Source organism: Dufourea novaeangliae, unplaced genomic scaffold (assembly GCF_001272555.1).
Source record: "Dufourea novaeangliae isolate 0120121106 unplaced genomic scaffold, ASM127255v1 scaffold8, whole genome shotgun sequence".
NCBI lineage: Eukaryota > Metazoa > Arthropoda > Insecta > Hymenoptera > Halictidae > Dufourea > Dufourea novaeangliae.
The window spans coordinates 7,340,582-7,484,760 of record NW_015373923.1 but is presented as its reverse complement, the minus strand read 5'-3'; the positions used below and the strand labels follow the sequence as shown (position 1 = coordinate 7,484,760).

The following is a 144,179-nucleotide window of genomic DNA, read 5'->3' as shown; positions in this document are numbered from 1 at the left end:
GTCGTTCGCCGCCCTCCTCTTCTGGTGAACACAGGGAAAGGCCATTCCACGATCCTGAGCCCCGGAAGACTCACTCCCAGGCACACGTCAGTCACACGGGTCAGTGGCGTGTCTCCTATGCTCTCCCATCCTCAATGCTTCTATAGCTCTCTGGCTTGCCTCTACGGTTTTAACCTCTTTCCTTATGATTCTATTCCTAACAACGCGTGCCATACTCGGCGATTGCGTTACTTACGCACTTGGACTAATGTCAGTTGGGCACAGGGTTGCTAGAAGGACACCGAACATGGTTGTATGAAGTCTCATATCAGGGAGTAGTGTAGGGAGAACACGATGTAGCAATTGGGGATGGGGTTCTTGAAACCTCGAAATACCGCGAAACCACAGAAAGTTTTGAATTTCGAGATGTCGAAACTTTGCACTTTTTTCGTGATTCGAAATCAGCGCTGTAAGTATCGAGAGTTTGGAGTTTGGAAATCTTACAGCGATTCGGATTCAAGTTTCAAGAATTTAAAAGTTAACTTCCAATCCACCCCTGGTAGCAGTCTTTGCATGATGTGCACAAGTCGAATTAGTGTACAGGGTGATTCAAAAGGTTACTGCCAAACTTTGGGAGCGTATAGAGGAGTGAAAATGGAAGAATTTTTTTATCAGAGACCTATGTTCCTCGAAGTAATCCTGAATTAGTACTGGCCTTTGAATGTATGGAACTCTGATAATACCAATGAAATAATCGTAATGGGCTGCTCTTTCACTAGCTCTGCTATATTTTTATTAAGATTTCGTTAAGGATCACATTAACGTACAAACTAAATTTACAAAAGGTGTTCGAATTGACCACCTCCATGCTCAATGACGAATCATTGTATCGTCGAACAAAATGATACACAGACTTTGTAGATCCACAAAATTCGGACGCGAACAGAGTCCGTAAGTCTGGACGAACTTTTGTAACTCGCGGCCTGAATCACCTGGCACGCAAGTCCCCCGAACACGCGTATGTTAGCCCCAGTGGACCCAGACTCACTTCTTCCATCGTAAACGCCCCGCGTACAGTCTTTGCCAAGATATAGCGCGGTCGTAAAATCGGTCAGGCGGAAAAAGGAACACGCGTATCGAGCGTCGGAATATTCATTTAAGAGATCAAAGGGGAGATAGTGCCAGTAAAATGTCGATTTCGATCGAATGTACATGCTTCTAATTCTTTTTATTCGTCGACAACAGCCTACGAGAAGCTAAAGTTCTTTGTCATATTCTGAATATTGAACAGAATTTTTCTGAAAATTCCAGTATTAAGAAGGTAACAATCCCAATATTAACCCTTTAGCTACCAAGCGCCATTATAGTAGCTTTTTGCTAGATCATTTCTTGGGACAAATCGCCACTATAGTTGATTCCCTTTGGATGACATTATTTAACCCATTCGAGGACAATCACACACCTGGCGTGTAATTCCGTTGCTAGATGAAAAGACCAATGATACATCGTGTGTCTAATAATCATTCATCTTATGAGTTGTAAAAATGTTTGTTCCTGGGGACCGAGTTTCGAGAAGTCGCTGGTCTTGGGTGGTATTTTAAGGGTCACTTTAGTGGCTCACTTGTTTTCTTGCTTCTAACGTGATATACGTTACGTGGGTGATGTGGAAATATGTCCATTTTTTATTTTTTTTTTAACACCGCGACAAGTCTTTCAGGGCAGTGGTATAGCTCTGCGATCATTTCCGCCGTAGCTAAAACACTTTAGCTAGAAACTAACTTAACACTAAAGGAACTACGGTTAGTCGACAGACTTTTCCGTTTGATCGCATGGCACCCTACAACTGTAAGTGGCATACGGCCCTGTGTGTCGCGGCGACATCAATAGGTGTCGCCGCCGCCGCCGCCGCCGCTCGACGCGATAATTTACGACCGCGCTATATCTTGGCTAGGGACCTATAGACCGACGAGTGCTTCGTCAAGTTCGGTGTTGAGACGGCAAGCTGTTACGATAGGTTTATGACTGGAAAATTGGATTCAGTCTATTGGAACGACAATGTCCCGCGTGTGTCGAATGAGAAACGGCGATTTGTGGATTGAGTCACGGGTAGGACTACGGATGGTCATGCATATAAGGTCAATGTCCCTATTTCTAATCGTGTCCTGATTTCTGCTCAGTACGTATATTTTTTATTTAATATAAAAAGTTAAATGATAATGTCATAGATAACATGGATTTTTCTTTCTTCAGTTTACTTTTGCCGAAAACAGTTAAGAATTGCATTTTATTTACTATATACTTAATTTTCTATATTTTATATATTATAACTCTTACTTTTCTCTTCCTATAATGTTCCAGGTTTTGTTTAAAACGTTTGGAGCGAAAAAGTTACGCGAAACTATTGTGCAATATAGTTCGACACAAAAGTCAATCATTCTTGGCAATCGTATGTAACCGTGCTGTTCCTGACTCTCTATATTAACAATTTTATGTTCTGTATAAATTGTTTTTAGAACTCCCGTTCATAATTCGTCCAACTACAAGCGAATAAATAAATTCGACGCTTCAATATTGAAAATTCTTCCCATAAATTTCTATGTTGGAAACACTAATACTCGCAAAAGTGTCCAAAGAATAGGCGATATTTCCACAAGACCATACAAAGCTGTTACCAGATACATCCAAATACCTACGAAAGGTTTTATACAAAAGTTAATCGCGTACACAATTTTACAAGTTCGTCAGACCATTAATTACTTCTTCCCAAAAATCGCTTGAAAATGAACCCACACCGAATGGGAACACCATCCTTAATAACCCAATAACGTCGTAGTCGCGAGAACGGAAAAAGAAACAAGAAAAAAAAAAAAGAAAAGAGAAATCGGCCACTCGATGCGCAACAACCTAATACTCCATTGTCTCGGGAGCCAGCAGCTCCCCGATAGCTCCTGGATTCCGAGCGGCGCCACTAAAAACCCGATCCTCCGAGAAGCCATACGCGCGCGCGCTCGCTCGGGGGCTAATTAAGCTGGGCCACGTACGCGACGCAACGATCAGCCGCGACGGCGACGAGTCAAGAAGATTAACGGAGTACAGACAGAGAGAGAGAGAGAGAAAGGGAGTATGTGCGCGCCTGGTTCCTCCCTTTCAGTCTGTGCGCGCGCGAGCATCACCATCCCCCGCGACAAAGTAAGGGGTGACTGACAAACAGACAAACCCGTAGGCCGAGACGGGCGAGAGAGCATAGAGGCGCAAGGAAGTGCATCGTCGCCCAGACGACGAGCACCAGCGGCAAACCAGTCCAGGACATATCGAGAACATCCGCGTGGGGACCAAGGGATGATGGGGACAGGGAAGGGGTGGACGAGGGGGAGTGGGGGCGTCCCCACCCGCGCTTGAAACAGGGTAGAAACAATGAAGATTTGAAGGGTTGACTCGGGCGGGGGGATCAAAGGTTGAACGAAGGGGTGCACGATTTCAACAGCCCCACTGAGTGGCTATTAGGCACCCCCAAGCCAAGCAAGAGCAATTTGCTATAATCATTACCATTCAGGATCTCCGAGCCGGAGAGGGGTCCGTTTCGCCGTGCCGTCTCCATGCCTCTCCTTGACGAAGAAACCCGGGTGGTGGCGGCTTATAACGCTGCCTGCGCACCGTGTGCCTCAATGCCGCAGCGTAATATCTAGGCCCCAGCCGCAATCCACGCTACCCACCGCGGGAAACCGTGTACTGCGACGCTGCACTATTTCTTACCCATCCTATGAATTCCTGCGGCGTGATTTTCAAATGTTCGCCAGGGCTTTTTTGTCTTCTTTCTTTTCTTGGGGAGTTTTGTATTTTTGGTAGTCGAGGGAGATCTTCGCGATGTTGTTGGACTGGTCAGCTGTCCACTTAAGTTGTTGGTGTTAACTCTTAGGGCTGGATGTACTCGGTCTTCTATTCTCGCGTTCAGAACGGAATAGCATTTCTTAAGTCAGGGCGATCCAAAAACATAGTCTATCTTCATCGACATTACAAATGTTAAAAACCGTATTGTATCAGAATGTTTCTAGAAGCATAATCTTCTATAAGCTCTTTTAAGGTTCTCAGAATATCCTGATATGTGTTACACTGTATTCATATCAGATGAGGATGTTCCTAGAAGCATAGTCTTCCTTGAACTCATCTAAACTTCACAGACTACCCTTGTCATTGTGACAGTACGTCCATCAGATCAGGATGTTTCTAGAAGCATAGTCTTCCTTGAACTCATCTAAACTTCACAGACTACCCTCATCATTGTGACAGTACGTCCATCAGATCAGAATGTTTCTAGAAGCATAGTCTTCCTTGAATTCATCTAAACTTCATAAACTATCCCGATGTGTATTACACTACATCTATATCAAATCAGGATGTTCCCAGAAGCATAGTCTTCCACGAATTCATCTAAACTTCACAGACTACCCTCATCATTGTGACAGTACGTCCATCAGATCAGAATGTTTCTAAAAGCATAGTCTTCCACGAACTCACCTAAACTTCAAAGGCCGTCCTCATCATCGTTACAGTACATCCATCGGATCAGGACATTCCCAGGAGCATAGTCTTCCACGAACTGACCTGAACTTCACAGACCATCCTGATCCGTACTACACCGCGACCATCTGGGCCCGGATGTTCCTAGAACCACAGTCTCCTAGCGGGGCTCTGGGGGCGGACACGACACCGGGAACCAGCGGATCGGAGGATATCGCGTTCACGGGAATGAAAATGAAAGGGAAAGGTTAGAAGAACAGGAAGGGAAAAATGGAAGCGTGAGAAAGCAAGAGGAGGCAGATAAAGAGAGGGTGGCGCGCGGGTATGTTGGTATAGAGTAAAAGGAGTCGAAGAGTAGAACCGTGGCGGAGGGGTGGGCAAAGACAGAGAAAGAACAAGACAGAGAGGATGCATGAATGTGCTAGCAAGAACAATTGATGAAAAACGGCGCGAGAGGTGGTTGGGTTTCTTGGAAAGTCTCTCCGCGAGAGAGGCACGCTGCTGTAGAATGAACGGAGGGCAGGTGCATCGCGGGTGCAGCTGGAGGCTGCATGCACCGTCGCTTGCAAGATACTCTGACGTCCTCTTCTTCTCTTCTTGTGCTTCGCCTCGCCTCGACTCTTCCCCTCCCTCTCGACCCTCCTCTCACCTTGATCCCTGTGTCCCCCCCCCCCTCAGGTTCTATCAGGGGGCAAACTGCCCGAGACAAAGCAGAGGTCCAGGAAAATGATCGCGCAGGAGAACACCGAAAGGGGGAGTTTTCAACCGAACCGCGGCTGCTGCTGACCCTCGTGTGGAAATACTCTGGATTTCTCGGATTTCATGAATGGTAGCAAGGTTCTTGAAGAGTTTTCGCGAACTTTCGTCCGTATTTATGCTCAGGAAACTGGTTTCTGGCGGTGATTCGAGTGTGCGGAGGAAAGATGACTCGGGCTAATTTGTTAAACGCTTCTTGGGAGTCGAGATGGAATGAAAGGGAACATTCGGATTTGTGGAGTTTGGTGATTGTTGGGTTGAATATTGTAAGCAGCTTAATGGTTTTCTTGCTTTGGAATTTTGTATTGGTCCACGAAAGTTTATGATTGATACCAGTTTATTGTATATTCTTAGTCTGATATTTTGCGTTGCACTGATGTATTACGACTGATAAGATACATTCCTCTTACCTTTTTATTATTTAAAATACGAGACGTTATATAGGGTGTAATAAAAATGTCCGACCCGGAAAGTGGGTACTCGGGGGGTGAATTGGAAGTTTTTCCTTAGCAACAATGTAATCTGAGGCTTCGTTACCGAGATATTAACGAAAAACACCGACCAATCAGAGCACCAGTTTTTCGTTAATATCTCAGTAACAACGCCTCGGATAACATTTTTGCTAAGGAAAAACTTGTTTCAAATCGCCTCACGAGTCTCCCATTTCCGGGTCCTCAGGGGAAAAGCAGCAGTATCTGGGATCGTCAACCTGATCTATGAACAGTTAATAAAATGAAGTAATTGTTTGCCAAGTGTCTACTCATTCGAGAGGAAGTATTATGTTAAAAATTGAAATTTTCATCATATGTTATGCCATTAAGAATGTCGATGTACTTTTCCATCTTTTATTCGTTATTCAAAATTTTTTACTTAGATAACGAATCTGCCCATCCCTGCTATGTACCCTCACGAGCAAACTCTGCTTCCGCTAGGGGAAAAAATGGCATTGGAATTATTGTAATTTATGCCAAATTAAAAATCGCCTTAAAATTTATTTCAGTACTTGAAGTAGGAGGCCTTTCTCTCACGTCACTTTTTCCCTTAGTGGAATCCGACTTTGCTCGTGGGTATACCTGTGCAGTCGATTTAAATTCGACATAGTCCAAGAACATCGAACCAATAGTGATAGTCGCCTGGGTGGCTTAGGCCTACTCTCCACTAATGCCTCTCGTCATAGCCGCGTCATACGCTCTACTTCACCACGCTCAAGTGGACAAAACCTTAAACGTAGCGTAATTCGTCATGTTGTACGCTACACTGACGTGTCCACGACGAGACGCCTTAGTGGACAGTTGGCCTAACGCGTGGAAACACGGGATACGACGACGACAGGACCGGTGCCCCCGCCACATAGGGGAAGCAATCAGGCTGCCTGAGCCGAGCTGGTCGGCTACCTGCAGTGGCCGGCCACAGTTACAAAACACAGTCGTGAAGAGACCAAGGGGGGACGCGTTTATCGCCGCCCTAAAGGTGAATTCGCTCGGGTGACGTCGCGCGACTGGACCTCGGGAAAGAGAAAGAAAGAGAGAGAAAGAGAACTCGCCGCGGTGTCTAGACTGCTGGCAGACGTGGCAAAACGACGATATACAACGCAACACGCTGGTGAGGCCCGCCGGTGGCTCGCCGCCCGGTTAACCGTGATTGGCTGCCTTTGCACCGAACGACCGGATACCTTGGCTACCCAGCGGGGACTCATCGTTCGCGAATGACGATGGGTGGGGTGGAGAAGGGGGAAGTGGGAGGGGGGATAGTCTTTATTATCATACGTACAGGAACGCAGGGATTCATGGTGACAGCGAGAATCGATTACGTAATCGTGATTGAATGATGTATTATACTTTCGTCGGGGACGTTCACCTACGGACGATGGATGTCCGAAGCGGTCGGATGGGTTGGTTGCTTCTTGTTAATTGCCACGTCGAGCGCTACTAGGTGATCCGTCTGAAAGTAGACGTGTGTTGGTGCTTTTTAACGAGCGCGACTTGAATCTCGTTTTGCGACGACGAAGTTTGTGAAATGTTGTATAAATATGTGTAATTTTGTTTTGTTACTGTTTGTAGATTTCGATGTTTAGTATTTGGTGTAATAATCTGATTCTACTAAGGTTTCCTAAACGAAATTTTACTTAATGAAGAATTTAGACTGTAGTTTTTTAGAAGTGTTGGGTTGTAATGATTTTTCTGTGTTTCTAGCTAGGGGTCTTAGTTTGTATTAATTATTAGGGCATCGTTAAGTAATATTCGGATGTTTGATTTAAAAGGTAGTGGGGGTAAGAAAGAGTTCCAATAGAAATTCTTGAACATTGCTTCGTGTTGACGAGTTAGAGGCTAAAGGATATGATTTCGTGATACAGATTTTGGATGTTTTTGGATTGTAAATAGTGAATTAAGCTGGAAGATGTATAATGTTTGATGTAACGATAAAGGAAATGGAAAGAATGATAAAGAAAGTAGAATGGCTTCTATTTTAAGATACAAAATTTCATTCTTAATTCATGGTTTAGAGTTTATACTATTTTTCATGAATGTAATTTGCATAATTGAGCTGTTTCATAATAGTCCCTTGGCGTTTGATCATTGGATCTACCAAACCTATTAAATAGCACCATTATATTAACCCATCGAAATTGTTACCACTTTAGTATCCAAACTAAAGTCAAAATTAATTAATCGCATCGATTATCACGATCATATTTCACGAAAGTCTATGATAAAAAAATAATATACCATACGTTTAAATCCAGACTGAAAATCATGCACTATCAACGGCAAACCAACGGTGGAAATTCCTCTCGAACCGCGCAAACCATAACCGACCGGAACCGACATCCTGGGACGCGAAACCGTCCCGATATTCCCCCGGATCGACTCGATGGAAACCGCCGCGAAGATAATATGAATAACAAGTGTGCGCGGTATCTACCACGGGGGTAGATCGTATCGTCATCCGGTAGATAGCCGTGTAAGGCAAATATAAAGAAACTGCTCTCGGTGAAGTTCCACCGTGAGGGTATATATGCCCTTGACTTACATCAGATGCCCAGGGATGAGTTCAACAGGGCCAGAACCAAGGAAAAAAAAAGGGGATTGGGTGGGGGGAGACAAAAGGGGATGGGGAAGGGTAGCATTGATTTTAAGCTAACGTGACACCGGATCTGATACGTGAAATTACGAAGGCCTCGTTCACATGCATAATGCATACCACGCAAACAGGAGAAGGAAAGAAGAAGAAGAACAACAACAACGACGACCTGGCGAAATCGTGTGTATGTATATATGTGGAAGAATGGGAGGATCGAAGAGGAAACCGAATAAAGAAGATCGCGAAGACAAAGAATAGGAGCAAGACAAAGTCAGAAAGGAAGAAATGATGGTAAAGGCAAGAGAAAGAGAATGAATCCTTTTGCCAGTTCGCCGTGTTTTTCACCGTTTCCACTTCTCTTCCCTGTTCGCGCGCGCGGCTCTTTTGCCTGGGTTCTTCTTCTTCTTGTTCATCGAATTTATGGTAAGACGGTTTCGCCCCGTTGGTTTCTCTTCTCTTTGCACAGCTACGGAAATGTTAACCGCGGTGCTCGCGAGCTCACGGTCCCCGTGGACTCCTCTTCTTCTTGAGTGCCAGTGCGCGCGCGCGCGAGCGCACGGTAACATGTAAATAAGGGGACATGGTATAAAGATCGAGCTCTCGTGGGCCTTAAGATCGACGTGGCGAACAAGCGCAACGAGTCCGTTGCCCGTGGGGAATGTTTAAGATACGGACGATAATATTAACCCTTTCGATACGGCCATATCTGCCGCGAAACGTATCACGCACGATACGGCTGTTGAAGTGGATTGAATATCAAATTTAATTGCGTTTACGTTTCTGCGGAACTGTTTTTTTTTTTTTCTTATTTGAAGATTACTCGTAATTTAACTCTGTATAGTCTCGTGTAACATTGAAGTTACAGATTTAGATATTTATTTGGTGTAATTCAATTTTTTGCTACTATGTGGCGTGCACATCGTGTTTTATAACCCCTCTTTGGTAGCAGATGAAATTCTTTGTAGCGATTATCAAATCTACCTTCAGATATCGGAGTAATAATGAAATTGAAAATTGTAAATTCATTGGTTGATGTTTGTTGGTTTTATGTTATATAAATTTGTTTATAGTCACAAAAATTGCTTATTTCAGGTTTTATGATTTTCATCCCGAATGACCATATACTCGACGTACAGTAAATCCTCGATTACTGTTCGAAGGATCCTCGGCAATGGCAAGGAGAGATCCCCAGGTATAACGCTGACTTTTTAATCAGATTTAGCACGGTGATAGAGCTTGGAATTCTAAAGCCAATGATATTTGTTTCAACCTTATATGGCCATTAATTTATAAAATATTTAGTGCCGAGGAGCCATCGAACACTCATCGAGGATTTACTGGACTGTGCCAGATTAATTTGCAAGTTTTCCCCGCCAATGAGTGTAACGACAGAATTAAAGTCGTACTTTCGGGTGAAATTCATTCGAAGAACGTTCCATGGAGGGTTAATATAATACACGTGCATCCGCGACATTAACCCCACCGGCGTAGAGGTCGGCTCGAGTGCGCGCGAGCGCAACCGTCTAATATCATATTCTTAACACGACGTAGAATATTGCCCGTCCCTCTTCGGGGCACGTGAAAAATTAAAACGGCATTCCGTGCCTTATAAAGGAGTTTTGTTGTCTCGTTACGCGGGATGCACGAGGAACGTGCATCGCGGAATACTGTTGGTGCACGTGTGCAACGTAAATCTCTTAACCTTACTGATGTGACCGTGTGTGTCGGGAGAAAGAGGGGCGGCATCGTGCGGACATAAACTCAGGAATGGGAACAAACACCGTCGGGGCTCGGTGTTTCGTCGAGAGAAAGAGGGACGGAGAGGTCTTGCTCGCGCTCCGCGCCAGCCCTTTCGAGAGACTATCGATAAGAAACGGTTCAAACTTTATTGGACCGAGCTGAACGTTTTTACGGTTTCGACGACCGACGGGAATAATCGGAGATGTATTCGCGTAGGTGAGGATTTTTTAAGAAATTTACTTAACCTTGTGAAGCTTACCGTGAAGTTTAATGTAGGAGAGATCAGAGATAAAGATAACAATTTCGTTTTTATCGATAACAATTGGTATATTATTTCAATAAAGTCGTATTAGGAAGTCCGGTTACTGCTTCGTATTGGCGACAACTGAGGCGGATGACAGATGGAATTGGTGTATAAAGTTGGAAAGAGACGATTATTGGTCGATTGGTATTTGTTTTATAAAAATCGTTACACTCGTCCCGAGTCTCCCAGTGTATTAACGGGTTTTCTGTGGTTGTAAGAAAAAAGTAAAATTTTCTGAAATCGTTTATTATTAAAATTTGTTAAATAATAAACAATTCTTCGTCATTTTCATTCTCGGCCATGAACCCAGAATGAATATTATTAAAGACCGGACACCGTTGGCAATAGTGACGGAGGAATGAAAAAAACTAAAGAAAATCCAACGGGAACTAATTCGTTGATTTAATTCCGTCCACATTTTTTCCAGTTCCGCTCGAATAGGCCGGAGAGGGAGTGCGCTTTCGTTGACTCTGTGTGATTCATGTCCGTTTCTCGCTTCGACTCCAACAAAGGGGAGAGAGAGGAAGAAAGAAAGAATGAAAAAAATGAAACGGCGAAGTGTCGAATATAGTTATTCGATTCCGTCCGGGCTCAAACGTTATTCGCGTATAATACGGCTAGCCGCAGTCCCCTCGGGGGACCATGTAATTACGCAACGCTATTGCCGGCACGGTAGCATAATGTTCGCCCCGGGGGCTACCTCACGAGTCTCTCCGGCACAGATTCGCCCGATTATTCGCCGACAATTCCGCGGTAGGCCGGAGAAACTTGCCCCGCCGTCTGTGTGCGTGCACTAGTCGTAAATACAGGATGCTTCATAACATGTGGGACCTCACTTCAAAAGTCGACAGAGTACATAGAAACAATGAAAAAAGTTCATATCAACATGTGTCCTATTTGATGTTGTTTGAAAATTACAGCCACTTTTGTGTTTCGATAATATGCAATTGCTCACTTTTCTAGAAGGCGTTCGTACTACAGAGATTTGTAGGGGACCTCGATAAGGGGCAATTTTTTATGTTTCCTGATATTCGGTTCTTCAGGGTGAAAGTCACCCCTTGATCGCTTACTGTATCACTTTAGTGACAATACAGTGATTTCTTGATGAATGCGACACGAATAACGGCGTTATTCGCACCACTGGGGTGCTCCATTACTATTGGGGTAAGATCAGAGATGGGCAAATTCGTTATCTAAATAAAAAATTTCGAATAACGAATAAAAGATAAAAATGTACTTCGCCAATTTTAGTAATATAACCGTGAAAATTTAAATTTTTTCAGTAACATAATACTTTCTTCTCGAATCAGTAGACACTTGGCAAACAATTATTTCATTTCATTAACTGTTCAAAGGTCCGGATGACGATCCCACATATTGTTGTTTTTCACGAATAAAATTCTGCCCAACTTCGGGTAAGATGCATTTTCGATGTAAGAAATTGAATTCGTTAATTTCTTTGCGATGCCATATCAACCTGAATTTAACCTTGGGGAGGAGGAACAAAAGATTGTATGGTAAATACTTCTTATTCTCCGTAATTTTTACGTTATTTCGTACAGCATGCGAAGACGTTACCAATCAAAGTTATAGGCTTTAAGGAAATACATGATATGATATATAAATTTGTCCTAAAATTTACTGTTTTTGAGATATATGACATTGCACATAGTCAACACTTGGAACATGTTTCAAAATAAAATTAATACGATGACCAAAATGAAATATCTCAGAAACGGTAAATTTTAGGATAACTATACCTTAGTACATTTATACTCAGAGTTCGCTATTCTATCGAAATGAAACATAAAAAATTGGATATAGCACCTAAGAAAACAAAATTAACCTCTATATCTCTTCTACAAATCCACCTGTCAAGAAACCATTACTACCATATTACGTATTCCTTTAAATCCTATAACATTCATTCGTAACATATCTCCATATTGTTTGAAACAACGAAGATATTTCTAACAGACCGAATTCCTGGTATACACTGTATATATTTGAGCTTCAAGCACCTGAACATTTTTCACCTACCGACACATGTAGCAATGTTACCTGTAACCCCAAGGCTGAATAAAGTGTACCCTCGATTCGTTTATTAAAAAAGTATAAAAGATTGTACGTCGCTCAAACAGACTCCTTCCTTACTGTTGTTTCACCGTGACTCTCGTCGTTCGTTCCTTTCCTAGCCGTCCAGGACGCGGCAACATTTAACAAGGCTGCAACAGAGAGCCACGGGGATAACTTCGGCTACTATTTCTCAGAACCATCTCATTTCTTCCCCTGTTCCCGCAACATTATTGCAAAACCCCATCCACGACGCATGTAATTGACTTGAAGTTGAAACCGCTGTATCCCCCTCTCCCCTCCATGGCATCGCGAGTAAATTATCCTCCACCTGGTAGATCCCCTCTCCCTTCACTCCACCTTTCTGCCCCTTTCGAGGAATGATCATCGAAATCTCTGTTGCAATTCGAAAAACGAACAGACACAGCACACCACTACTCCCTAATTTATTTTCGTGATGCGTGCTGTTCGGACTTGGTGTGTGTATCGAAATTGTTCATTAACATCACTGTCGTAAATCGACGGTGTTTCACGTTTGTAACTTTCGTTTCGTGTCCCCTCCCCACGATCACGATTCTCTGTGTCTCTGGTGTTTTTTATTGGGCGCAAGATTCGATTGCAACCCTTTCGCTGGGAAGAGCAACTATATTGTCGGTAATACCGCCAACCGATCCTCGCATACCAGGGAGGATTGCATGGTCGATAAATGTACGTAATGATCACATTTTGTTTTTTTTGGAGTAATGTTAGGTTGTCCAGTGAGTGCGATTTGTTATGAATATAGAAACGTTTTTTTTTTGTTTTAAAGTATGTGCAGGGTGATCCATTTGAAATGATACACACAATTGTCATCTAAAGTGTTTGTTGAAGAAAATGTTTGGGGTAGAAGTTTGTTTAGTTTCAAGAAATTCATTAAATATATGAACATTTCCAACCAATGGCGCGAAAAATGGTTTGAATATGAAACGAGGAATTGAAAAATATAAATATTTAATCACTTGCCTATTTTAACCCTTGGAGTACGGTGACCGAGGCCGTTTGGACCCGAGTCTTTAAGAACCTAATCTGACTCATCGATTTGTACATGTACTTTAAGCTAGGAGTTCATATTTAGTTATATAAAAAAGCAGGCGTTTTCTAATGATCGCGTTCGAAAGTGTTATTGAAAAGAAGGAAGCATAAGGTTTCAAACGGATCCAGACACTACTGTCTTGGCGAACCTTAAAAATGTCCGCACTTCGAGAGTTAGATTTACAGTAAATCCTCGATGAGTGTTCCAAGGCTCCTCGGAATTGTCAAGAAGAGGTTCCCAAATGTAAAGCTGACTTTTTAATGAAGTTCAGCACAGTGACATAGTTTGGAATTCTGAAGGCAATTATATTTGTTTCAACCTCATATGGCCATTAATTTATAAAATATTTAGTCTTCAATGCCGAGGAGCCTTCAAACACTCGTCGAGGATTTACTGTACTTTTATATATAATATTCATTCACTGGTAAGTGTTCATTCACTAGTGCATCCACCCTATATAAATGAATGAAAAAAAAAAAACAAAAACAAAAAGAAAGTAAAAGTTCGATGTAGACTACTTTTACACTTTTGTCCAGCCAGCTACGTTATTCGTCCCCACTGTGCGACGTCGTCAAAGTAACACGACGATACGTAAAGTTCCGATTGGAAAGGGGGTTTCAAAGAGTGCCTCTCGTTCGAGGGAATCTAAGTCAGGCTCTCACGGTGTCGGGGCCCGGAAGTGACGGGAACGCGGGCGCGCTCGTTCGCTTGCTCGCGCTCGCCGGAAGTGCAGCGGTCGGTAAGAACGCTCGGCTCGCCGGCCTCGGTCTCCTCGGGTCTAGGCAACTTCCTAGACTTTATTGCTCTTGCACGAACTGGTACAGAGGACCCGTGTGTGCACGCTGCAGCTGCACCTTTTCCTCTCTCTTTCCTTCTCGCTCTATCTCTCCTTCTCTCTTTTTCTCGACTCCCCCTATCCTTTCCTCTGCGTTCCCCCGTGCCCTCGACGGAGAACGGCAACGGTGCACACTCGGCCGCCGTGGCGGTGCAATTGCAGGCCGATGCATTTCGATGCCCTTCGAATGTCTTTACCACGAGGGGAAAAGCCGGTGGTATGTATTTGCCCGCGGATTCAATTCAACGATATCTCGTTTCAAGCCCCGGCGTTGCTACGACGATTGTTCTGTGTAGCTGCGTAGTAAAGTCTCGTCAATTCTGGTGTTTCGGTACGGATACGAGGTCTGGCGGAAAAGTAATGGTATGTTCGGATGATACGGTTTTTGTTTTTTTTTTTTTTACCGATACGGTAATAGTTGAAAGCAGCATTCGTATTGATTACTAGACTACGGATTTTATGCATTTATAGCCTACAGAACTTTCATTGGATCCAACGAGTTTTCTATTTTATTTTGAACCCAATAAGACATTTAACAGGAAAACTAAATTCCTACATTTGCTCCTTTTTTTTTTTACAAATTACTTAAGACAATTTTATTTTGCATAAAAATCCGCAGTCTATTGATTACCTACCAAAATACAGGCGTGATATATATGTACTGAGCAGCCGAAAAAGGGTCGAACGGACCAAAGCGAAGAGATCCACGCGACGACAATGTGGCGACGACGGCAACGATACTCGAGCTCTCCTGGAAGCCTGATAAAAAAGACAGAGGCCCAGGAGAATAAACGAAAAAAGAAAAGAAAAAAAAAACGGCACAACGAACGAACGATCGGTATTTTTATGGGTCCAGAAGCTCAGTGGGTGTGCACCATGCCGTTCTGTTTATCGTTTCGTTGATCGTAACGTTTACGCTTCGCGCGAGATTTCTTCTTTTATTCTCCGTCTCTTCTGCTTTCTCCTCGACGGTTTTGTCGCGATGGGGTTACCAACAGGTATTTTTGGACAATCCACGGCGGACCAACGTGTTAACGCGGGCGGACGTATCTGCGACAAAAACGACTTTTTACCGGGCGACGATCTTTTCGCGTCGCTTTACGCTGTTTCGTATCAACACTCGTCGATTGTCAATGGAAAAAAAATCTTCACGAAATATACATATATTTCGTGAATCGAGGCTTCGTTAAATTTTTGACACCAGGTAGCCAGGAGATTGACAAGAAGATATGAAACAAATAAAAAAGGCTGGTTTCCCGTTTTTATTTTGAAAATCAAACGAGGATGTGGGTTATAAACGGGGGAGAGAAAATTTCTGTCCTTTAATTGTTTATGGCTTTAAAATTATCGAGTGTCCACGCTTGATATTTCACGTAGAACATCTAAATGTCTCTGTCTAGATTGAAGATAGGAGAAATATGATTTAAGACGAAAGTTGTATCGTTCAAGGAGGTAAAAGTGGTCGTGTAAACAAGGCTTTTGTTTGTTAGTGTTTTCAAGGTTATTCGACGGTCATCCATGTTAAACGATATTATGTAGCTTTAACTACAGAGCGTTATAGCTGATGCTAAAACAAGTTCAACGACCTAGGATACTGTGACCTTCAAATGACCTTGTCTTCAAGAATCTAGGTTGGATCAATATACATATTGATATGGAAAATTATTTTATTTAGATCGAATAAATGTCACCTTTCATTCTCAGATTATTGTCAAGAATTAAAAGCAAGAACAAGCGGTGTATTAATGTTTTTTTCTCTTCTGTTATAGATGCAGTTCAGAGGATTTCGAGAAGCAGATCGATTACGTATGCAAGGTATTTATTATTATTTCTATTCTTGTTGCACTTTATTACATTATGAACACAGTTTAGGATTTTTAAACAAATTAACAGTGTCAATAGTCCAATATTTTTCTTTTTTGTGAAAATCGTGAAAGACATCGTGATATTTTTGAATGCCAACACATTTTATTGTTCGTGATCAATAAGGGGTTTATTGAACTCTTGTCTAAGGTACTTAAAATAAGAAAAATGTTTCAAAGAGTAAAAGCAAGAATTCCTCAACAATATTTACGATGCTTACGGAATACACGAAAGTTGTATTTACAACCCGCCGTAATAATAAATAAAAATACAAAAAACGCAGTGACGGTGTCGCGTTCTAATGCGCGCTTATTTTGAACGCAACTCAATAGCCCGTAAAAATTCAGCAACCTATAAACGTAAATATAATGGATCTTCGTGTTTAATGCAGACACTTGCGTATACTTAAAAATAAATCGGCTTGGAAGACTTCAAGAAAATGCTTCAAGAAATGATTTCAAAAATGAAGACATTTTTTAAATAAATTGATAATTACAAAGGAGTTGAATGTTACTACTAGACTGCGGATTTTATGTATTTATCGTAAATGAAAATTCGAAAAAACAATCCAGTCATAGTTTTCGGGAAGATTAGTAGAAACTTTACTTCGAACCTAAAAGAATCTTTAATAAAGTAGGTAAAGTTTTGCTTTCTTCTTTTCCTGCTTAGAGAAGGTTTCCTACAATTTTTATTAGTACTTTTACAATTAATTGTTTCCATACGGTACAATAGGTCCCGAAGTGAGAAAGTCATTCGCTTTAACCGAAACACAAATGAACTAAAAGTTTTTGATCATTTTACAAAAATGAATGGAAAATGAATTTAAGTGCTGCTTTTTCTATCGTATGAATTACAGTTTCCATTGTACGCAGTTTTATTTTTATGTATAACTTTACAACGCATCTTTATTATTACACAAATGCATAAAATCGGCAGTCTTCATCTCACTAATTGCATTCTTTCTTCTTCACTTTCTATCCTCTATTTTTCCGTAGTACACGAGTGTGTTATTGTAACAAAAAAAAATTCATATTATTTTGTATAAAAACAAAGAACTTCTTGATTCTCAACCAAAAAAGGTCCAAACAGTCTAGTCACGGCAACGAGACACGATCTTTCCAAAAACGTTGCTGTACATCCAGGATCGCGTTCACGTCTCCTTATATGTTCACATCTATCCAGTGGTAGCCAGCCGAAAATCAATTTCACCTTCGTTTCGCCGCAGATGTCTAACCTTTCTTCTTGCCGAACGCGCCTAAAATCGTCGATCCCCGCGGCCCGCGTGCGTCGGTAACGCGCCCGCGCTCGTTTCGCCTCCCCGTTCTCGTTCCGTCGAGTTTTTCCAGTTTCGCGCAGATTGACAGAGACGACCGGCTCGCTACCATATAGAGTATCTTCGACCGTAGACGGTGCCGGGGGTATGAATGGAGCGCCGGGCAGGACTGTCGCATCAGCCACGAGAAAGAGAGAGAAATCTCGAAGATCGACGGGCGGCGGACCCCGACGGTCGCAAGAAACGCGACTGGCCGCAAGAACACGCCGGGGGAATCCAATAAACACGAGACGTTGTACACCGGGAATATACGAAGAAGAAGGATCATTTTAAACATGGCCCTTAAGGGGGTAGGGTAGACCGAGGCGAATCGGATAATTTTCTGTTTGATAGTAAAAAAATAATAGTTCAAGTTTAGAAAGCTAATTATGTATTGTAAATTCGTAATTAGTACACATTTAACTTGAGCATTAATAATAAAACAATAAACAAAAACCTTAAAAATCTTTCTTTTGCAAACAACAAAACGAAAAAGTGAGAAATATCCGATTCGCCCTAAAAGTTGGGTGTACACGTCCGTTTTCGATGCGATATTTGGGATTTCTTTTTGCAAAGATACTATAACACTTTTCAAGAGTCAATGTTTCAGGGTATATTTATACATATTTGAAGAAGATTTATAATTTTTTATGTCGAGGAAAAATCGGCGTCACTGCATGTTTTTCTCTACGATCTGTTATAAAAAAAATCGTGATTTAGTTGTTTTTATTTTTTTATTGAAGCCTCTGAAAGTTAAACAAACGTGAAAAAATCGATAGTCAAATTTCAAAGTTAGAACACAAAAATTTTTAAAAAAGTACTAGGTTTGCGGTTAGGTAATAATGATTAGGTCGAACTTTTATATTCTCGCTATTATTATTCGGGATAATAATTAATATATACGGAAGGAAGAAAGTGTCTACTACTTCTGTTGATGAACGTACTAGGACACTAAACGTTTTTTAAAAGTACTAGGTCTGCGGTTAGGTAATAAAGAGTAGGTCTAACTCTCATATTCTCGCAATTATTATTCTGGATAATAATTAATATATACGGAAGGAAGAAAGTGTCTACTACTTCTGTTGATGAACGTACTAGGGCACTAAACGTTTTTTAAAAGTAGGTAATAAAAATGACGTCTAACTCTCATGTTCTTGCCATTATTATTATTTGGAATAAAAATAATTAATATATTCGCAAGAAAGAAAGTACCCACAAGATCTGTCGGTGAACGTCCTAGAACACTAAAAATTAAAAAAACATTATCATCTCTAGTACAAAACTAGTGGTGGTCACACCGACTCTCTGTACCTCGGTTCTGCTATTCCTCCTCCCTTTCCGGCGTGTGCGTAACGGCCACGTCCCGTCCATCCATCCGCGTCCATATGTGTGTCCCGTACTCGTCCGTCCGTCCGTCCGCCTCAGATTCCGTCTACCGAACAGTGAATCACGTCCCATTGACTGGGAGACGCCGCCGGCCAGACGGACTTGGCCCGACCATATACAGACTAGATTCACTCGCGTACCACCATCGGTCGCAGCGAGAGATGTCGATGCTCTCTGTCTTTATCTCTCCCCCCCCCCTCCCCCTCCCTTTCTCACTGGTTGGCGAAAGGAAAGATAGAGGATGCTCGGCTCCTCTATAGGCTCCGTTTCCTGTCTCCGTTTCGGAGCTATGCCATTTGCAAGGCATAATGGGGCCGTCGATCGTACCGGACCGCCAGTCATACAGGTGTTCGATCATACGGATCCCGTGTTCGGGATTCCTTTTTCGGGCTCTGCTTTAATGACGGTTCGCCACTAGGCTCGTCTTCGTCGTTCGCCGGTGATGTCATGGACATTGCGGTCAGTTCTCGGATGCTCGAGCAGTTGGAATGTTTCGAGGTGAAACAATCGAAAGTTAACGAAATATTGTAAATTAGACTATGGAAATAGGATTTCCTGGGAATGACGTGGTAAGTAGAATTTATTATACATAGAGCGTGGGATGGGAAGTTGAACTTATACTTAAATTTGACATTCTTTTGGTAATACTCTTATTAGGGGTACAGCAAATAGGGTAGACGTGGTGGATTTAATTTTAGTTTTCGATTGAATACGTTTTATTCAACTGTTTGTTTGCTGTACATTGCTGAAACTCTGTACTCTAGTTATAGTGAAGGTGGGTTGGTAAGTATTCATCTCTGCCAGGTTATTCTTTATTCGATGATGTTTCCACTCATTTTCCTGATACAAAACGCTGCACTTGAAACGACTGAACATCCGTAGTTAATAAAGACATTTTATAATTAACATTAGTCTGTCACAGATTCTTCTAAGTGATCTAGGAATGGTCAATCACTTTTCTCTACCACAATATGTTACCTTCTCCGTCGTGGATTCAAATTTTCATTCAAAACAACCAACAAAATATCCATAACACAATTCCATCTTCCTTCTATCAAGCAGTTCAGATATTAGGTCGTCCGGAATGTTCATTTCGTTTCAGAACGTAAAATTGCTGTCTAGAATTTGAAATTTCTATTCTATTTCACGATCATATCTAGTTTCCACTTCTCTTCAAAGTTCCCGATTTTTAAACAGGTTTTTCCTCTTTCTCCACTAAAACCAATAATAAAGATATTGACCATAAGAATAAACTTACCACGATATTATTCTCCACGTACAAAATTCTACTCGACAAAATTTCCAAGTAATCGTCCTACAATAGATTCCTTGCTTGGACCCAATTTTTACATAAAAACTCCACAAATTTCTTTTTACCCTGCTGCCACGATTTCAAAGAAATTCCTCTGGATCATTTCGATCGGCGGAAATGATCGTTCCTCCTCGAACAAGCCAACACGAATCCAAGAAAGCATATCAGGGACACCTCTTTGATTTTACGATCTACTCTCGGCGTGTTTTACACTTTCTCCTCTTTCTAAGGAAGGGGAACGATAAAAGGAGGAGGGCGATCGCGACGTTGCAGCGCGCCGGGAGTACAGCGTGGCGGCGGGCCGCGAGGGAAGGAATAATTGGCGAATCGACCGGGGCCAACGGAAGATACGGGCGTCTCTCCACCGGTTGGATACGATCGGTCGTGTAATTCGAGCCTTGTGTCCCGCGAGATGCTCGTGGCACTGATCGATGCACCGTGATATATCGGGTACGGTGAAAATTGCGGTGCAATCGGGCACGTCCGTCGAATTTCACCCGGGAAGACTAAGTTGCAAGGCAGTTTTTTTTAAGTGGTCCCCGTGGCTCGCTGTCTGCGCCGCGGTTGCGATTTTACGAGCGGAAATTTTAAGTTGTCGTACGATTAACGGCTCGGCAGGGTAGATAAATCGGATCTCGCGTTGTGCATAACCAAGGGCGACGGTAAATAATATTTTGATTACGAAATAAAAAATGTATGCGACGATGTAGGGGGGGGGGGGTTGTGCGATCCAGAGTGGTCGAGAATTTGGCAGCTCGTACGCTTATTTAGATCAGGTAATCGATGATTTTTGAAAGTTTAGAATTTTATTCGAGTAAAAATAGGCGTAATTAACGAATTTTAACAATTTCAAGGATCCCTTTCGATGACGTCATCTTTGTGAATGTCTGGATTTCTAGGGAATCTCTTTTTCTTTTTTTCGTGATTAGTAAGAAGTTCGACGATTGATTTTTGTTTTAATGATATATAGTTCTAAGATTTGAGTCGATTGAGAGACTTTTCTGTCGATGTAAGTTCTTTGGGAAATAATTCACCATACGAGCAGTTCAATTTAGATTCTGCATCACTGTGCCATCGGAGGATATTATGAATGACCTGCAAGAGTATGGAACCTTTAAGAGGTCGTTCTACTTGAACAGACAAAATTCAGTTATGTTCAGGGATTTTTTCCTCAGTAAATATAATACGTAATCAAATTTGTCTTGTTGGTATTTATTATACTTTGTTTTAAATTTTTTTCTTACTCATAGGATGTGTGTTTTTTTTAATGTTACCTGTAATAGTCTGACCTTGAAATGATCTTGAACTCTTAAAATTTTCAATTCACTTATACAATTTTTTCCTCCATCTGATTCGTCTATTGCAACCATTTCAATCTCGTAAAAACATTTTCTCGTATGATCACAGATAGAGAAGATATTTAGGTGGCCTGTCTTAAGCTGTACACCCTGTATATTATAATTACCGAGGAAGAGTCCCTAGATATAACTTAACATTTTCAACCATCAAAGTAGAATGACCCCTTAAGGAAGATTAATACAGGGGAAAAAGAAGAAATCTAACAAATTCTTAAAATATTACAACCGTAACAATTAAACGTTTTATTTTTTCTATGCTCGTTTCTCGTTATAATACGCGGTACCGCATCGAATTTTCTCGAAATTCACTTATCCGTCTAATTTTACCCAAATTCACTGATCCGTCTAATTTTCGAAGATTCCATGCGAAAAAAATAGGATTAACCAACGTCGCCCCAGGAAATCGTCGCAAAGCAGACTTGTGTCTGAACTTCTGTCTTCGTTCGACTCAGTCGAAACCTATAACTGGGTTTCATTGAAGCGTATCGGAATCGCGTGTGTGGTGATATCGCACAAGGGGAAAGAGGATCGTGTCGGGAACCGCTCGGCTAGGTTGCATCTGGTCCCCTTGGCTGACCTTGGCTCGCTTGCTCGTGGGGGGATCTATTCTTCCTTCGATCGACAGTGACCACCGAACTCCATCGGGCTAACTAGATGTTCGCCACCTGTCTGTGATTCTATCGAAAGAATCCCCCCCCTCCCCCAGTCCGAGAATCGACCACAACCGCGAACGATCATCTATTCCTCCGGGCTTCCCTTCCCTCCATCTTCCTTTCCCGTCGGTTTTCTGATTTTTCGTCCTTGTCTACCGATCGGCGGTGCACTTGGTCGCGTCCGGACATTTCCATCCACCGGTGTGTCTGATGTTGGTGAATTTTTCACGCCATCGAGTCGATAAATCGTCACAGCCACCCGTTTCTTCCGGTGGCATCATTGTCCAGGGTGAGGGGAGGGGGGATGTCGCGATTTGTCACGACTGGACGGGCACCAGTTTTTACTTGTGTGTTGGAGAACGTTGATCGAGTTGGATCTCTGGATGGTTGTCGGAGTAATAGATTTTTTACACGGGTTTGTTTAGGTATCATGAATAGACCGTGGATGTTTATGAATATATAGATTTTTGTTGTTTATTTTAGAGGAACTGGAATTAAATGTAAATTTGTTTACTTTCTTTACTTTTCCATCAGGGTTGAAACAAAATAAAAACTTTCTTTAATTTTATCAAATTTTCAACTGCAACGAATTTTGCGCAATCGTATGTGATATAAATCCATAAAATCCACGGTCTAATTGTGAACAACAAATAACGTGTGTTAGGGGGAGTTCTTCTAGTGGCGAGGACTTCAGGTTTTCCTTATTGTTAGATAAATGAAGGAAGATTTCGTTTTATTTTCAGTTTGTATTAATTACGAGTTTACAATAATAGAAATGAAAGTATTGGAACAAAATAATCTACGTTATTATAATACTGAAATTAAATTAACCCTCGAATAATAAGGTGGATTTTATGATTGTACTTATGGTGGGTTCGAATCCGACCGCGAACTCTTTTTTTATATTTTCTTACAGATAAAAAGAAGTTACTATCTTGAACTTGTATTTTCGTTTATTTATGTAATAAAGAATAATAATTCAGTTATACAAGATAAAATACTGTAAGAAGTATTACCCTTAGATCACTGAAAATTGGTGAAAATTGTGACTGACAGAGAACACGTGATATTTTAGAAAAATATTACTTTTATTTAGGTAGAAACGTACGTTATATATATATCATTTTCTGTAGCAAAATAAAAAGTGGTTGACTTCTCAGTATCAACTACAGTTCCATAAGGCTCGTGTTAAAAAGAAATGTTTCTAACATTTCTTCTTCAATAATTTTATCGTAAATCTTGCAATTTTCTGATAGCAATCGAAAGTTGAAGCTTTTAAGAATATTCTGTTAAATTTTCATCGAAATTTATAATTATTAAAAATTTTCGGAAGCCGCCTTAAATGTGCTGTGCGTGAAATTGATCGATAATTTCAGTGTGTTAAAGTTCATCGATACTTCCAGTCGTGTCTCCATCGATCCACCATAGTATTCAGATCAAATCATCAATTTACTGGATACCAGAATTAAATATGTTACGTGTCAAATCCACCGTCTGATTCATACATAAGCGAACGCCATGAACAATACACCACTTCGACGAGTATAAACTATCCGAACGAAGAATAATTAACAACTCCGGTCCCGTGATGTTCGGTATATTCAAAACACACGAGGGCTGTTCAATGTCCGTGTAATTGTTTGCGCAAGAAACGGATTACGTAACCGTGAAATCTAGCGTGAACCAAGAAGAGGAGCCACGTCTAGACGGTCGAACTTAAAGGAAGATTTGCTTGCTTTTTCAAGCGACGTGACTCTTTCGCGAGTAGAAAACGTACGAACGTGGACGAGCCAGAAAGAGAGAAACTAAGAGAGGCAGAGACGCGAATCGGAAACGAAAAGAAGACTTGGAAGACGACTGGGATCGTTTCGAGATTTCGTCAGTTTCGCTATACTTCGAAAAGGAAGTTTGGTTCAACTCGGACGGAATTTCATTGCACGCCGCGATGCATTAAAACGATGGGTTCGTTCAACTGTGTTTACCCTGCTTGCAACTTTGTCAGCGCGTCTATATTTTCTCTTGACTTTATTTCTACGTACATAACCATATTCTTCGACATGACTTGGAACTTAGAAGAAACGAAGTTCCTTTGAGATTTTTGACAATTGCACTGTTCTGTTTAGCTTCTGCACAGAGTTGGACAGGAAGTTTCTTCGGATGATGCACGTAGTGAAAAGCAGCGGTATCTAAGAACGGAATTCTGACCTTTATTAGGGGAGAGTAGGGTAATTACGAACATCTAAGGAAAAAAATAAACAAAGGGAAAACTGAGTGAGAAACGTATTTGTTTATTACTTATAGTCATACTTAGACTATTTATCTACAAACTACAATATCGAATTTTCACAATAAACCATACCAAACCATGTATTTATCACATTTTGACATTATTGAAGTCACATTTGTTTATCTGCATTGCTGAATAGTGTTTTTAATATTGAACAAATTTGACGTTATAAAATTGAATTCGGGGCATTTTCAGTGTCAAAACATAGGTCTGGGGTTTATGATCTAATTGTACCTTGTGTTTATTTGATTTTCAAAGCAAAATAATGAACATCCAAAATTCAAGTCTTACGAACATCCTAGGGATGTCCAAAATGGACATTCAGGTATAAACTGGACATAAAAAAGGACGTCCATTGGATGTACGGTGCTGAGTTAAAAAAAGTGTTACACCTGTTCAACACTGTCCATAAATGATCACAAACGGTACGAACCTCTTCGAACAACTTTCGCGCCACATTTTCAACCCAAAACGTTATACCCTAGAAACCCTCTAGAAGGCCTCTCAATAACCGCCTATTAGTCACCATCCAAAACGCCACCTCACATCCCTCTAATTCTCTCTTACTTAACCAACTGCAATTACCATGCAAGCGTAGACGGAAGAAGGAAACGGCGCGAAAGGAAGAACGGAAGGAAGGAAGGGTGTTACGGTAACGTAGTGGGGGTTCCGGTACCGTTTGAAGGGGATGCGCTGCAAGAAGCGCGTAGTAGGTCCGGCCGCGAAGGTATCGTCACGTGGCCAAGGGGGCGGTACCGTTTTCTCGTGGCCGCCCGGTATAAAAGAGAGACGTGCCACCGGTGCATCCACCAATTACTATTGCACTTTGCCAACGGGACGGTGGGCAAGGTCGGTGTACAACCCTCTATCGTCACCGGACAACTCTAACCTGTCGCGTCGGCGTGTCAGGCTCTCGAGATTTTCGTCTTCTCCCCGCTCTATTGGGCTCTCTTCTTCGACTTCGACTGGGCCCCGCTGGACTTTCGACGTGGTTCCATCCCCCCACTTGTTTGACTTTCGAACGTCAATCGTGATTATCGATGGTCCTTCTTGAGGGGGCGCGAGTCACCATTGAAAATCAAGTATACTTAACCCTTCTATAACACGGTTATAGAGTCATTTTTTTTTCTATAAACGGTTAATTCGATTTGGATGCAGAGACTTTGCATTGTTTTGCATTGCAAGGGGAATTTCTTGTTTATGTCAATTAAAAATAGTGCGATGGAAACAGGCGTGGTATACGATGGTTGTCCATTTTTGTTGAGTCGTGGTTATATCAAAACGTGTTGTAGGAGGGCTGTTCCAATTTTTGTAGCCTGGTATATCGGAACTGTGCTTCCCAGAGTACCTTGTTATAGGAGGGTTGAGTGTAGTAGGTTGGTGCATAGTAGATTTATGTTGTTCTTTGCGGAGTTCTGGATTCGTTCGGGCTAATAACAATGTCCATTTGCTTTGTCTGATTCTATAGTGTTTTAAACCATATTTAAAAAAGGAGTGACGCTGTAATACACGTGGTTTTGAATACTAACGGGACTTATAATAGAAATCTTGTAAACTTCGGTATCAGCTGTTATGAATAATCGTAATGTTTTTGTTTTTATTTAAAATCGGAATGTTCGTGTGACTTTTTTTTGTGGATACGCGTTTAAATTTGAGGGAAGTGTCACAAGAGTTGATGGAAAACATAAATTAAAGTTATGTAGACGTTGGGACAGTTCAACGGTTGGGGTTAGTGAAATTCAAGGCTGGTGATTTTTTGTTGGTAAATGTATCAAGAGGACAGAGATTGCCATCGACGATAATATTTTGAGAAATACTGTTGAAAGTAATCCACAACGAACGACAAGAGAAATAGAATTTCCTACGGTTACTCGTCACTTGGCTCCAATTGGGAAATATCAAGAAAATGGACAGATTAATAATACAGAAGTTTAGATAGACGAATGGCAATAAACATTGCCTTTTTTTGAAACGTATCGTCACTCATTACAAAAGGTTGATCTTATATGATAATCGAAAACGTTCATACCTTAATAAAGGACAAAAATCTAAAAAACATTTTTAAAAAAACCACCGTTTCATTCGAAGAAAATCTGTGGTGACTGTTTAATTGACATCTGCAACATCATTTACCACAACTTGGGACTACATTTTTATAAATCTGGAAAGAACAGTGAAATTAATTAACCGTTGGAAAAAGTGTACAATAATCGTGTGGAAATTATTTCGATTAAATATGTGCTGTTTCGAGGTAATTACCGGTGGGTAAAGTTCATTTGTGACAATGACGTCTTGTGTACACCAACCTGATAGATAGAGATCGATGAAACAAATGGGGGAAATTATCGAATCGAGATTTACCGACAATGTATCGAAGAAATAGTATCTCGCCTGTCTCGTGAAACTGAGTTCCCAATGAGATTTCTTGGGGTTAAGGGTGCTCAGTCAGTGTTTACCCTTCGTTGGAAGTGGGTGAGGTGAGACGAGCAGTGGGACGGGTGCGTTTACGTACTGTATACTGTGCCGGTATTTATTTATGTGTTTTGTTCCGTACGTGACAGTTTTCTTTTTTTCGAATTTTGTTCGCTGTGTTCGTTTTTAATTTTTTATTATTGAGACTTACGTGTTGGTAATCGATGATGCGGAGAGGGTTGAGTTAAGTGATCCCATTGTTAACCATTTAAACTACGACTGCTGTCAATAGAGGACGAAACGAAAATTTTATGAAACACGAATGTTGTCAGTAAGCAATTTTTAAGTATGCATTATATTTATACTAATTTTTTTTTCTACGAAACAAATATTTGCTTATTTATGTTTTAATTTATTATTTTCATTAGTATCACTTATTAACATATTTTTTTGTGTTTGGACGACTAGTGTCATGAATTGTATATACCCGTAGTTAAAGGGTTAAGCAAATTTTTCAGGTGGTATTTTTTATTAACATCTGTATCGAGTATTTTGTGCATCTCGTTTTCTGCAACAACTTTCGAAATTTTTATGTTTGTTTCTAAATTTCGTAAAAAACAACACGACGAACCACAACACAGAAAAGTATAAAAATTTAAATGCCGAAAGAATTACTAATACAAACGATCGATTAAAACGTATTTACTTCGTCACAAAGATGAGACCAATAGGACAGATCGAAGAAGTCATCGAACGAAGTACTCCGAAACATTCCTTACCGGATCTCCTTTTCCATTAACAACCGAAAAATTAATATTTGCCCGATATCCAACATGTAAACGAGAAAAAAAAACTAAAAAGACAATCGAAAGAAGAGAAGAGAGAATCAAACATCATCGTTGCCTCGATACTTCGTTTACACCGAAATCACCTCTGATTCAAACATTTTTTATCGCTTTCAAAAACCTCCGTCCTGTTCCGAGAATACCAAAAAACAATAAAAAAAAGAACAGCGAAATCGTTCCGAAAAATTCGTCGTCGAATGTTAACGATCGGTCGCGTGTATTCGCGGGTGCATCTCCGTTCCGAAAACAAAGAGAGAGAGAACTCGTAACACCACACACACACACACGCCTTTTTTCGTTCTTTTCTTTACGAAAATCCTTACACAATTTATGCATCGGGAACAAGCCGAGAAGATTCAATCCATCTAAAAATACACCGCTTGCAGCAAAAAAAAAAAAAGAAAAGAAAAAACCCAACATCCCACCGATCATTTACTTCCTCCAATCGAATCGACCCGCGATAGATAATTCCATTCTCCGGAAAGGAATACCGGAAGTAAACGGATATATCCGAACGATTCCAAAGACCGATACCCTCCAAGCGATCTCTCCCAGGTGCTCTGTCGAAGATACCAAGAGAGACGGAGACACATCCTATGTTGTAGAAGACAAAAAAACAACAACAAAAAAAAAAGAAACGGAAGGACGAAAAGCCTGCCTGGTATCAGATAGAGCGAAATAACGAATACCAAAGGAGGAAGTAGGAGAGTAGAAGGAAGAGACCAAGAAGAAAGAAAGAAAGGACAAAAAAAGTCAGGGAAGGAGAGACAGATCAGAAGGAAAGGCGTAGGAGGAGCTCACAGGGGAGAGTGGAAAGAACGCAACGGAGAGGGGACGTGCGCGGTGTGTAGCATCGAGGAGAGGAAGGAAGGAAGACGGTGGTTCAGGGGGGCTGGTGAAGGGCAGGAGGAACGCAAAGAAGCTACGAGGAGAAGGAGGAAAGGAAAGAGGTGGTAGAGAAGGAGGTGGAGGTGGTGGTGGTGGTGGTGGTGGTGGCAGTTCTGGTGGTGGTGGAGTAGGAGGAGAAGGAGAGACTGAACATGCATGCATGCATGCATGCATGCATGAGACAGCCGGGCGGACAAACAGGCGGACATAGAGAACCGCGGCGCACAGGGGGCATAGAGAGAGGCATACACAGAGCCGGATAGGCGAGCCGCAGCCGCAGCCGCTGTAGCCGCCGCGATCGCGCTGCTCCAAGAAGGGAATATAGTGGGGACACAACATAACAGAGCTCGGCGGTCCGCGTGTGCAGACCGCTTTTGCAGAGCTTCGCCAGACCACGGGCGCACACGGGGAAACGTCGTCGTCGTTCTCAGTCCCGCCTTCTGTATATACAACAACACCTCTGCTTGCTTGGTTGCTTGCTTGCTTGGTTGCTTGCTGGCTGACTGGCTGGCTGGCTCGGCTCGGCTCGGCTGGCTGCTGCTGCTGCCGCTGCCGCTGCTGCCTGCCGACTGTCGACTGCTACTCTCAGTCTGTCGGGCGGCCTCGTGCGCGCTTGGTTTGCTTCCCATCGACGAATCCCGCGCGCCCGCAACTACACGCGATAACGCTGCTTGGCAGAACCGCGGGGAGTTCGTCACCGGTCCTCCTCGGAAACAGAGATCGGAATAGACGACGACGACGACGCGTGTAGTCGTCGTTGTCACGTTTGGCCCTGAAGAAGGAGGCATCTGGGCTTGGATAAGGGGGATTTCTGTCAGTGATTGTCGAACGATCAACATCTAGAGGATCATCGGTCAGTCAACGAGTGAGGCAGGTCGAGAGGTTCATCTCCTCCCCTGACCGACAGCTTGGAATTTCGTCGATATCACGGGGTTTACACACCTTCTACGGGTGTTTATCGTTTCCCTGGTCTGGCTTGTTTTCGTCCAGACGGTGAATCCACGGTATCGATGTCGGCGCGTGTCCTCTTGTGGCGCGAGGATGATGATGACTGTGTACGGTAGCTGGACGATTGGTGCGCCTATGTGACCTGTGGATCGGCCGATCTTTCGACGATCGGCTCCGTGACTGAAAGAAAAGGACGCGACAGGTTGTGACTTTTAGAAATACACAGCTTGAGGAACTATACAGAAACTATTCAGAAATCTGAAGTCTCGGTTGAACGTGCGACATCACAGAGACACTTTCCTGGGATCGTTTTCTGATCCACGGGGGAAACGAGGAACGGGAACATACACGCTGCCGCCGGCCCCCAGAGTCTTCCTACAGGTGTTTCGAATCGATTCGTACTCACCGCGGACCACGAGGGCCATCTGTTCCTCTCTCTGTCCGTTCCGTGTTCCTCGTGGATGGTGTGATGTTCAGTGAGTTTCCTTCGCCGGACACGTGATCTCTCTGTCTCTCCTCTTTTAGCATCCTTCTCTCTTTTTACGTTCTTTCTCTTCCTCGTTCTCTGTCCGATCCGTACGGCCGGGGGCCCCCGGTGTTGTCGAGACCACGTCTCGTCGCGTGCCTGTTTCGGGCTTCGGGGCTTGTCTCGGCAGTTTCTCCCGTGCCGCGTTCACCGGAAGGTGAAGAAGAGTAGTTTCACCGCGCTATCCATCCTTCACCCCTGATAGGTGTGTTAGATGCTGTCTCGAGGTCGAACCGTCACGATCGTACCGCGGGCACACACGCTCGACTCGATTCAGGACACGGGCACGCGGGGACACTACGATTTATCGCGCGCGCACGCGGGGTATTTCATTTCGTCTGGACGCGTCGAGTGAAAAGCCCGCCTTTTTCTTTGTGATCTACGATATCCTTTTTACCCGCGAACGTTTCCTCATTTTCGTCGTCGGTTTTCGTGTACGGATGATCGTGGAGGATTCGAGGACAATTACGCCTCGAGGATCCTCCCCTGGGTGTATCGATAATAATTTGTACACCGAATATTTCCGTCGTGTGACGCCCGTTTTCATATTGACAGATGGGATACATGAGACGATAAAAACGAAAAGAATTGTAATAGGATAAATGATCCAGTGAACCAGTCGTTTTCGTGTAGAAAGGAGCCGCACGTTTGAGCGGGGAGGAAGAAGAAAAGAGGATCGTGCGCGTGAACGATCGAACGTTTTTCCAGCGAGGATCGTGTTCGGGGAGTTGTGTGTTAAATGACGAGGGATACGGTTAAGAGGTGTCGGACGGTTACTACGCGGCGTTAGAGGAATCGAGCGGAATATACTTTTCCTTGGTCTACGATAATAAAGAGGAGGCGGAAGTTCTGGATCGTTGTCGTGTACTCGCCAGCTCGAGAGAGGAATCGACCACCAGGAGGCAGATGAGATGTGAAGCACGAGGACTACGCGGCGCGGTGCTGCTGCCGGGCCCGAAGACGGAAGTCGTGGGGCAAAAGACGCCGAAGAAGGAAGAGGAGGAGGCGGTGGTTCACGGAGGAACGGCGGAGACCGCGGCGGCAGGTCAACGGGGCACCTGGCGGGGGTCGCCTGAGATGACGAACCTGCGACGGGGTATCACGGCACCCCGATACAACACCTACTATTACGTCCTGATTTCACTGATCGGGCTGTTGCTGCAGACCCAATACGCGACGGGTGAGCGACATTAATTCGTTTTTTTTTTGTTGTGTCTTTACATTTTTGTTTGGGCTGGTTTTTTGGGTGTTTTCTTTTTTGGTGGTTGTATTACAGTAGAACCGTCGATTATCTGAAGTAGAGTCTTCTGGTTAAGCGGTTTGCTTGGATAGTCCGTCTGGGAGAACTGAAATCTTAATTATTCTCGTGGAACGATTAGAAATGAAACGTCTTCTACAAATGGATGTTTGTCGGACGAGAGATGGAATAATTTCTTTTTTTTTTTTTTTTTTTTTCGAAAGTAGTGTAGAAATGGAATATCTTTTACAGATGAATGTTTATGTCGGATGAAAGATTGAATAATTTCTGTTTTTTATTTCGAAAGTGGTATACAGTAAAATCCGTTTCAAATGTGCCGTTTTTCGGATAATCGGTCCACAAGGACCAAAGTTTAATTGTTCTAGAATGATTAGAAATGAAACATCTTTTACAGATGAATGTTTATGTCGGATGAAAGTTTGGTATACAGTAAAATCCGTTTGAAATATTACGTCTTTTCTGATAATCGTTCCGGAAGAATCATAGTCTAAATGTTGTCGTAGAATGATTGGAAATGAAACATCTTACAGATGTATGTTTATTGGATGGAATAACTTCTTTTTTTAAACTGACGTATAGTAGAATCACCGATTATCCGAAATAACGGGAAGATAAATCTGTTCCGGATAAGCGTTCTTTTAGTAGAACCAAAGTCTATTTTTTTTTCACGATTTCTTTCCATTTTTGAATTAATTTCAAGGGACCGATTATACAGGGTGTTCCACGTAAGTGTCGCCACAAAATTTCAAAACTTTCCTTGAACTTTACAAAAAAATGCTGTTAAACAGTAGTTGAACTATATTTAAGTGTGTATAATTTTCATAAATCAGAATTCCTTTGTCTGCATTTTTTTCGGTGAAATGGATATTACCTTTTCTTATTGTTGTTTTTTAAATATAACATTCATAGATATTTTTCATTAGGATGAATAGTGACAAATCGAACGATTAAAGTATGTTACAAAATAATATAAATAACGTAGAAAAAGTCAACAGAAGTTGTACAACGTCGTGGTACATCAAGACGTTTGGTTTCAGAAACAATCAAAGACTCGAAAGTACGAATATATCGCAACGTTACATAACTTCTGTTAACTTTTTATACATTATTTGTGTAAAAAATATTAAAAAAATGCTGTTGTTTCACTTAAAAAACGAAAACTAATATTTATATCCACAAAAATAGATTCAGATAAAGAAATATTGATTTACGAAAGTTGTGCACACTTGAATGTAGTTTAACTTTTCTCTGACTCAGGTAACTGTTATTTTTATTGTAACCTTTCTAACGTATTCCCTTACGATCTTTGTTCCTGTCCCTTGAAAACTTTCTCGAAATTTCAATTAAATATAAAAAGAAGAAATAATCGTTCCCGGACATTACGTGATATACGTGGCTGAACTGAAATCAGTAGTCGAGTTCATTTAAAATTATAAGCAATCATTAATTATTAATAGAAGTAGCACGGTGAAATGAGTTGTTACAAATAGTACGAATGTTTCTGCGAAGCGTATAAATTACGAGTGGAAAAGTCAAGTGAATGTTCATGGAATGGAAAATTGACGATTTGCACTTTCGGAATATTAAAAGCAAGAAGCGTAACCCATTTCGGACTTTCATTGATTACGTTAGGTTGTTAACTTCATTTTCTCCGTCGATTGCTTTAATGGACACGCATAAATCAACCAAGGCTACGAAAAAAACAACAACCTAATTTTTCACAGAAATGGTAAATTTATTGGATACATCGAGTCAGGATGAAAAATGAAGTTATTAAATACTTTAAAAAATTGTTTTCGTTACTTTCTTTTAATCGACGTAGGTAAAATCGTTTCATCCGGTGAACAGGTATTTTTCTCCAGTTATTGGTAGAATGTATTGAAAAAAAGGAAAAAGGTTGTAAAAAGATAGTAAATAAGGGTATGATATAAATTGAAAAATATAGATTTATTGTACTTTGTACATTTAAAGAATAACAGTATGCACAGTAGAGTCCGCGGTTTAATCATGATCGATCGATAACCAAAGATATATCGTACATACTTCGATTTTCCCGTATAATTTGCGTCGATCCCAGGACTCCTTGGGCTCGTAAACGTGTCACGGTTGCATGAAAATTAAAACATTATTTTACGTTTTCTTTTTCATTCTTCACGCTCGAGAGGCCTTCGTTATTGGGCTTTTACTTTAATACTGATCGTCAGATCTTCACAAAGGCCAGCAGAAATTGCTGTTCTGATTGAGATAACCCGTTCGCGGAGCGGTGGCCTTAATAATGTTGCAATTAATATCGTTCCAACTATCGGTAATCCTCAATAAACGTCATATAACAATCCCGTATATTTATTAAATACACTTTAAACTACTTTGCGATGTATATGGTGTTATTGATTCGTTGTAAAATGTATCGCACGCGTTATTTATCGCCGGTTGGTGAAACGAACTGGATATATTTTTACAGAGAGACGTCATTAAGGTTTAGCCCACTTTTCAACTCGAAAATGAAAGCTGTTCCTTGGCAATTTCCGTCGCAAAAGTAATGAAGTAAATGGAAAATCTGTTAAAATACAGTTATTGTACACATCTTTAGGTACGCAAAACAAATTTTCTTTTTTTGGGGGGGAACAAAATGGCGACGCTGAGATTGATCCACTTTTGACTGCTTTTGGATAAGTATCTAATATCGGCGTGCAGGATAACTTGAAAACTGTTTGACCAAGAACAAAAAACGAAACATTTTTATATTCTACACGAAATTTACTAAGGAAGTACTTAGGGGATTTGCAATATATTGGAAACATTTTTTGCTACAGACATTTTTATACAAGATGTTTCGCTTATAAAACGTTATTTTCTTCCTCAAAAGTCCGATATTTGCACACAAAATCATATTTCTAAAAATTCCTTGGTATTTCTTTAGTAAATTTCATATAGAATGTAGAATGTTGCACTTTTCGTTCTACGTCCAGCTGTTTCCAAATTATTCTGCACTCCGATTAAATGCTCATTTAAAATCGGCCAACGTGGCCTGAGCCTCAGCGTCGCCATTTTGTTCTGTAAAAAAAACTTTTCGCATGCCCGAAGATATGTACAATAAATATCTTTTACTAGATTTCCCATTTACTCCATTATTCTCGGAAAAAAAATTACCAAACAATAGCTTTTATTTTTGGGCTTCAAAGTAGACTAATCCCTTAATCGTGTTTTACAAATCGATACCAAGAATAATATATAATTTCCCTTAAACAATTATTTCTGTAATTTACATTTGATGGAGCGTTTTTCACGGACGGTAATTGTATTGTTTGTAGGTTTTACCGGCGATAGATCGCGAAACTTTCACGTTTTCTATGGCGGTATCAATTAAGACGAGAAACACATCGGGTCTCGTGTTTCAATTTATGCGATAGTAACTGGGAGATGATTTACGACCATAGAAACATAGATTTTTTTTTGCTTGAATTTCAAATCGAAAAAAAGAAAAAACTCCGTGGAAATTGAATGAGATGAAAGTAAATCGAATGTTCGCTGTTTCTTTTCTGTTCCTGGACGCGTTAACGACCTGTCGCGCATAGTGACCATTAAATCCAATTAATTCTGTTCCTTGAAGGTATTAAATTATTTTTGATAAATTGGCATAAACCACTGGCGCAGGTTCAAAGAAGAAATTCAGAAAATTTAATATTTACATATTCGTTTTTTTACCGTATCAGCTGGTAAGTTTTTAGGTTTTCGTTTATCTCATGATAAGTTATTTCCAATAAAAGTGTTCGAGTAATACGATTTTATGCGTGTTGTAATAATTTAATTGCGAAGGAAAAAAATGCTTAATATTTAATTAACAATTAATGATCCCTATAATTTGCATCAATTAAACCGATGATCAGATCAAAAAGTCATAAACAGACTGCGGATGTTTATGCATTTATAGCGCCTTTCAACTTGAAAAATGGGATGCAATAAAAGTTTTAATGATGTTTAATACTATTCTGTGTTATTAACGTAGTAAAACCTCTGGCAGAGAAATAAAAATTCTGCTCCATTTTAATCTTTACATATTACTGTCTGAAATTTTCAATTTGCATAAACTCCCGCAGTCTAGTCATAAATATTCATGGCTAATATTTCTGTTATAACAGTCTCCATCTTCCTCATAAATCATATTGTTAAAATTTCTAACATACATCGTTTCTAATATTTAAACTATCCCCATTTTTCAATGTCACTTATTCCTACCATACTAATCGTTTCGCATTCTGTTCATCCATTAGAATATTTCACGTTCGCTATCTAAGACACATTTTTATACTCATACTTCTCATACTTCTATCCCTCAATTTCTTTTAAATTCGCAAGTAATAAATTTCAATAATATCCATTTAAATTTGCAATTAATAAATTTAAATGAATTTCAATTATATGCTATCACTAACGTAGTGAAGTTTCTGGTACAGAATAAAAAATTCTGCTACCATTTCATTTTGTAGATATTGTTGTCGAAAATTGTAAATTCGCATAAACTTCCGCAGTATAATTATGACACACTATACCTATCTCTAATACCGTTTTGCTTCGGAAATGATCCCGATCGATCGAGCTCGACAAAGCCGGTTGCACCTTTTCCAAAAACAGTTTGTTCCCTTACAATCGAACCGCCCGTAGGTATACACTCTCGTTGCTACAGAACAGTTTAACGCCCGAATGACAAGTGGCGTTGACGTAACAACGGCCGTCGAGCGGAGAGGTGTGTTTCGATTGTTACCGAAGTGCAATTCACGTTACGCAAACACCGGCCGACAAATCGATCAACCGGACTCGGTTTTATTTTGTCGCGTATCGGACTAGAGGTGTCACGCGACGAAAGTGTATACACGCTTCCTTTTAATTTACATATTTGGAGCCCAGAGCCAGACTGTATTGAGTCCAGTGTAAAAAAGAAAAGAAAATACATTTTACATATTTCCCGTATCGAATTTTTCACTCTTTCTGATGGTGAAAATTATTTCATTCTAAGTCGTTTGGTTTTTAACATAATAATGTAAAAATGATATTCAGTTCTTATTTTGTTCCCGACCCAAACAATGTGAAGCCATCACACAGGGGATTTACTGCAATGTTCAGCATTTCCATACATCCAAACTTGTCCTGAGTCCATTCACTAGTTCGAAGGTAGCGATTGCTTTTCGTTGAATTCTTAAAAAAGTAATAACAACTGGTAATTACTTTTCTCGCGTGACGAGTATACTCGTCATTACATGAAAAATTGCGACTTCTTCATGACGAGTATACTCGTGATTCACAGCTAAGAGGTGAAATAATTAACATCTGAGAATTAAATGTTTGCTTTCTTAACATAGAAATAATTATTCACATTCCCTGGAACATCAGTGTTTAACATGGAACATAGTCTGGGAAACGCTGATCTCGATAATGAATTCTGCCCATCTCTAATGAGTATGCATGTATGTATGCGTGTGTCTGTGCGGTTGATTGAATTTTTTATTCCTTTTATTTCCCTCATTTACGTGTTTCCGCTGCAAAACGTAACAGGTAGAAGAGGCGCGCGCTTTATTTCTGGTCGGTTCGTTTATTTTAGTAGCCGTCTCCCCGCCGCTCGGTTACGGGGAACTTAAAAAGAGAAAGAAAATTCTGTTGAACGTTCACACGCGCTCGTCGTCCCGCTGTTACGCGGATCGTCGCGAGGATATTTGTTATTAACGATCCACGTGAACGTGATTATCGGTTCCGCGAAAACGGATACCAGACGGTATTTCTCATATATTTATCCTCGTACATTCGTTCCACGAAATAAACGCAACGACGGTATACAGTGATCCCTCGATGAATGCGACACGAACAACTGCGTTATTCCCACCACTGGGAGGCCTCCCCTTCTGGAACCAAACAAAATAGGGTAAACAGAAACAAAACAGAGGTTCGGCTTCGTAAAAAAAAAAACAAATTTATAAGGGGCTGAAAACCTTTCCGCCTTGCCATGAATGCTCTGAAGCGGACCTGAGTATGTTGCACTTATCGAGATATTATTGTATCGTGATTTTTGGATTTTTTGGTATCGTTGGTCACGTAGATATTCTACTGAATCGTTCGGTGTGTTTGTTTTTGGTTGTTAATTTTTTTTCTCTGGAAATGAAACGGGGAATATACAGGCTGTTCAAAAGGGAAGGTCTAAAAGTTTTTGGGCTTATGGTACTTCTCTTAGTCAATTATTTTATACAGTCTATATATAACAGGAGGACGAGAAAAATGGTGTCATTTGTATTATTCAAATTTTTTAGAGAGTATCGTTTCCGCGAGCGAGAATAACGCGATCCTTTTCTTGCCTTTTTTGCTATCAAGAATGATTACGCATTTTCTGTGTTTATAGCATACATGAATATCTAACAGGATAAAATACAGATTTTTAAGAATGTTCAATGAAATCATTAGTTTGCTCTCGACTCGATACAACCATCGACGAGGCAAATTAATGACTATTTAAAGTTAATAACAGGAAATATTTAAATGGATATATTTGAGGGATATGATTCAATTTAGTAATAAAAAATATTTTGAGAAGTTGTCGATTGACTGAGATGGACAATGATAAAATGTACTCGTAACATGTTGTAATATTTTCTGAGGGTATTTGTAGGGCGTTTGCATGCTCGTTGTCTTTAATAGCGTATGAAATATTGATTTTCTAATATAAATATTTCTTTGCTGTTGATAAACCAATTGTAGAACGCCATGAGGATACAATTATAAAATTCAAAATGGATGAAATTCTACAAATAGATAGTTTTACAACGGTTAAAGAGTTCAGTTATGAATATAATTAGTACACGATTATTCAATTTTATCGCCAAATGGCCATGTTTCATAAAAGTTTTACATGCATCTTTTTTGAAAAAGATTCTCGAAGAACATCTAAGCATGAATAGGAAATCATGAATAATTTGTGGATATTTTCATAATCATTTAAGATTTTATGAATCAACAGTATTCTCGAATTAGAAGTTCAAGTATGAAGGAACTATTAGATGGAACGAATAAAGGTAATTGAGCTTCTTTAATGATTAGAATCACAATTACAAGCGATTACGTGGCTCGTTCTAAATCACCGAATCAAATTCGATTCTAATCGCGTTAATTGCATTTGATAGTCTTCAAGAGATCGTGTAATTTATGTTCGTCAAGGTTGGTTTATGTATCTACGCCAATTGAATTACTATTATAGATCCACTATTCTTCGAAATTCAAGGATCTTCTCATCCATGTATTATGATTTTAAACACTACACCTATTACATTGAATATTTTCACTCCGTTTGTAACTTATGTATCTTAAAGTGAACTTTTCGATATACATATATAAGAACAAAAACGTTTGCTGTTTTATTAATGTTGTAAATTACAAGAATGACGCCCAGAACTGGTAGAAAAATTCCACTATAAAACGGGGATGGCGCACAATGTATTAACACATTCTACTAAATAATTTTTTCGCGGCGGGCGCCAGATAAATTAACGTTCAAACTATAAAACTCAACTTGGACACTTCACGCGTGATCACGTTTTATTCGTAAAAAAGTCTCCTCTTGTTGTAGCATTGGAAGATTGCTACATTTCTATATTTTTACGTTTCTACATTTCTACATTTCTACGTTTCTACGTTTCTACGTGTCTACGTTTCTATGCTTCTAAGTTTCTAGGTTTCTAGGTTCTAAGATTCTAAGTTTCTAAGTTTGTACATTTTTACGTTTCTACAATTCTACAATTCTACAATTCTACAATTCTACAATTCTACAATTCTACAATTCTACAATTCTACGATTCTACAATTCAACTATTTCTACCATTTCTACCATTTCTATATTTCTATATTTCTATATTTCTATATTTCTATATTTCTATATTTCTATATTTCTATATTTCTATATTTCTATATTTCTATATTTCTATATTTCTATATTTCTATATTTCTATATTTCTATATTTCTATATTTCTATATTTCTATATTTCTATATTTCTATATTTCTATATTTCTATATTTCTATATTTCTATATTTCTATATTCCTATATTTCCATATTTCTACAGTTTCTCTATTTCCACAATTTCTACACTTTCCACGCTGTCTGCGTTTCAACATTTCTATCTGTTACGCGAAAGCGTGCTACCAACGTGCAGCCGTGCTCGCGAGACGTCTTTCGGCGGGATGCAATCGCGAACGGTGATCACCCAATTATCGTTCCCGTGCGAATGAAATTAGTCCCGTTGATACTGTGGATTAGCCGCGAAAATGCATCGGAGCCGCAGCGACGTCGGCGGTCGTCGGTCGTCGGTCGCCTACGGACCGGCCAATAAAGTGCGAATTAATTCAGCGCTAATTCCGTGACCGCCGCGGGGAAAACGCGAGAAACGGGCGAGACGAGACTGGCCGCTCTAAAACTTTATTAGCGTTGTTCAGGTGATTCTGTTCGAAGGGGAAGCGTGACGTTCGAATCAGTTATGATTCTTTTTCCGCAGTGTTGCAGTTCGCGTTGCCTGGCCGCGCGTCATCGACGATCGAGAATCAGAAGAGAGGAAAACTTTAAGGATTTCTGGGAAAAAAATGTTAACCCTTTTCGATCGGAATTTTTTCTTTGAAACAAATGAAGAATATTCTTTTGCAAGTAGTTATTTTTTGGATGTCAGAGAAAAAAGAAAATTAAAAATAACTAAACAAAAAACTTGTTTAGGGGAACAACGATTAATTAAGTAAAAAATTCCTAAAGATTGTTTTTAAGAACGTATATATCTAATGGTAAGAACATAGGCTATATGATACGATTGTAATGTGCTAAATAAGGTAATGATTCCAAATGGAATTCTATAATTGCAAAGGGTTAAATAAGGAATTGGTTCGATAGAACGGGAGGAAAAAGAAATTATGGAGGGAATAATATGACATTAGGACACTATTAAAATCGTCGACACGATTCGTGTTGTTTTCTTTTCTCACGGTACAGGTGCTTAAAAAGTCGAGAGAATGTGTTCTCGTTTCTAGTACGTTTTGGAGGAATGTGTGTTAAAACTGTATATTGGTTGAAACTTTGAAAAATGGGATTGTGGGTCTCCAGATTTCTGGAAATGTGTTTTGAATTTGACGCAAAGATAAATACGACAGAAAGACAAAAATCGTATGAGTCTTCTATAGTTATTGTTAAAGGTTAATGAAAAGTTATAAATCGGGGGAAAAGATTGTAAAGATATTTGATAAAATTATTCCTTTAAACTAATAAAATCTAGTCGATGTTTCGTTCTAAACGGGAGTGCAAACGAAAAGCTGCATGCGATTATATTTACCAGACAAATCGCATCGACTCGTCGAACAAATCGATCGCAAGGAGACAATCATTTATTGAATCCGCCGACTCGTTCTCCGAATTAACCCTTCGCGTTCGGTTCACGCGGTGCACAGAACGCTGCCAGCGAACTTGGCGCTCAATTCAAATACACTGGTGTCGCTTGTAAACCGTACGATATTTCATTAAAATCTCCAATATCAATTATTTTCTACCTATGCTTGCAAAAAAGTATTTCTCAGTCGAACGATAAATAATTGCACCATTTATTTAGCAACTTATTTTCCTTCCATTATTTTTTTCAAAGCACAGTTTAGAAGAAAGGGATTTAAATATCACGGTCCCTTTCTGTTCTGTTGATTGTTTCAATAGAATAAAGCTCTAAGGTCCGGTAGAAATTCATTTCGTGTAACTTAAAAACCGCTATTTCCCAAAATATGCTAAATGTGCTTTAGACCCTTCTTCGGAGTTCCCATTCAATCATACCGCTATAAATTCTATTAAAGACCAGGCGTTCGCGCGACAGTTCACAGTCTGGACCACCTTAAGGAGCGTATTCGCCACGTATTGTATCACCGTTGTGTATAAATATGAACGGACAAGCGTTGCATCGTTGCCTATGAAAATACGATACGACGATACACAACGGTAATACAATACGAGTAAATGCAACAAATGGATACGCACCTTCATACACGTCGTGTATTCCAATTAACTATAACCCCCCCCCCCCCCCGCTCCTGTTGCGTCCGTCCGAAACGGCGCCCAATTCAACCCATCGATCGAGTCCGCCTTCCGTCCACTACAGAATCACCGTCTCAGTCCTTCCTGTGACAAAATATGATACAGATAGAACGCTTTATCGCGCCACAATTACCCAGGAACACAGTATTTAAGGAGGGGCGGGGGGAGGGGTTCGGCGCGACGAGCCGAAAAAACGAAGGAAAAGAGAGAAAAATATAAAACGGCACCCAGGAAGGGGGACACGGCTACCTATAAAACGACAGAGCAGCCTCTTGCGAGATGGTTTCGGGGTATCGGTGCCCAGGAGCTGGTTTCGATCCTGGTCCCAGTCTTACCGAAATCTCCGGGCGTCTTGACGAGGGCCCGGATCGTTCCGCAGGGGGTTGCAGAAGCTGACACCGGCTGCTGGAAAGCTACTTGTAAGTGAAAGAGACGCGCGCCGCCCGGCTCACCAGGCGGGAGGAACCGAGCGAGAACGAGAGAGAAGAAGAAGAAGAAGGAGGAGGAGGAATATATCGAAGTGATCCCCGAGACAGACCAGGAGGGAGGAAGGGGGGGAGGGAGGGAGAAAGAGGAGAAGCCGAATGGGAAGACGATGGGATGGGAGAGAAAAGGGGGTACCGGGTAGGGGAAGAAAGCCTGGTGTAATGGAGGAACCAGTTTGCGGGTCAGTGCTCCGCATCACCGAGTGGAGCTTCAAGCCAGCAAGACGCGAGGACGATGCCACCGGGCGAAAGAAGGACGGGGGCCAGAGGGACCCTCTAGGTCCTCGCCAGGGAGATGAGGGAGGAACGAAGGGCCCCGCAGCCATGCGTTAGACGGAAGGGGGGCCAAGAAGGGCCCGGCGAGTCGCGGGGCCGACCGATCAGCGGACAGAGCGTAAGGGCCGCAGACCGCCTGACCATCGCGAACCATCGCCAGGGGAGAGAGAGTCCACAGAGTCTGGCGCCATTTTCTCTGCGAGGAAGTAAACACCTTTGAGGATTGCTGGTGTAATGAATACAGTCTGACTGGTCCTACGAATTGACCGCTTGGATATAGAGAACGTAGGAATTGAGTCTAGAGGGTGTCCATTAGTTAGGCCTTTTAGGCTTTTGACAAGTGGGACGCAGGAGGGCATTCGTGAGTTTGTCTCTCGACGAGGACATTTTTTCGGAGTATTTTAGTTTCCGTGTGAAATGTATTACGAAGCGATTGATTCCATAGGGCAGACTTTAATTCATTTTGAGCCGTCCTAGGGTAACAGCTTCTAAGAGAGGATAGGGGACTTCCATCAGTCTGGCGTCATTTACCTTGCGAGGAAGTGAATGCCTTTGAGAACGTAGGAATTGAGTCTTGAGGGTGTCCATTAGTTATTTTGAGCTGTCCTAGGGTAACAGCTTCTAAGAGAGAATAGGAGACTTCCATCAATCTGACGTTATTTTTCCTGCAAGGAAGAAAATATTGTGAAATACTGATATAATGAATAACCTGCCTGGTCCTATAAATGTTTTCTAGCAGTCACTTAGCTGTAGAAAACGCAGTTTGACCCCAGACTTGGGAAGGGGAAACGATTGACTCTTGAGGGTGTCACCGATTGGGTCTTTCCTTTTGGATATTTTGTATCGCTGTCGATGATATGTCTACGGGGTATTAGCGTAGATATTATTTCGTTTAACTCAGTCCTATGGTAGCAGTGTCTGGAAGGGAAACGGGATTTCTACCCTGCAAGGGAAGTGTGCCTGGTTGGGAGATAGAGGTTCCTTTCGTCGGACGTCCGTGATGAGTCTTGATGCGGAGAGTGACGGTGACTGGAGATGTTTGGGATAATGGGGCGATTGGACTAGGTTTGGGGGAATCGAATGTCGAGGGAAATATTCCTTTTTTTATTATACTTTATTGTTGGTATTTAATACTATTCTGGCATTTTACGCGGTAATTTCGTGACATTTGCTACTTGAATCTTTCCTGTGATGGCGGAGTAAGAAAATAAGGATAAATGAATTAGGTTTGCAGATACCTATCATATATATATCCAATTTTTTATAATAGAGGTTTGATCTATGGCAGAATTGTTAAAATCTGAAAGTCGAATGGTTTGGCAAAAAGTTAGTGTTTTCAAAGTTGATCACATTAGATATCAGCGTTGAACCAAAAACCATTACTGCACATTTAATTAACGTTCAGTTTCTATTGTATTACGTGATTCACCAATAGTCCAAGTAAATAGAGATGAAATATGGGAAGGGAAACCTAATGTAGAAACTTCGTTACTGGAACTTTAGATCAGAACAGATTCATTCAGATCGAAACAATCAATTCTTGTTTCGTTATTATAAACGAGTCTGGTAGTATGCTTTTAGATAAATTAATGAGAATATTTCATAATTTTTGTAAGGATAAATATACGAAGTTTATGTGAGCCGTTGTGGCGAAGTAGAGACAGATTATTAAGTAGAATGGGGCTGTAAGGATAAGACAATCGTTGACAAGTAGAATAAGCTATGTCGAAGTCTAAGTAGTAATAGACGATGATGTTTTCCGACAAAAGATTGTATCAAAGGCGGAAGAACAGTAATTGTTTCTCATTGTATTAGTAACTTTAATATTTTGAACAAAATTTCGGGTAAACAATTACTCATTACTATTTTAACTACTAACAAATAAATATTTCAATTATAACGAATTTACGATGACTAGAAATCCACTTGAATTTAATTCATCTCTAAAATTCTTTATTTAATTGTAGTTAAAGAAAAAACTTTATTGTCCTTGATTAAAATCTGATTGTGTTCTGTATTTATTGTGTATGTTACAGCAAACGCAATTAATTTGATAATTTTATTATACAAATTAACTGGAAATTTTATGGAATTATTAACAAGACCGACAAATATAATACTTAATTCCTTTTTTGTCATTTATATTCGTTTTCTTGCATTTGTCGATAATTGTGAATAATTTCCAGTTCACCTTGGTAAAGGTGATAAATTCTAAGTTTCTTGTTTTCCATACGTATCGAAACTTGTCTCGGTTGGTTGCAGCTCTAATAGCATACGTTCACCGCTCAGTATTATTCCAGCTTTCATAGCGTTTGGACTACGGAAAATTCTATTTCATCGTTCTTCTGCGTTTCTCGACTACTTTGTAGCACCCGTTTCAATAACCTCGTTTTACACTGCAAGGTGTGACAATAATGTTTCGAGAATAATTCATTCCAAAATTTTATCTTGAGAATTAAACACACACGACACCATTCGTCTTGTTCGTACTAATAGTATTTACTTTCTGTTATCTGTTTTAATACCTGCCTTACATTACGAGACGTGACAATAAAGTTCCGAGAATGAAGCAAAATTATTCTCAAAACTTTACTGTCACATTAAAACAAATACCAGAACGTGAGTAACTTACAAGTCGTACTTCCTCTTATGTGTTTAATTTTCGAATGAAAATTTTCAAAACTAATCATTCTCGAAACTTTATTGTCATATCTCGTAAATTCACGTGGGCATTAAAACAGATACCAGAAACAGGAGTACTATGAGTACTTAGAAGACGGACGGCCTTGCATCAATTTAATTTTCAAAATGAATCATTCTCGAAACTTTATTGTCATATCTCTTAATTTCACGTGTGCATTAAAACAGATACCAGAAACTAGAGTATCTATTATGAATACGTAGAGGCGAATAGGCTCGCGTATGTTTAATTTTCGGAATGAATCATTCTCGAAATATTATTGTCGCGTCCCATGATTCACCAAAGTCTCCACAGTGCAATGAGAAGACGTGATTTCTCGATCTCCCGATTTAAGATCGTCGTCGCGCCGTTGCGTTTCACGCGGACGTATTTACACGTCGTAAATATTTCTCGGCTCGGCGTGCTCGCGTGCACGGTGTCGATTTTATTGATCGGCGATGCCGCGTGCACGGGGCCCCACCGGCGGCCGTTAAAATTTCGCTAAGCTTTCGTGTACCCACCTACCTCTCGCATTACCGCGAGCCGACGGTGGTAACGTTAGATGCTCACGGACTATAATCCCGGTTCTGATATATTTTTAGTTAAATCGCCGTGTTACATAAACGCGCCGCGAGCTCGTCCGTTCGTTTGTTCGCGCGAAGCCTTTTTCGCCGACACCGCCGCGAATACCTTTTCCCATTGGAGTCCGTCGTCGGCTCGGCTGAAACGCGTTTTCAACAATGTTTCGAATGGTGATATAAAGGCTGACACAATTTTTTTTAAATTTATGTGAAGAATTGTATAGTGGATAAAGGGTGTTGATTGTAACGGTGTCCACGAGATGTTGGACCATTTACATAAAGGGTACTACAATGGAACACCCCTCAAGAAGGGTACTGAATGGGTTTACTTAAATGGAAAACGTGATATATGAGGTTTAATCAAAATGTTCCTAGAATTTTTATTTATTTCAAGAAATATTTTCTTATTTAGTAATATTGATATTTCGAAGTAGTCCCCATCAAATATAACACACTTATCGGTATAGTTATCAGCTCGTTCAGCGATTTAAACAAAAAGAATATAAAATTTACATTTTTGCAATAATTATTTTTTTCTCATTCGTCAAAACGTCGAGGCATACTTATGCGAGGGTTAACAGTTTAATAGTTAAAGTTCGTAAACAGTAACTATTTGGTCCCATATTTTCGATTTTATTTTGTAACAATTTTTTATTGCTCAAACGAATACCATTCCCATCTCCGTTTACCCTACTAAAAAATAATAATCTGCACGTGTGCGCGAAGCTTTACGAATGTTCCGTTGCATTCTCGATCATGGAAACGATAAATCGTTCGCGGTATTCCACGGGAAAACAGAGACAGACCGCACACGCCTGTATACATATACATATATGTATACGAATATTCGTTGCAACGAGAAGCGCGTTGCGTGTGGAACGCGATCGGATCGTGGAATCGGGATCAATTATATCGCGTACGATATCAGGAAATCGAATCGTGGCGATCGTTGAGAAAAAAAGAAAAATATATCGGATACGTCGTTACGTAAAATTATGCCACCGCGATTACGGGGGCAGGCTCGCCTTTTGCCTCGCGCGTTGGATGAACGGACATGTGAGGCGTGCTTATGTGCAGCTTTTCTGACGGAAACACGCTTTCGTGAATTAACAGTCGAACTGACCCACACTTAGTGTAATTACTGGCGAGAGAACTTCGATATTCCGGAAATTCCAGTTTTTTGTTTTCAAAGTCTGCAGATTTTTAGAGGCTGTCAATAGAAGCATCGGGCAATTTTTCGTTCTTCTTTCTGATACTCGGTTCTTCATAGTGAAACTCACCCCTTGAAGGTGAAAACTGTAGTAGGTATGAAGAAAATTGTTAGAATGAAAGTTTAATGGCTTCTTGTGTTCTGTAAATATGTAGAATGAAATTATTAAGCGTTTATTGTTTAAACAAATTTTCACAACTTTAGGTATCTTCTTCGATGATGTCATCCTTCACTGAAAGTTAACATACTCGTGGAAGTACGAATTTTTAAGGAATTTTTTGTTCTATTTTTGACTGTCATGATACGAAACGATCTGAGGTAAACAAGAGTGCCTGGAATGGTCTCCCATGGTTTCATTTTTCAAAGATTTTCTTGTATTCCCTTAAATTTTGAATATTTTTATTTCATCCCTCTATCACCTGCTCAGAATGCATCCGTATTGGTAGCGTTCCAACCCTTATTAACGCCCATTATTTTTTAGAAGCACAAGTTGGTGTTAGTTTTCTTCTGTTTTCTTTTTTGGAAAATAAAAGAATTTTGTTTTCGATCATTCGAGCTGCTAAATTTTTAATTCTGGAAAAAATATTGAACTTTCATCCGTCCCTTGTGTCAATTTGATTCATTTGTCTCCCAAGAAAATATATTATTTTATCATGTGTAAATAAATTTATCCAAGGCTCCATGCATTTTTTAAAGAATTAGCAAATCTGACTACTTATCTCTTTATCATAATAATTTTTTACCACCATGTTATTCCGAGTGCAAAGGGTTAAATTACCAAAATGAGGAACGGATCGGGGTCAATAACAACACCATCTGCAGCATCGTTCGTCTAAGAAACAATTTTCCCCAATAAAACCATCAAATTTCCGTTCCAACCGATGCATTAGAACGGCCGAAAGAAAAGGAAAAACGATCATCGATCTTCCTTCCTTACTTTTCTTTTCACCCCTGGCGAAACCCCAGCAAAGATAGCGCCCGAGGCGCGCAGGCGGTTCGAAGCCGGCCATTTCACCCGACCCGGCCTGGCGCATAACGGCGTCGTGTTTTATCGTGCACACAGGTTTTCGAGTAATCACTCTCGTTGTTGGAACTTGAAACTAACCGCACGCGCGCGCATAACTCGAGTGTTTTATCGCAACCTCATCATCACCGCAGACTGCGCCTTCGGCCATGCATGTCGGTCTCTGTTTTTGCCACGCTACACATATTTAAAGGCCTCACGGAGTCGCGACGAGCCGCTAATCCGATACGTCCTGTGTGTATGCACGACCTGGTGGATATAGAACCAGTCCCTGGTGTTCATTTGAAAATGTGCTGGTCCGTAACATTGAGAAATGCAGCCTCCTTGATCGCCCCCGCGAACCACACGCCCGCCTGCACCTCCCTACTCTTCTCCGTTTCATTGTTTTATCACCTGCGCCGTGTCATTATCCTTGAGGGGAATTCTCTGTTTTCACCGATCGGCAAGTAGTTTTGGTCTTCTTGCTGTCAGACTATTGGCTTCGCGGCGCACAGTGGGCCAGAAAGAAAATTTAACAGCTCGAACGGTGAAAAGGAATTTCTTTTATTTTTGGGTAAATTCAGGTCAACTTATTATTAGACTGTGGAAGTTTATGGAAATTCGAAATTTCGGGTATTAATATTTATACATTGAAATGGAGCTGAATTTTTAATTATTTGATAGAGGCTTTACTATTAGTAAGACACGATAGTATTAAACTTTATGGAAACCTTTGTTTTATTGTAGTTCCTAAGTGGAAAGGTGTTACGAATCCATAAATATCCGAAGTCTACTTATTATTAATCATGGAAGATTTGACCGTGTGGTATTGCGAATTCGGACCCTTTCGTATCGTCAATCTCGGTAAAAAATAAAAGAATGTTCCTTAAAAAATGCATACTTTCATGAAGGCGTTAAGATCATTGTTATCAACAATTTTGCCAAGAAGTAACACAGCTAAAATCTTGAAAAAGCATTTGCAAGTAGACGTTCTATATTTTTAAATGATATCGAGACGATCATTTTTGTTACGACCATTTGAATTTAGCTCCATTTTCGGGTTCGTAGAGGCAATTCTAACCTCGAAATCTTAATCAGCGACCCTAAAACAACCTATAAGTGACCTATATCTAATGTATATCTACAATATATCTATATCAACATCATTTTAATTTTTCATTCAGCAGAGAAATGTCCTCCTGAAAGGATTAACGGTAAACCACTCTTGCGAATAATTAGAATGGATGGTTGGATAGGGAGGGAGTCTTCGATCTAATCTCCCTCCAGTTTTTCCGCGGCGGTTGGCCTGACGATCGTCGAGAATTAATCCGACTGTGATTACATCACGTTTTATTCGCCGTCGATAAACAAGCTATTATATGCTATTAATTAACCAGCGCCACTCGTAACCGCTCCTAGTTGCCGCCGTCGCCGCGTTTCTTATAATGTCGCGACTGCACTTCGCTGATCTTACCCCTGTCCCATTTCTTTCGCTGTACCCGTCCGTCTTTCCCGCGGTTTTTATTTTTCCACGCGTGCAGCGTTAAGGGGCGGCATTAAACGAGCAGGGACGATGCCGATTAGCGTGTTTTAAACGGTATTCTAATGAACAGAGAAGCGAACCAGTCAGTTAAATCCGGTTAATTTCCTGTCTGGTCGATTCTCGCGCTGTGTCTAAAGGCAGCCACGGGTCTATTTTAAGTGTACACGCTCTATATGTACAACACGCTGTATATTAATAGATCCGGGTATCAATGTAATGCTCCTGTGCACGGTACAAATTTAGTATTTAGATATGCGAGAGACGTGTCTCGCGGGGATGAGTAAGTGCTGGTTTTAGATTAAAGGAAATTATTAGACTGGTTTACACGGGCCGGTACATCGAGGGACCGTCTGAAAATCAACCGTGGACGAGAAATAGTAAAAGAAAGCTCTTAATTGGATCGTACGTGGAACGTACGAACGGCTCGATACTGGGAAAATATATAGCAGAATTGAGAGGGGAAACTGTTCGTCTGAAGAGATATTAAGTGTAGGTAACGATAAGTATTTGCTTGTTTTTTTTTTTTTTGTGGAATTCTGTACATTTGTTTTGAGACAACTCGAATCTTTTTGCTGCATCTAGGTGGTATTCTACTGTGACGCGCGAATTTTTTTACCTTTTTCGGGAATTTTTTTTAACGATCTAATGAAAGATTTTTATGCTGAACCTTTTTATATTTGCTATATCTTAAACTATAAATGAAAATTTCTGTTGGTTGAAAATATGGAATAAAGATGGCGTTGCAACCCATAAAAGTCGACTACTTCGAGAACAAATTGCTCGATTGGTTGCCATGATTCTTTTCGTTCTGTTAATCTGAAATAAAAAAATAACTGAAAAGATTCTTAACCCTAGATCGACAGCCTTCCATTTTTTGGCGTCATTAACACCGTGGGGTCACTGGCGAGCCTAAATAAAATCTTAATATTTTCGAACTATTCATTAATTCTTCTTCAAACACCTTAGGACATAATAACTGCACAGTGTGATTCCTGTTAAGAAAAGAAATAAGGGAAAACTAATAAAAAGCTGAATGTTGAAATTTTGTGGGGTCGCCGATAACTCGAGGGTTAAATTCTTTATATACGTGTTAAAATATCCTAATTTTTTAAAACGGCTGCAATGTCAAAATAAAGTATCGATTCGAAGGAGAAATTCTTCTAGGATTCCAATTTCCGTAGATCCACGAATAAAAACTGAATAAAAAACAGATTCCCCATCGTCTGCTAATCACCACCGTTCCAAACGTTAAGATCCGTACCCGGGGCGTAAGCGTATCCCCTTTTTCCGGGGGTAGCGCGATCTGTCGTCTTGACGGGTGGGAAGAGTGAGGGGGGACACCCGATGGAATAACACAAGAGAAAGAGAGAGGAGTATCACGGGATCTCGGGGCGACAGCAGGTGGTAAAAAGATCGGTACCCGGTCGAGCAAACGCTGCGCAGGCATTCGCGACGTGCCGCAGGGAGGCGAGTTCTTGCCGTGGCAAGACGGGCACGCGGTTAGTCATCAAGGCCCGGAGATTGTTCCCGCGGACGGCGACCCGACCGGTTGACCAAAACCACAAGCTTCCCCTCCCTTCACCTTCCGTCCCTTCTCACCTCATCCCATCCCTCGTTTCTCCCCCTCCCTGTTGGTTGGTCGGTTGTGTGTGTAGTTCTCGCGCTCTCTTTATCCCTTTTCCTACTGTTTTGCTACAAGCGTCCCCCTGGCGGTGTATGTGTGTCGCTCTTTCTCCTTCCCCTTTCGTTGACCAGCATTTCCCTCCGCCCGCGGCCCGACACCGCGGTTGTCTTCGTTTCAAATGCCCTGGCGTCCGGTCTCGGCCGAGATCAGGTAATCTTAGAAAGTCAACTGGGTATCAGGTATTGGTGGCAACATTGTTTGAACGTGTCCCAGCCCCTTGGTTGCTGTCCCTCCCTCCCCCCTCCTATCTTCGTGTCCCTCCACATTTCGTCCCCCCCCCCCCTGTATCTGCGGTACCAGGTTTCCCGCGATTCGAGCCAGTGTCTTTTTTCGACGTTTTGCGATTTATTTATCATTTTACCGGAGGGTTAGCCGCGACCGGTCCTTCTTGGTAATCGTGTGTTGAAGTATCGGGTTAGCGGCGTCAACTGGCGTCCCGCCGACCGGCCACCATGCCACTCGCATGGCGTGCGCGTGTGACGGCGGCGAAACAGGGGACTTCTCGGGCTTTTGACGGCGACGAGGAGTCAAGGGGGCCACACGCGATTCTGGATCGGCGTGTTACTGGTCCCGTTGTTTTGGTCGATCGGTGGGAAATCGTGGTTCGAGATATCGGATGCAATGGATTTTCTTCAGTCGAGGAGGCACGAACAACAACCCCTGTTGTAATACGATTCCTTTCGTGTGACATGGTTTCGATGTGGCATGGGTAGAGAATTTTGGAAAGTCGCCGTGTAACATGGTATTCGTAGAACACGATATTCCTGCAATACGCTGTTTCTGCAACACGGTTTCGGTGTAACCAGAGACTTCTACCTAACCGTAAAATACCGGTGTTATACAGGTATTTTCGATTGTACCTTCGCCCTATATGACCCTATATAAGCCCTATCCTTATAGAAACCGAAAAAATACCGGTATTTATTTCGGTTTTCGGTAATATATCGGTTCCAAAAATAAATTTATGATGGACTGAAAATTTTTCGTCTTGCCACGAATGCTCCGAAGGGGACTCGAGTTCGTCGCACTCATCGAGACATTACTGTAGTGTTTGGGCCTGTGAGATCCAGGCATCTAGGCATAATTGGTTTTTTAAAAACAAATAGGACAAGAAATTATCAGATGTTTTTATTTTTGAATTTTGCGTGGTTGGATTGTCCTCTTCGTATTCTGAACTGACGGAAGTAGAGAATAGAACAGTCATTTTCTTTCTAATCTCTCAAGTGGTTAAAAAAGATAGTTACCCTGTTATTATTGGAAGTTTTACAGCTGTTCGTCCGGTGGTTAACATGTTAAACGACGGAAACCTTTCGAAAAAATTGCGATTATTTTTACAAGATCCATGAACCGTAAGCTTCTCCGATGTTCAGTTTCAGGTGAGTTACGGCTCGGTCGTTGTTGCTCAGGTACACAGGAACCGTGTCTCATTGTTCCCCAGATTCCCTCCGCTTGTTCGCACGTTTAGGTCTTCCCATTGTGTGCGAGATAACACCGGAAGAGGGCTTATCTCGGTTCCGATCGTGTGCCGATCATTATGCTCTTCAGGAAGCGATGGCGGCGGATTTTCTAAACGCGGCGAAGTCGAGCTAAATGTGATTAGGTCGTCCGGAATGTTCGTACCGCATCGGAACGTAGAATTGCAATGTACAATTTGCAATTTCTATCATATTTTATAATTTTCACTTCCTTCTACAGCTTCTTCTTTTTCGAAATATTTCACTGCAACGTTTATATAAAATTTGTACACTTCTGTTTAAACAAAAAAACATTTTAACATGTTTTTGATTGACTTCTATAGTTCTCGGAGACTTTTCCCTGACATTAAATACATCGGGGACCTATATAAATGTTTATCCTGACGGTGTAATGTCTGGTAAATAAATTAACCCTTTACGGTTGTGGAACAAAAATTTTGTGAAACAGAATCTTGTAATTATTATGTTCCAATAGCTTAAAAGAAATGAAAGAATTTTTGGAAGGGGGAGAATTGTTTAAAAACCGCAGGTAACACGTTTCTTTTATGCATCCACATAATTGTACGGTGAGAATTAAAGCAACTTTCCCTTTAAACATTTTTCCGATTTCAATAAATATTTTATATACCGACCAATTGCAACTTTTTCAACATTTTTCTTACACATCATTTAGTAAACTAATCTAATCCTAACTTCACAAAAAAAAAAAACTCAAGTCACATGGTCCAATTTTAATTGTTGTCCAATTTTTATTAAGTTCTGTTTTTTTTAAGGGTGTGGGAATACTTTTTTTACCCACTGTAAAATCTACCCTATGAAACTGTCCCACAATTCGACTAACCCCTTTACAATAGGGAGGGATCAGGGGGTTGTTACCATAGATAAAGTGTATACACCCACTTCGAAAACTCTGTACCAGGAATTGTCGTGCCAGGAATTTATTAGAAATTCGCGATTTTTGCGAGCCTGTCAGGAGTGCATCCGCGAAACCCAAGCACCACGTTGCAGCGTAAATACACACACGTGGGGGATACGGATAGGCGGTTTAATCGGCAGCTTGTATCTCGCATACCGTCGTGCCTGGACAGCCTAGAGGCCTAGAGCTTAGAACCCCGGAGTCTAGACCCATAAGTCTTCCGTGATTTTTCCTCCGTGGATCGCATCATCCTCCTGTTTACGATAAAACTGGCCGACAAGCGCGGTGCTCAACCGACCGCATCCTCCGTGTTCGCGAAAATCATCCTCTTCCTTCCTCGTTCCGTGGAATATAAAGTGCTCGTCGTGCGGACAATCTCTTGTTTCATCTGCATCGCGAGTTCAGAGGGAGAAACGATGGCCGTGGAATTTCGTTTAAAAATTTATCCTGCTCGGATGATTGGACGCGCCAGACTTGCGGATCCTGAAACGTTTCGACGCCATTCGAGTTATTTTTCCTGCCTGAATTGGTCAATAGACATTACTGTTTGTATCTTTGTTTTATTTATTGGCGTTGTTTTTTGCTGAGTTCGGTCATCAGGACGTAAATTAACGATTCCTTTTAATTGATGTATTGGTTTGATTTTTATTTAGTTTCCGTTAAATGTCAAATTGGTCTTGGACAGTGTGATTTTCTCTTGGTTTCCTTTATGTCTTCGGAACGTTACTTCGATTCGTTGTTTAGAAAAGGTATTTTAACCCTCTCACTGCATCTTCTTGGTATCTTGTACAAATATTTTTTTATGTACAATCAAGGACCAATAGTCATTTTAAGACTATTTAAAACATTAACATTTTTTTTTATAAACAATGTATTTGCTCACGATAAATAATGGCACTGGTAGGCATAGTAACATTTAACCGTTTTAGCACGTTAGAGTGGGTATATCGGCTTTCCATTTTTAATATAATTTAAAGACATGTAATGACACTTTACTTTTATAAAATAAGTTTATATAGTGGAACATACACTTACTGGATAGGAATAATAAAATAAATAAAAAACGTAAAAATAATTTCATTTTTAAGAGCAATATGTTAATTTTAATAAATACCTCAAAAATCGCATATTATTCAAGGTATTTTTGGACAGTACACGGAAAACTTGTAAGGTACTATAACGGTTGAACAAGTTTCGTACAGCCAAGGAATGTTCCAAATATTGTCACTAAAGTGATAAAATAGGTGTCCACTGTAGTAGGCACATGCAGTTAGCGGGTTAATGCGATATTATTACTGATTTTTAGAGCGAATGATAAAGATTGTGAATTTGATAGCTTTATGATTTATTTCGATCGATTAAGATTCTTTCCTGTATTTCTAGTTTTCTATTCTGGTCTTTTTTCTTTTTTTGTTATGCTCTTTAAGGACCTTGAATTCGCTCCGCGCCATCTCCTTTAAGCGACTTAAACCGTCTGTTTCGCGTAGTGGATAAATACGAATGCACGTTGCGATTGCATCTTAACCTTGATAATCGTTTCAGTTGAATAGTTCTGTCGCTGTGCTCCAAAGGGTTCGTTTATAAATCATTATCACTCCCGTGGACGCGTGGCTAATTCTTGTATTGGTGAACAGAAATCAATTTAATGAATTTCAAAAGAACTATTAAAGTCAACTCAAATACTCGAAGCAAAAGTGTGACTGACCTATTTACATTGTATTTAAATGACTATTCTTGATGCATAAATAGTGGTAACTTCTACTTATGAAAACGAAATTGTTCATTCAAATATGAAAATCTACTTCTTTAATTAATTATCTATTTTCTCTAGGCTCTGAACTCATTGCTATTTTACTCCCCTACAGCCCCGACCATGGCAATATAGTTAGAGTCCACTGTAAATCGAAAACGAAGCCTCGAATGCACTTTCGTCATTCATGATTTTCGTCTCACGGCGAATTTAATAAACTCATCAAAAGTAGAGACTGGTTCTACTTTGTTAACCGATCACTTTAGACATTCACTTTGGAAGAAATGCAGATGAGAACGACCTTCTACACCTTCCAGTACAGACTCCTCTCGATTATTGTCCAGCTTGTTCTACACGATTATTGTCCAGGCGTCATCCCCACCACTAGGGGGAGGGAGAGGCCGTGGAATCTGTCAAGCGTATACTTTGTTGCCTCTTCACTTTTGTTGTCGAGGCTTGACCTTCAGGCAAGAAACGGATTTACGAGGGTCTGAAACATTTCTCCCTATAAGATTATTGTCCCGACGCGGACCCGATTTTGGGACAATAATCGAGAGGAGTCTGTATCTATAAATCATCCTCATTCCCCATCCAAAGTATAAACTCCAAATTCGCCTTTAGTTTTTCCCACAGAATCCTCATCACTCTAACAAAGTATCCGACATTTTTATTAACACCCTCAAAACATTTCCATCCACAACGCCCTATCCCCCGAACTGACAATTCTCTCCCCAGTGGACCCGTTGTGCCTACTCTCTTTTGACTCCCCGTTCGAATCACCTTTTACCAGTCTCTCGAAACGATGCCCTCCATTTCCTTTACCTCCGCAGCAAGGCGGCAAAGTGTCGTGTGCGCGACGTCGGCGGCGTCGTTAAAGGCAAAAAAAAAAGTGGGCCGAAACGTGTTTGTCAGTGACCCGAGAAATGCGAGCCGCGAAAAATACTTTCCTCGCCGAGTCCGGCGGGGGTGGGGGGAAATACTGGTGTTGGAGAGGGGGGTGGTGGGTCGTGAGCGCAGAAGCGGAAGGACTCGAGCGTGAAAGAAGAACTTGGCTCAAAGTTCCCCGTTCATCTGGGCCAACCTCGCAAATAACAAAACCCGTGGAGGACGCAGAGCGCCGAGAAGAGTGCACACACAAACACAAACACACCAGAAACACATACACACAGAGGCACAGTGGGCTCGCCTGGCCTTTCTGCGAACTGCAAGAGGTGGCAAACACACAACGCGGCACACCGTAAAGGCGGGAGGGGGGGGGAGTGAGTACGGCGGACGGAGTGCATTACGCGAACGTTGGGCCGAGTGAACACGGGGGGGTGGGAGGCAGCGACGGTTAGAAAGAGAGAGAGGGAGAGGAAGAAGGGCGTAACTGGGCCAAACGGCGGTGGCTGTGTCGCGGTCTAGACACGCCGCGGCTGAGAATTAATGCTCTCCGGTGTGTTCGCCAGACTTTCCTTTTCGCTCTCCCGTAACAAGCCCGGTTCCCCCCCCACCCCCCTTCGTTCCCGTAATCCGTGACGTACGACGAATTACTAATTATAATCGTCACCTCAACCGGGAAGTTTTATCGGGGAACGGACGCTGGGACCGTGCGTGAAATTGAACGCTATTCCCGGTGACTGGGTTTTGGCGCGCGATTTTGGCGTCGAGTACCTCGCGGGGCCGACGCACAGTGGTGTTTGGATGAATCAGTTGAGTGACATTTTGACAAAATGGTAACTTTTCCAGCGATATCTACTTAATGTTTATTGCTTCTTATGTCTGATAATTAAAAGAAGGGACCAATATTATTCTACAATGATTTGATAAAAGTAATGTGATAAAATTGATTAGAAGTGATTTGCACATGTACTGATTCCGTGACTTTTATTATATCGTAACAGAATAGTCAGTTACTGTGCCATCAATCGTGTGCTTTGGTCCCATACTTTTAGCTGGTAATATATTTCATGAAGGTTTCGTAGAATTATTGTTTGTATATCATTGTATTGTATTCATTTTACTAAAGATTACGTTATAGTTCTAGTATTTCCATAATCATAGCATTTTTATTTTTCAATAGCAAGGTATTGCTTCTTATATTTCACTGCGTCCGTCATCGATAACCAACGTGGCCTGAGCAGAGAGTTTATTGTCGATTACCCGTGACTGATTGATTTTTATTCGTGAAGATCACAGGTTATTATGTACAGAACGATATTGCCTTTAACGCACGAAGATGTTAGAGGTTTTTTTTTCCCCGATGTTAAAGCCTTTCGCATGGTAGTAGTCGATGAATCAGGGACTATGTGGTTCGTGTGGTTACGATCGTATCGATTATTATGTAAGGTAGATACACAGGAGCAGTGGGATTCAATATGTAATAAGAACCATCGCCGATAATTTCTGTCGCGAAAAATTCTATACTATAATCATCTGAATCTTTAATATCTTTTAAACAATATCGTTTATTATCAATATCTTTAATATCTCTTAAACAATTATCGTAATGCTCTGTAACATTTCCTCCATATTCCACATGTGTCCTATATATTTATGAGCAGGATTGTGTATTAGTTATTTTACCCTTCGTTAAAAATTTAATAAACACAAAGGTCAGAAAGTTTGTGCCAAACACACCTAGGGAATCGCCTAACGGAATGTCTGTCCATCGACAAGATTTTCGCCCTCGTTTCACCATACATCGCGCTTTGTTTAGTCGTCTACCTGGCGATAAAATCTTCCTATGGGAGGGGTAGAAAATACGGGACCGAAAGGTATTGGGAACCGACTTACTAGCGTAGGTCAAACGAAGGTATCGCGGTCGTTCTTTGACCGAAATAAAAATAGTCTGTTGCCTGATTTTCGTCTGTGCGAAAGGCATTTCTCGTGACGACGTCGTTGAGGGAGGTCAGTGGCAAAGGCGAGTCTGAAAATGAGGGTAGCCCTCTTCTAAGAATTGTCACGGCGCTCGAAACAGTTACATCGTAACATTTCAACACGGAGAGTCTTTAATAAAAAATTTGTACATATTCCGAATTGAGTTGTTCACTTGTCAAAGTGATTAAGTCCACAAAATTTATATATAAAATTTATTTTAAATATAGAAAGTTAAACACCAATCGAGTGGTCTGGGACTAAATTTTGAAAAAATTAAAATCATGGAGTTAGTCACTTTGGCTTGTAAATGGCTCAATTAATTTTGTCGGTTGTGCCAATAATCCAGATATAGTTTCCCTTCTTCATTTTACATTTTTGAAGACATTCATTTAGAAGCGAACAACCTTTGAAGGTGTTTTGTAAAGTGATGGAATGTGTCACACATTATCGGAAATTTCGAATCTAGTGGATAAATAGTGAATGAATAAATTTATGAAGGGAACAATTTTTGTGATCTAAATTTCAACATGTTTATAGTTGTGGTATGTTATAGTATTAGTGGATTTCATGAATTCTAGTGTTTATAAACAATTTCGATTAGATTTGTTTCTTGTACAAGAAAATATCTAATATAACTGACAGTATAGTTATTGATATTTTATGCCCACTACGTAGAACGAAGTTTAATTAGAATTTAGATATTTTGAAATGATTTACTGTGCACATAAAAATATTTCTTTTCAATTCCAGTCATTTGTATATTGTATATTTGTTTGTATAATTTTAGAAGACGTTCTTAACAGTTTTTTTTTCTTAAATATGATTCTAATAACCTCTGGCACACGAATGTTTAGTCAAGGATATTGCCTGATTATAAAACTATTTTTATTCGGATCCGTAACACGAACCATTCGAACGGAAACCGTGCTGGGTTCGAAAGGTTCATGCGGCTATTTTAGCTGGCTACAAGAACGGCATGCTTCTATCAGCTCATTCTTACCTTGGTTGTCGTCAGTTTAAGTGAACGAAAATTTTTTTTGTTCAAGTCTGTAATATACATTCTTCGAGTGTGCTGGAAAATCTAAACGTGGTGTTTGACACATAAATTGCACGACAGCTTCACGTACTGTAAATAATATTTATGATTCTTGTTATAAATATTATTAACTCCATAAACAGCAACTACAAATTCTTTGACCATACATGCAAATAAATGAATACATTATCTTATTCGAATATCGAATTCGAGTTTGTGAAATTTTTTTAGGATAATTAAAGAAACTGAAACTATTTCGTACGCGATTGAAATATTCTTTACAACCTTAAATTATTGATTTTGATTATTAACTCCTTTAAAACATTCAGAGGATCGAAATGTGACTCGTGACTTCATAAACTCCAAATAATAGAGATATGTTTCATAATAATGATAAACAATAAAATTGTTGAAACATTTATTTGGATGATCAACCTGAGGAAAAATGATCTAATAAACTTTGTTCCCGTTCCGCTGATCGTTACTGGAATTTTCCGAAGGCAGTCCTTCAGGGAGTTCGATCGTCGAACGAGAGGAGGGGAAAGGAGAGTGGACAGAATTCAATCCACTCGGTAGTTTCATACAATTAAACATTGTAATTTAACTCCGATGCGTGCTTTCAGGCTCGAGAATCTCGAATTTCGCGCGGTGCGGTGAAAAAAAAAAAGAATGTAAGCGAAAGTCGCTCGCCAGAAAGCTTAGTATCGAATCGCTTCGAGCCGTTGTATTTATTTCTGGGGCAATGCTCACGTGTAATTATAAAAAAATCATGAGGTAACCAAACAAAAATTCGTAGAGTTTTCAGTAAAGTTCACTGCAGCAATTATACCTTCTTCTAACTTACAGTTTCCATGATTTTCCAATTTGATGGAAATGCAAACGAATTGTTTCATTACAGACTTTAAATATTTCGGAAATTTCTCGACACGTTAATTTCGAATTATTTTCAACAACAACATATGATTGTGCACATTATTCACTTGCGTTGAATACAGAATAGTTTTAAAATGGCCTCAAAAGTACAAATCTAATGGATTGAGATCGTGCTCTTGGAACATTTTTTTAAATCATCCATAACTCGAAAACTAAGGTATACAGGACATGTATACACTAGCAGATGAAAAAGTTACCACTTCTCTGATTCTTTGTATCTAATTCTATTATGCAGTTTTTAACATCAACTTAAATATACTGGGTTTGGTACAGCCTTTAATTCTTTATCAGAATACACACTGCGGTGCATAACTATAAAACCACCCTAAAATTTTCAGTCCTTATCTTTGTGGTTAAAATAAAACGAACCACTTTTTTCTAGGGAATATAATCTATCCTTTCCCGGAGAAACATTACTCCTCAACACGATTTCAAACATAGCATACTTGGTTCATTTTTATTTCAACCACAACACATAAAACTGGAAAATTTTAGGATGGTTTTATAGTTACGCCACGCAGTGTGTATATCAAACACATACTAAACTGTTAAGTTGATATTAAAAAGTAAAAAAATAAAACAAATCGAGAATATGGTAACTTTCTGTCCGCTATTCATATGACGTTTTTTTTTCTTTTATTATTTTTTTTTCCCCCCCCCCCCGTAGTATTGACCTGCATTTATGAATCACCCTGTATAATTCATGACTAGACTGCGGATTTTATGCATTTATAGCCTATAGGTGTCTGTGAAATACCATAAAGGAAAAAAGTTTCGGGTTTGCTATTTTCTTCCGAACCCTATAAGATACGTAAGGGAAGAATGAACTTCCAACAATTTTTGCCTTTATGAAGAACCTTCTAAAATGTGATTTTCCATAAAAATCCGCAGTCTATTGATGACCAATTTGCAACACAGTGAACGTATCAAGCCTAAGTCCCAAAGTTCGGTTCAAAAACCTTGTCTTGCGCGCGGTGGAGAACGCGCGCGTGGTTCGCAGTGGGGATCTTGGTCCCCCGTGTATAACGGGAGTCTCTCGATCGGGGCAGACGAACGGACGGAATCGATTCCGGCGGCGTTGTGTCCCCTTTCGTCGAGACGTGGAACGTCCTTTCCGCGCGCCTCGGGCCGAAGGACGATGGAAGGAAGGAAGGAGGTGGACGGGGTCGTCTGACACGTGCTAAACGATCCTTGGACCGGCGATCGACGGGTACAATATACCGCGTGGCAAACGAAGAAACGCATTTAGCCGTTGCCCGCCTGCAGCGACCCAAGAAACGTTGCCAGAAGTAGGGGAAACATGGTCGCGTAGGGACAAAGTGACGTACAGACTCCTCTCGATTATTGTCCCGAAATCGGGTCCGCGTCGGGACAATAATCTTACAGGGAGAAATGTTTCAGACCCTCGTAAATTCGTCTTTTGCCTGAAGACCAAGCCTCGGCGACAAAAGCGGAGGATCCCTAGTGGCGGGGATGACGCCTGGACAATAATCGTGTAGAACAAGTCAGACAATAATCGAGAGAAGTCTGTAGTAGGGTCATTACTCGAGAAATTTGGAAATTTTTTTGAAGTACCAAATATTTCGGATTTTGTTGACGCTTGGATATATTGTAGTCTTTAGTGATATATAGGGTGTCTCAACTAACTTCGAATAATGAATTTACGGGTACAGTTTATGAAAATTTTGATGGTTGGTCGGTTGACTGGTTTTACGGGGGACCCCTTCACTGGTAGGGATGACGTATTAACACTCATTGCCGAGGAGCCTTCAAACACTCATCACTGATTTACTGTACACCTGTGTATGCTCCTGCACTCGCTATTGAAGGCAGCTGACTTCGTAATCACATATCACATGGTATAGAATGGCAGAGGGGGTAATTGTGACGTCACATATTCCTTCAGGGGGAACTTTTGCGGCAACACTGGGTATGCACAAGTCATATTCATGAATATAGCTCGTGTGACGTTACCTTATCCCTACCGACAAGGAATTTTCCTGGCAACCGTAGACCCAAGCTTCTCGCCTATTTCGTGACGCGGACACAGAGAGAGAAAGATGGCGAAAGGGGGAACGGCGGGAAATACGAAGAAATCGGAATAGGAAAGAAAAAGTGGGGAACGACGAGAGGTAGGATGAGGCGCGGGAAGAAAAAGGAATGACCGATAGAGGAAAAGAGAAAAACGAGGGAAAAAACGGTGTGTAGACTGGAAAGATGAACGACGGATACGGCGAAAGGGGGGTTAGGAAGGGGGACAATGCGAAGGGTGGGAAGGGGTTGGCGGAGGGGAGGGCAAAAAGGCCTCGAACGGTGTAGTTAAGGTGCACACAGTTCGTTTGCCAGACGCGCAAGCCCAGGGCTCACCGCGAGACGGCGCGCGGTTTCCGATTACATTATCGCGGCCGGTGATTAATCGGTGCCCGAGGTGTTCCATTGTCTCTCAGGGACGTCTCGACGATTCTGGCTGGTTCGACGTGTCCCGAGGTTTTTATGCCGTCACGCGAAACCGCATTCATGGTTTCTTTTCCCCTCTTTTTTTTTTCTTGCCTTTTTTCTGTTTGATCCCCGTAGATGGGGTAGAGCAGGGCTAGTCGATTAAGTTTTTTAACATGTTTCATTTTTATGAGTGAACCATTGGTATTTTGTTGACTTGTAGCATACCACAAGTTTACATATTTCCTTAATTTTGAAAATCGGTTGATTGTGTATAGGTTGTAGTTTTTGTCATATTTAAATTAGCGAGGGCGATATGTCAACAAACCCCGGATGTGGGGTTAGTTGACTAACTATTTACTTTGAGGTGTTTAAGAAAAAAAATAACGGAATTAACAAAAATTAAACATTTGACGCGTTACAACTAACGTGATTAAATAAACCCCGTTCACTGTGTCGACACGCGCGGTCATCGACCACGAACATTCTTTGCCATTCTTTTTTTGTTTTTTATTAACGTGTCTCGTATATTTATCTTTAAACGTCGGCCGTACTTATCATAACAATGAATCAGTTTCAAATTGTTTTATTTAACGTTTACTCGGGTCCATACCGCGCGTTATTAACTAATCCGCCCGGGAATTCCTTTATAACCGTTCAATGACGTTTATTGTTGCAACCCTCTCACGGCCATAATCGCTTTATAAACACGTCTTAAACACAGGCCTTTGTTGCCAATGTTCCGTGTCGCTCTGTACGGGCTACGGTGGAAAAGAAAATACAAGAAAAACAATCGGAGATCGCAGTAGGTGCATACCGATCTGTTGATCTGCATCGTACTTCAAATACAATTGTCATTGCTCGCATGCTTGTACGGGGCACACCGTCTCTTTCAAACACTTCGTTTAAAGCTCCTTTCATTAGCGTCAGTTACCCGCGTGTTCCATTGTTGAATGTGTCTGGACATCGGTAGGGAGAATGGCGGAATAAATGTGCTGCAACAAACTCATTGTGAGGAAGAAATACTGTTCGTGAAAGAATTGTGAATATTTTTTCGAATACTTATTTTATAATAGAGACACGGGGTTCCAAGAGTGTTTTATTTAAAACAGATTGAACGTATCACTTATTTGACGTTATATCGATTCACAGTATCACAATACGAAAACATTTTTCCAGGATGTTTGTAATTGGTTTATACCACTTTCGTCATATACTGGGTGATACAAAAAAAAGGTTCAGTACTTCTGGGTTAAATAATATTCGCCTAGGATGAAAAAAAGTCTTCATAAACATATAGGTCGATAAATTAATATTTTCAGAGTTATAAACAATTTTTTTTAAAGCTAGTAACTTTCCCTCTACGGGAGATGCCGTACCATATGGAAGCAATGGATTAACCTTATAATTTCCTTTTTCCTGGTTACAGAACGTTTTCGACATTTTTATTAGTTTTGTTTTTACAATTTTCTTCATTCTTCCAGGATTACAGTAAAAAAAAATTTAGTTGACCTTAATGTGTCCTCTACGCCTTTACCTAAAAAAACTATTTACATCAAATAACGCCCCCCTTGAAACAATTTAACTTTCGTTCGAAACATTTTTCGTTATCATGAATAATATCGGAGGTATTCGAAAGGGTCGATTAAAATGGAAGATCCTGTATATTGCATGAAATTCTCCATAATCGGGACCGACAATAAGACCCCTCATTCTCTATGCGACAGCATGCAAGCGCTATTTAAATACACAAGAATCGAGGAGTTGAAGTAATTAGTACGTTCGCGGCGACGAGTGCCGTCGTGGCCGTGGACGTTTCGCTTGTCCTCTAACTCCCGTCGTCTTCGAGGAATTCCTACCCTAGCTCGATGGAGAGTTCGGCAAACAATGTCGACTATTCCTAACTTGTAGCCAGGAATTGGACGTGGTCCCCGTGTGTGCGCTGACCACACAAAGCGTTTCGAGTACCTTGCGCACGGAGTTCACGCGGGAGACTCGTCCCCTTTATGAATTCATAGAGCGGGCACAGAGTACCATTACTTTCCGGTTTCTTCGCGGACACGAAGCTACCGTCACGGACCCAGTTGCTGATCAGAACCCAATTCCTGATCAGTATAGTATATAATAAATTTATTATAATTGAAGTTTGTTTTCCAAAAAATGACTAAATAATTATTAACGATTTTGACATTTATACGTAGAAGTTGATAGCTCAGAGTGAGATACGGATATATGATTTAGGTGATTAGAAGCTCTAAATTACTGTCATCGTGTACCAATATTACGAATTTTAGGGTAATGATTTTCTGTAAAATGTATCACAAACGTGACGATAAAAGTCAAGATAACGAGGGATACATGAGTAGGGATTGTTTAAAACTTTTCGTATTTTCAGTCGTTGTTTGAAGCGTTTTTCCCTATAAGATTATTGTCCTGGCGCGGACTCGAGTTCGGGACGATAATCGAGAGTAATCTGTAGAGGCTTTACTACATTAACAACAAACTATAGATAGCAGTAAACATTACTGAAAATTTTATTTTGTTATACTTTCCAAGTTAAAAAGTGCTATAAATTCATAAAGCATCCGCAGGCTAGTAATGATTGAAAGTAGTTTTAATATCCAATTTAATTTTATATTTACAGGTATTAAATTAACTTTCCTCCCACAACATTTTTTAGGATTAATAGGAATATCTCGACAACATTACGAGGATGCTTAAAAAATCTTTCGTGATTTAAAAAAAAAAAAACAAAGTCAGGAATCCGTCGTGTTTTATCCGTAATTCCTATGACCGACACGTGAACAAGTTACACGTGTTATTTTAATCGCGAGCAACGTGTTCCATTCGGAACGTTATGACACGCTACTTGTCGAGCTTTCTAACGAATGTCCCCCGTCTGGTCGGATTTCGCCTGTACACGGGCCTTGTTCCACTTTTTTCTAACGCCTCCCCGTAGACGGCGTTAATTAAAAGACTTTAGCGGAATTTTTACCCTCACCGCGACACGTCTCATTAATACGACGTTCCGGGAATACTAAATTCCCCGTCGACTGTCATCCATGAAAAACCGACGCGTATACACGCGGTTTTGCGTTACACACCGAGCATAGTTATGGCTGCGATTACGCGCGCGCGCTATGAAAACGACGGGAAAAGAATTCTTGCCGGCGATCCATCGTGATTCTCGGGACCTTTCAAGGTTCCATTCTTCTCTTTGCTGGAATTTTATGTTTCCATTCTGAAGAATTCACTGTATTTTCTTTAAAGCGATCTATTCTTTCTCGTTTGTGCGCGATCTTTCCATTGAACGAACTAGATTCGTCAGAGTTCAATCGTTTGAAGATGGAATATTTTTTTGAAGAATTTTGTTAAAATTGAAATTAACACGGAGTCCAGATATTATTAGGGAGAATGACAAAGGAGCGTAGAAAAAAGAGAAATCGTGAAATAAAATAACCTTACAATCATTTTCCTGGAAAGAAGAGTAGGCTTATCTGGGTTAAAAGGTATTTCAGGTTTAATTTTTTAAAGTAATGTGATCTATTTATCCATTATAGTTAGGAAATGCGAAGGTGTACGTATAGGAAAAAGGGTTTTTTATTTAAAATAGATTATAAAAGAATGCAGGCGTTAATATGATTTTATTTAAGAACACAAAATTAAGCCTGAAATCTTTGGAACATTTACAAATTCGAATGAAACGAATCGTACAGAATAAAACTATATATATGTTTTTCTTTAATGTTGCAGGCGGTATGTGCTGGTCTTCCATCAGCAATGGTCGTTGCAAGGAGTTATTGGCGCAAGGGGTGACAAAGGATAACTGTTGCGCGTCCAATTCAGCGGCGACGACCGCGTATTCCGAGGACGACCTTAACAGTGGAGCCCTCTTCTTCTGGAAAGTACTCGGCGGAGGGTACCAGTGTATTCCTTGTAGAGGTAATTGAACAAACTTATCCATCATTGGCCCAGTTTTACTCGAATCACACATAATGCGTCGAATCCATCCGTAAAAATTTCATCGTCATGTTTAAAATAAGAAATTCAATGACAAAATGGTATTTGTTCTTAAAAGAGAAATATTATTACAGTTTAAAATTAGAATTCTACAAGCTTATCCATTAAACAGCAAAAGAAAGCTGGTTTCACTGTCTATTACTGATTCTGATTGTTTTTTACTTTGTTTTTATATTTTTTAAATATTGTTAAGGGCAGGATATTATTTATTTTTCATAATAATTTAGCGTTAAGTGGACCACGATCTAATAAAATGATGGAAAATAAATAAAATGAACTGCAGTATAGTATACGTATGCATGTCAACGTTGAGTACAAGTAGAAATAGTCTGTAATAGACAGACTCGTCGATCAGTCACATTTGAAAGCACACGAGCGTTATGAATTTTCAAATTAAATTTTCTCATATTGAAGTTTCATACCAGTACATCTTATTAGTTTTTTATAAGCCTTTCTATATAAATTAATTTATAGTAGGGGGTCAGGAGGGGGGCAAGAATTCATGTGTGTTTAAAATTATATGAAATTCTAAAGGTAATTAATTTTTGTTATTTAAAGCTTTCTTTCTTAGCCTATGAAAATTTTCTTAATTTAGTTGAATTTACTTTGTCTTGTTATCATTCCTTGGTCTTCGTATCACGTTCTATTACGCATGGGATATCGCTAACGGCCATAAATCAGATTGATTCCGCTGTTTTATCGACCCGCACGAGCGTTTTACAAATTTCTCCCCGGTTTATTCGTATTCCATACGATGCACCAACAGTTTCGCATAACGAACTATTTAGAGGAAGGATAGTTAGATTCTTAGAATGAAAAAGAGTTCTAGAAACTAATCGAATATGTTAGTTATCCCCGCTGGCACTATGCTTGTTTTCTTCGTATCGCATTGTCTATTTTACATTGTACGTAATACGCCTCCTGACTTAATCTTCGCCATGTTTTTGTACCATTACACACATAAATACTATGTAACAGATTCTCCTAAATTAACTTAGTAATACCATCTTCGTATTCGTATACAATACTAACCAAAAATTGAATTACTTTCATTCCAGTGTCAAATCCATTTTCCCAATAGTTAATTATAACAATCTTAGATCAAGTTTTATTCCCTGTTTCTCAACATCTAACAATAACATCCATTTCTAAGGCATTATATTCTTTAGAACGACACGAAATATTTATTACAAAACTGAATACTCTTTAATCTTAAAATGTTTATCTACAAATTTTCATTCATTATTTTTATCTACAATTTTTATTCGAAATTTTCATTTAAAATTTTCATACAAATTTTCATCCAAAACTTATATCCAAAACAATTTTCATCCCAAATATTCATTCAATTAAATTTCCAACCAACAGTTTCATCCAAAAAAATTGATCGAAACTTTCGTCCCGAAAATATTTTGTCAAAATTTGTATTCCAGGGTGTCGTCTAAAATTTTCATCCAAAATTTGTGATTCAACAAAATTTTCATCCACATATAATTCTAAAAAAAAAATGTTCGTCCAAAACATTGTTGGTTCTGATCGAAAATTCCACCGTAATGCAAAACTGTCTTCTGTTCGCAGAGAGCTGTGCGGAGGTGAGGTGCGAGGAGGGTAAGAAGTGCGTGGTACGCAAGGGAAGGCCTAGGTGCGTTTGCAACCCCGAGTGCAAGGCGCCGAGGGGCGGTGGTCCGGTTTGTGGGACGGACGGGAAAAGTTACAAGAATCTCTGCAGGCTGAAGAAACGCGCGTGCAAGAAAGGCAGCCACGAGCTAGCGGTCGCCTATAACGGCCACTGCCAAAGTGAGTATGTATGAACGAGATGGAATCATTATCGTAACGCGATCATTAACTTGCATTCGAATCGCTGCCCGGGTTGAACCATTCCGGATTGTGCTTTTGTTATGATACGAGTTATTACTGGACCTAAATTTAATTTATTTTAAACTAACATTCTATTGAATGCATCGGAGTTTTATAGTAAAAGTATTAACGATTCAAAAATTTAATTAGCCTAATTAACAAACAACATTATTTCATATAAAAAAGTTTCGATTTCCATTTTATTTGGTTAAGATTAAATATGGTACACAATACAACATCCGTTTGTTTTGTAAATAATAGTGCTTAGTGTTCATTGACTTTAATCAGTTATTGATGGAATATGATTTACTGTTTCGAAAATGATTAAAAAAACATGTGTACAATTTTACATAGTGGCAATCCGTAGTGAAATTCTCGGAAGTATTCAAACGCAAAGATTCGAATTAAGCATCCGTGTTATCCATTTGTACATAGATTAATTGAAAAAAGAAAAGAATCATTTTAGAATTTCCCGCGGTTTTTAATACTTTTGTGGGTCAGGAGTTACGTTAGAGGATCTTACAACCCTCTATCTCGATCTCTTCAGCTCTACACTGCGTGGCATAACTATAAAATACCTTAAAAGTCCAATTCTTATTATTATGGTTACAATAAAAACCAACCAAGTATATACCGTGTCTGAAATCGTGTTGAAAAATAATATTTCTCCAGAAAAGCACAGATTACATTTCCTAGAACAAAAAAATGTTTCGTTTTTATTTTAACCACAATACATAAAAATTGAAATTTTCACGGTAGTCTTATGCCACACAGTGTATATACTTCCCCACAAAATCATTAGAAAAACCCAAAAATTAACCCATCACAACCCAGTCCGATCGAGCATGCAAACGAAGGTTAGAACACGTAGTCCGTACAGTTTCTCGCGTTCGAAATCAGGATCTGGGGTGGCACGAAAAAACGGGTCGAAGAGGGTAGGGACGGTGGGGGAAAGATGAAGGCAACGGTATTTATCACGGGGGCGGTTTACGACCGTGCGTAATAACGTGTAAAGTGTCGAGCAGGTTCGTGCGCCCGGGTCCGTTGCGGCCAAGGTCGGAGCTGCCTGCTGGACCAGAACCTGAGCCCGCACTGCGTGAGGTGCGCCCGCAGGTGCCCCCAGCCGCCCCCGCAGGAGCGAGCCGCCGCACGGCCCGTCTGCGGGGCCGACGGAAACACCTACAAGAGTGCCTGCCACCTGCGACTTGCCGCCTGCCGCGCAGGTCGCGCCATTCCCGTCGCCTATAAGGGCCACTGCAAACGTGAGTCTCTTTTTCCTTTTACTTCTTGCTTTCTTTCTTGGTCTTTCACCCTATCCCAGCATCTTTCACTCTTGTGCTCGGTTTCTTTCTCTTTATCTTGCTTGCATTTCCCCTAGACCTACCCTCTTTTGACTGTAGGACTGCTCCGTCGTCGTCAGGGTTGCCAGGAGTAGGGCCTTTGAAGTTCATATTACGTAGTATGCAATAGAGGGGGAGCACACCTAGCAGTCCTCGCAAGGTGTGCACAAATCGTATTAGTATATTTAACTGTATAGACGCAATGTGACATCACAGGGCCTTTATTTTGAAGGCTTCGTTCTGGCAACCCTGGTCGTCGTCGTCATCACCACCCTCGTCCCTAATCTTGCTTACTTGGTGTGCGTTCTTATCTTTAGCTTCTGCTTGCCTTTTCTGGGGGCTCCCTGTGTCCTCCCTTTACCCAATCTTTGTCCTCTTTTTACCCAGTTTACTTGGTGTCCATCCCCTTCTTTAGCTTCTGCTTGCCTCTTTTTTGGATTCCCTGTGTCTTCTCTTTAGCCAATTTTTGTCCTCCCTTTGCTCTGGTCTCCTTGAGCCGTTTTTTAGTCGGTATTTCTATTCAACCGTGGTGCATCACCCCCACGCCCCCGGTGGACACCCCTGTATATTCAATAAAACTAAAAAGAGGGATTATAAATGTCGAGCGAGGGTGGATTGTTTAGTTGCTGATACGGGGACTGTGTTTCGAGGGATAAGTGATTACGGTGGTCGGTTCGATGTCGGTTCTGCGGGTAGAATCGTGTGAGGAAGGGTTGCAAAGAGGGGTGGAGCTTGTTGAATGATCGAGGAGTACCGTTTTTATTGATTTAACCCTCGAATTACGGACTACTCGAAATCTGCGGTCAATCGTGACCCGTAGAAACATTTCGAAATATTGAAAATGTTGATAGTATGATGACATGGATACCAACGGGTCGCCGGTGACCCGACCATAGGATCGGGTGGATTGATAGCTTTTTTTGGTTACACTTTTCCGTACTTACCTTAATTCTTCTGTATGTTCTGTATTTCTTTATTTAAATTGTTCCTCTTGTCAAGATATATTTTAGAAGTAGCAAATCTTAGACTATAGATCGTTGGTACGCATTCATATTGTTTGTACGCTGATTTACTAAGGCTGGATTTACACGATGACATTTTCTTTTCTTTTCTGATCGATCTGCTCATGTTCGAGATAAGGTTTTATTGAATTTCTAATAATGACTTTAATCCGTTGAACGTAATACTCTTTTCAACGTATACGTTATCGTTTGTGAAATCGTCCACGCTTTTCACCATATTTTCAGCGTATTTCCTGCTTCTCTTTCGAAGACACCTGTTGCTCCACGCCTGAAAGAGCGATTAAACCTAGGAAAATGGGGGCATGTTATAGGGTGTCTCTTGGTATACCAGATGGGTTCGCCGAGTCATAAATTTCTCGTGCCATTCAATTCTTGATATCTCAATTTAACAATCTTCGCTGATTATAAAATAAATAAAAAATTTTTTGAAATTCAATTCAGAATTATTTGTCAGTACATTCTTATAACGATGATTAAAATGTTATAACTAGACTGCGGATGATTATCCATTTGTGGCATTTCCTGATTTGCAAAGCATCGTAAAATAACGATTTTAAGAAAGTTTCTTGCTATTTATGTATTATTACAAATATTCTCAAGCCCTTAGTACTGAAAATGAAACTCTGTCCAATTACAGTTTCCATATATTAATATCTAAAATTTGTATAAATTTCCACAGTATAGTTACAACAATATATTTTGCAACTTTGACCACGATATGAAATCGAAGAAATTAGTTAATTTAGATATTTGTAAATTTTCAAATATTTGTCACGTTTATCGATCGATCGAAATAGATATGCGTTTGCCATCAGTAGTTTCAGTGTTAAATAACGATTTAAGGGTCTAGGTGTTAAAGCGTTAAACATAATAATTATTCAATTCATATATCATCGTTATTATTATTCCAGTATTTCAGTAACAATACACTTATTTAACCAATTTTCGTTCAATATCTATAACGTACGTTCTTCACGAACCGATCCAAGAATGTCACCGATAAAAGTACACTCCAACACCATATCTCTATCGAAAACGTTAAAAATCCTAGTAAAACACGTAATCTCGATGGAACTTGGAACGCTCGAAACTACGCTCTTCGATTCCGTCGAAATATTCTCTAAAATATTATATGTTTAAAAAAAAGGCAAAAGAAACGTCACACAGACTACATGCGAACGCGATAACGATTTTCTCCGTGGTTTTGTCCACGAGAAAAAGAAGCACGGCTCGGTATGGAAAAGAGGCGAGCAGGAAAGGGTGAAGGACAAAGACGAAGAAAAGAAATAAAAAAAAAATGGTGGATGGTGGATGGGTGGGGGGGACAGAGGGAAAGTTCAGTTCATCGGTAAGTGGCCAGACTGCCCGCGGCTGTTTTGCATCGGAATGTACCTTATTGTTGTCTGGTTTGCACAGTGCCGAATTCTTCTGACAGGTGCCATAAAGTCCACCGGGCGAAGTTATGCCCAAACAAGAGTTCGCCGGCGAATAACAAAATCCCAGCGCGTTCGAGCGCGCGCGCGGAGAGTCTTTTATCGAGCCGGTAACCTTTCGACCTCCTTTCCTCGAACGAAAATCCTGGCCCGAAGCGCGCCCGTGTATTTTATTTCCTCGAAGGTATCGGCGATCCCTTTCGAAGTGATCGTTGTATTCCCGTTGCCTTTTTTTTGTTCGATTATATAGGTTAAATTATTTTGTATCGTATGGTAGATCGTATCGAAAAAAAACTAATCGAGTAGTTCGCTAATTCTTTGAAAGGTAGAAAGTAGAGTTCAACCTTTATAGGGCCTTATAAGTTTTGCCGGTATCGTCCAAAAATACCTTGAAAAATATGCTATTTTCGAAGTTATTAAAATTAACATATTTCTCTTAAAAATGAAGATATTTTTCGTTTTTTTTTATTTCACTTTTATTCAGTAAACGTATGTTGCACTTATAAACTTATTTTATAAAAATAAAGTACCATTACATGTGTTTAAATTGTAAAAATGGATAGCCGATATATCGGCTCAAGGTATTTTTCGGAAAACCCACAATGCCGTATATCGACTGTAAGGTACTAAAAGGGTTAAAGAAGTACATATTTTTGTATCGTACGATAGGTTGTATCAGGCGAACACTAATCGAGTTATTCGTTAATTCTGTAGAATGTAGATCCTACCTGATTTAACTTGTATTACGGTTTTTATTACGATAGTAAAAAAACGTTGAACTATTCGTGATTACAAATTTGTGCAACATTTTGATATGTGGAACTCTAAAAAAATTGATCTCCGTGCCGATTAATATTCTTTAACTCTGGATTACTAATCTATCCTGTGACTTATATTATTAATTGCCTTTGATAGCTCAGTTGATAGAGCGGTGGATTATGATAATAGGTAAATTACGACTGAAAGGAAGCATGCAATATTTCAGAAAAATATTATTTTTATTGAGATAAAAATGTACATTATAAATATTTATGATAACCAGACTTAACAATAATGAAAAATTAAGATTAAGGTGCCGATTTCCAAGAGTTGCGAATTTCAGGTCGTAATTTTTACGATAGTTTAGTAATCTAGGGTTAATATCACGTTTATAATATGTACGCGTGGTTCTTTTGATATAAGATTAATCGGCCATTCGAGAAAGTTCCAACGACTTTCAATTATCCTTTCGGATCTTTTCGTCCAAGAGAACGGTGTGGTATATAAGAGATTGGCGTGGAGATAATATTAATAAATTCGTTGTTATGCGCTTAATATGTAACTACATTAAAGTTAAGATGGAAATCAAGGGAGATTACTTTTTTAACTTTAAATTATCGTTCAGTTCTCGGTAGAAACCAGTTCTCAAGGGAACACCGCAAACGCTGATTCGCGGATTGGAATGAAACTTTGTGGCTTTATAGAGTGATTCAAGATAAGAATTACAGTTTATTTCATTCGTGCCCAATCGCCCTTTAGGGGTGTGAAATCTAACCTCAAAGTCGAATTGGCACTCCCACTTTTGCGCGTATAACTCTTAAAGTATAAGAGTTAAAAAAAAATGTTTTAAACAAAACTTTTTAGAGCATCCTTTCGTATTTCGTTCCAATTTGGATATATTATAGTCTTTAACGATATATAAACGTATCTCGAAGAATTTTTGAAAATTGTTGATTTTACAGCTGTTTGATATGTAGGATCAACCTTTTTTCAATAAATCATAACTATTTAACTAAGAAACTGAACAAAATGAGCTTTAGGTGTGCTTACAGTGGAGACATAAGAGTACAAAATAAAAATTATTTTAGTTAATAAGAGATATTTTTTAACCATTTATTTTGCAATTGTTTTAAATAAATGCCCTGTTTTTATACCCAGGAACTACTTAAAAATTTGAAAACAAATGAGAATATAGCCCTATTTGTCCTCTGTATAGACATATCTTCAAAAATACGGACACATTAAAATTGGCCGTATGGAAATTAATTGAAGTGAACGATGCGTCGAAGCGTACCAGCTCGATCGGCCGAGCCGTGAGTTAAATACCTAGCAGCAGCCAGGCGGCTATACCTGCCATTGTTATATAGGGGTATGCGACCGCTGAAAGGTCTAATACCGTTAATAGTTTTTAGAAACTTACCCTCGTCGATGATATTAATTGTTGGAAACATTTTTCTGTCACTACCTGTGTTCTGAGTCACCCTGCATTTCTTTTATTGGTTTATAGACCATTTCACCTTACCAGGGGTGGGGTTTTTTGGTTTCTTAGTCTCTGTTCGTCAGTACTGTTATTACAGTCAAACCGTGTGCACGTATCCATTCGTACTGCGAGAGTTTGAAATAGTGAGACCAAAGTGCTACAATCCCTTTACGAAACCCAATCGCAGTAAGTATTTGAAAAATACTAGACCTGTTACAGAAACATTGCAAAAGAAGTGTATCAACCTCGAGGCGCGAAGTCTGAAACTTTTCACACTCTTAAAAAGCAATGAAACGAAAATTAGTAGACAATTTTTCTGGCGACTTTTTTTTTTCTTAGAAAGAAAATTTCAAAACACTTTTGTATAAACTTCCTTAACGCGAATTTATAGCGTTTATTGTACAATTACACTTTCGTTTGAAACCTTTTTTTCTATCTCTTGTATTTTAAGAGTTAGACCGAAAAAGTGGAAGTGTCTATTTAACTTTCAGGTTAATTCCCATTCTTTCAAAGGGCGACTGGGCACGAATGAAACATACCGTTATTCTTGCCTCGAATCACTCTATAAACCCACAAAATTTCATTCTAATCCACGACTCACCGTTCGCGGCGTTCCCTTATCAGAGCTATCTGATTAAATAGATAAAAACCACGGAAAAGTATTTCAATATTATAAAACTATTTGTAAAGCTCTATCAATAGAATATTCTAATTCTTCTTTCGTTTATTTCTAACACGGTTGGTACCAAGGCTGGTATTAAAAAAAATTTCTTTACTCTTGTTGGATCCGTTGTATCAGCCTTTTCATACTTCGTAACCATAATTTTAATAATACGACATTTCCGCGAATCATTCAGAATTCAGCGGTTTCTGACCGTCCGGTTAGTCTCGGTTTATAGCGTTATCTTCTAGGAAAAAACAATGAGATCTTTCTTCTTAGAAAATAAATTCTTCTTTAACGTTCACCATTCCACGGCATTCTTCCTCCGGTTGTTCCTAGTCTCTTGGATCTTCCGTCCGTTGCGTTATCCCTTTTCCAGGGATAACAGATCTCGCCCGTGCGCATATTCCGCGAACAGCCTTGTACCTACCTCTCTTTCGGTCTCGGTTTCGTTGTCTGCCATTTTTAGTCGATCTTATCCTTCCGTTGCTAGTAATCGATTTCGTTGTTACTTGTTCGCTCGAGGGAAAATTGCAGAGATTTAAAAAACAAAAAAACTATGAAAATATCGTGGAGTGGAGAAAAATAGCAAGAACACGGAACTAAAATCGCTTGAATATAGGAAAATCGGGTTAGAAGGAGAATAAATAAAACATTATGGTGTTGGGTGACAAAATGATTTTATTCTCCAGAGGATAAAAATATTATAGTAATATAGTATGGATAAAAATATTATAGTAGGTACTATACTGTAGTGTTTTAAAAAAAAGTTGACTTAATACACCTTGGCTCTGAGGTCCAGATATATTCAAGTACATAATCTTCCACTAGAATTTCTCAACGGATCGCAGGTACTCGTATTATTAAAAACGGTTTAATCCTTCGTAGGCTATATGGGTCGTTGGCGACCCAAGCGATTCCCATTTTTCCCGGACATTCCTCCAAATTTCTATTTTTCAAGAACGATTGTATAATTTAGAAAAGACTTTGATAAGTGTCCTAGAATTTTCAAATTTTTTGATAATTTAAAACAGTAGAAAAATTAGGTTCTGATATAAATGACCCAGTTTGCCTACGAAATGTGAAAGAATATCTTCACTCGTGGAGGGCTAAGTACACGTCACGCCAATTCAACCGATCTATCCCATAAAACATCTACCCAAACGAAGACTGCAACAGCCATTCGTTGAAAACTAAAATTCTGTTAACTAGACAAACACAGAAATTCGCGAAAATCCGTTAATTGGCCGTCTGTCTGGGCGCGACCAGGGCAGACGACAGACGTGAGGAACAGCCAGACACGACGAAGCTAATAAGCTGTCTTCGCGAGTTTTTTCGACCCGTGTGCAGGATCTGAAGGGGGGAGTAAAAAGGTGTACCAACCGACGGCGGAGAGGGCACGATTTTTGTCGGTACTCCTCGCCAGTGTCTGTGTGTGTGTGTGTGTATGTCCGACATTGCGTGGATTCAAGAAGAAAAGGAGAGAAAGAAACAAAAGTAAGAAAAACGAAGAAAAAAAAAGGCAAGCGACGAAGAAGAAGGCATCGGGAGGCAATCGCAAGATCGTTCCAGGAAGTTCATCGACCGAGACGCGATCTGCCTGGCTGTGAGAGAGAACAAAAAATTATAAAAAGAGGGAAGAGACGGAGACAGAGGTATCTGGTGTACGTGGATATGTAGCTGTGTGTAAGTGTACAGAGAAAGACAGAAAGGGAAGGGAGGAAAGTGCCAGGCATGAGAAGAAGAAAGTGAAAGACAGTGAGAGGGACAGAGAGATGTATCGTTTTCTGCGTATTCCCCTCGAAGAGAAGTCGTAATAAAGCCCCTGTAACTTTGGACACAAGATCACAGCGGATCGCAAGGAACGGTCAGAGGGGAAGGGGGGAGGGTGTAGTAGTCTCTTTTTTTCCACCATGGCCGGGATCACCTTTATCCCCTTTCGAAAACGGTCACGCGAGCCCGTTCCAATCGTTTCGCCGGCTAATTACCCCCAGGATGTCTCACGGGCACCGAAGCTACGGGAAGCTTTCTAGTACTTCCGTCAGGCTGGCACCGACATTAGGGTATCCTTGATTAAGGGTTGATTCGTTCCAGGGGCGACGTTTCTAAGCGAGCGTCGACTAATTGGATGTCCCTAGCCTGCAGTTTATCGGGAAGTGGAGAAGATGGTGCAGGTACTTATTAGGTTGTTGGGCTTAACAGATCATTTTCTTTTCATGAACGAGGATTGTTAACAGATATTGTTCTTTTTCTGTTAGAGTCCGTTTCACAAGAGCGTTGGAACAATATCGGGAAAGCGTTAAATTCTCTAAAAATTTCAATATTACCATGTATTATTTGTTTACACAGTAAATTCTCGATAAGTGTTCGAAGGCTCCACGACATTGTACATTAAATATTTTATAAACTAATGGCCGTCTGCGGTCGAAATCAGCTTATCACTGCGCTAAACAGTATTAAAAAGTCTAGAGATATATTACCGAAAACCGAAATAAATACCGGTACTTTTTAAATTTCCATAAGGGTAGGGCTTATATAGAGTTATATATAGGGCGAAGGCACAATAAAAAATACCGGTATTATGCCATCAAAGCTATATCGAAACCGATATATTACCAAAAAACGAAATAAATATCAGTATTTTTTCGATTTCCACAAGAGTAGAGCTTATATAGGGTTATATAGAGCGAAGGTACAACCGTAAATACCGGTATAATACTGGTACTTTACGTTTCGATAAAAGTCCCTGCTACAACGTGCGGTACTTTATCACGAGTCTACTGTACGTCGCACTCATCGAGACATTATTGTAATCGATTCGTCGAGTGAAACATCGCTGGGTCTCTGTTACCTTCCCTTAACACTCCCCGCACACCATTCACCCTATAGAAAAAAAAAGTCGGAATCATCGATACACGTTTTCTCCGATGATGTTGATAGCGGTCTCGATTAGCATTTTTGCTTCGCGTCCACGGGGATAGCGCATCACGGAGAGCATCACGATAATGCATAAAGCATCGAATTAAAAACTCGTTAAAGCAATGAACGCGATACAAAGAGGGGCACGGGGCCATGTAACGAGTGCATAAACTCGAGGGCCGTTTCAGGATAATCCGCGGTTTCGTTCGTTGATTTACGGGGCTCCCAGAATGCCAAGGACGTTGCAAGCCACGGTTCTTTTTCTTTTCTTTTCACCCCGTAATTTTTTTTTTTTTTTTTTTTTTTTTTTTTATTTCTTCGTCGCGCACACTTGTGTAATAAACAACAAACAACTTGTTTATATCGGTGATTCGTTCATAAATATTGTAATACGTGTCTCGGATATGGAATTATTAAAATTGCCCGTCGACGAGACCCGTTTATACAATTGTGCAATGTAATATTTATGAATCTCACACGCGATCACGTGTGAATATTTATTAACGATGGAAATCGATTTCGAACGGTTGAAAGGTGTTCCGTGGTGGTCGTTGAAACTTTATTTAAGGGGTGGCTTTTCGATCTTGGATCCTTGATGTTTCTTCCCAATGTTTTGGGAATGGAAGGATTTCAATTTTGTTTTATTGTTGGTTTCTTGTGATTGAAGATTAGTTCGTACGACAGAGTTTTAATGGTTTCACGGTGTTTTTTTTAGTGATTAGGAATATCTGAGGTGTCCATTGCAAGAGGGAGCTATGTATTCCTTTCTTGGAACAGAACATGATGACTGGTAGTGTTTAATGTTGAAGGACATAACGATGGAAGCTTTTTAGCTTAGTAAACGAGATTATAATGCGATCATAATTTAGTTACTCCGAAATTTATTCAAGTGGTCGTTGATTATATCCAATTGGGACCTGTTTCTCGTGTATTTGCTTTATATTGCTTTACAATTGAAGCGAAGCAAAAACCAACGACTGATGTGTCGCGTAATATTAAAGTACCATTTATAGTAGGTATATTTAGGTGTACCAACGTGTTATTCACAATTTTCTTTACATAATTACATAGTTTAAATGCAAGTTCTCTGCTTTTTATTTGATGTTTGACAGTAACGAGGAATATTTTCAAATTATAGATACGTCTAACTTTTTTATCATGCAAAAGTAACGAGTTTAGTGAATAAACAACGAAGAGACACGCTTAACAGGTTACCGTTACAAGAACCATTGCAGACCTTAAATTACAATTAATATAATTTTCGATACACAGACAGGATACGAAACATATCCGGTCTCGAGAACTTATAACGTATCCACGATATTTCCTCGTCAGTTGGATACAGCTTTCCAGACTGGCTATCAATTTCCTGCGTTTCTTGAGTCTGTAGATTCGATACTTTTATCGCGTTATTAAAACAGCGGTGGAATATCGATCGATATGTTATCCACAGGATACGATACCTTTTTATCTATCAAGAAATTCTATATCCACGACGTGTTCCTCTCATAAGAACGATCAAAAGTTTTTCTAGTTGCTTCTGTTTCTATAAAACATAAATTTCATCCGGCTTAGGAATATTTATAAATAAAAGTGTCTATTAAATACATACTTAGACTTTTTCGAAGTGCTAATAAATATATTATGTATCTGTGGCTGGGTGCAAGAAGTACCAATATCAGTATTTATAAAGATCAGATATTAACGATTAAAAATATGTTAAAAAATTCATGTTCGAATAATTTCTGACAGAAGTTTTTACTGTTTGAAATTTCTTTTCTAGAGAGGATCTGAAATTTTCATTTTTTATATATACAATATACAATTGTTTATAGACCCAATACCAGGTGTAACTCATTTTTGCAAAAACGCAGATATACAGGGTGTCCAAAAATAGTTGTAAGCCCTTGAAAGGGATAATTCCTGGGGTGATTTGAAACAACTTTTTCCTTAGTGAAAATCTTCTTCGAGGTTTTGCTAACAAGATATTAACGAAAAACCCTGACCAATCAGAGCGCGAGTCTGACGGTAACCTCCGGCACTCTATTAGACTCCCGCTTAACCAGCCCAGGCGAGACAGGACCTCTGACCGGGTAAACGATTGGCAGGTTAATCCGAAAACATTTATCACTTATCATTCCTACGTAGTTACTGAAGAAAAGAGTATAAGTTTATCATTATTAATTATTACATACATACACATACATAAACAACGTTTACCAAATATTATTTTTTACAATAAATCGATACATCCTTCTCTGCTTTTTAAATCTAATTTCGTTTATTAATACGATATTTACACATTTCACGTCAACAAAAATACGACCGATCAAAGCGTGGCAGGATAATCGGGAGTCTACTGTACCTGTAATTGAACAAACCTCTAAGATGTTATTACAAATATTGCACTCAATTCCTCAACTCAAAATCCAACATTACACTATTCACTTTAGACGAACTACAGACGAGAACAAATCTTCCCGTCTCAATTAATTCATCCTCGATGCACATCGAAAGTCTACATTCGCCTTTAGATTTTTCGTTCAAGTCGATGGCGAAACGCTGATCGATGCACGCCGAATTCCTCGAGCCGGGAGTTATTTTTAGTCGACCGGTCGTGGAAAGGGGAAGGGGGGAGTGGGAGGGGCGGAGGCGGAGAGGGGGGCCATGGGCCCCGTAAGTGTCGTAAACGTAAAAGACCGCGTGTCCCGGGTTCCAAACGTGCACGCGTTGCGTGGGCGCGTTCTGCACCGTGCGTGCGTGCGCGCGTACGTGCGTACGGTGAACGACCGGAGGGCAAGGACGCCACAAGGACACGCCCTAACACGCACACACAAGCTGCGCTCGCGGCGACGAAGACGCTCACGTTGACGCGGTCGCGTGCACGCGTGTCGACCCTTTTCCGCGAGTTTCTGACGAACCACGACCGTTTCTTCTATTACTTCGCGTAACTATGCACGCGTGGTCACTGCTCTGTCGAGAGCGCACGATGACGCTTCCGCCGCCGGAAGGACGAACGGACACCGGAAGTCCATCGATAGATCCATCGAAGAAATCAATCGTGGCGTTCTCGTTCTCGTTGTAAATTGTCTTCCATTTAAGGAGGTGTCATTTTAATACTGGAATTACCAGCAGTATGCTAAATTAACTTGTAAAATTTAGTAATATGCAGGGTGTTCGCGATAATTTGTTCCATCGTTTTTTTCGTAAACGGTAAACATTAGAAAAAAACCGAGGAGGAGGAAATTGTAGTGTATTTTACTAGTAATATGATAGCGTATCTAAAGTTTTTGTATTTTTAATATTTTTCTGGAAGTATAATACTTTGTACAATCTAGCGTAAGGCAGTCTCATATGAAACAGAGATGGGCAAATTTATTATCTAGATAAAGAGTTTGGAATAACGAATAAAAAATCAAAAAAAGTACTTTGTCATTTTTCTTCGTTTAACCGTGGCAATTACAATTATGAAATGTATACTAAATCAAACCTCAACAATAAGTTCCACAAAAATTATAACTTCGGGAATTGTAAAATAAGAAACCTGTAATTCGTCATTTTGACGGGTTTGGTAGTTCTACTGTTAAATTATAAAATAACGATGTTTTTTTTTAGAATTATTGAAATATTTTTATTTAAATGCAAAGCATAAAATCTGCTATTAATCATGGAATACTTATAATATCTTCGAAGTGACCGCCTAGGTTCTTCTTACAGACGGCCATTCGTTTAAGGAAATTGTTCACAACGTAACCGATAGCCGACGGAAACATTACGTCCGATGATTCTCTCGGTTTGTTTGAATTTCGTACGCCGCTTTCGTAACGCGCGCCCAGACAGATTCGTCGAGAGGGTTATTGAGATTCGAACGAGTGATCGCAATCTTCTGCGAACGTGAGTAAGCAGAATTACGCGAGCGGTTTAATCTGCCATGACGTAACTCGGTTTCGCGGGTTTTTCACTGGAAAAAGATATGACTAACGTGTAAGCGTGAGTAATCTGCCGTGGGTGGAAGGTGAGAAGTTTGAAAAACAAACGCGTTTCACGGTTCGCGCATTCCCTATTTTTAAGTTCGTTGAACGAAACGTTTAGAGAATCCTGGAAATCCTTTCGACTCGACCTGTACCTTTAGTAAAATCATTTTTCGTGGTACAACTTGCATAACTATTCCCACAAATACAATGCCTATGCTTTTAGGTGTTCATTTTTAGGATATAAATAAACTTTTTCTTTATTAAGTAGCGACAATATCAATATGGTGTTCATTTCCTTCCAATCGTGCTAACACTTGTAAATTTATTCCCAAGAATGTACTTTTTCTATGCATTCTAGAGTTTTGTCGGTCAGTCAGTTCTTTTAAAGTTTTTCTAAAATTTATATAAAGTATATACCGAACACACTGATGAGTAATGATGTACACGTTGAATTATGAATTGAAATCGAAGAATCACCGTTCTCTTGCGCGATGACTCTATAACGAATTAACGTAAAATGGGATAGAATTAGTCAGGGTCTAGTTGTATTCTTTAAAATTCGATTTGCAAATGAATTTTAGTTACTTAGACTTACTATCACGCTAAAAGTGCAGTTTAATCCGAAGTGTCTATGCTCTGATACTTATAAAATCGTTCAGAACACAAGAACCGATCGAATATTAATCGAGAATATTTTGGTTTACTCTTCGAAAAAAACTCCTTAAGATGCGTATCCACTTGTTGAGTACTTCGTATCGTATCACCGTTGTGTATCAATGTGGACAGGCAAGCGTTGCGTAGTTGCGTAAGAAAATGTATCGTATAGCGATACGACACGATAATACGAAACGGTGATACGATACGAAGATACGTAACTAATGGATAAGCACCTTAAAATTCTTTCCAGCAGCACACATGATCTTAACTTTCTACATGCAGGTCTAATTTAATTTTTCGCCGCTATGTAGCGTGCACATCGTGTTCTCTAACATCTTTTTGTTAACCGATAAGATACTTTATAGCGATTATCAACTCTAGTTTGAGGTAACAGAACAATAATAAAATCTTGGAAAATTGTAAATCGATACGTAATTTGTATGCAGAGGTTGATATTTGTTAGCTTCACGTCACATACATTTTTTTATATGATAGTTACACAATACAGGTTGTAGAGGGTTAACGTAAGGGTGTTTGGTTCCGGATCATCTCGAAACTCATCCCGAAATATTTCGAATCCATGAAAATCCACCTCACGTAGTTTAATATTTCTCGAAATATTCTGTACGTCAAACAGTTGACTCGCCGCGCACAGTGAAACCGCGGCAGGAAGAGAATCAGGGAGAAATTCTCCAGACCAGATTTCGTTTCGAGAATCACGATCGTCGAGGTGGTTGCGAATTACAGGAGCCACTGTAGACACGTCTTCTAAAACAACAAATTCTCGCGTGCGAGACTTATTTTGCATTCTCCATCTCACCCCGACGTGGTTGGTCCCGTTCCCAAACGTTCCGCCCCGCGGGTCGGTGTAACTGCGATGGAACGTTACGAGCCATCTAAATCGGGAACTCGCGAAACAACAAACCGTTCCCATGCCACCGCGATCCTCCATCCTCCGTTACCGTTCGCGACGACCAATCTCGAAATTTCTCAAGGATTAAAAAAATGTGGCCTTTGACTTATCCTAGAAGGAAAAGCACTGAATTGTCTCCCCCTTCCTTCAGAGGAGGAAAAGATAAATTTTGCCCCCCACCCCGGGAGGAAAAAGTGGTCCTTGCTCTACCCAAGAAGAGAAAAATAATATGTTGAAATTTACCTAAAGATAAAATTTGCCTTCCCCCCATTCCCACCAGAGGAAAAAAGGTGGTCTTTGCTCTACCCTAGAAGGGAGGAAAAGGAGGAAAAAAAAGTGAATGCTACCCCCCTTCCCCCTTATAGGAGAAAAATAATATTTTAAAATTAATCTAAAGCTAAATTTTGTCCCACTTAATTGATAACCTAGCTACGCCCATGGACCCCAACAGCAGCACAATAGTACCCTACATGACTCGATTAACTTTAGAATCGTAGAATCCCTGAAAGAAGACGATGACCTTCATCATAATCAACATGAAACTTCTCGAGTCCGTTCCACATAGCAAAACAGGGAATCGCTCTCTTGGATCTCGTCTTCGTCTTTCGTTCCCGTAAACGACTTCCGTGATCCAACGTTACGGAGATCAAAGGAGACTCTCTATCCGTCGCGGTACACCGAGTGACACGCAGGAGGTAGGTTCGTTCTCGTGGATTCTATCCGTTGCAAAACCAGCACGGCCCTCTTCCTCCTCTTCAGTTCCACCTGGATTACTCTTCCTCGTCTTCGACTCGCGACTTACCTCCAAACTTCGGGGGAACAGGTGGGTCGCACGAGATCAGACGTTTACCCGTCTGAGAAGAGGCCAGAGCGAAAGATAGAGACAGAGAGGGAAGACCACCGGTGGATGCAAAGAAGGTTGAGTACCTCGCCACGAGAGGAGAAGGCCTCGTGGCCACGACTGCACGAGGTATGCCATACGTATATACCCCCTGTCTTTTTCGACTGCTCTCGCGCTGGATCGGACAGGGGAACCAAGGAGGGACGCTGACGAAGGAGAGTTAGAGAGAAAGGAGGAACGTCGACGACCGAGGGCACCAGAAGGGAGTCCTCCGTATGCAGGGAGGAAAAAGGAAGAAGAGGAACACCCGGGGGAAACGGTTAGACGAGGAGAAACAAGAAGATGAAAGCAACGAAGAAGAAGAAACGGAGGAAGAAGAGGGAGAAGAAGCCGGAGGAAAAGACACAGGGTACAAGAGAGAGAAAGATGTAAGGTTTATCCGAGATTCCGCGTGCGAGAGATTTCGCAGAGGGACCGATTCGCGATCTCAAGGAGGATATATCGCACCCCGTTGATTTCGATCGAGAAAAAATCACACCGTGTCGAAGACGACACGTCGGAAGCAGAGTAGAGATGGATCACGAAACGTCTGCCTGCTATTTTCGGATCATCCCGATTACTTTGAGGTACTTCAGCAATTGAGCAACTGTGGTTAGGATCGCCTTCGAAACATTTGTCGATTCTGATATTTTCGACGGTCAATTGTTAGATGTTTAGCATTCAGGTTTCAGCCACTTCTTCCACGCCAAAAGCACCACAATTGTTTTTGCTTTACGACGCTTACCGTGATAACCCTTTAACGACCAGACCCTTAAATCGTTATTTCAAAATTATGAGACTATATTATATCTTGTTATTTTGAAATCGAAACTATCGATAATAAACCACCCTATTTTTAAATTCCTCTTTAACCCTTTAACGCCCGAACACCTCTTCCAGAGAAAAGAATTATTTCTCACGACTAATCAACTCAAAAATAGTCCAAATACGCGTACATGATCTGTATTTTCACGACAAACCCCCTGGAAATACGATTTCCCTATATGCCGTATACCTCTGCGCATTAAAGGGTTAACGACAACCATCCGACCAACCAATGAGGGAAACCTAGTATAACCCCAACCTATCTCTCCCTGAAACGTCAAACCGTCTCGCGCAAGCTCTCCTCGAAGCCCGGTGTTTTCACTGGCCCTCCAGGGCGCCTTTCCCCGTCAGAGCAACATTGTACACAGGTTGGCGGGCGGCTGTGGTGTCTAGTGTCTCTTTTTTCGGCCGGGGCAGCAGATTTGTGCAAGATCCGCCGTCCCTGTTTCTCCCGATCGGGCCCCCGCTTGTTTCACCCCACTCCAACCGAATCGGACTCTCTCTGTCGCGGCCCGTCTCCCCCCACCCTTTGCCCTCCCATCGACGCCCCTCCCCCCCCGCCCTATCCCCTCCTCCCCGCCCACTGTTCGCCCCGGCGGTGTCCGTTCGTACAAACGGAGTTCCTCTCTCGCAACCATATCAACGTCCGCGTCCCTCTCGACATCGACATTCACCGGGGCGAGCATGCCTCTCGGCTGTTTCGTTCGCCCTGCGAACGCCCTTCGGCCTCTCCTGTCCGGGCCCAGAACCCATCCTCTTTCGTTTGTGCCCTGTGCGCGCTCGCGCGATGCCTTCCCTTACTGTGTTCTTGCGGTCTGCACGCAAACTTGATACCTTGTGACTCTTTCGAGATGAACCGGGGAACAATTTCGCCGCATAATTGCTCACTTGCAACAGGGCGTGCCCGTAAATTAAGCCGGGCAGTGGCGGCCTGTGACAAGCGTTGCGTGTGTACCCTGGGCCTGTGCAACACTAGGCCCTCCTCCTACTGTGCCGTTCCGATTTATGTATCGCGTGACCGTTTTCCGGGGGGCGGCGGGCGGCGGGAGATTTCATTGGCGGTGTAAATTGGCTGTCTACGAGAAGCGACTCGGTGTTTTAAGATCGGGAGTTAATATCGGGGAATTATGTGTGCTGGTGATTACTGGACTGCGGAAGTTTATGGTAATTCACAGGTTCAAATGGTAATATGTGGAAATTGAAATGGGACAGAATTTTAGGTTCTGCGCTGGAGGCTTCGCTACGTTCTTGATAACATAAATAGGATTAAACTTCGTTAATATCTTCATTTCATTGCATTTTCTGAGTTGAAGAATGTTATAAATTCATAAACGTCCGCAGTCTAGTGATTAGGAATGTGGTGCGAGTCGAAAAACGTAAGAAGATTTGGTTTTTCTTTTATTTTATATTCGTCAGTTATTATACGGGTATAAAACCTGATTTTAGCATTCGATAAATTGGATCACTTGAATCATACTTAGTTTTTACGGTAATAAATAAAATATGTGACTCATTTTAACAAACCTCGCGGGAGCGAAGAAATGAACAAGCTGTAGCAATTGAGGACATGAGATCAGACCATTTATAAGCTGGAACATAAAAGAAAGATCGTCGAGAACTTTGCGATCAGCCATAGAAGTCATATCGAGTGTATTTAATAATGGTTCATAATCATGATCGTTATACCGCATGGATGAATAATTACAGTAAGGATATTTATGCGAACTCACATTTATAAGGATGCATACTGGATAGAAATTTATGTTTTGGGATGAAAGGTATAGCAAGCTGAAGTTCAGTGTTTTTATTGTGTCAATTTACTGATTACTTTTATGGAAGATAGAGACATGGAATGAGCAGTCTGATCGTAAAGTTCTTGAAGATTTATAGTATTTTCTTTTTATCGAATGTTTGTTCCCTTTACATATCGTAATTAATTGATACATGAAAGTTTCATCGCTGGGTGTAGTAAGGAATCGCCTAGTTAGCGATACAAACTGCAACGAGGTTGCTCATAAACATTGACAGTTACAAGTTATTATTAATTTCTGTTGACAAGTTGCTCTAATATAATACTTTGGAAAGAATAAAATCAGATGGAAAATAAGTTAGATCGTGCAGTTGTCAATAAACTGCGAATTTTATGCAGTTATAGCCCATACGGCTCTGTGAAATTAAACGACAAAAATGTCATCAGATGTAACAAGTTTTCTATTCTATTCTGAATCCAATAAGATACTTAAGAGAAGAAGGAAATCCGTACATTTGTTCTTGTCTTTATGAATTACTTGAAAACATTTCGTTCTGCATAGAGATCCGCAGTCTAGTCATCAATGTCTCTATTCCAAGTAGTAACAGTCAGTAATAGACAGACGCGGTCGTAGTTTAAAAAGCACGCGCCTATTAAGGTGGCTCCCGCAAATTTTTAATAATTATAAATTTAGTTGAAAATTTAACAGAACATTCTTAAAATCTCCAACTTTCGATTGTTGCCAAAAAATCGCAAGGTCAACGATAAAATTATTGAAAAAGAAACGTTATAAAAATTTCTTTTTAACACGAGCCTTATGGAACTGTAGTTGATACTGAGAAGTTAATGACTTCTTAGTTAGTTACAAAAAATGACATTATCATAAAAAATTTGGTGGTTATAGATCTTTTTACAGAGATTATGATGGTACGAGAAGAAAGGTATGTTAACGATAAAGTAAAACTAAAAATTAAGATCAAAGTATGCAAAGTCAGTGTGTTATGATCGTCAACGTTTTTCCTTTGGTTTGTTCGACGAATTTTCCAATTGTTTCTTTAAATTTTTGTGCAAATATAGATTTTTATTGTCTATTTTACAAAAACTGGCGTCAAACAGAAATTCCTTTACTTTATTACCAATACTATTAAGTTCCAAATAAAACAAATACACGATCAAAGTTCATTAAATATTTTTGCATCTTAAAATTTAAACAATCATATTCGCTCTAAATACATAAAATCTACAGTCAATTTATAACCCATCGTATCAGACGTATTTCACGTGTATGTCGTACATATTTTCAACAATTAATAACTAAATCAGCAACAAACCCTCGACCACAAATTCGTCATTCTTGAATCCAGTCAGTGAAAATGTTTGTTGTGTATTATTCGAATAACAATCCCTCTGATAGTAAATGTATCCGTTTCTCCATATGAAAATTCGCTGTCGCGCCGAGTTCCCTGTTTACCCCCTTCGCCGCGCGCCCTTTCTCCTCGACCTTCCACCGCGTGGCCGTACGTCCTCGTGCTGGCTCAATACTGTAAACAACCGGCGAAGAGAACCTTTGCCCGTATGCAAACCGCGCACGTACGGGCCGTGACTGTGATTTTACATATCGCCGTCGTGGGTAACGGGCCGATGCGAGCTGCATTCGACCGCGTCCAATGTGAAATCTCCCATCAAGAGAGAGAGAGAGAGAGAAAAAAAAAAGAAAGAAAGAGAAAGAGATATACTCCACGCGATTTCGAGAGCCGGTGGACGCGCGGGACCACACCAAGCCTCCATCAGCCGCGGGAACATTCGCGTGTATCTGAATATTCCAATCGGTTAACTGTATCTCCCATTTTCCCGTGCCAGCGGAAAATCACGTGAGACGGTTTTAGGCTCAGTGCACACGAGCGACGCGACGTTGTAGCGATTTTCGCACCTGTGCGATTCAACTCTCCGACTTCGATTTTTACGATGTTCTGTAAGATGATAGTAATACAGTAAATCCTCGATGAGTGTTCGAAACCACCTCGGTACTGACAAGGAGATTCCTTCAGGTGTAATGATGACTTTTTAATGAGATTTTGCACAGTGATAGTAGTACAGTAAATCCTTGACGAGTGTTCGAAGGCTCCTCGGAACTCACAAGGAAATTCCTTATGGTGTAATGATTACTTTTTAATGAGATTTTGCACGGTGATAGAGTTTGGAATTCTGAAGTCAATGATATTCGACGATTTAGATTTAGTGTAGACTTGTTTCAAAGTGAAATCGGCACTTTCAGTATTTCTTTCTAATTGGTTTTAGATTTATTCTAATGTATTAATGTTTAATATGAACACTAATGTATTAGGATGTAGGTAACATGAACGAAACATAAATGTGGTTAAATTTCGATCTGGATACATGGACGGAACGGAAAATAAAATGCTAAAAACTGTGAATACGTTAAATTTCTGGTTTCTTTTTACGTATAATTTCTTAAAAGCCAAAATTTGTATCGTTACGACAATCTTGCTCTACGCGCATTTAACCTCATTTACTTGTCCGAAAATGTATAAAGAAGAAGAGAAGGATGAAAAGAAAAAGGAGACTCTGCACGTGATTATAAGGCAGAGAAGATCGCGTTTCGCACGCACGTCGTGCATATTTTTACTAAGTTAATAATTACATACTAAATGAAAAGGATCTTGTTGCTGCCTCGCCCCCGGAAACACTCTGTATTAGGTTATTATTGCTTTTAATGCTTTATTTTAATACTTCGGGTGGAGTGTACGAAAAGAATTTTACACGAAAGGCAATTCGACGCTGAATAACTTGCATGTATCTTCCGCAGATTGATTCATTCCATTCGTAAACATTCTAAAGAACACTCAGAACCTTTTTACAGAAGATCCTTCTTTTACGATTTCTCACAACATCAAATGGAAATTTATTACCATTCTTTCAATACACAAAGAAAAAAACATTTCGGATATTTTATTCTTCAGCCAATATGTTATAACTAGACTGCAGATGTTTATGCATTTATTGCATCCCTTAACTTGGTGAGCGCAATAAAATGAAAATATTAAGAAAGTTCATTACTATTTATCGGTTATTACCGACGTGGTAATGCTTCTGGTACAGAATTCGAAACTCTATCTCATTTCTTGATTAATATTCTTGAACAATATACATTCTGAATATACATTCTCAATATACATTCTCACCGTAATTGGCTCAACACATTATTCCTTAATCAATAGCAACTCAACATAACATAAATTGTCCTCTTATAATTAGCACAACAAAACCTTATCTCCTTAACGATATCAATTAATTATCATAATTTATTGATTATTTGTCATCATAATGCTGTCTTTTTTATTTAAAAACTTATTAGACCCATCATAACCTACCCCTGTTCCTTTAATCCCGGTAGCATACCCCACAGTAAATCGAAATGTATCGAACAATCAAACGAGATTGCCCCCGCAGAAATCAACCTCGATTCCATCAACCTCGATAAAAATACTACGTTTTTCTCTACGAAGCAAACACGTGTACACGAGTTTCATGTTGTTTTCACGTTGAAATTCCGTCGGTCCATCGGCTACACAGCGAACTGGCGCAGCGATGAGACGGGGGGGGGGTGGCGTCGCTGACTGGAAGAACGCTAAAAAACGAGCGACGCAACAGGGCGAGGATCGGTGCCGGTTCGACCGTTCGCTGCTTTTCGCTCTCGTGTTTTCCCTCGCTGGAATTCGGAAATTTCAACGTCTCGATCGTCGAGGGCCCCCCTTTGAAACGCAAAAATTTTCCTCGAGTTCGCGCGGTCACCAAGAAGAAGGTATACCGCACGGTTATATGATGGGGAAGAGTATTCGGATTGGGGAGGGGGCACGGAGGTAGAGACAGGGTACACACCGAGGGACAGGGAAGTAAATAAGTAAATAAACCACAGGCCGGCTTAGCGAGGAGGTGTCGCGATGCAAATAATCGTCTTTCCTCGAGGATCCGAGGCGCGAAAGTGCACGTGTCTGTAAATATACAGACCGGTAATATGCGGACGCGGTCGGGAACGCCGCGGGTACGAGCTTTTTTCTCCGAGTCTGTCTCCCTCCTTGCCCCCTCCCCCTCCCCCCATTCCCCAACTCGTACCCATCCACGCCGTGGTCCCGGATTCTTTAATATTCACGGACCTCTCGTACGGGCCGGTGCCATCTTCGTCGCGCCAGGCATACACGGGCGTTAAGTAATTTGCTTATTTCTTTTTTACTCGCCGCTAATAGCTCCTCCACACATTGGCACGGTTTTCTCGCGCGTGGATCCGCCGCGTCCCCATACCGCAGGTTTTTGCCTGTTTCTTCGTGCTCGACACCCTGTCCCGATGGACGCGCGGGAAAATTGACCCGTCTGCCGCGACCACGTTTGAATTACGGCGATCGCCCGGGACTGGGAAGTGTGTAATGGCGCGACCAGTGAAATCCATTTGTGTTGGTCGGGGTAAATCAGGCAGCGTATACGGGGTGAGACATCTGAAACAGGACACTTGAATATTTTGGCTGTTACTGGTGATGGAAGAAAATTTCTTGGACCAAACTTGCATGGTATAGAGGAGCACGTAATTTGATGTGAATAGTTTATTGATAGGTGGACGCGTAGAGGTCATTTGAAGGTCAACTTCGTTTTTTTAAATGGTGTGACTTGTTGTTTTATGTACTATCTGGTAGAGCGTTTTAAGACGCTTGTAATGACTATGTAAAAAGTCTATCCTATGTAAAAGTCTATGTAAAAGTCTTTCCATTTTAAAACATGAGGTTGATCTTCATATGACCTCTACGCACCCATCTATGAAAAAGTTAGTAACATCAAATTATCTGCTCCTCGATACCATGCAAGTTTGTTCCGACATATTTTCTTTTCTATCGCCAGTAATAGTCGAGGTATTCAAGTAGCATGTTTTAGGTGTCTCACCCTGTATACACCCGTTAGTTAGACGTTATCCGCGACGATGTTCGCGCTCGTAATGCTTTAATAACTCGGCCGGTAAAACAAGGACAGCGGCGACATCGACTGGGTTAAATGGAGCGTTTTTGCGGTCGTTTTTTTAGGATGCTGTCGATGATGCGTGGATCGGAACTCGTTAAAGCTAATTGCGAGCTCTCTAGTAGGTCGATTTATGGCGATTCTTGTCTGTATAGTCGGTCTTCGTCCATTGCCTTTGGTCGTTCGAGTGAAGTGATGCATCGTCTAAAGGGTTTTCATGTGTCAAGTATCCGTTTTAGTTTTTGTCGAAATTTTTTAAACAACAAGTCATACGTATAAACTTTAACCCTTTTAGTACCTTAGAGCCGATATATTGGGTTTATGGGTTTTCCAAAAAATACCTTGAGCCGATATATCGGATTTCCTTTTTTAATATAATTTAAACAAATGGATAGTTTATTTTTATAAAAGAAGTTTATACAGTGAAACATACGTTTACTGGATAGGAATAATAAAATTTTTAAAAAACGTGAAAATATCTTCATTTTTAAGTTACTTTTTATAGATACCACAAAAATCGCATATATTTCAATGTATTTTTGGATGGTACCGGGAAAGCTTGAATTTTATAAATCGCAACTATTATTGAACAATTGTCACTGCGTTAGAGTAAATATAACGTTACAACGAACAGAGAGGAGCGATCTTGTCGGAGGTCGTTAATTACAGAACTAGAAACTGGTTCCCGCTGACGGTGTCCATTTAATGCCGTTTCTAATTAATTATGTCGGATCTCTAAGAGAGAGCTCTAGCCGTGGATCTGAGCAACGGTTCTACCCGTTGATTTGTTGCCAGTGGTGGAACGAGTTCCGAAAAGGATATACTCGAACAATAAGCTTCGCTGCTTTTCTTTTAGACCATCAATAACAGAATCTCATTAATTACAATTGACACGTATGAATCGTTCAATTTATTACTTGTATCCGTTAATTATATAAAACACCTATGCGTGATTCCGAATAATAACAAATATATCCTAAAATGTATCACCATTGTTCTAGACACTAGTAAATATTTGGCTACAGATTAATTCCGCAGAAATGGGTTTATAATTGTGTAGTTAAACAAATAATGTGTTCTATGTGGCTATTACAGAATATTATTATAAAGAGACCTATGATTTTTTTTAAACATTTACTTAAATGTTCTATAAACCATTCACAATCATATTGTTAGGATTTAATAGCCAATTGGCTGTAATATTTTTCCTCTACAAAAGAATAATGATTCAATTGATCCTAAGCTTCTAGCCAGTAGCCTAAATAACAAGTATCGTATAAGCTGACACGATATTAATTCTGTTCCTTCGGGACAAATGTACCAATCGTGAAAGATAATATCAACGGTTTGGGAAAAAAAGATGAAAAAATATAGGTGGCGAGGTGTTCGAGTCGCGAGAACAGTTTTTTCTTTCTTTCGCTCGGCCGTTCGGTAGAATACGATTTTAACCCTTGAGCAGGTGCACTGTTTTAAATCATACGTGGCCGCGGCGCGTGGGCGTACAAAATGCAACACCGTAAATTACGCTCGATTTATGGAGAAAAACAAATAAATTTCGTCGAAAGAATTCGCTCGGTAAGAGGGCCCGTATCACTTATTCTTTAATTTAACCGTTCAACGTTCATCCACGATGTGTCTTCATGCGTTTCGCTAGTTTCATTTACCTATGTGTCGCGATCAAAGAATTTTCTTACGTTCGCCTGTTATTTATAAACCCCGTTGAAACAGTCAGCGGACAGGGAAACATGAAGGAAGTCCGGAATAACGTCACCATTGGTCACTTATACATCATGTATGCTCGTTTAAGAGTTAACAAGCGATTATGAAATATGAAAAAGCAGAATCTTTCTCGTACGGGAACTGATTTCAACGTAGATTAGTTTACTTTCAGCGGTATTAACTACCATTTCTATCGTTTCTACCATTTCTACCACATCTATCATTTCTACTATTTCTAACATTTCTACCATTTCTACCATTTCTACCATTTCTACAATTTCTACCATTCATACCTTTTTACCACTTTGTACCGTTTTTACCATTTGTACCATTCCCACTATTTTTATCATTGTTACCATTTTTACCATTGTTACCATTTTTGCCATTTTTACAATTTTTACAATTTTTACCATTTTTACCATTTTCACAATTTTCACAATTTTTACCATTTTTACCACATTCCCCATTACCATTTTACCATTTCACCATTCACAAATTTAACTTGATACGAAATTGCATTGCTTAACCTTTCATAAATTTCGAGCAAACATATCCTATTAAAGCGAAACGCTAAACAAGGAACGACGAGACAACGAGCTATGTTCACTCGTCATTCCATTTCTCGTGAACTCTATTACGATGGATCAAATTATTTTTTTACCGACACCACGCGGCTTGGGGTCGAATGTCGTGACACGGTATTTACAATTAGCGTTACGCGGAAGAAAAAGAAACCGTGGACGGGGTTAAGACAATGCGACGGCTGAAAGACGAGACGTAATTCTCTTTAACGAGCACGTGCCTTACGAACATATGCTCGTCGGTAAACCACGCGATGCTCGTACGTGTGTATAACACATATACACGTAATGGTCGGCCGCGTGCATTCCTTCCTGCGTTTGACCCCCGCGCGACACACGCCATGAATCATAAATCATAGCCGCGTTATATCGCGGATTTGCAAACAGCCCCGTACGCCGTCGAAGACGCATCCCGCCGTTCCGCGAAATTTACGGCTCTATTGAAGAGTGTTACGCGCCCGTGACACGCGTTGAAGCGTTTACACCGATCGAAAATCAAAGTGATACACTGCGTTGCGTAACTGTAAAACCGATACGAAAATCTTCCGATTCTTGTGTGGTGTTCAGTTTACTCGAAAATCGAGTGTACGTATATATCGAGAAACAATGTTTCTTCTATAGGGGAAAACATTTTTCTATCTGCAATGGGAACGGAGTTACAGTCTAAAACTATCAAGCAAGTCAAAATGACTTGTCAGTACATTCTTATGACGATGATTAAAGTGTTATAAGTAGAATGCAACGATTTTTCTATTTTTTTCTTAACTCAATATAACTATATATATAATTTTCTTAACTACTTTTGTTCTTGTCTTCAAGAATTACTTTATAAAATTTTATTTTCCATAAAAATCCACAGTTTAGTTATAATAATATATTTGCTCGGATCTTTTCAATTTTCATTGCGATATGAAAGTGAAGAAATTAGTTAATTTATAAATTTGTAAATTTTCAAAAGTTTGTCATGTTTATCGACCGATCGAAATAAATGTGCGTTTATCGGTGGTAGTTCTAGTGTTAATGGTGGAACGCCCGTGAGAGTAACAGTTATCAGTGCCTGCAGATTTTATTTATCTATAATCTATGGCATAGTGCAAAACACAATAAAATAGAAACTTTAAGGAAACATAGTGAAGATTTGTATTTAATTTTGAAAACTGTTTCTGTATCGTCTTGTATAGAGTACTGTTTCTCGTAGATTATCGTTACGCCTACTTGTTTGGCATCACTTAATTTCAACCAATCGCGAGTTCTGTTTCTCATCTTTCTAGGAAGTCCTGAACTGCATCATAGACGAATTGATTCTTCAATTTGTCGATGGAAATTTCTGTTCCGTGCGAGCTATGGTTTTTTCTAAGAAAGACAGCGTGATCTAAAGATCGAATCTAGAACCTCAGTGAGGGATTCATGAAAATGTTTTTGTTTTCGATAACCTTCATTTGTTACAAATATTTGATAATGCAAGTATTAACTTTTTAGAGATTCCATTAAATATAATCTGAATAGCAGTTTTTCAACAACTTATAGAACAACAATACTTTTTATTCGTAACATTCTGTTCGCGTTCTGGATCTCGAAGAGAAATATAATTTTTTAACGAACCAATTCTTTTTTCCGTAAATAATATTTAATGCCAAAAATAAATTCAACAAACTTGTTTATATAAGATTCTTTGTTGTGATTCCCCCATAAAAAATAGACTAAATTATATATTACGAAATTATAACAAACACGAGTAAAAATTTATAATACTTAACAAAATTTTATAAAATAAATTTTCAAAAGTCATTGTAAGGAAAATGTGATTACACATGCACAATAAAATAAAGTATATAGAATTTCCTATAATAAGACGAAACAGTATTGTTTAAAGCCTTTGTTCATTGACGTTCTAGAAGAGATTCAAATCGTGGCAATCCATCACTTCTAAGAATCACATTTGTCTTCAGAAACAAATGTGATCGCCGTGAGTACACGCTTGTTGATCTTCCTCCCCGTATTTTTCTTCTGCGTCCTCGTTATTACATAATACGCGTCTGGTGAATGATTCGTCTTAAACGTCCAAGGCAACGGATTACTGCAATTTATCGTATCACTTGATACGCCGATGACTAATAAACAGAATGCAATGTTATGCAACGTCGTGTGTACGAGGGTCATTGGTCATTCAACCTGCTGTAGCATTGACACAATGTACTCGCTGATTGGGCCACGGTAATGTGTTCGAACTTGCATGATTACCTTGGTGTATTATTTACGTGGCGTGTGAAAGCACCGATAGTCCGTATAACTGCAGGCATTTAATTAAATATCGATTGACTTTTACTTAATACCACAGTTTATGGGTCCTTTTAACGGGTTAAAAAAATAATTGGGCCGGAATTTTGAAATGAAATATCTATTTAAAGAATTTGATAAATATAAAATGAATTACTTTGCGCGTACCGTTCAATTATTATGGTTTAAATAATGTTGATTTAAATGCATTATAAATTGACTACGGAACTTTGTGCAAATTAACAATTGTAGCAACGAATATTTAAAAAATTAAAATGGGACATAATCTTAAATTCGGTATTAGAAGCTTCACTACATTTGTAATAACACATAAATAATATTAAACTTTACTAAAACCTTTGTTTTATCGTATTTTCCAAGTTAAGGAATGCTATAAATGGATAAAAATCCATAGTCCAATTATAAAATTTATTTAGAGTTGTGAGTTCGAAAAAAAGGTTACACAATTTTTATAATTTCTATAAATAATTTCTATAATACTATGTAATACTATTCAATAATTTTCTATGAACTCCTAAACATATTAAAGTACAGTAAAAATTCTGTTTTTTATCCATAAAAAAATGACTAGTACAAAGAAATAGAAGTTAATGTCGTTTACTATACCATAGTATAACCTAAATTACAGGTTCTCGCGCAAAGCCACCGTTATCATCGTCGACATTTCGGGTTCTCATCCATAGTTATTCGTTTTAATAGACGCGCAGCGCATTATTCTCATTAGTATAATGCTCGCCGTACTACAATTTGCGTAATGTGGTCTTAATAAATTCAATTGCTCCTGCTAAGCATATGCCTCTCAACGCGATGCCAATGTAACGGCTGGGCCAGCTAGGACATACACCACCGGGGATCCCAGCACCGGGGCGAACTTCCATGTAAAACTACAATGGCGTCGCCTAAGCAGGGACTTCTACCGAAACGTAAAATACCGGTATTATACCGGTATTTTCGGTTGTACCTTCGCCCTATATAACCCAAAATAAGGCCTACTCTTATAGAAACCGAAAAAATACCGATATTCATTTCGGTTTCCGGTAATAAATCGGTTTCGGTAGAGCTTCAATGGCATAAAACCGGTATTATATCGGTATTTTCGGTTGTACCTTCGCTCTATATAACCCTATTTAAGGCCTACTCTTATAGAAACCGAAAAAATACCGATACTCATTTCGGTTTTCGGTAATAAATCGGTTTCGGTATAGCTTCAATGGCATAAAACCCGGTATTATATCGGTATTTTCAGTTGTACCTTCGCTCTATATAACCCTATTTAAGGCCTACTCTTATAGGAACCGAATAAATATCGGTATTCATTTCAGTTTTCGGTAATAAATCGGTGTCGGTATAGCTTCAATTGCATAAAACCGGTATTATATCGGTATTTTCGGTTGTACCTTCGATCTATATAACCCTATTTAAGGCCTACTCTTATAGACACCGAAAAAATACCGGTATTCATTTCGGTTTTCGGTAATAAATCGGTTTCGGTATAGCTTTGATCGCATAATACCGATATCAGAATCATACCGGTTTAAGTCTGTGCACCTAAGCATCGTTTCTAACGACAAGTACATATACATATCGCATTACGGAGCGTGAATCGCTTATATTAATCTAGCACGTCCACGTAGTACGGCAAACATAGACAACAAGTACACCCGCCAGTGATACGATGATTGCCCCGATCGCAGCCTGCGCGAGCTAGGAACATTAGAGAACGTCCGCCATTTTGAGGGGCAAACAACCGAGTTGACAAATAAGCCGTGCTGCGAACGATGTTTGACAGAATAAGAGTGCGTCATTATATACTTTCGAGAAGTTCAGACTTGAGATCGTTTATACAATTAACGTTTAATAGGTGTGTTAATGTTGAATGCAGAAATTTTTATCGTATAAGGTTATAATTCGTTATTTAGATAAAGAGTTTCGAATAACCAATAGAAGATAAAGTATTGCGCCATTTTTTTATTGATTAACCCTTGTGTGGGTAACCAAAAATTTTATTCTTCGCCCAATAAGAAGACTCTTATTCTTGCCTTTATGAATTACCTTATGAAATGTAATTTTGCTTAAAAATCAGCAGTCTAGTAATAATAGTATTTGAAAAGGGGGAGGGGCTGGGGCTAGTGGAAGGCTGCTGTGACGAGGCAGAAACGAGAGACAGAGGTCCAATCGTCGAATTAGACGTGCTCTGTCCTCGTCCGCCGAGTTGCGTTCGCAGACACGATTACTGCAATAATATATCGTTACACCTACTTGGGTCAATGGCCCACTTCTCACGGGGGGGGGGGGGTGGGAGGGGAGAGAATCGTGTAATGTGTTGCTCATTTTTTATTCTGTCAGTCGTCGTCGGCGTACGCGACCCGATGAAACATTACGCAATTCGTGCATTGACCGTCCGAACGGTGATAAATAATCACGCGGTTGTTGACACCGGTAGAATTTGGACGTGTGTCACGCCGTCCTTCGACCCCTTCCGACAAGCTTTTTTTTTTTATTATAATCGTGACCCTGCTACGGTTCGTATGTTTCACGGATGTAACCGAAGTGGTCAAGAATATGATACGAAACAGTAATAAACAGTAAAGTTAACATTAGATCTAATACACTTTCTGCCTTATTCTAGTCACAATAAAATCCTTAAGAAATTAATGAAAACCCAATCTTCACATTTGTCTTTACAAAACCCCTGAAAAAATGTTATTTTGCATAAAGTCTACATACAATATATGATATACAATTTCGTATAGTCGATTAAAGTTTTTTTTTAAATCCACGTTCCTGATGAATAATAAAACTTTTCTAGTTACATCGATTTATATATCGATATATTACGAAAGAATTGTCGAAGCGAAAAACTACATGACTTACACCACTTTCATCATCACTGATACATTTACGACTCGACCTGAATAGTTCAGGTAACCAAGATTCTATTAAATCGAGACACGTGAACTGAGGGAGGGGGGAAACATATTTTTCACCAGATGTCAGAGTAGGCGTTCTAACCACGTGCCGTACGTTTCTTTGTCCTACAGAGAACGCAGACTGTACAACGATTCGTTGCCGCGAGGGGCAGACGTGTCTGTCGGAGATGAATTCGGGGCGACCACGTTGCGTGACCTGTACCTTCCGTTGCCCCCGGAAACGGGAACGGATCCGGAACCGGACACACCGTGATCGAGATCCATCGGCGACCATGCTCTGCGCCACCAACAACATCACGTATCCGAGTTGGTGTCACATCGTCAAGGACGCCTGCGTTACCGGCTACGTCCTCGAGACGCGACACGCCGGCCCCTGCAACGCCTACGACGCCTCGCCTCTTTACATCGGTGAGTCCACGGGGACACGGGATCACCGTAGATCATATACAGGGTGAACCACGAATCGTGATCAGTAGAGATTACTCTGTTATTAGCAGTCCGATCGAAAATATTTTTTCCACAAAGAATTATAGATACATACTCAGCTATCAGTGCAGCTTAAAGACACCTTAAACCTAAAACAATCGTAAAATGGACGTCTTCAAGGCGTCATGTGCTATCTGGGAAAGATCACAACGTAGAATCACGGCGTACAGTGATTCCTCGACGAATGCGACACGAAAGACTGCGTTATTCCCACCTCTAGGAGGGCCCCCTCTGGAACCAGTTAAAATAGAGTACACAGAAACTAAGCAAAGGCTCGGTTTCGTACAAAAAAAATAAATTTACAAATTTGCTGAAAACCCAGATAGCAACTTACGCCTTGAAGACGGCTTAAAGACGCCTGAGACCTAAAATAGTTGTAAAATGGCCGTCTTCAAGGTGTCATATGCTATCTGGGAAAGATCACAACGTAGAATCACGGCGTACAGTGATTCTTCGATAAATGCGACACGAACAACGGCGTTATTCCCATCACTAGAGGGTCCCCCTCTGGAACCAATCAAAATAGAGTACACAGAAACTAAGCAAAGGCTTGGTTTCGTACAAAAAAAAACAAATTTACAGATTTTCTGAAAACCCAGATAGCAACTTACGCCTTGAAGACGGCTTAAAGACGCCTTAGACCTAAAATAGTCGTAAAATCGGTAAATGCTATCTGGGAACATTTCCGCCTTGCCACGAATACTCCGAAGTAAACCCGAGTTCGTTGCGCTCATCGAGACCTTACTGTACTATTAAAATGAATGGAATCGCCACGGGTGAAGTCTTCCCTGAAGAACAAGAAGAAAAAAAAAACGGAAAAAAGAGAGGCAACATCAGAGTCGTTTTCCATCGCGTGCAGACGGAACGCTCGTTCGGATAGTAACAGCGGGTCTCCGTCGACACCCTCCATTCCGATTTCATTTCGCGGTTTAGCGAGGGAATCGTCGATGTCCGAAGGGGGGCACGGCCGTTTCCCGTGCCGTGATAAAGCGTCGTACGCGTCTGGTCATTTATCTTTTTCTCCACGGAGGCGTGGACCATTCACGGAGCCGTCTGCGGGGCCCGAGCGATCGTCCCGTAATCCACCGTGGAATTCGCCTTGTTCGACGCGCGCGAGTCGCCTCTTTTAGAATACGCGGCGCCCACGCGAGCGCGCACGTTTTGTCCTCGTCGCCTGTTCCGTCCAGATCGACGGACTTTGTACGCGGAAACACACGTCTGTTTTTTATTTTGTTTTTATACGCTGGCCGAAATTTCTATAGTCATTATGTTTTTTGATGAATTCTTATAATTATTCCATATTAATGACAAATTTGTGTTTGTTAGTATTTCGGAATTAATTACAAAAACGTACACATTGGTTTCAAAAAATAAATATAATATTTATTTTAAAAAAAGAAAATACACGATTCAGCAGAAAACAAATTGCAAAATTTCGATAAAGTCATTCGCTTTTTATATAGGTACAGTTGAAATTAACAATTGTTTTACAATATTTCTATATTAATACTTAGTGTAACCTCCATTTTTTTGAATGAAAATAGAAAAACAGATATGATGGAGCAATAGAATTGGTATTTTGAAAGTACACTAGCCGAAATTTCTATAAAGTCATCATCGTTTTCATAGATACAGTGATTCCTCGATGAATGCGACACGAGCACCGGCGTTATACCCACCACTGGGGGGTTTCCCCTCTGGAACCAATCAAATTCTGAAAACTTTTCCCCTTGCCATGAATGCTCCGAAGTGGAGCCGAGTATGTCGCACTCATTGAGACATTACTGTATCAATTAAAGGCAACTGACATCTTCTCAGCTCCCAATTTTACAAGTTCTGCTTGGACTGCTACAACCCACTAAAAATATGATCTAACGAGGTGTCGATAAACGAACGCAGAAAGCTTTAAAAGATTCTTCAGACAGTAGTAAAAAGTGTCGTATGAATGTAGATTGTATTGTCGATATTTCACAGTTATGTCGCTCATATAGTATATACTTTATTGAACCATCATTCAATTCATGGAAATCTAAGGGAAGCCTTGAAATGTTGGCGAATAATTTATTGAATTTGTACAAATTGAAAGAATTCATTGTGCAACAGTCTTGTATTCTTTGGGCGGTCTGAATGCCGTTTAAAGTGCCCGGGATATACGGGTGTTGTCCGCCCCCAGCACACAGACGTAGAAACCTGTTGCATGCCGGCGCGAGGTAACGGGGGAGCTTTTACGCATTCGATTTATAGCGTCCTAAATTAATTTTACCGCTGAATTTCACGATTGCACGTGTGAGCACAGGTCCGTTACTTTTGTGGCACGAACCGGAATTCATGGAAACGGGTGAAATGTTTTGTTCGTCACGGGTATATGCGTGTTCTCTCGAGGTGGCACTGTCACCTTTTACAGTTGTCATTGGAAAGACGAGTCGTCCGATAGTAACAATTTCTTCTTACGTTTGAACGTGTTATTTTATTTGTAACACGTGAAGCGAATCATTTTGTGAAGGGATCGGAAGATCGAATCTATTATCTGGTCTATATACAGAAGCCAACAAAGAAGTTACCATTTTTTTTATTCTTTGTATTGCTATTATTTGAGCCGTACATTTGCCAAAGTGATTACGTCCACAAAAGTTACACATAAAATGCATTTTAAATATAGAATATTAAGCGCCAGTCGAGGCGCTACAATTTTTAAAAATTAAAAAAAAATGGTGAAAGTCACTTTGGCCGGCGAACGGCTCATTTTTTAACATTAACTTAAAACCATAACCGTTTTAGTATCTTAGAGCCGATATGTCGACTTTGTGGGTTTTCCGAAAAATATCTTGAGCCAATATATCGGCTCTCCATTAATTAATATAATTTAAACACATGTAATAACACTTTATTTTTATAAAATAATTTTACATAGTGTAACATACGTTTACTGGATAGAGATAATACAATTTTTAAAAACACGTGATAACATCTTCATTTTTAAGAGAAATGTGTTAATTTTAATGGATACCTCAAAAATCGAATATTTTTCAAGGCATTTTTTGTACTGGGTTTTATACAACTTTTAATTCTGTATCGGAATATATATATTAAACATATACTGAAGTTTTAAGTTAACGTTAAAAAATATTTAAAATAAAACAAATCGAAAAAGTGGTAATTTTTTTGTCCGCTACTGTATATATAGTATTTATAATATTATATTAGTGGGTCTATGTTCATTGTTATTCCGCGTACATTAACATTTTCAATGGTTGTCTTCGTGGCCGACAATACCAGGAACGTGTTTCTTTTTCTGTATTGTATCATAATGGGGGCGCAGCTGAACGCGAGATTCCTTTATGCTGCAAACGTGACTGTATCGTAATTACATCAGGAAACGATACAATGACGGTTCACTGTTACGCAAATTATAAGAGAGAAAGAGATCGTAAATACGTTCGCGAACAGAAGCCTTTGAATAGTTCGCATTGTCTTTACGCAGTAAACCACAAAGCCAGAATAACGGTGCTACGTTTTCCGTCTCACTGAGCCGGTCACAGGAAAGCCGAACTATGTGGCACGCATTTAATGTTAACATTTCAATTCAATGAATACCTGTATTTTTTTAATGTACTCGACAAATTGGCACTTTTTTTCGCAGAGAAATCGTACGTTTTGTTACTAGACGGTTCCAACAGTTCGTGCACTGTTACTATATGTATAGAATTTAACTCTTTAATGGTGGAATTTTATTTTGGAAAGGTGTATCTGCATGCATGATTAATTTGATTCTTTAATTCTAATAAAAGAATCATATTTTTCAATTTTTACTGAAATTTCTATTTTTATATCAAAGGGTATGTTATTTTTCACACGATGAGTATATTCGTCATTACCCAAGAAAGGGTAATTTTTTTCACATAAATTTGTAATAAAGTGAATGACCATATTAAGCTGCGTATCCACTTGTTGCGTATCCTCGTATCGTATCAGTGTTGTGTATCGATATGGACGGGCAAGTGTTGCATCGTTGCGCATGAAAATGTATCGTATATTGATACGATACGATGATACGCAACAAATGGATACGCACCTTCACAGCATCTAACACATTAACGATTACAAGGATTATAATTATAATTGTCATGCCGGCAGATCGAAAGCTCAAATCGCAAAAGCAGAAGGTAACCAGCGATTGAAACATAATAACGATTCTTTGTTTTTTGTTACCGTTTGTTACAGAAAAGGACAACACATCAAGCAACTACGGCCTCGATCTGGCAGACGAGGACGCGAGATTCGAGGACACCGAATCGGACTCGTTATCGTACAACGCGCAAACGCATCATTCGCTGGCGTTGTCGTAGCGCGCGATCGATCGTGATCGCTCGATCCTTTTCGCCGCACGATAAATCGTCGATCGCCCCTATCCAGTTCTGTCTTTGTTTACGACACTGTTTACGGGGAAAGGAATCGCGAGGCGTCGCGGGAAACGTCGATCCAGGTTATGGAAACTTTGGGTATCCAGAGAGGACGGGGAACCGATACGACCGGGACACCGCGTCAAGCTTCCTACAGGATGCGCCTAGAGGGCACGGCGGTCGTTTAATCGTCGTAACGAGACGACGCACGGTGCGCCACGTGCCCTACGCGACGGATAAGATAGGTTAAGGGGGCGGATCAGTATTCTTTTTCTTCGTTTTCGAAGGACCTGAGAGCGTGGAAAGCCGGTCGAGTCGAGACGGATTAGCACTTTCGCGATTGGACGCGCTGTTGCTCGGGCTCTTTTGTTAGGACACGACAGCCACTTGGACAGGTTTGTATCTATTATTTGCTGGGAAGTTCAGAAACATTAAACACCGAGTTTAACCCCTTGCCCTATAACATCGAGTCAGACTCGTGTGGACGATTTCAAAATCGATTCAACAAAGAATATTATTCGGTTTTCTATGAGTCGAAGTAAAATGCTACGTTGCTGGCATTAATATTTAACTTTTACAGTAAAAATACAGTTGCGATAAGTACAACATTCCTTTCGTTTCTGGGAAACTATCGACAGCAATGTAATCCTGGAGTCTTCAGACGTCAAGAAAATCGTAGGGCAAGGGGTTATGAATTTGAGCTTTTTCAATTGTATCTCGATATCCACATTTACCAGATTGTGACATTCCAGCTGACTAATGGTGACTTGACGTACGACGTCATTAAATCTCTAAACGTAGAAATTATTGTAACCAGTCAACCAAACCTGCAAAACCACATTTTGTCCATTTGTGTATGGGAACAAGTTCGATGCAAGATTTGCTTATAAATCATTTACGCGCAAATTGGCTCGCGCAGACTCTGTTCCCTTTTTGCCCCCAAATTGACACAGGTTGTTTTGCAAGACTCGCAGCCAATTTGCTTTACTATTTTGTCAGCAGGTGTTGTGTGCAAAACCCAAGTTAAATGCAGAAACAGATGGCTATGATTTTCTATACAAATTTTGTCTTTATTTACTGGCAACTTGCTCGAAACTTGCACACAACTGGTTATCATGGTAGGAACTGGAATATTAAGGATTCATGGAATCTGGTAAAATTGGTTTACCGCAGGATTCGTTCATACATAGTCAGTCGCTCGAACAATAATCCATTAAGTTTCAACGCGATTGTCTTTTTGCCTGCTATTACGAAAGAAAATGTGGCAAAAGCCATTACGAAAAAGCGAATCGAGTGTCTGTAAATGGTGCCCTGTAATAGCTTCGAACGATGCAAACCTGCGTGTAGTGAAACAAACTTCCAACCGTAATTTTGTGTTTATAATATAAAACGACGATGTAATATAATATGTTTATATTATAAACTCATCGGAAATTGCAATGGCTCCTGTCGATCGCGTAGCAATGCTGAATGTCTGTTGAACCTTCATAGAGGGCGTTACTCTTAGGTGAACGTAACCGATCGCGAATGTGTTAATACCGTTTGGAATAGATTCAAACGATCTCCGAAGGACTTTGACATTAGTTGGATCTGTGGCGTAGCAATTGTACTTGTTATCACTACTCGACGAGCGTAGATCAGACACGTTGAATTTTAGAGTCCAAAGAATATAGGACGCGCAGCTAACCGGATGTTTTTACACGCGACACTCGCAGAAGCAATTATAGTAATGTCTCGATGAGTGCGACGAACTCGGGTCTATAAATTTGTTTTTTTTTGCACGAAACCGAGCTTCTACTTGGCATCTGTTTATTCTGTTTTGATTGGTTCCAGAAGGGTACCCCCCAGTGGTGGGGATAACGCTGTTGTTCGTGTCGCATTCATCAAGGGATCACTGTATTGGCGATCCGTTGTCCAGAGCAGTCGCACGACTGTTTTATCGTGCGACGATCGACTCTGGCATGAGGTACTCTCTTAATGAGACTGTTCCTTCGTTCACAGACGACTCTCATTCTGAAACCCTGTTTCAATTACACAGCCGGAAATTTCATCGAGCACGATTCTTGTCGAATAGAAATATATTGGGTCGTTAACCGTCCGTAGGCAGACATATTTTTTCCCAGCCCCTGTGCAAACTGGATCGTTTATATCCAAGCCGAATTTTTGTAATTTTTTAGGTGTTTAAAAAATCTGAAATACTTATCTAAGTTTCTATTATATTACACAGGCGTTCTTCAAATCAAAAAACTTTTTTCAACAGAAATAAAAAGTTGGGGGACATTTGAGGGAAAATAAAATTGCGCCTGGGTCGTCAATGACTCACATTGCCTACGGAGGGTTAAGTATGAAACTTGACAAATAACGAAACACAAATTTTGACATTTATTATCTCTCTTTTGGCGCCAAAATTTCACTGCCAGGTTAGGTTAGGTTGAAAAATACGTCTTCGCTTTTCATAAGTCATATTTGTTTGTTGAAAATATCTTTATTAGTTTTATCGACTGACCCATTTTTGTGAAACTTTGGAAGTGTCGAAAATTCGTATGCTTTATGAATACGAGTAATGTCAACTATGCGTTTATCAGGAACCTGTATACCATCATCTTACAAAACCCCGTTAAAATCAAACTCGAACAATTGAGGTCCTTCCCTTTAAAAAGGATCGGTACCCACATGCCACCCTTAACCCTGGAATGGTCGCATTTAATCTGACACACGAGTTTTTGCAATGTAACATTTTCGCTAAGGAAAAAGTTATTTCAAATCATCCCAGGAACCCCTCATTTCCGGGAGTCGAAGTTATTTTGGGATACGCTGTATAAGAAAAAAAAATATCAATCGTGTCCTGCTCCGCCGATACGGTGTATCGTTCAACCGGGACCGGAACCTGCAGAATATTTTCTCCACTCGCCAGAGAGTGAGAGAAAGGGGAAGAGGGAAATATTTCACGCTTAGGAGCGGACAGTTAACGATCACCCATGGAAGTTATGCGTTCTTAAACGTGCATAAGAATATCGCACAGTCTATATCCACGATTATTAAGTCCTGCAACGGTTTCGTTCCCCCTGTGGTCTGGCGCCGGTTGAATTCACGTAATATTCGTACTTAATTTATAATAGTTTCGCGACGCGGTCAGTTACGGAGCCCCTCCCCCCCCCCTCCGCTTATTCTCCACGCGTTTTATCGACCATAGACACGGTATCTATACAGGTTCTTCTTTTTTCTTTTTGCTTTTTATTTCTTCGCTTCAGGCGAATCGTATATTTGTTGGTTAATCTACGCGTGTCATTTTCCCGCGGCCACTGGTTGAAACCCATGCCAGAGGTTCATTACGGAAGGATTGCGCGCGCGCAGAAAGGACGTTCTCGAGAAACGAGTAATTTGTGGAAAAATTGATAGACCGGACACCTGGGAGTTTTCTGTCGTTAAATTACTTTACCCACGGTGTACGGATGTTCCCCACTCATATCAAGATAAATGATCATAAATTATTATATATATTATAACTGCAAGAAAAGTGAGATAGTTGCCGAAACTAAAATGGCATTAAACGTTTGGGAAATCTTGAAATGTTCTTGCGAATCATTTGTCTGTTATGTAATATAGACAAAAGTACAAAAAATATTTTTCTTTCTGTAATTGTTAAATAATTTGGAAACGAAAGGGTTAAGGGTGTGGGTCCCAATTTTCTCGACCTATTTCAGTATTTTCTTCTGATTTGTCTGAATCAAACAGGAATCAAATGTCTGATTTTTAAACCAATTTTTCAAATTGCAGTACAGTTTCAAACAATTCTATTTCGTTCTGCACATTTACAGTTTTCACATTATGTTCTTAATTTTTCAGTGTTATACAGATCTGCTTATAGTTCGATACATCTTCATAAATCAATATACCTACACCCTAAATTCTGTCATGCAGCAAGATTTTCAATCTTATTACATCTGCAGCTACTGAAAGGGCTCCGTAATACAGACAAAAACATATTAATTAAATGCATTACAAAGATTTAATTTTTTTATTTAAATAAAAATTTCTTTATAGCTAGGAATTGTTTAACAACAGATACTGATTTTCAGAATATGAAATTCAATAAATAAAAAATTACCCTACTGTTTCCACAACGTAAATAATTACAATAAAAAAAAAGGACATCGTAATCTCATCAATTCACAAATTCGACGTACTCTCGAGTCCTACAATTCACATCTCACGACGAAACTTTCCGAGAGGAATTCGAAAATTCTCGCTTCCACCGGTCCCCGCCATTTTGTATTCGTTTCTTCAGAACTCTGTCCCCCATGAGACTGCGAATTTTATGGAATGCAAACGTCCTGACGGCGAGCCCATGCTCGCGAAAACAATTAACGTTCCTGACAGGCCACAAAAAGCGTTCCGAGAAAAATGAACGGACGCGTCGCGACACCCCGCATCGCACAAAATACACAAGGATTCGAATTAACTGGCGTAAAATGGCCAGGGTAGGGTAGTGGGAAACGCAACGGAATTTGTCGCGTTCCTTTTGCGTCGACAGCGTTTTCGGAAAAAAAAAAAAACTGAGTTTGAAAATTCATCTGAACCACGTGTACTAGGGCTGGCAATAAGTAGAAACGGTCTGTAATGAACAGACACGCCAGACAAGTCCTATTCTACTGCCTGTGTATCGAATAAATTTTTTTCTGTACCTGTAGATACAGTTGGATAAAACTTATCATTAGACTGCGGATTTTATGCATTTATAGCCTATACGTCTCTGTGAAATACAATGAAGGACAAAACTTTCGTCAGATGTAACGACTTTTCTATTGTCTTTGGAAACCAATAAGATACTTAAGGGCAGAAAAAAATTCTTACTTTTGTTTTTGAGCAACCTTCTGAAATGTGATTTTGCATAAAAATGCGCAGTCTACTTATCACACAAAACAAGTAAAATATAAATTTGCGTTACACTTATAAATATTGCCTACGTGCATGCTTTCGTCATAGGCGATTTTTCCAAAGTTTGGCTTCGAATTTCGTAAAAGTTCATGATCACGATCTACGGCTTAATGTTCTATCAATGTCTTTCATACATGTACACCTAACGATTGAAATCGGCGAAAGCCAGGTGTGAAGCCACTCTTCGAGAACACAAACGAAAAAAAAAACCAGGGATCCATGTAACACGCACGAATTTTTCGGAAGTGTCCACGAGCAGAAAGGCGGACAGCCTATAAATTCACTTAGATGGAAGAAAAATGCAATTGTATGCGATAATATAGTTCCTGTATTATACATAAAATATACAAGGTGTTCCCAGGTGTACGTAAAAATATTTCAGGGGGTTGTAGCAGGGGTTGGAGTAAAACAGAAAATGGTCCACGGTAATTGTGTTTGAACTGCTTCTATTTTTTGAATGGAATACTTTTAACATTAAATAATAAGGTGAAAGAAAACTAAAGAAAAAATGGTAACAGATCGTATATAATATCGTTAATGGTATATTTTTTTTTTGTGCAATTTTAGTTCTTCTTATCGCTCCTTAAAATAAACGTGATATACCTGGGACAGTCTGTATATTTATATATAAATTATTATATATAGTAGGCTTTATATTATTATAGTAGTGACGTTATTGCGAACCAAAAATTACACGTGTCGCGCTAATTGATATCTGTGACGTAACTAATCGTCGATTCGAATGGGTGTGTATAAATCCTGATTTCTACGGAGAGTTCGCTGAAAAAATCACGATGGGATTCCGATTATATCCGATCGAGAGGCGTGTACCGGTAGTGTCGAACAGAAGGGACAATAAAGAAACCTAGCAGATAATTTACGCGCGTGTCTATATCTTTCTCTGTCGTCGACGACAAAACGAGAGGAAAAGGCTGCGAAAGTAAAGGAAAAGGGAATCGGTGAGGAATTATCGCGAAATTTTACAGACATTATTTTCTTTTTTTTTCCATGACGTTGAATTTTATTTAACAACAACTCTAACGGGAATCGAGAAAACGAACAATTACCAATTTTTACGAAGTGTAACATTAACCCTTTCGGACCACAATTGTTTCTTTCAAACAAAAAAAAAATAGTATTTTGCATATAGTTCTTTCTTGGATGTCAGAAAAAAAAAACAGAAAAAGAATTAAATAAAAAATTGTTCAACGAAGATTCATTAAATGATTCCTGAATATTATTTTCGATAATGTATCCATCTAACGATAAAAAATTAAACTGTACGATACGATGCCATATTCAATCTTCAGGCTCATAATATGAGTTATAAATGATAAGTTAAGGATTCCAAATGGAAGTTTTCGTAGTACCATTAATTAAATCTGTAAATATCGATTGAATCACTCAAATTATCTCGGAATTATTTTATAATTGATTAATTGTTTAATTATTTAATTGATTCTTAAATTGTAATGTTTATTATGTTTCACCTACGATTTCATATTTCTATACGTTATCTTCTGTCCATGACAACATAATGAGAGATTAAGAGAAATCCGCGTAAACGTTATTTATTCTAAATATTATTAAAGGACTTGATTTTTTAAGTTAGAGTGCGTTGTAATAAATTTTATATATACTTGTTTCGTTATTCGTGCTTAATTTATTCGATAAGTCTGCGTGATTGAATTATGAGATCGTTAGTATTTTTCGTAAATATTCTCGGCTAATTTATTATTGTAATACTCATCTCGGATATTCTTTTAATTCGTTGAATTTCTAGGTATACCGCGTGAGTCCTTGTATCTGTGCAATGACTATTATTTAAAATGTAACGTTTAAATTATTTAATTAAAACATAAAAAGGAAAATAAGTTTTAATTAAATTAAAGGAATTTCGAACGGAAATTTGAATTGAATTAAGTATAAAAATACCCTAAAATTATCAGTTCTTATGTATTGTTGTTGAAATAAAAACAAATCGCTTTTTAGTTTAACCACAATACATAATAATTGAAAATATTAAGGTGGTTTGTAAAAAATTTAGGAAAAATATTATAATGATTCGAAAACCTATGCGTAGAAGCAACAGAGACTAAACGGAAATAATGAAGCATCATTCTCTCGAATTTTACAAGAAAGAATTAAGCAGATGACGTAATGTATAAACTACCATAGCAAAAAGGATTACAGAATGTATTATATTACGGAACAGAATTACAAATATCGAAAACACAAGATAATTTATTTCCAATTCGACCACTCATCTAGTGAGAATTATATTCGACAAATGCAATTTCTGTATATCTTCCCAATACTTTCGTTCCGTAACCAGACATAAAATCTGTCAATTCATGAAGAAACTGCGGATTTTATGCATTTATAGCATCCACGAGTATTTGAAATATATTGTTAGCAAAAAGTTTCAAAAAGTAAAACCTGATTCTTATTTCATTTGGAACCTACTGCATTATGAAGGAAAAATTTCGTTCTGTAAACGAAATCACAAAATTCTATATTTGCATAAACATCTGCATACTCGTGATATTACAGAACCCATCGCAGGATAATGTTAATTAAATTGTAAACTTTCGGATAGATCCAAGGAACGAGAAACGAAATATCATATACACTTGAAATTCAGGTACAAGTATTCATGTTCGTCTTCTTTATTTCGAAAAAAAAAGAGCACATTGATAGCATAACGTTCCATTTCCAAAGAAACGTGTCTCGAACCTTGTAAACACCTGAAAGGAAACAGATAGAAAACTGACGAAAAATGGCGGAGCAGATTCGATTTCGATATCTTTCCGTTCTCCGCGCCAGTAGCCAAAAGTTAAGTGTCCATTTCAGAGTAAAGTTACCGCGAATTGTTCTCGAAAATATTTCTCACGAATGGACACACTTCTGAAATAGTGTGTCTAGATGTTCCTTAAATGGACACCCAGCTTAAATTAAAAGTGATCACACATCATTTTGCCAAACATATCCCAACATTACTGCACGACCCGTGTTAACGTTTGTATAATACATTTAAGGGGAGGAAAATGAACAAGAAATGGTAACGATGGCAAGAAGAGATACGCAAGAAGCTGTGTAAATGAACAATAAGCGTTTCGTTCGATTTCCACGAGGGGCTTTAATATTTTTAAGTTATCATCGTGATCGACACTAGAGAAAAAAAGATCGAAAAACTGAGAATAAACCGAGCAGGAGGTTTAAGAGATAGAGAAACGTATGTCGATGTACCCGCAATTAAACGTAACCGATCAATCTCACACACATACACGAAACACTGTGAAAAATGGTAACGCACAGTCGGAGGACGCCGTTTCTGCGAGAGACATTTAAAAAAAAAAAAAAAGAAAAAAAGAAAAAACGATACGGAGATTCTGAATGCGAGTACAGGATAGCCTATAATCATTAATTAATTTCTAAGTTACGAGAATGCTTTACCTAGGCGGTAACGAGAATGAATTAACTTATAAATAAAATAAATAAATTAAAACTGTATACATATTATATGTATTCGCAAGACTTGTGCGTCTTGTTATTATGTATATATACATATGTGTCTGTATGTGTGTATGTCGAATGTAATATATACATACATATACATATATATCAGTTAGCAACCTACATTCAAGACTGTGGAAAACATCATAGATGTATAAATGTTTAAATAAATTATTATAACGTGGCAATCAAGTGGGTTATATTGATTGTTTTCCGACTGTTCCTTTCGCCTGGATTCATTGATATGAAAATATCGTATATAAAAGAACGGTACACGTTAACAAGGGGAATGCTATCGAAATCCTTACTTTTTTTTTTAAATCTTCGAGCCTGTAAGAACTCGTAGGTAACATATATATTTTTTTGCATTTATTAGGAAGGAATAGTCCAATCTTTTTAGACACAGTAACCTTATGCCGCTAGTAAGAGAACGAGAAAGAACCTTTTGCAACCACGTAACGAAAACGGTAAGAAGTTTTGAAGACTGATAGATGATTTTAAAATACAAGAAAGGTAATTATTATCATAGTTGAATTAGCATTATTTGAAAGGAATAAGTAATATTCAAGTCAAGTTTTAACGAATTTATACACTAACAGTATTGCTAATTGTATATTTCCTTGCAATTATTTGCAATATAAGAAAACAAGTAAAGTAAAAGCATAGAACTATTCCCATAAAATTTATATAAATATTATTGTAAATTGCAAATTTCTCCACAAGTCGTAAGGGACAGTAAAATAATCCAGACGAATTGTTCATTAATCCGATGAATCCAATTCCTAATTTCATTTTCTCAAACATAATATGTATTAACAAATAAAAGATCATTTTTAAATATAGTTAACATTCCATTGAAAATAATCAAATCTCGGGTGAAATTTGCATTCTGGCACCATCTACAGGTCATTCGCTGAACCGGGAGTCAGTCGGGGTGGGGGTCCCTGATTCGCGCCTCCACCGGGAGCTCCATGACCCCACGCTCTACCACACGGAGTCACTGGCGCCACCTGTGGGGGTTCTGTGACCCCACGCTCTCAACACCCGGGGTCCCGGTCGTCTCCACCGGGGCTCTATGACCCCACGCTCTCACCAAACGGGTCCGGTCGTCTCCTCCGGGGCCCTATGACCCCACGCACCACCACACGGGGTCACTGGCGCCACGTGTGGGGGTTCTGTGACCCCACGTTCTCACCACACGGGTTCTCTTACGTATACGTTACCAATTCATGTAATTTTTAGAATATTGATATTAATTTATAAACCGAGACTATGAGTTTCACAAGTTTCGAGGTTGTTGATACAAGAATAAATTAAGATATCATTTTTATTAAAAATATTAATTACGTGCTTATTATTGTACTTATTTATACAAATTTCTTTAAGAAGAAATAAAGTAATAGGAATTGGGAGGTATATTCTGTTATGTATTTAGATGCGTCATCTTAAATACTTGGTCCACACTGTTCCATAAGTATTTATCAACACTGTTTATTTCTCCGTTCGTTTCTAACATTGCTACATACTAACAACATTATATAGACACCATTAAGATTTTCAAATCCTTGAAGCTTCTTATCGATATATATGCACATTAGACACGAGCATTAAATCGCGGATATATATTTATTGTCAACAATCACAGATATAGATATTCTCTGTAACATTCCCGTGCCAAAGTGTTCACGGGAAAACGAAAAATACGCTGTATTTACGTCATTTTATATACAAAACGAACGCAGAATAGAAATGTCGTTGGGAATTTACAATTAAAAAGTGCGGAAGACCGATAGATACGTCGTTGGTTGATTCGAGTTTTCGCTTTATTCTTTCCCTTTTTATCTAAATAAAAATGATCACTAACAAAGAATAATTCAATCGATATCGTGGAAATACAACAAAGATAAATGCTACTCGAGGTGGGACAGGAAAGGATAAAGCGACGATCAAGTTAGAATGAATCAACTTATCGAACTTAGAATGAAATACTTAGAACTATGAATAAAAATATCCTTGAACAACAAATTGCTGATACAGCAAAATTACTTAGAAGAGACTGTAAAATAAGCTGTAATCCTCCATGATAACTAGAATTTCCATTCTACACACGAAGTTTAAATATCCAAACACATCAACCGTTTCTTTTTTTCACTTCCAATGGGAAACCAATCTTCATTCAACTGGATTCAAAATGGCGGTCATCTTGGTTCTCTCGAGATCTTTGTATCAAGAAACACTTTTTTCCATTAACACGATCATGGAACGTTATGCAGATCATTTTACAATACAATTTCAACAAAGACAGACATCACGATACTGTTTATATTACATCAAAATATGACAACTATATCGTTCTCGCAACATCGTGGAATTGTTATATAACGCTCGATTCTCTGAAAATATATGTATAAGTATATCTATACACGCGATAATATGTAAACTTTTCAACTGTTCATGCCCTTCTTCGTTTCACTTTATAACAATTAATTGACTAACATTCCTAGAATTCCTCTGGAAGCTTCTCATAACGAGTTCACTGTTCTGGTACTAAAATCCAGTGAATTCCATTGATTAACACCTTCTCTTCTTATTAAAGTTCGTTCGACAAACTTTGCTAAACACTTGGAATGTTTCGATGCAACATTGTTCTCTAATGTACTACAGTGCCGATCAAACGTTTGGAATCACTTTACATACACAGATGTACATCACGAAACTGTTCTATGTGGCTCGACACTTGGCTTCTAACTAACCGTAAGAATAATTTATAACTTATATAATTCATATTTCATAATGATTACGAGAATATTTTAATTCGTTGGTAATACTTAACACGACGTGTACAAAAACGTTAGCGGCATCATCGAGGCAATGATTTCGTTGTTGAAAAAAAAAATCTGTAACGAAGAGTTGAATTCGATTTGAATTAGGCAGTCGAACAATGATATTATGTCGAATCAAAAGTGATTTCCATGGTAGATATTGAAAAGTTAATATATAATATTAATAATAAGTATAATTGAATTGAGTATCAATTATCAAGTTCAATGAAAAAAATGACGATATTAATTGCAGAATATTTTGGATCAATATACAGAGTGTACCAAAAAGATGAGTACCCCAGATTAACTCGGAAGAATGAAGTTTTAGCAGGAAATGTTTGATTCAAAAGTTTTAGGGTTTAAAAAGAGGCACCTGACGGTGACCTTGATCATGGTATAGGGGCCAAATTTAGAGGTCATTTTGAGGTCAATTCGAGTTTTTTAAATGGGAACCCCCACTTTTAGCGTCAGAAATGGAAAGAACGGAAAATTTTACGTTTAGATATGTGGTCGTATCCTTGGATCGAAATGACCTCTAGTACTATTAAAAAATCGAATTGTCCTCACAATGACCTCTAAATTTGGCCCCTATGTCATGTTCAAGCTCACCATCAGATGCCTCTTTTTTAACCCTAAAACTTTTGTGTCAAACATTCTTTGCTAAAACTTCATCCTTATGAGTTAATCTGGGATACTTATCTCTTTCATATAGCTTGTACATGTAAATTTGAAGAAGAAAAACGGAAGTCATTTATGATTCAACCTAACATCTATCGGCGAACGGAAAGCAAAGTTTGCGGCGGGCTAAGAAAGTTCTAATAATCTCTTCCTAAATTGGTCTTCGTGTACGTCGAGGACACGATAAATTTTTCCTGCTGCATTAGGGGAAAGTGTTCGCATATTTCAGAAGTTTCCGGGTCATCGAATTATTGAAAATCGTTCGACCAAAAGTGGACCATTAAACGCTCCCGCCCACCCCATTAACACAACCGAGGAACAAAGCACGTTACGTCATCCTTTGAACTTAATCTCGTCCACGACCTCGCTCACTTTTTTCCTCGAACTTAATAACAGTCTTTCTTTTCCTTTTTTATAAAATTACACAAGCTGCTCTAATCGATATACTGCATCCATAGATCGTCGATTTCCATAGAAATCGACATAAATTTATGAAATTCAAGAATATTGACCTTCATAATCTTAAAGTTCTCGAATTCTAAAATCGAGCCTCCTACCTGTTAATTCCGACACGTTTGATTCAACTAAATACACTTCTGAAACTATATATTGGATGTAGCAACAAGTAGAAAATAGCAGTACATAGTTTTTTTCCATTACGGAAATATCATCGTTTGTTTCTGCGTTTGATCAGAATGACGTTGATTAATGAAGGCAAATAACGAGTGACTATTGTGCCGGCAGTATGTTGGAGTTATTTCGAAGCAAGTACGGAATATTATAAAAAAGAAAATAGTGACTTGGTACATTTAACATTACACATTCGTTTCGTATCTTATTCACATACATTTGTACGCCCGACAATACTCACGGATAAATAAGAACGAGGAAGCACCTATCGTTTCCGACAACTATTTAGACTCTCTAGTCTCTTCGAGCATCTGGGATCGCCAGTACAACCGACTGTATGAAAATTATTGTGTACGCTCACCAACAAAAGTTCAAACGTGTACTGTCCACGATGATCATAAATTTGAACATTATATCTCAGACTGGTAATTATGCATAATTAATGTTGATTTCGCATGTTTTTATGTTTTTCAATATACACAGCATATATACGTTCCATTTCATTTAAGTGTTTCCATAACCAAACGACAAAAAAAAAATATTACAGTTTCTCTGGTTAATTGCTTTCTTCCTTGACTTTTGTTGGTAAATGTACATCAATTTATTGAACGCCCAAACGCTTCTTTTACTTATAATTAGCCGATGCACAGCATCTCGAAACATTTCGAAAGAACTTAAGGACTAAGAACATTATTATCATCAATATCACCGTTTCTGTTCCGTTCATGGTTCCACGAAAGACTACCCTCACACAGTTTCTGATCCTAACCTAACTTGTACTCACAGCAGTACGCTTAGCTACAAGAGTTCCCTCGTAAAATACTCCACGCGATTTCAGATCTTCAACGATGACCTACTGTATAAATATGAAGGTACTATTATTGTCTTCATCCGAAATTTGAGGCATTCATGGTCCAGTGTCATACATACAGTTGCCAGGTTTTCGTGTGTGAACTATATCCTCCTGGGCATACGTACTATCCTAAACGTTTCATTAGCATCGCAGTTGCCTTCCTTAAAAGACAAATAACGTACTTGATACTAGTGTACCATTCACTATCAAAGTGTATCCTGTTTACACCCAAATAACCATTTGCGTGCAGATTGGCAGCAGATAGTGATGATATTTGTCTAGATATCCATAACCATCTGCTTCCGGATTTGGCTTTGGTTTTGCAGGCTGAACCTGCTGACAGAATCGTGAAGCAGATTTGAGACAAATTGGCGGCAGATGTTGCAACATAATCTAGGTTAACTAACTTAAGTCAATTCATAACCTTATGTTGCAGGATCAGCCGACAATCTACGCGCAAATTGTTCATTGCAGATCCTGCATCAAATTTGTAGTCATTGTGGTTAAAAAAGCTTATAACAGACATTGGACAAAATTTGGCTGCGCAGGTTTGACTGACACGGCACGTTGGTTCAATTTTCGCCAACAAGAGACATTCATCTCATCGACTAGCTACATTGTTGAATCGTTTGGATAGTTATTCCAAAGCAACACAGCTTATATATTCATAAAATCTGAACAGTAACAACAGTATCTTCAACTTTCGAAAGAAAAACGATACGGATACTACTGCGATTCGGAATAATAATAACAGTAATAGTAGCCAACGAGGCCTCTATACGCTCTTTTCACGCAAAATACAGTATCTCGATATTTAAACATTCGCAGTACTGCCAACAGTCCATCTTCCTTCCCCAAGATTCATCTTTCGACACTCCAGACGCCAGCACGAATGAATCGAGAAGAGAATTTGCAAATGTGTTCCCGCCTCCTAACCTCACACTTCTATGGTCGCCATATTGGATCATAGAAGCGGAGGATCGTTTTAAAATTTAGCGTTCTGCCGTCGTAGATCATTCGGTATGATAGTCGTTAGGAAAGATCCGAGTGCTAGGGTGATGCAAAGAGCGATGTTCGCCCAGAAATCGCCCCAGATGTGAAAGAAGTGGCCGTAGAGGATCGTGAAGACAATACCAAACACTTGGCAGACCGCGTTCAGAAGGCCGGCGGACGTTCCTTCCGGTTCGGGGTACGTTAATTCCGCGGCGAACTCAAAGCCCACTGGTAGATAGCCGGTCATGAAGAATCTATGGATATCGAGTAACTCGAAATTCATTTGTTCAGGGATGTTCATTCAGTAAGTTTAGATTCAAGAAGAAATTATCTACAGTAGTACAGTTTTTTTATAGAGTGATTTATGGATACCCATAATTGAATAGAAATTAATATTTTCTGTGAAGAGATTCATTATGTTTAAAATAAAATTAAGAAATCATTGAATTAATAAAACTGGATTAAGGATTGTCTTTGATGTGCTCTTTATAACTGCAAAGAATGTAAATGTATTTAAATTCTTGCTTAAAATTTGCATTTAAAGAAGTCTCGTACTACCGATTGTCAAGTAATGTACCAGATACTGTCACTAAAGTGATAAAGTAGGCCTCTACTGTAGTGGACAAATGCAGTTACCGGGTTAATCACTCTTCAAATAAGACGAAGTCTTTATAGCGACAATTTCTATTAGAGTTTTAATGAACCGTTCCAATGATGTTAAACACTTACCCCAATAAACCGGCCGTCACATAAATGACGTATATTTGACTGCTGTCGAGGGTGAACGTGAAGATGATCATGCCCAGGAACGAAAAAAGATACACCCCGAGCGTTGTTTCTCTGTGAAAATGTTTATACCGTATTAACAGATCAATAATCGTATAGAATAATTAATTTAGTTGGAATTTTGAAAAACGCTATCTACGACTGCTTGTAGTTTTCTCATGAACAAAATGCAAAAATGTAATTCCAATTTTTAAGTGTTCTACTTCAACAATGTCATGGGGTGTCAAAGAAACATATATTTACTTGAATTTATGCGTTTTGTCGAGAACAATGCCGCACACAACCGATCCCAGCATTCCGGCGCAGACAATAGTTAGACCTATTCTTCCGGCGTCCTTCTCGTGATGCTGTAACAAACCCAGATTGTTAATTTAGAAAAAGAAATTAACATTGATTAATGTTAAGTATCTCTGATCCCAGTTTATCGCATTTGGGAAACAGAGAATTCTTTCCGTGAAGATCTTGATTTATTTACTGGCTCTGAACAATCTTTCAGTTACCATTTTATTGTTCTCTCTTGTATTTTCTAGTTATGTATGTGTTTCACTTATTTTAATATTCGTAAAATTTTCTCTTGTATTCTAATGAGAATTATCTCCTAAAATAAATAAATAAATAAATTTAAAGAACTTCGTGAATTATTTTTCATGCAACATTCAATCACCAGTTACCAAAGAAGTTCAGAGATTTCCAATTTGACTGATCTCATAAGTTACTAAAAATAGAAAGCAATTCGTCACTGATTATTACTCTCTTATTCGACAATGTATCGTTAATAAATAAAAAGAAGATGATACAAAACGAGAGACGAATGGTAATTTTGACCTCAATATTACGAACCACAGCGTGATTAAAGGCACGTGGGACTCACCTGGGAATTTGTTCTCCGTTCGCCATTTACAATTATCATTTCATTCAAGTAACGATGAACCGAATTTGATTAATAAACATTCGTCTCCTGTAGAGAGGAGTAAGATTGATGCTCACCGGGAAATATTGGAGAACGATGTGATTCAGTAGGGTGCTGATCGCGTAGAAAATACCGACGTTGATACCGTAGCTGAGCAGAAGCAACAAGTAACCGACGTTTGTGACTAGCTTTTTTACAGACTGGAAGAAACTTTCCGTGGACTCCGCTTCACGTTGCACCGCCTGGGCTGGGCTCGGTGGCAGCGGTGGTTCAGACTTGAAGACTGCAATAAACGTGTACAGAGTCGATTAGTTCATTAAAATCGTATCAACCATATGGCGACCGATGCACAGTGTGGTATTTTACAAATCTAGCTAAACTAAATTTATGGAGCACCACTAATAAATTTTAGACAAAAACATTCAGAACATAAGTTGTAGCTATTGTAATTGCCTTTTTATTAGACACAATTTTTTTTGGTTAATATAGTCGCTTTAAATAATATAATAATAATTTGTATTATTTTATTCGGGTGAGTTCAGAGAATTATTTCGTGTCAAAAGCAACCGAATAGCTTACTATAAAAGCACAAAATATTAACTAAAATCCGAAATAATTCAAAACGTGGAGTTCGTCACGTTGGCATCCGATCGTCTCATATAATTAGTTGAAATAGTTATTTTCGTAACAAAAAGTCCTGCTTAGAATCGAGTTACGTAGAAATCACGTACAGAGGAGTATCATGATCAGGATCATCGTGGTGAACGCTGCCACGATGTAGAACATGATTTGGAGTCCACGACCGATGACCGATGGATCGTTGCTGCTTGGAACCAGCATCGGAGGAAAGAGGAAACCAATGGCTATTCCCAACTGTAAATTATTAAAAAGAAAATAACAAAATTTACACACATTCAGGCGAAGTAAAAATAAAAACAATTGCAGAAATACAGACTGAATTATTTATTCAACACGTTATTGTTAGGGATGAATCGATACAAGTAAATACGAGTTCATTACTTGATACTTTTATTTCGTTATCTTAACAGTATCCATTCAACCTTAGTTATTGTTACGTCCAAAATTGATTGACGCGTGTATCGTTAAGTCAACGGGAAATAAATGGCTATTTGAGTATGTCAATCATACAGCTGTGACTGCCCATAATTCGAAAATATACAAAAATTACATATATTCTTTCGTGTACTTTGTGAGTATTGAATAAAATTTTTATGTATTCTCGTTATCTTGGCTTTTATCATCCTTTCCTGATAAATTTTTTCGTAATGTTTGAAATAAAATTATCGGTTCGGACGCTTCATTTGGCCGAATAGATGTGACAAAATACATAATAGGTGTACCAAGAGTTGGTTGCCATGGTTCAAAAGGGTCTTGACTGTGAAAAACGAAAATTAATTTAACTTAAAAATTCAAGTCAAAGGGTAATTAGTAAACTACGGATTTTATGCATTTGTAGTCTACAGGGTTCTGTAATATACAATAGAGGCGAAACTTTCAGTACATGCAACTAGGTTTTCCATTTTATTCTGAACCTAATATGATACTTTTGAAAAAAAAAGAAATTCGTACATTTACTCTTGCCTTTATCTATTACTTTAGAAAAAGTTATTTTGCATGAAAATTCGCTGTCTATGTTGTAATGAAGATTAAAGTTTGCAGAATGAACAGCATGATAATCTACACAATCTGTACAGAATGTATAAAGCTACAGACATAAACGATGATTCGTAGTTCATTTTTCTCCAAACTTGACATTAACACTAGAACTACCAATGTAGTCAAAATGAATGGTGAGTATATTCTTATAACGATGATTAAAATGTTATAAGCATCCATTTTCTCAGATCTTTTACAACCTTTATTGCAATAGGAAGGTGAAGAAATTGGTTAATTTATAAATTTGTATGTTTTTAAAAGTTTGTCCCGTTTGTCGATCCGATAGAAACACGGTTATCGTCGGTATTTCTAGTGTTAAAAACTGGATTAATATATTTGTCAAGAAGAATTATTAATGTTTATAAATTTATTTTTATGTAATCTGTGCAAATTTGAAGAGAAATGGTCGAGGACAGTATAGCATGCATTATGGGTCTCGCTCTTACTTCAAGGAAGTAAGAGATCAATTATTCTTTTCAGCCCATCACGACCGATTCCAACGAGAGTTCCGCTCTCGAAACCTCGGCGAAGTTCTCTAACACGCTGAAAGTATCGTAATCGACAAGGTTAATAAACCTATATAGCCTCTGCGGTTTCAGGCTTTGAGCTTACGTACGAACAATCATGAACGAGGCAACGACGCCAATTCAGATAGCTGCCACTTGTTATTTTAAATCAACTTGTCGATTTCAAATCAATCTCAAAGTCGAATCGCGCCTTTATTCGAATTAAACCACGTATACATCTACTGATTTTTATTCTACACAATTACACAACGTATGGTGCTGGTGTAGAAGGATACTGTAAATCGACCTTAAATGAAATCGAATGTCAAATCTATTTCGATATACACTATAATTCAAAAGTGTATGTCAAATGATTGAAAAGAGCTATTTTTATTCATAATTACGACCATAAATCATTATTGAGTTATTTATTGAAAATTCCGCAAAGTAAAATGTAAAATGATAAATCTTTCTTGGGTATAAAGGAAGTTTCGCTACAAAAACTCTTTTAATTGGAACTTGAAAGTATTACTTATAGTTTCACGTTAGAAGCTATTTTGTATTGTTAATCTGTGGGTAACTCTTTGAATCTCAATGTTAACAATATCTTAAATAAAGACGAATCAGTTATAAATTGTGCCAAGTAGAATAGAGCAACTCGTATTCAAACACCCATTACAAGAATACAGTAAATCCACGATGAGTGTTCGAAGGCTCCTCGGTACTAAATATTAAATATTTCATAAATTAATGGCCATATGCGGCTGAAACAAATTTTATTGGCTTCAGAGGTCCAAACCTGGAGCTCACTGTAACTGAATCAGAGATTCCATTGGCAAACGAATATTTCCTACTGATATCGAGGTACCATCAGAGGAACGTATACTTGCATAAATAAATAAGAAACTGAATTTCATTGAAAGATAAGGTCGAGATACGTAACTGTTCTTTCACTCTTCTAAAAAAGTCTATCGAAGTAACATCCATTTGTTCGTCCAACAGTGAATCGTGTTCAACGACAATATTTGTTATATAATTTCTAATATAAAATATTAACTTCGAGCGTTTGAATTTCTAGAAAGGAAGCAGAAAATGAAACGAATCACGATGGATTTACGTCTCGAATGGATCACACGGACGACGGGGTCACCAGTAATGGCAGCGGCCTCTGAAATATGGCCGTTTAATTCGCTGGATTGGGGGGAGGGCGTTCGAGCCCCCGTCACGAAATTAAACGTGGGTGCACCGTTCGGCTCCGTTTCCCACATAATCACCCGATCAACCCGGTTTAAACTCGCGCGCAGGACCCTGTCTCTCGAATTAGAAATTTTCGCCGACAGGTAGTGTGCACTCGAGTCCCATTTACGTTCATGAGCGTGGACCGGGGGGATCCACTCGTTCATAGAGACAGATGACATCCCTTGAATTATATTATTTGTCGCTGGTCAGGCGCAATTTAAACGGAGACGGTTATTTCTGTCTGCTCGTGATTGATGGATTTGGCGAACGCAGGGACCAAAAGAAATGGGCAAATTCATTGTATCTGGATTACAAAAAAAAAACGTTTCGAATAACGAATAAAAAATAAAAACAAGTACTTCGCTGGTTTAATTGATAATATGTGGAGATTCTAATTTTTATAATAAAATAATACTTCTTCGAAAGAGAAGAAGAAACTTGTTATAAATGTATAGAAACTTGGTGAACTATCATTTTATGTTATTAACTGTTTAAATGTCAGGATGACGCTGTTAGATAATTGCTGCTTTGCATTATGTGTCATTCGAACGAAATAGTATCCAACTGTGGACCAAAGTGTATCTTCAGGGGCCACGAATTGAACCCGTTCATGTGCCAAAGTGGATTGACTCGAGAAATGAAATTAACTCGACAGAAATTATGTAAGTTGATTTTAAATACAAAAAGGTTGAACATCAATTGTAAATGCAATTTGGCACCTAAAATTTGAAAGAAAGAAATTCAAAAAGTGAAGTTTGGCACTTTGGTCTTGTGAACGCGGTGGCAACTCGATTGGGGTCACTTTCAGTCGATTTAAATATTTCAGATGGAGTTATTTAGACCCCGTCACACGTTCTGACGTTCTTAAAATTTCATGAAGTATATGGTATGTTATATAGGGTCGAGCGGAGAATTTAGAATGAGATTTTTTTACTCGTAAAAACCTTAGTTTCCGAGGAAATTCAATTCGATCTGGCGGGTACGCGAGCACTCGACTATCACACCGCTTAAAAAAATTACCGTTACGAACCCCAGTTGCTTCTGTTCATATTTTTACGTCGATAAACTGCGATAGTGTCGCTATTCGCCGTCAATCTTGTCAGTAGAGATAGTAACGTAGAGAGGTAGATGTATTTACGCGTATTCGATGAACTTTTAGATTCAAATTCAATTCTTTGAAAAACAAAGCTTCTTGCGAGTCAATTTTATTCGATACTTTCGGTATAATTTTGTTGAACCTATTCCATCCTGTATGTTAAACCCTAGAGTTCTATGACAGAGTCACCAACGACCCCAGTCGATGAACAATTAAATTCTATTTTGTTAAAAATGAAGGTTTTTACAACTCAATTTTATTCAATATTTTTGCTATATTTTTATTGTACCTATTCCATCCTGCATGTTAAATCTTAGGGTCCCATGACCGGGTCACCAGAGTGTATCTCTAGAAGTAAGCATCCAGAGTATATCTTTCTGTATTAGTCTACTGAAATTGATCAGCATCACCTTATCATGGTATTAAACCGTATCGACTAATTATATATTATTAATATAGAGCTTGAGGTTTAAATATCATATTTCCAAAATCTAAAACTATATGAAACGTTCAAATAAAAAAATTATTTTCAATCTAAGTATGTATAATCGTTTTTTAAATTTTTTCTTTAAAAATATTGCGGAGTTGCTGGTTTCCCATGATAAAAAAAGCTTGTAGTGCAAAGGGTTAATGGTACGAGAGTACTGAAACTGAAAGGAAAATGGTTGGGGCCACTAAAAAGGCTCATTGAAGAAGTTTCAGAGGAGGGGTGCAGGCAGTGACTGACCTGATTTCCAAAAACGCCGATGCTGCACGCGCTGCTAACCTGATCCGGACCGAACCAAACGGCGGCCAGACGGGCTGGAACGGACAGTATGAAGGTCTGGCTGACGGCGACCACGGTTTGCCCGACGAACGTCAGCCAGAACAGATCCTGATTCACGCTGAACACCTTGATCCACGCGCCCAGGGTGTTACCGATCGCTCCGGCCAGCGCCGCAAATTTCAACCCCTGAAACGAACATTTCTTGCCTTTAAAAGCCCCATAGTCAGTGGGCATTTGGTATGTCTTATAATAAAAAAGTGGACTTTGATTTGAAAATTTATGCATATTTCGATCGAGAGTCTCAAGATAATTCAAGATATTCTAGTGGGGGAAAATAGATTTATATGGGACGAAGTAATTACTTATTAATAGACAGTGAATGTTTAGGCAGATATCGATTTTTAAAGGTTTATTTATGGAAACTAGAATCATAAAAATTTGTTTATTGTAGTACGGGTTCTATCAGGTCCCAAATAAATTATAATTGTACGGTTGAAAAGAAGAAATTATTGAATATAACAGAACAAAGTGTAATCAAAAACAAGGAGCAACTATTTGATTACTGTAATTAATCCTAATGGAATCGTCTCCTTCAGTCAATAATATCCAACGGTTCAATTCATTAATTCGTTGATCACGACTCTATCTGTCGCGAGGCGGTTCTCCGAATCTCAAAACAGAAAACTTTTCGAGCATTTAATCGAATTAATTTGTTGACCGATTAATTGGACCGGTTACGTAAACAATGATCGAAGAAAACAAATACACGGAATAAAGTTCAAGTTTCGATTCGAACGTCATGGCTCTTGATAATTCGTTTAGAGAGACATTGTGGACATCGAATGCAATCTGTTGTTTAGTGCTGATTTTCTTGTCTCTTATCGAACTGCCTTCGAACGTAAGCATTGACGCAGGTGCGACACGTTCCACAAGATTTCGTTTGTGTGAAGACAGACGTTAAAATTCGATTAGATTGGCGCGATCAAAAGTTTGTTAACTCGCCAGATGGATGTTTATGGCAATCTTTAATCGTCTGTCAACGAGTAAACATTCCTTTCGAGAAATGTCTGCGTTCGTTGATAATTCGGATTGGAGAGATACAAGCTAATTTGATTTAATAATTATTTTGCAACGAATATGTTGAATCGATCAAGAAATACTATCAAATCCCACGGTCGACAATTATCGATAGATTGCAACTGTCAATAAATACTTATAGTATATAGAAGATTTATTAAATACATTAACTTTAATATATTTATACATATTAGTATTTGTTAGTATAACAGTTTTATGTAAGTACATCTATACTAATATAGGACTAATATACTAACATAAAACTGATATACTAACAAATACTAATATGTATAAATATATTAAAGTTAATGTATTCAACAAATATAATAATAATAAACGGTTTCTAGGAAAACCAACAAAATTTACCTAATCAATCAAAGACAACAGGATAAATTTTCATAAAATAAAAATGCACACTGTAATGGAAATTCCTCTGCAAGCATTACTCGACAATAACCGAAAGTTTATTTCATCGACTTTTATTAATATTTTCTCTCTAATACGACACACGTGTAATCGATCTAGAACAAACACAGCCATCGAAATGTTTCCAGTCGTGTCATAAACGATCAGGAGGGTTCACCAATGTCTGTTTTGAAATCGATACTATATATCCGGGAACTTCTGAATAATCGAAGGTGGACACGGGCTCGGCTGTTATCAATAACGATCTATATTTGAACGTCCGAACGTTTCCGCGATTAGAATTATTAATGTCCAGAGATTACGTAAAAGGATCTGATTACCTGTCGATAGAACGAGATTCGATAGATCGTACTTACGAATTTGTCGAGGAGATAGCTCGCCGGAAATATGAATGGAATGTACGTTATCATGAATATCATACTGGTCATGTCCACCAGAAAGCTGGACACTTTGTAGTAGTCCATCACGATGTTTGCGATTATGCTGTATTGGATCCATTGCATCGCGTTGCTGGCACTGTACAGGATGAAAATCACCAGGATCAGCCATCGTCTCCTGTACACCTTTGTCTCGACTACCTGCACAGAGACGATCGAAACGCACACCTGTTACTCGAATTCCACTCTCACAAACCGATTAGTCACGCTTCGCATAACTGCAGTGTACGAAGTAATTATATCTGGACGAAAAATATAACGATTTTAAACGATTTTAAACGACAAAGTGAAAATATTTGTAAATGTTCCTTAACCCTTATCCCTTGTGTCAATTTGACACATTTTTCTCCTAAAAAATAATGTTATTCTGCCATGTATACCATTATATGTCATGTAATCTACACATAAATACAACGAAATAATTCTTTGGTAATTTTTATAACCTAAAAATTTAATTTTTATTTCTTTGGTTATCTTTAATCGCGTTATATCATTATGCGTGTAGGTAAAGTATAACTGTACTATAAATTTTTCAATTGATAATAGTCACGCGCATTACCATAAGTAGAACCGACTGGTAATGGTCAGACGCGCAACTCAAATATCGTTCGAGTGCACGCGCGTACGTACGCGATAAGCTTTCATCGCCAGTTCAATTTAGGTAATTTAAAGTTTGATTTTATGAACAACTTCCGTTTTTACATAGAATTATCTATCTTCACGAAAAAAATGAAATTCGGAATAATAAAGTTACAGTTACAAAATCGGTATGGAAATGATTTCGATTTAACCCTCAGACACCACACAATAGTGCGAATTTCCACCAGCAAAACATTGTTCCGTTTATAACATTCTATACAACTAGCATAAAGGCTTGCTTCCATTGCGATAAAAAATTATTCCTTACTTTTGCAATCGTTACCATTATATACCATATGTATAGTCATTAATTTATGAATTATTTAATGTGCAATGTCGAGAAGTCTTTGAGCACTCATCGAAGATTTACTGTAGTATGCCAGAGACTGGGTAAAAATGACTAAAATTCCTTCAGTATGGAGGTTTCAGTGAAGAAAAATCCTATCCTCCCCACCCTGCCTCCAAGGGGCTCGAATCTCTTTTCTAAAAAGTTTCCTCCACGTTAAAAAAAAAAAGGTGTTCAGTCACCTGGGTCGGTTGAACGCCGCTCTCGATGGCCTTAACGTAATCCGCGGAACTTTTCGTCATTTTCGTCTCCCGTCCTTGTTCCATAATCCCTAAAATTCTCGCCCCAAACGCTATCCGTCGCTTTCGATCTCTTCTCCTCTCTGTCCGATCAACCACACAATTTTTCCAGTCGAGTACGCCGCCTGCAAGGGCAACACGGAACCAGGGAAACAAAAAGAAGAGCCGTATCGCTGTGACGGATTTTTTTTCCTCGATGGACGAACGATCCAAAGGGGAAACTGGTCCTCGAGATTTCGCTGGTGGTTACAGCACAGTACAGTCGGAGCTTCGAGACAATCTTAATGATTTTTCTTTGCCAGGTCTGTTGCTTTAGATTACCAATTAGCGACGCGAAAGTCTTTCTACTTTCAGGGTCTCGATGAGAATGTTGTCAATGTTTGGGGGTGTAAGTACGTGGACAATGGGCGTGCGACGAATGGGGAAAGAAAATGTTACGGAGGATCCTAGAAAGTTGGAAAGTTGGAACGTTGGAAAGTTGGAACGAAAGTTGGAAGTAGAAGAGAGAACGTTTTTTTACTGTGACACGAAAAAATGTCAAAATTTTGTGTGTGTTCTGTAGTCCATCTAGCCTTTATTAATTCATTAGGACAGAATTTTACGTTAAAACAATATTTAAGTCGCAATTTTTATTTCAATGAATTAACGATATTGAAATCTGTTCTTAGTGTTGCAGTTACAAAAGAGAATTTCAAAGATTTTCTTACTAATTACCTAAAGTTTCGATAAACCAATGGATTACTGTACTTTCGGGGCGTGTGGATCCAGTGGATTTAAGATCGATAATAAACGACGTAGGATCATTATTAGACTACGGATTTTCATTCATTTATAACGTCCCCTGACTTGCAAAATGTAGCAAAATAAGGATTCCAATAAAATTTAATATTATTTATGTATTATTATTATCATATTAAAATCCACAGTATAGAAAAGAAATTTCTATGTAATTTTGTTTTTTCTATATTAGTGTAAAAAATTATAAATTTGCATAAATATCGGCAGTCTAATCACAATCGTTGAATTATATCAAAGTATATCTTACGAATTTACAGAAGACACTTCTTACGTAAAATTTCACGGAATAAATAACACGGATCAATCGATCAGATTACGTTTATCTGTTTCGAAAGATAATTCGATTATGCTTTGATTTAATAATCGCGCTGTCATTACAACGCCGTGACATTATTGGTTAGAGAAACGACCAGTTTAGATTGAAATCAATAAGAAAGGTGAATATCTTTTGTGTTTGACAAATAGTCACTGTTGGGCCAAAAATCATTATCCATCGAATGATTAACTAATTACATTTCAATAAGCTTTGAAATAGATAATGACTTTTGGTCCACCCTATACATAATAAAATTTCTGCAAATATTCTGATAAACTTTTTATGGGTTAAAAGTCACTAAACATAGAATGGTTTTCGAATACTTCAGTGACACTTTAATAAGCTTTGAAATGGATATATGGTGACTTTTGGTTCACTCTGTATACATAGAAAAATTTCTACAAATATTCTGTTAGACTGCAGAAAATTGAAACTTGCACCAGCAGATGTTCATTAAATATGTATACATATAGGAATTCGAGATAAGAAATGAAATACAATATGAAAAACAAATGATAAGAAATTCATTACAAGGATGTAAATATTGAAACTTCTCGTAGCTGCACGTGCCAATGAAATTGGATCGAAGTCTGAACATTATCTTCGACAGTTTATCGAACGTAATAATTGCCCCTGGAATGCGTTTCATGATATTCAGCGATGATTGACGGCGCTGTTTTCATTCATATCGTTTGAATATTAATCGCGCGCACAATGTCGTCGTGAACGTTACAGCGTTAACTGTTCCGCAAATTTTTTTTTCATGAGCTCACCAGTACACACTTCCGAGTAGAAGAATATAAATATCGTCTGGCGATAATTGATAAAAATACGACCACGAGTAATAACGTCCGGAAAATGCTGATCGCGTCTTGTCTACAGGTGTTAATCGTAGAACAGACAATAAAGAGTGATGCAAGTCTTATTGGAATGGAATTCTTTGAACACATTAACACTGGTAGAACGAGTGAAAAATGACCAATTAACGTATATTTGGTAAGTATTTTGTTTTATCACGTTCTGGTTATTATTCGCGTTCCCCAGGTTCGATATATGCAGGTGTGTCTCAGTTAACTTGATCGCCTCGAATAATGACTTAACGGTACACTTTATGAAAATTTTGAGCCGTAGAACTTAAATGGCATCAAGGGGCACATCTTATAAGGTACGTGCTTTTTTTGTGGGTGGAGGCATTAACAGAGATTTCAAGGTTACCTTGATTTTTTGTAACGGAATGACCTATTCTTTGGACCATGGATCGATAAAGTATCAAATTCTGAGTAAAAATGTGTTGACCTTCATACGTGCTAAACCTAACAGTTAACGAGATATTTACAAAACAATTTTTAATATGTAGTTACTATCTATGGGTGCTCGAACTGATACCTTCAGCTTCAATACAGCGATGTCAATGGAGTGATTATTTTGTAAATAAAATGTTTGTTTTCAATAATACTTCATTCAAATAATTTATGAGGTAGATACAGATTCCATTCTATCCACTGTTAAATAGTCAAACTAAAATGAAAATTGAAATCTCATCGAACTCAAAGTCTCTATTTTCTTCCTGATGAAAAAAAACTTTAAATTCACACTTTGACGAATTATGTTTTTTGCATACAAGTATTATATAGAAATTGAATACCTCCACCAACGACTCAAGTGAAAAATAATAATAAATTAACTCAAGTGTAAATAAAAAATAGAACAAAAACGACTTAAAAGATCGTTAACAGTTCTATTTTAATTACGTTTCTATGGATTCGTAAAATTCACTCTCTACCGATGATATATCCAAAAGATCGATCCTTCACTCCCATCATGAAATTTTCTGTTTGTTCTTCGATCTCTTGTATCAACACTCATTAACCCCTTGCCTTATAACATCGAGTGAGGCTCGTGGCGACGATGTCAAAATAGATTCAACAAACATAAATATTATTCGTTTTCTTTGAGTCAAAGTGCAATACTAGTTTGACGATATTAATATTTTACTTATAGGGTAAATGTACAATTGCGATAAGTACAAGAATTTCTTTTGTTTCTGGGGAACTATTGACGATAAAGTAATTCTGGAGACTGCAGACATCAAGAAAATTATTGGGCAAGGGGTTAATAGTCCTTTCGTTACCTACTAGATCTGCTCGATCGTTTGGAGAACAATACCCAACTCTTTGGACCGAAGAAGGATCCTTGAAAGGTCGACCTCCCGAGCGTCGCGAGTTTACAGGAAATCGATCGTAATGTCGATCGCGGACTCAGCGCGAGTTCCGTTCGGAATTCGAGGTTTAAAGGTCAAGGATCGTGGGGGTTGGAGTTATGTGTCTGACGTGAATACGTTAAGCAAACCAATAAGAAATCCACTATTTCTCCACGAAATTAGAATCAGTATTTATGAAACTTTAGGATCTATAATATTGCTTCACTTACATTTGTAATTATCTTTCAACGTCCTCCACAATTTTCACTCGTAGAATCGAAAAGATATTTCTAAAGGGTCAAACACCAGTTCGATGTTAAAAAGTACCACATCTTGGGGAATTTATTTCCAAGTGACAAAAACACTTTTTTTTGAATTGACAATTCTTCAATAAAAAAACAGAGATATTCAAATAGAATTTAATATTTATATGTGGTGATCGAGAGTATACGACTGGAAGCTGTATGTCTTTCTTGAAACACACCGAAAACAGTATTATTAATCGACAGCAAGTGTTAATAAATACGTTTCTTCTCGCCACTGTATTTCGTTTTGATTGGATTCTTTGAGTTATCGCAGCGAAAACTTCGTTAAACCTGTCAGATATCTCAAAGGAATCGTTCGAAATATTCGATTTCCTATTTCGAAGCGAGATAAGTCCCCGACTCGCTTCGTAAATCCGCCGAGTTTCCTTCGAGACGAGATGTCGATGCATCTGTCTGTCACGGAATTGGAAACAAAGCTTTATGGAATTGCAAAATTTCACGGCGCGACAAATCATTTTTTACGATGATGAGAATTCTCGAATCGAAAACAAAACATTGTATTTCTTTCTTGTATCGTGTTTTTCGTTTTTAAAGGGGCACCCTTTTGGAGTTTTCGCGATGAAAATGGACAGGGAACAGTTTAGACAAAAAAATATCGATGTGGATCGTACGACTTCGAAAAAAAATGCTTCAAACGTCGCTAATTGGTTGCCGTGCAAATAAACGCTGTCCGTGAAATGAAAGAATTTTTTAATATCCGGAAGACCAGTTTTTTTTTAACGAGTTCCATTATGGTAGATTCTGTGCGATTCAAAATAATTAGAGGATCCACTACTTGGAGATAATGAACGAAGGGACTTTGTAAAAATATTAGAAAGGCAGACTCCTTGGAGTTTTCTCGATGTATAGAATATTTTTCTGAGACTCAATATAATCGAATAGTATCGACTAGTATCAATACAATCGAAATAGTAATCCTATCCATGTACCAAAGAGTTTCCCGTTAAAATAATAAAAATAAAAATAAAAACAGTAATAATGGTAAAAATATAATAATTCGTCGCCCGAGTTCTTATCTGTACTAACTAGATTTTTAAAAAAAAATTTAGTTAATCAATCTACGTGCGTCTCATTGGTCCAATGAATATAAATTCACCATAATATAAAGAAAATTCAACCTAGAAAACAACAAATATTTTTTAAAGTTCGAACCTTGAAACTTCGAAAGTTATTTTCTCCAAATGGTTGTATCTCCAAATATTAATAACAATTAAAAATTTATGTTGATATTAATATTGTAATAAATAGCTATTCAATATATGATATTATAGTGAGTTTGATTATTTCACTAATTCTCTGCTTCGATAATATTAAACTTCGTAAACTTTAAACTCAGTTTTTTCATTTCAAAAACTAGTGCATATAGAACAATTATTTTTATTCAAGACTAGTTAATAATTTATGTCTAAACGCGCCTAACAATTATTATTAATTTCAATACCCACAAAACATCCGTTTTCTCATTATTTCGAGCAACACAAAAGACAATATCCTCAAAGGTGACCCAAGAATCCCTTGCAAAGGTCATCTTTCCGAACAATATACCATTCAGCTCCACACAAATTCCTTCCTTTCCAATAATCCCTACTCGTCATCCTCCAATTACACACACCCCAGAATTCCTGCCCTCGTTCATTATCTCTCACCGAAGCAACAGCCCAAGGAGCGTCTCCGCGCCACGAAAACATCGAAAACCGACTTACCTCCAGCTGAAGATCCACCGATCACGATCCCCCGATCGCCCAACGAGAGACACCCGTCCTCTCTACCCTCAGTTCTCCCTGTCTCATAAATAACAATCGCCCATTCGATCCACAAAAAAAAAACCGTAAATCTAAAGATCCTACACTCTCCACAAAAGGCCGCGAAACGTCCACGTGGATCGCGATTCACACCGGTGACGGGCGACTAGATCAAAACAGATCCACCGAATCGTCGATCAAAAACCCTCCGTGAAATCGTCGAATGATCGATTAAACAAATTCCTTCGACCTTATTCACGTGTGTGTCTACACAAACCACGTTTGATCGTTAAACGATTCTCGACCAAAATCGATCGACCCAACAAAGGTCATGAAACAAACGATCGACGTACGATTCGTGAGTTTCCAGGTGAATTTTAACGAGTTACTACTTTTTATCGAAGAAAATGATCCACGGTCACCGTATGGAAGGAGACGGATGCAAGAGATCCCTTGTACCAGCTTCCGGTTCCGTTTTCTATCCAGTATTATCGATCGTATGTTCGGCGGGGTTCACACGGCTCAGGCCACGGTTCAAGGAACAGATGATGTATGATATGTGTACTACTTGTTAACTGCACGAATGTTTCTCCGTCATGGCTCCCAGCAACCGACTACGCGACATCCGTGTCCACGGACCGCCGGACATTAACTAAATCCGAATGGATTCGGCGCGGCTCCGCGAACCACCTACGTCCTTCGGCCGATGATAGCGGGCGGCCTGTGTGTCTCTCTCGTCTCTGGCGCGCATCGTCCGACAAACGGGGGCCGCCCATTGCTTCTGCGCGGGAGTCTTCGACGCTGGATGGTTCCGAAACATAACGCCGCGAAGATTAGACGCGGACCGATAACGGATCGCGTATCGTCGTTTCGACCGATTTTCATTGGTTACTTCTTTTTTCGAGACTAGGTCGATTTTTTTGGTGGTTTCTTAACTCCTTGCCATCTGATCCCTTTTAGGACTTCGTTTTTAAAAATTATTCTATTGTTTAATATTTGCCTAGATGCAATGGAATTCCATTCTTATGGCAAGTGGTACGTTTATTATGAATCTTAAATGTTAATACCAGATGTGACGTTGAGTATGATTAGGCAGGTGGTTTCCTGAATGGTATTCCTGGGTTCTAGTCACGGGTGTAGAGGTTTAGGTGGAATATTCGTTGACTGTCTTGGAACAGTTGGATGTCCATGTTTCGTATTTATTAAGGTACGTTGTGTTCGGTGGTTCGGAAGTGTGTTTGTGGAAATCTGAGGGAAATACGTTTAGGAAAGTTGACGTGGGGGTGGAAAATTACGAAAATGGGGGTCGTAAGGGCCTGCTGGAGTAGGGGCAAGGGTCTGTCGAGGGTATATATTTACAAATACAATAGTAATAATAATACAAGTGATAATAATAATAATGTAGTCAATCTCAAACGCTGAGAATTTTTACTTATATCGGGGGTGTAAGCTGAAAACATTCCTCGAATGTATGTCTGGTGTCTAATTGAGACTTGATTCTAAATTGCGAAAAACAAATATAAACGAATGCCAGATTTTCAAAGTGTATACTCACTTTTGACTCTCACTGTATATCTCGAAAAAAGAACATCAAAACAATAAATATCAAGTACTCTGAAAATTATATTAATGTCTTGCTACTTCGTCCTTTATCCTAGTAAAATCCAGCCGTACGTCTCGAAGATTTCCTTGATAGGATTCCCAAATATCCCATAGGATCAACAAGAACACGGTCGATTTTACGATCAAATAAATTCGCGTTCTACGTGCTGTTTGTAGACAACAAAGGCGACGGGAGCTAATAAAGGATCGGCTTAGACGGTTCCCAGGCCGATAATCTTGTTTTGTATACAAGGGACTTGGTGCAACTTGTTGCGGGGTCTCGTGGCCGAAGATACATGTACACGTACGTCACACGTTAACAACAGCATCACCGTAAACAGAAAAAGTTCATTCTGCGAGATAATAACGTTCTGAACGATAACGGTACAGCCGGTCTCGGCTGTGCAAGGCTATCGCGGATATGTAATAGAACACACACACACACGTACACACACTCGACGGACAATCGTAATCTGCCTGGAAAACCGAGAAACTATTTGGACTTTGATTCCACCGAATAATAAGTGTCTAAACGCATCGCAGAATGGACGGGATTCGTCCAACTTTTCCGTTGATTATTCAGGACCGACCCATCTTTTAACACCTGGAGAGGTTGAAGAACCGGTAGTTTACTTCACGCTTTTTGGAATGTTCCGTGGTAACGTGATAATGATATTTTTAGAGAGCAAACATTATTACGAATGCGGCAAAATTAGCGACTTTTTGGTTTAAGAGAAATCATTGTTTACTGTGATTAATATAGAGAAATTGCAGAGGCTTGGGAAATCTTGAGAATTTTGCAATTATGAATACATAATAAAGTTATTTATAAAGTAACGGAATTGCTAAGAATGTAATAGAATTAGTGCCCAGATAGCACACAGACGGTTTTAAGGCGCCTCAACCAAAAATAGTGAAAACTCCGAAAACTTCTAAAGTCTTGTATTATAAATACATAATACAATTATTTATAATACAATAGAATTAAGTATAATACAGTCATTTATTAAACAATGGAATTACTAGGGACAACAATAAAATTAGCGAACTTTTGGGTATAGAAAACAATTAATACCTAGAACCAGCGAAAGCTCAAGTAATTCGTGAAACACTCGAGTGGGAGTGCCTGTCTGACCAAACACGGGACGATTCTACTTCGAAATCGTATACAGACTGAACAGTCGATCGAAACGGCGATTAAACATTGCGAACGTTCACGCAAACTCTCACTCTATACATTATTCCAATAAATCACATGCCTCCCTATTAAACCTCCCATTTCACGAAAGATAAAACAAAACATTCAATCGACATTTATCAACCGTTTTTTTTTATTACTTGATTACTTTCGCAAACTGAAATTGGCCATAAATGTATAAAGTTCGCCGTCCAATGACGCTTATATCGTCATAAACATCATAAACACATACTTTACGGACGATGTGTTGTGTTTGTTTAAAAGTGTCTGAACTTAAACACGATCGGATCATGCTCGTCGCAATTTCATGAAATCTTTCGGTGAACATCACACCAACTGACATTGTTCACAAACTTATTGTACAATTTTATCCCAGTAGCGTTTTGTTAATTGAAAAAAGGGAAGGAAATAAACATGCGACAGTCGACTGACGAAAGGTGTTTTGTGGGAAGAGAGTGATGATATTGACGATTGCTCGGTTCGTGCTCGGAGCGTGATACAATACGATGAGCAAACAGTATCTTCCGAGAATATGGCATCAGCCCTCGTAAAACTGGTTTTAGTGGCGGTAGATCGTCGAATAGATGGTTAAGCAGGCCATTGTAAATTATTCTTACACCGGTACAATAATGGTACTGTCTCCTAATTATAAAACGGAAGTCGGAAATAGACCAGGGGCTTTTGATCGTTAAGTTGGTGTAATTGTAACAGACTTCTTGGTGACAGTGTACAGACACTGTCAATTCTCATATATAGTTGATAATACTTTGTGTACTTTTAATATCTTATAGCGATACTGTGTACTTCGAGCAATTTGAATTTGTATTTGGACAATACTCCATGAAACTTTTGGTCTATACTTTCCACTTGTCAATGTAAATTTTAATTCAGTATTACAGAAATGAGAATTCTTCGAGTAACTAACAAATATTGGCATTGTTATATTGTGGTCAATGTTGGCACTATATATTGTGGTCAAAATAAAAACGAACCATGTCATGTCTGTAATCGTATTGAGAAATTATGTTTCTCTAGATAAAGATTATATTGTCTAGAAAAAAAGTAGTTCATTTTTATTTTAACCATAGTACATGAACATGGAAAAATTTAGGGTTGTTTTATAGTTACGCCACGCAGTGACCTTCTACTTATTAAAAATGATCAAAATGCGTTTTAAATGACTACGAAATGGAATAATTCAACCCCTTCTTCATCGAAACGATTTCCCATAAATTTTCATTTCATGATTTCCCGAGTATTTGAATCGAAAATTGTGTAGCATGATCGATTTTTAATGGCGTTCCACGTACCTCGTAACCTTTCGAAAGGCAGAGATAAGGGACGATCTAGGACGAAGTTCCCACGAGTCTACGTCGACACAATAACCTGCCGGAAACTTTGCAACCGATCCTTTCCTTATCGCGATCGTTAGTAGTTCCTCGAACGCAAGAAAAAATTAGCTTCGTCGACGATAAACTCGAATCGAAGTTATATCATCGATGAGATAACGACGCGTAAGAAACGAAAACAAAAAAGGAAATAACGGTCGCAACAATTTGGAACACGCTAAAAACCTAATTGATACGTGATCTAAACAATTGACCAGCGAATCGAACGAAACATCATTATCTCCGATCCATCTCTCTTATCATCGATAACTGAGACTTGTTTTGGACTGCATGGATGTATTTTTATAACACCTCTCTGGTGGCTCCACTTTAGAAACGTAATTTGCAGATAGAGAGTGCCCGATTTGTTGATAATTTAACGATAAATTCATCGTTTCGGATATGACGATCGTAAACATTGTAGGAAATTATCGAACGTCTACATTGATATTATGCGAATGTTTTTACGATACCAAATTTTCTGTGTTCGTAGTACACGCAAATCTGTGAAAGACAGTGAAATGAGATGTTACGGATTATTGAAAGATCATCGAAGTTCCTATTGTATTTTGAATACGACGTAACTTCGTTGTTATCGAAACACGGACTCTACAATCACAGTTCTCTGCAAGTAAATTATAGTTTCTAGTAAGTTATACCTGAATGGTTTCTTTTAATATTGATCTACTCTCTGATGCGGTATCAGTACTTAGGAGCAATTTATTTAACTTTGGCCGATACTAGTATCATTAGTACTATTAGGTAGTGTCAGATACTGTCAGATACTATCGGATACGGTCGGATACTGTCGGGTACTATTGAGTACTGTTAGGTACTGTTGTGTACTCTAGGTACTAATAGGTACTATTGGGTACCATTAAGCACTATTAGGTACTATTGGGTACCATTAAGCACTATTAGGTACTATAGGGTACCATTAGGTACTATTAAATACTATTATAATTGCTGATCACCGAGGTTTTTTGGACAACTTGGGTATCCCCAAACCTCCCCTCATATAAATATCTTTATGTTTTCTCCCACATATTCTTACTAATACCCTAGACTAACAAAAGGGACTTCCCGTAAAATAAACATACATTACTATTATTATTAATTGAATTTCGTTCAGGCCTTTCAATTTTACTGAAAACACGAAAGTTATTGAAAATCATGAGTGATCCTAGTTCAATGGCCAAGGGCTGCATTGTACTCATTTGGATACAAAGAGCGCTTAACTTGCATACAGATTCTTTCGAGATCGTCAGGTAGCACGAAGGAATGAGACGATCAGGTCGCTTAATATTTATGGAACGTGTTTCGCCCACGGTTTTACATGAACCCGCGCCGCGGACAAACGTGTGTTGCGTAACTCGGCTCGCGCATCGGGTAGCATAATAATGTATGTCGTGTAATTGACGGCGTGAAGATATAATGGAGATAGAGTAATGGTCGCAGGTAAATGTTTCATCAATGACGCGGCCTTATCGCGCTATTTCGTCTTCGCGTGTGTCGAACCGAAGTAAACCTGGCGGAATCCATTTAAATCTGCCCTTTTAATGTTGAATTTAATTTGGAAACAGAAAAAGAAATTCAATTGTCGCATTTATTGGATGAGAACCGATTGGATTTTCAGAACGAGACGAAAATTGTCCTGGTCTGGCCATGAAGGTCCTATCCCAATAAATCGACATGTACAGTCTTTTATATAAATATGCAGGTGGGTGCACTAGTAAATGAACAAGTACCAGTCGATGAATATGACATAAAAAAGGGTAAATTAAGTTTCTTTCATAAGCAAATGATTAAATACTGATTGTTAATAATTAATAATGTTCATTCACTGGTGAAATTTGTAATTTTTTCTTTTTAATTTAATTAATTACTCTTCTACAAGAATCTACAGATACTCATTTTAAAGTTCAAAACCAACTTGTATAAAATGATTACATTTCAAGCATGCTCATTGAAACTTGATTGTTTTTGAGTAGTAATCGAAACCCATGAAATAAAAGTTGGTTATTGTAATTGACTCAAATTCGTAAATACATATTGAACTTAACCCCATCCCTAGGTATGGGTCTTTAGTGACCTGGCAAGCTCTGGCTAAGGGTTGAATCTTTTAGTACCCAACAGTCGAATTATCAGCTCCGCAGTCACATGCAATACAAATTATAAATTCTGATACGGAATGTGACAAAATCACAATACTTCTAACATTTTGTATGTAAAACAAAATTCCCTCTACAATAAAATTAAGAGAAAAAAAAAGGTAACATCTTAATTTTTAGAAAAAAAGTGTTCATTTCACTAAATATCTTTAACAGTGCATATTTTCCAAGGTACTTCTACATGGTACACAGAAAAATGTTAAGGTACTAAAAGGATTAATATGAAAATCCTCTTCAGAGGAAGTCAGTTCTAAGACGATTCAAAGACGCACCCGTCCTCGTGGACGGATTCTCGGAGTCGCAAAAGACTACAAAAAGTTTCCTCAAAGATCTCGATTCGCCATTGGATAAAGCTCCGTTATCTCCACGTTCGATAAACCTTCCAAACAATAGGAAAAGTTATCCCGGGCCATATCTCCGCGTACCGTTATCTAATCAATCCTCGCGTAACAAAAACGAAAAAAGTGTTCATACCTGACTGCGAGACACCGTTCGAATAGAGGCGCATCGGCCAGGCAATAGAAGACCATTCAGTTCCTCCGAAATCCTTCGACTCACGTTCATCTTCAGGATCGATCAACTGCCTTCGATCGAATAGAATCTCTTCTAAATTCACAAGAAACCACTCCCTTTATCTCGACTGTCACTGATCCCCAATTATCAAGTCACATCTGGACTCCCCTATCCTCTAAAAGTCACCTCTGCAAGTTCGTCAATTAGAATATTTGGGAATATCTTCTATCCTTCCTCTTTTTGAAATTGCTCAGTCAATAGGAAGCAACAATAGGCCCAAGTTTATGGTATAATTATCCACATTAATATTGTACAATATATCTATCGATCGATTCGAAGAAAAAGATATCGATTCTACACTCTAGGGGTCGGATAGCTTCCATTCGACTGTGTTTTCCAGACGAAGTTTTCCTCTGTCCTTTGGTCAACGTTAATTGATAGCGCTGCCGTTTCGCACCAGTTAGCGCAGGCGTATCCGAGGTGGAATATTAATTTTACCAGTCGAAGAGCCGTCCGAGTCCCGAGTGTTTACCGTCGTTGAGACAAACGAACGAACGAACGAACACGCGCGTGTCGGCTGATATCCAGGCCCTCGAGATTACTCGGTTCGACGGAATCGCGAAACTGCGACGCTCTGTCGGCACGATGACGAATTTCCATGCAGCGAGCCAAGGCGACGCGTCGATTCGATGGTGTTATCGGGCGGGGCGATTTGATCGGTGATCAAGAAACGCTGACGATGAGCACGCTGCGTTTAAAATGAAGGATCGGTCTGAGGTGTGAGCAGTAAACACGACTGGTAAATATTTGCAGTGGAACACGTTTTACGGATTAAAACAGGAAAGGAACGATTTTCATTTGGCGATGTTTTGTGTATTGCGAGTAGAGCAAATGTCACGATTACTGCCAGTATCCCGAATAATGCCACTTTATTTATTTTACTTAATAAAACAGTAACGTATAAAAAATTGTGTAAAACCAATGTTATCGTTAAATTGGTGCTCCTGATTTACGTACAAAGAAAGGAATTCATGTATTTGTATGTAATTGGTGTATTTAAAGATTAATTTTGTAAAATAAAAGTGTAATTTGAGCGTCAAAAATACGAAGTATTGGCGAAGTCATATACCAAAGAAAAAGCCGTAATTTTTATTATTCAATCTATTAAAATGTTATAACAGTACATTTTTCCAGATATTTGGAAACTTTTATTACAATAAAAAATCGATTTAATTGGTTAAATTATACATTTTTATATTTCAAAAGTTTGTTGTGTTTATCGACCAATCGAAATATTTAGATACATAAGAATGACTTTCATATTGGAGATGACAGTTACATATATGGATACTGGTATTGCTCACGGGTTGTAAAAGGTAATTATTAATTAATTCTTCACATTTAAGGTGTTAAATTATTTATTTTTAATGTTAAATCATATTATGTTCCAAACTGAGACGATTTTTAAGTTAAACACCACGTGAAATGATTAAATGAAGTTACGATACAATCTTAAGGTGGCAGTAATTGGGACATCTACCCTATATCATATATGTTCAGAATGTTTAGAATAGGATACTACAACTTGTATATCGTGAAAAATGTATGTTCTATTTGGGAACAAGCTACGTGACTCAAAGATCTGTTTACCAGTGATTGTAAAGATCCATCGAATGTAGAACTGGGTTATCAGGTGCTTGGGATTTGTCGGAATGATTTGCTGCAATTCTGACCCCGTTTCTAGGCAAACGATCTTTTTGCTACTAGTTCCAGATAACTGATATGTAAGTTGCTAGAACACATGTCTTGCTTCGGAAAATATTGAAACTGTAATTTAATAAGACATATACATTCCATGTGACCGACACCGCTTACTCTTTAGCGATCAATTTTTTTCTGTTTCTCTATATTTAATTGCAAAATTGTTCGAAAACTAGATGCACGACGAATCTATGATTCCCTTCTTCTCGAGAAAGATTAACAGAATCTCAGGCTACCTTTGCACCGAACGATGACAATATGCTTGTACGAAGCTTTTGCATTGTTTACAGTTCCAATTTGTCAAAGTTTCAATTTCGCAAGGTTTCAATTTCTCAAAGTTTCAATTTCTTAATGTTTGAATTCCTCAAAGGTTCAATTTGTCAAAGCCTCAATTTCTCAAAGTTTCAATATCTCAAAGTTGCAAGTTTTCAAATATCAATTTTTCAGCCTCAACTTTTTGTTAATACAAAGGAAATTATACAAAACCTTGATTAATGGATCAGTGACCGCCTACGTGACAATATACCTCAAGTTCTCTTCAGAAGGCAATCGGAAAATCCTTTCTCTCGTCATAGTGTTCTCGTAACGAAACTATGCCTAATCGAGAAACGGCGATTCCACTTCGGATGGGATGGTCGGTTCGACCGAAAAATACCAAAGGTTCCGCGATCGCTGGTACCAGATTACTGGCCGGACGCTATTAAAACACGAGTGTTTATTGAAGTAACGTCCGGCGATCAGTTCGGACGTGCTTGATATGATAATGAGATCGCACGTGTAACGGGCAAAACACCGTCCTTCGTCGCCGTTGCGTTCGAATCGCCTCGAAATTCACCGCGCCTTAGCGAAACTACTAAATATCAACCCACGTCCCACTGCGCATAACAATGCAACTTCGTTCTTATACTTCGAACGAAGACTAGAATGTTAGAATGCAGAAACATCTACACGACCACGATACGATGACTCATTGACTCGACACTGAAGAAAATCGAACATATTAACATTTGGAATTAATCGTCTTTAACAGGTTCGGATACAATGTTTTTCGAAAACGTTCGTCACGGATCATTCCAGGTTTCTATTTCATTCTATTCGATGTAGTGAGCAAACACATTGTTTATATAAAAAAAAATGTTTAAATGTGTTAAATGATCTAAAAATGACTATTATTGGTTCTTGATTTTACGAAAAATATTTTTGTACAGGATACCAAAAAGATGCAGTGAGTTAATGAAGTATACTGGATTTAACTCTTTAACGGTGGAATTGTGCTTTGATGCCTTTCTTCTAATAAAACG

At 39.1% G+C, this 144,179-nt stretch overlaps 2 protein-coding genes across 2 annotated transcripts; one reads left to right on the top strand and one right to left on the bottom strand.

Annotated features, from left to right (window-relative positions):
• The first annotated feature begins 30,091 nt into the window (after positions 1-30,091).
• Positions 30,092-104,235, top strand: LOC107194615 (follistatin). The gene is made up of 7 exons (XM_015584260.1): positions 30,092-30,098; positions 30,909-31,328; positions 66,117-66,305; positions 67,962-68,180; positions 69,266-69,502; positions 99,515-99,811; positions 104,111-104,235. Exons 1-7 carry the CDS (start codon positions 30,092-30,094, stop codon positions 104,233-104,235), a joined length of 1,494 nt encoding a protein of 497 aa, XP_015439746.1.
• Positions 104,236-118,654: 14,419 nt separating this feature from the next.
• LOC107194840 (feline leukemia virus subgroup C receptor-related protein 2) lies at positions 118,655-134,486 on the bottom strand. Its single transcript, XM_015584545.1, has 9 exons — positions 134,207-134,486; positions 128,807-128,988; positions 127,559-127,780; positions 125,661-125,885; positions 121,147-121,288; positions 120,493-120,698; positions 119,749-119,852; positions 119,449-119,559; positions 118,655-118,973 (listed from the first exon to the last, which is right to left on the bottom strand). The coding sequence occupies exons 2-9, from the start codon at positions 128,888-128,890 to the stop codon at positions 118,712-118,714; spliced, it is 1,356 nt and encodes a 451-aa protein (XP_015440031.1). The 5' UTR covers positions 128,891-128,988; positions 134,207-134,486; the 3' UTR covers positions 118,655-118,711.
• Between the last annotated feature and the right edge of the window lie 9,693 nt (positions 134,487-144,179).

Coding starts and splice junctions, on each gene's coding strand:
- LOC107194615 (XM_015584260.1), top strand. Junction 69,503..99,514: donor CTATAAGGGCCACTGCAAAC/GTGAGTCTCTTT, acceptor TTTGTCCTACAG/AGAACGCAGACTGTACAACG. Junction 99,812..104,110: donor CGCCTCGCCTCTTTACATCG/GTGAGTCCACGG, acceptor CGTTTGTTACAG/AAAAGGACAACACATCAAGC.
- LOC107194840 (XM_015584545.1), bottom strand. CDS start 128,890: ATGGAACAAGGACGGGAGACGAAAATGACGAAAAGTTCCGCGGATTAC. Junction 120,699..121,146: donor CCTGATCATGATACTCCTCT/GTACGTGATTTC, acceptor CGTTTATTGCAG/TCTTCAAGTCTGAACCACCG. Junction 119,560..119,748: donor GACAAAACGCATAAATTCAA/GTAAATATATGT, acceptor ACATTTTCACAG/AGAAACAACGCTCGGGGTGT.